The sequence below is a fragment of the Thunnus maccoyii genome, chromosome 12 (genome assembly GCF_910596095.1).
Source record: "Thunnus maccoyii chromosome 12, fThuMac1.1, whole genome shotgun sequence".
Classification (NCBI taxonomy): domain Eukaryota; kingdom Metazoa; phylum Chordata; class Actinopteri; order Scombriformes; family Scombridae; genus Thunnus; species Thunnus maccoyii.
The window spans coordinates 10,770,811-10,879,976 of NC_056544.1; the positions used below are offsets into that span (position 1 = coordinate 10,770,811).

The 109,166-nt window shown below is 39.7% G+C and overlaps 3 protein-coding genes across 6 annotated transcripts; 2 read left to right on the plus strand and 1 right to left on the minus strand.

The window, feature by feature from the left end:
- Positions 1-1,124: 1,124 nt before the first annotated feature.
- Positions 1,125-21,049, plus strand: wls (Wnt ligand secretion mediator). 2 transcript variants are annotated; one of them, XM_042429284.1, is made up of 12 exons: positions 1,125-1,551; positions 6,164-6,436; positions 10,729-10,853; positions 11,389-11,550; positions 11,838-11,974; positions 14,609-14,777; positions 16,355-16,452; positions 16,679-16,742; positions 17,730-17,873; positions 17,984-18,067; positions 18,233-18,401; positions 20,034-21,049. In XM_042429284.1, exons 1-12 carry the CDS (start codon positions 1,446-1,448, stop codon positions 20,141-20,143), a joined length of 1,641 nt encoding a protein of 546 aa, XP_042285218.1. In that variant the 5' UTR covers positions 1,125-1,445; the 3' UTR covers positions 20,144-21,049. The 2 variants fall into 2 exon arrangements, with proteins under 2 accessions (XP_042285218.1, XP_042285219.1); XM_042429285.1 differs by having other exon boundaries at positions 18,233-18,386.
- A 1,630-nt stretch (positions 21,050-22,679) lies between these two features.
- On the plus strand, positions 22,680-51,481 carry gng12a (guanine nucleotide binding protein (G protein), gamma 12a). Its single transcript, XM_042429924.1, has 3 exons — positions 22,680-23,114; positions 49,115-49,222; positions 49,357-51,481. Exons 2-3 carry the CDS (start codon positions 49,130-49,132, stop codon positions 49,480-49,482), a joined length of 219 nt encoding a protein of 72 aa, XP_042285858.1. The 5' UTR covers positions 22,680-23,114; positions 49,115-49,129; the 3' UTR covers positions 49,483-51,481.
- A 4,227-nt stretch (positions 51,482-55,708) lies between these two features.
- gadd45aa (growth arrest and DNA-damage-inducible, alpha, a) lies at positions 55,709-58,579 on the minus strand. 3 transcript variants are annotated; one of them, XM_042427466.1, is made up of 5 exons: positions 58,496-58,561; positions 57,865-58,016; positions 57,193-57,294; positions 56,780-57,005; positions 55,709-56,470 (listed from the first exon to the last, which is right to left on the minus strand). In XM_042427466.1, the coding sequence occupies exons 2-5, from the start codon at positions 57,912-57,914 to the stop codon at positions 56,357-56,359; spliced, it is 492 nt and encodes a 163-aa protein (XP_042283400.1). In that variant the 5' UTR covers positions 57,915-58,016; positions 58,496-58,561; the 3' UTR covers positions 55,709-56,356. The 3 variants fall into 3 exon arrangements, with proteins under 3 accessions (XP_042283400.1, XP_042283401.1, XP_042283398.1); XM_042427467.1 differs by lacking the exon at positions 57,865-58,016 and having other exon boundaries at positions 58,496-58,579; XM_042427464.1 differs by lacking the exon at positions 58,496-58,561 and having other exon boundaries at positions 57,865-58,227.
- Between the last annotated feature and the right edge of the window lie 50,587 nt (positions 58,580-109,166).

Sequence of the window (109,166 nt, forward strand, 5' to 3'; positions counted from 1 at the left end):
AACCTCTTATGGGGCTGCAGAGCAAACATGAAATATGGTATACATGGTAACACTCTAGAGCTGAAAGGATTAAACAATTAATTTATTGACAAAAAAAATAATTGGTAACAATTTTGATAATTGATTATTTGTTTAATTTTTTTTAAAAATACAAAATGCCAAAAACGGACTAGTACCAACTTCACAAATGTGAATATTTGTTATATGTTATATATTATTTGTTTGCCATGATAGTATACTCAACTAATCTTTGGGTTTTTGACTGATGATCAGACAAAACAAGTCATCTGAATATGTTAACATGGGCATCAGGTAGTAATGATCTGCATTTTTCACTATTTTCTGACATTTTATGCTAAACAATCAATTATTATTAAGAAAATAACTGTCAGACCTATTGGTTGCATCCCTATGAAAATAACCTTGCCCTCAGTTTTCTATGTGCCATTCGATAAAACACAACTTACCAACAAATGAGCACAATATAAGATAAAACAATTAAAGTCTTGAAACTAGATTTTGACACAGGGTCCTTCTTCAAGACCAGAACCACAAGATGGAGGATGAAGGACCTGTCACAGTTGATGCTGTACTTCAGCGCTGCAATTTTCTAACACATTTGTGATTAAACAGATTAAGTGTGTGACATAAACCTGGGCTTTTGGGACCCCTGGGGATCCAGCTTTGCTTTTAAGGAGTCCTTGGAGTAGTCATATCAACTACTCTAAGAAAATCTTTAGCTCAGCTCCATCATCTGGTGGAAAATTTCAATTGAGGTAAGAAAATAAGGTCAAGACACAAAACCACACCAAGGGGCTGGTTCAGTCAGATGTGTTGTGGTCTGCAGTGGAGCTTTAAATCCTCTTTTAAATCCGTTACCTATTATAAAACAACACTCACACAAGTGTATCATGTTGCCACAAACTCAAAACTGCAAAATGTTGTAACACTGAAAATGACACACACATCAAATGCAGTAGCCATGTCTATTTTTTGATGTGAATCAAGAATAGCTTTTGAAGGACAATGTGTTGACGGGTATTGAGCACTAAACATGAGATGGGACCTCTAAAACCTTCCTTTAAATAGCCCTGCAGGCTGCGCCCGCACAACAGGCTATTACAGGCGTTCAATGACACGGTAACCTGCATTACCAGCAGCCTCTATTGCAATGCGGCGGCGCTCCACAAACCTCTCCCCGCTCTGGTGTTGGCTGTTCGGGGGATAAAGCTGAGTGCTATTCGGTCATGTGATTCCTATTTTTTTTTCCTCCTCTTTTTCCTCCTTCGAAGTTGAAAGGCAGGAGCAGAGCGGTGGAGGGGGCCCAGCTCGACTTCATTACCGGCCGTTGATGCAGCGGATTCGTCTCTTTTCAGCCACATTATTGTTTTTTAGTCGCTCGGTGTGATTTTTTTTATTTTGAAAACTCCAACTTTTCCTTCACTATGGCGGGGGCTATTATAGAGAATATGAGCACGAAAAAGTTAGTGATAGTGGGTGTTACTCTGCTTTTGTTCCAGGCGTTTGCCTTCATGGTCGGCGGTTTAATTGGTAAGTTTTTCCCTCACTTTTATGTTTTGTTTAGCTAACGTTAGCCTGCACGTCTCTGCCTGTTGAATTTTAACCGTTAATGTCTCTAAACGGTAAAAGGGCAAAGTTTGAAGTTGGGCAGCTCGGTAAATACCTCCATACCAGCGTTAATAGACGTTTTTAAAAGAAAAGAAAAGACCGGTAAGCGATAACTTTCAGCTGCGTTTTACCTACAAGGCATTGACATAGCTGTGTATAAAGAAATGTGCTTTGAAACAGTCACTTGGACACCAAAGCTGCCGAAGTGCACCTCAGCTAAATCACTGCTTTGTATCAAGGTGTTGCCTGCCTGCCTGACTGTCTGCATGCCACAAGCGGTGGCGTTATTTTTTTAGGCTAAAAATAACACTCTTGTGGGTAAAATGTCTGCTTTTCAACGCAGGAACACTCTGAAATACATCCAACCTTTTGTGTCTTTTTTTTCTCACTTCTTTGATCCAAACTCGAATGTTCTTCCCCCCCTTTTCTCTTCTCATACCTCCTCCTCCTCCTCCTTACCCCTCCTCCCATATATGTCTGTCTGCTGTGTGGGGCCCCAGGCAGCATCTCTACCTTCCTTTCACTCCTTCCTCCCCCCCCTCCTCCTCGTCCTCCTCCCTGTGTGTATCCCCTTCTCCCCAAATCCCTATCCCCTCGCAGGCACAGTGTATTTCCTCCTCTCCCCCTCTTCCTCTAGCTTCAGCTGCAATGAGACAGACACACAACAAGACACAAGAACGCACAAGTGCACACAGCTGTCAAAGTTGCAGCTCGCCTTGAGGACCGCATCAGAGTTTGCTGTCAAATTTCTTCAAATCCACCCACACGCTCACACACATGCACAATGGCAACACACACAGTTGATAGAAGTTGAGCCCATGTGTATGATCTTTCTAATGGCTTGAATCTGGAAACCACCCACAGCCGCCCCCACCCCTTCCGAAACACCAGTCAGCCTCTCTTGTGTCCCCGCGGTCCTTCTCGCTCACTAGATGGCTGGTGATAAATTAGCTTGTTTGGTTCGTTCCTGGCTGAGATGGTTTTAATGAAGCCAGATTCCTTTGTGTTTGCTCGGTGGCCGGGGGCGGCAGGGGTAATTGAGTAGAAAGGGTTTTTTCTCCCCTTGTTTCCCAACAAACCCGGGAACACGGCATGGGGTCAGCGGGCTGAGGGGACGGCCATTATTCTGGACACACTGCGATGGAGACTGGAGGAGCCGGTGTGCTGCTGGACTCTCAGGGTCACTAGATAATTGAACTCAGAGGGGTTCCAGATAACTGGGTTTAATTCAGTCTGGTTTCCACTTTGTTGCTCTGTGTGCGTATGTGTGTTTTTTTTCTTACTTTACACAGCTGTTAACACACTTACACAATTAAAGTTTCCTTGAGGACATCCTTTGTTAAGTTTTATGACACTATGGAGTGTAACTCAAAGGGTGTTTGTGGTGTCCGCCCTTCAGCTCTCTGTCATGCCTGAACAGATATGAACAGATGTACAGATAACTGAGTCTGTACTGGCTGGTACCATTTTCTTGCAATCCTGGTTAGTATGCCTCGGAAACTAGGAAATACTGAAATATGCTATCTACAAGTATTAATCCTCTTGGGTTGCTGCTTGCTAGAAGCACGTTTGACAGTGATTACAGCTTTAAGTCTTCTCAGATGTGTCACTAATCTTTCTCATGAGCTGAATCTGGAAACTCTGCACTTTCATGTTCACCCCCATGATTCAGTACTTCCCAGAATCACCTGTGGCAGTAATTACAGCTCCTGGAGTCTTTTTGGATACATCTCTTTACAGCTTGGCACAAACAAGGCTAGAGTATTTGTCCCACTCTTTCTTGCAAATCTGATAAACGAATGGGGAGGATACTTGCAGGACTTTTATGTCCATGTTGTGAAGCCACTTCAGAGTTGTTTAGCCTGTATGCCTGGGTCCACAGTCATGTTGAAACACAAATCAACACAGAAATTACAGAATTTGGCAATCTGAGAAAGACCTTCCTCAATAATTACATTTTTACAGTAGATGTTGCGTATGATAATGGATGAGCTTGGAAATTCCTTCAAATTCCCATAATGGAGCAAAAGTATTAACCACGTCTTGGTATTTACAGTTAAGGGTGCAATAGATCACAAAACACACGGTTCAGATTGTATCACAGTGTTGAGTCACATCGGATAATTTTTCAGATCAGCAAAAAAAACAAATATGACTTTGCTTTCCATTTAATCTAAAACATGTAAAGCAAGGAACTTGCTTGGTCTTGCAATGGTCTTAAATGAAAACAGCATTCAAGATGTTCAATGTTGATTTCAATGAAATCTGAAAATGTATAAAATATTCAATACTCAATTGTTAAATTAAAATTGCAATATGAGACAGTATACCTTCCTCTAAACATGATAGTAAATGAAACAATAGCTTGTGTCCACATCATCGAAACTTGATAATTTACAAACTTGAAACACATCTTGTCCTGCAGCTTGTTGAATGAGCCACCAAATTAACATTCACTGGGGGAAAGTGCACCGCTAACATCAGTTAGCAGCTAGATAGCTAATTAGCTGCTCAGCTGATGCACAATGAAGAGCATGTAAACGTACCTGCAGATGTTACTTCGGACCCGTTAGATGCTGGTTTGGTCGTTGCTCTTCAAAATCCCTGTTAGCGACAAGCTGTCTGTCCATGACTTGTACTTACAGCAGTTTGTTTACTTTGTCTCCAATGAGACATTACATTTTGTAGTTAATCCGCAGTTCACATTGCTGAACTGTGTGTGGGGGGGGGGGGATCTGTATGGATCATGGATCAACTACTTCTGTTACACCACTACTTACAGTTCTTCCTGTTGAGTCCTACGATGCAGTGCATCACGTTTTTATAGATACAAAAATTAGACATGTGACACTACACCTGTCAGTGATGAAGCAAAATGATGATTCATAAGTGTCAAATAAGTAACTGCTCACTGTATATATCCTGACTGATACTGTATTTTTTTTTTTTTTAGACCAATACTGATATCAGTCTCAGATATAACTACAAATATTCATAATGATAAATTGGCTGATAGGAATTTCTGAAAACAATCTTTGTACGAGTCTCTTAGGTTTGATGATTAGATTAGATGAAAAGTGTTTCTAATATTTCGTCCACTCCATTAACATATATGAGGGGGGCAAAATATTAGCAACACTTTTCAATATAATGCACTCCAGTACACCACCACCCACTATGACCTCAATAATAAACATAATGTAGAATTATCATCTTTCTGACAACGTCAACAAAAACTGAAAATGTATAAGCTTTGTAAAAGTAGAATTTATGGCAGAGCTGTTGTATTGGATTGCATTAGATTGCACAGGTGTTCATAATAAAATGCTCGCTGAGTGTATACACAGATATGCAAAATCTGCAATAAACTAATATCGATTGATATGTCATCCTGGATGGTTTATTGGCCTGGATGATTTATCACTCTCGCAGTAGCTGCTGTATAGTAAAGTGTTATATATGTATTACATAGAGAGTAGTGAATGAGTGAACAAGGGGGTGACATAGCACAGCTAAAGGAAGCTTATGATGGTTCCATATTTGTTTTCTTAATTATTAGGTGCATGCAGCAATTTTCAAACTTGTTAAACTTGTTTTGCTTTTGCTCATGTATGACTTCTCTTTCAATGCACACTGCTTTACAATTCATGGAGTTTCTTTGACATGCCATCTGTCCCACTTTGCATGCACACATAAATTTACCTCTTATGTCCAGTCAACTTAATTGGCCACATGACTTTTAAATACATTTTCATGTGCTTAAAGGGGACCTCTGCAGATTTACACATTAGAGTCTGTTTCTACAGATTAAACAAACTTTTCTGGTTGTTTATTGTCTTTATGGATCAACCTTAACCCCCATGCAGTGTGTTGTATCTGATATAATGAGATAATAGTGAACTCAGGCCACAAATAATCAACCAGACCCACTAAACATGTAGATCTTCATAATATCCGAAAAGATCTAGTTAAGCTTTTGCCTTGAGGCTACACCATGGCCCTCAGACCTCTCAGGTTTCGTTCACATCAGACTTCCAGCTTTTACAACAGAAGACTGAAGTTTTTGTGTTTGCATGATAATGACAGATCTTTTCGCAAGCACTACTAAAATCCCGTGAGTAGAGACTACAAACACCACGTCTTGTCAAGCTCATGAATCTCAATGCATAAACAGTGTAATTGGTGCCTGAGAGCTTTCGGGAATTTTCTCTCCCCGTCACTTCAGAGGAGAGAGAGTCTTGCTACCAGGCATTTTCTAAACAGTGTTAAAAGTAATTGCCAAAGTGTTTGGACTGGATTTGGCTCAAGCCCAACCTGTTGACTGTTCCTAATGGTTGCTAAGATATTAATATTGTCCGTGCACAGTTTAATCCACAGCGCTCAAGTTTTATTTATTGATTTGTACTCAAACTTTTTGCGTGATTTATTAGTTTGAAGGGAAATTTGGCTTGGCAGGACCTTGAAACACTTTGCTGCAGTATTTCAACATGACACTCAGTCTTATATCTCTTCCACTATGTATTTGTCTCACCAGCTCCCAGCCCCACCACAGCGGTCCACTACTTGGCCACCAAGTGTGTGGACATAGTCAACCGCCGTCAGGAAACAAAATGGTTCATGCCTTGGGGTCCAAACCGGTGCGATAAGATCCAGAACTTCGAGGAGGCCATGGCTAAGAAGATTGAGGCCAACAACATTGTGTTTGCTGTCCACATTCCTCTACCTAACAAGGAGATGAGCCCCTGGTTCCAGTTTATGCTGGTCATCTTGCAGTTTGACATCGCATTTAAGATGTACAACCAGATAGGTGAGAAACAAGGCTTTGTTATGGGTTTCAAAAAAATGGGTGAGGACAACACGGCTCATGTTTCTCTTTCAGGACATGACTTTCTATGTAGGAGTGGGAAGAAAATCTAATCTAGTATGCCTCTAAGGGGCCATGCTGTCTTACATGGGATCTGGTGTGAGGAATCTTAAAGGACCAACTAATAATCACTTATGTTAATTGTATTTCCAGTTTGGGTGACCTACAGTGTCTTGTAAGTTTTTGTTCTGCAACATTTTTTCAGTGCCTGAGTCTTATTTTTCGATCGGTAGTGTCAATATTTTGTTTCTTTGTTATTCCTTTTAGTTTGATTATCTGTGTGCAAATATTTACAGTGGCTTGGTAAGACCAAGCTAGCCTCTGAAATACTCACATCCATCCAGTCACTTCTAATCACTCACGTCCTAAATTCAAGTGTAGAGTCATTTGTGCAGTCATAACTGTACCAGTAATACTCATTGTTATGTCTTTTTTTAATTTTACCTTTCTTGCAAGACATGCTGGTAAGCCGTTGTCTCAAGTTCTTGGTTCAGTCTATCACAGTGAACGCTTGAGGAACCTACAGGAATGTGTCTTTTTCAGTAGATTGGATTTCTGTTACACTGAAAGGCAGCAAACAATGATGGATGTCCCGCTATTTGTTCTCTATAGTGGCATAGACCGTGGGGGTTTTGTAGACGGGCTTGACAGACACTCTTGAGACAGGTATAAAGAGAGAGGAGCGGTAATCTGCACCCTGTTTCATAGCTGGTTGCCTCTCAGCAATGAAATGTCCTTTTATCCGCTCCTGAGAACCAGAAACAAATGATTTACATACTTTATAACAATATGAGATAACCTCAATGCAGTGGATTTCAGTTCTCAAAATTCCTCTCCATCCCCCCATTTTCAGGATAATTTAAAGTTATTATAATTTGTGCAAAGGTTGGCACAATTTAACGTACAATGTTTAGATTCCACTAATAATATCAATTTATACAAGGTGTGCTGACATTTTTCCTCCATATTTAGATAATCATTTTATATCACAAACACCTTCATTTTTAAATTGTTGTTTAAATCGACCCCCTTCTGAGTGGCTATACATGTGTTTGCTGTCTTGTATTTTCTTTGGGACCAAGATGGTGGTGTAACATGGTGATTAATTGGGCCATTTTGTGGTGTATCATGCCTCTTCTAATGCTTGTTTTCGTCCTTCCTACACTCCTAACGGTCTTAATGTTAAGTGACATTAAAGCTTTGGGCAAACAAGTAAAGATTAAGCTTGAAATCTCTCTTGATCCAGACTTGCTAACTGAATAAATTTAGTTTCATCTTTGGCCCCCTAGGCTTTGTCACATATCTAGTTTGCATTATTGTGAAGGGAAAAAACACTGTCAACTGGACTATAATCTATCCTGTGTCCCCACCCAGTGTCAGACAACACTGTTGTGGAGTGTATCAGAGACAGACCCACAGCATCTCAGTGTTGGAGTGCTTGAATGAGAGGAAAGGGAGCAGGAGGGAGATAACTGGTGTCTCAAAGAAGACAGGGTTTGGTATCCTGGTGGGGTGCTTGGGATCATGAAAGAAGGGATTAGAGAGGATGAAGAGAAAGTCTAACCCGGGAAAGAAATTTTGACTCTCAATCACATCATTCCCTTTATCACCTGTAATGTATAGCTATTCGAACATCACTTCAAGCTTTGTGGCGATTACAGAATCGTGTCTAAAGTAACAAACGCTTGTAAAACTTGGTAAACATCTATCTTATACCGTGTCATTAGCAGAAAAATGGTTAAGTAAAATAAAGGTCATTTAAACAATGTAGAGAACAAAAAGTTCAAATGTTTGCGGTGTAATTTTGTATGCCCCAGCCACTCTGGCCTTGCTTGTCTAAAAAGTCATGTCACAATGATGTCCTAGTCATCAGCATAATTAGCTTGCTAACATTCTTGGCCTCAGCTGTGGGTTGTTTACTGCCTGGCTGCCAGACAGACGGAGTCTGTGATTCAGCCTGGACCACAGACAAGTCTCTCTGTCAGATGCTGCAGACTCATTTAGATGTTTCTGCGCTACGGCAGGGACTCTGAGAACTGAGTACTGTAGATGCAGCATAAGGTAGAGACCAGGTGGTGTTCCAGCAGTGGGGTTCATTATTTTAAAATGCATAATTTTCTGACAAATTTCAGTCTATTCATTTATGTACAATTTCTTCCTAGAATTCAGTTTTTCTGCATCACTACCTTTCCTATATTGTAGCGAGACAGAAAGAAAAAAAATTATACCTTCGCCTGATTTACAGTAACAATGTGAGTAAAAGGCAAATTTCCTGATGTAAAGTAGGCATCAGATAACAAATGCCATCTAATTATGTGAAACTACAGCTACTACCTCATTTATACATCAGAATAGATTGGAAGTTGTCTTTGTTTTCATTTTAAAACTAGGTTCTCATTGTTTTATTTAGCAAAGCAAAATGTGATCCAGCAGTACATGGAAAGACTTGACGGCTATTATTAACATCCTTATCTAGCAAGCTGATAGTAAAGAAACAACCATATTATGGTTTGTTTCTGACGGCCAGTTTTGTTTTGGTAAAATACAGATTCGTTCGTCTTGGAAAATACTCCTTTTTTCTTATAAAAGAGCAATATACAAAACATTCAGGTAGTCATTGAGCTAAATAGCAAAGCTGCATTCTTTCTGGTAAAAATTCAACTCTCTCATAATTTTTGTTAATTGAAATAGTTTAATTAGACCTAAACAGATTTGATAGGATTCAGATAAACTGATTAGGTAATGGATTCAGATTTTTAAATAAATCAAACCTCAACCTTAGAAGCAATGGAGCCACAATTAACAAAATGGTGTCACCTCGTCTTAATCCCGACCAGAATGCTCGCCATGCCAAAGGTAGGCGGATTCTGTTCCACAGCTGTATGACAAATGAACACAAGGCTATCTCTTCCTTGACCAGCTTATCTGTGTAACAATGTTCGTCCCAGGGAAGAGCTTCGCCCTTATTAACCACCCCACCCAACTGCCCCACTCCACCCAGGCACCAAGCACCCCTTGGCCGGGGTCCAGCAATAACACAGCTGTTGAGGAGGCTTAGTTTCCGTGGCGATGGCCGCTGGACTGGAGTGGAATGTTTGCATGAAGTAAACTGACATTCGAGGGCGTCTGGCTCGACCAATGGCAGAGTAAAGGGCAATACAGAGACAGTCTGCTGCCAGTTCTCATCTGGTTCACTCTCCCCCTTCCTCTCCTTTTTTTTTTTTTTTTTTTTTTTTTTTTTTTCCTTTCTCACAGCACAGGCCACTGGGTTTCTTTCTCTTCATTCCAGCTTGTTTCATAACAGCACAAGAGGCACTCTGGAGGGCTGGAGGAGAGAACACTTGGCTTTGTAATGTGATCTAAAGATGCAGTTTTAATAGCTTGGCTTTGGATGCTTTTGTTCGATTCACTGGGCTGGACTGTTGGAGGCCAGCTCAAGGTCTTGTTGAAGTTTATGTCAAGTAGGAAGTAACCTAGATTTGGGCCACCATGGAGAGCAGACTGAATCACTGATTATGTTTACATGCAGAGAAATTATCCTATTAATCTGTTTCAGGCCCATTCCAGGTGACGGGATCACATATTAACACTTAATTGGTTTGACCTTGTATAAACATGTTTGTTTTAGGATAAACCAACCAAATAAAGCCTTCTTGAATCAACTGAATGATTCTTATGACAGATCCAGCTGCAGCCATGTACGGAAGATTAATGATTTAAAATGTACAACATCATCTTCACATTACTTTCTTTACACTGTACCACTCTGAATACATAAGCAAGCAAAAACACTAGCATGTCAACTGAAAACGAACAGTACGTTTGCAGTCGGGAATGTCTCCTTGTCAGTGCTGGCTGTGTAGTCACTTTGATGGTGGTATAGTTAAAAGGCCATGGCTGTCTGTCATCAGGACTTAATTTTATCCCTTCACAGGGTTAGTAGCAGGCAGCAGGGTTGTGCAGTGAGGAGGCATTGAAATACACACTGGAACATGAATGTATTATTCAATTTATTTTCCCATTTTTGCATTTTGGAAAACAAATTCTCTGTTCTTCATACACTATGCTAGAAATAATGACTATGATGCCAGTTCAAGTCTGAATCATTACTGCACAAATTGCACTTTCAATGATTCGGAGGGGGTGTATCCATTGCCAAATCTTCAACAAGAAACTGTCTACCAAATGGTTGTATTGATGCGAGAGTGAATTTCTGTGGTCATTCTTGTGTCCAGAGGATGGAGCGTTGGTCACCGTTGATGTGGGCCTGGCCTACAGAGACGACACAGTCAGCGAGTGGACGGAGATGGCTCGCTCTTTTGAACAGCGGAAGCTCAACTGCAGCTTCACTACTGCCAAGGTGTGGAAACAACACTGTGTGCTTCATGATAACACATCTCTACATTAACCAATAAACCAAAAACAACTTATTCTATTGAGTTGTTAAAATATTAGGTGTTAAATAGTGAGTCCGGACAGAGTTATTACACTAATATTAATGTTATTTCTTGCTAGTAGCTTTCACAACTGTTATTGTTTTTGTATAATGAATCTAAGTAATTGGTTTATGTTGTGATTTCATGGCATTATGAGATCTGAGATTTTTTTTATATCCTCCAATATTGAAAGCTAGAAATATTCGTTAGGGGATTTCAGTCCACCATGCTGCTGCAAATTGTAATGATACTTAGCTGATGTAAACTGTTGACTAATGAACCACATTTATATGGGAGTATTTCCACAGTCGAGCTTGAGGGAAATGTGACCATTTTTAATTAACGCTTGCAGACTGCTGCCCAGCCTGATTGAGGCTGAAATTACAGGGGCCTTATTGCATCTGCCTCCAGATGAATGTGCTTTAACCAGACACTGTGTGCTGCTTGTGTGTTCTCCAGACCTTTGAGAATGAGGGCCGTTACTACGACTGTGACACGCTGCCTTTCATGGAAGTTGGTAGTGTGGCCCATAAATACTATCTCCTCAACATCCGTCTGCCTGTCAATGAGCGCAAGAAAATCAACGTGGGGATTGGAGAAATCAAGGACATTCGTCTGGTTGTAAGTTGACTTTTGATTTGTTTGGCGTTACTGTTTCTTGGAACCTGAAGCTTACTTGTGCACTCTTTCATTTTGATGCACAGAACTGAGATTCCTTTCAAGAGTGCCAGTGTGACAATTTTGGCCATAGTTGGACTTAAGTGGAGAAAACCTTGGATATAATGTATTACTAGCTCGTGATATTATTTGTAAAATGATGATGGAATATAAGGTGCATTTGTGCAATAAATAACATACATGACATACTGTATGTACAAGCTGACACTTGTGTTTGTTTCTCCTCGAAGAGCATCCACCAGAATGGAGGTTTCACCAAAGTTTGGTTCGCCATGAAGACGTTCCTCACACCCAGCATTCTCATCATCATGATCTGGTACTGGAGACGCATCACCCTCATGAGCAGACCTCCTGTGCTGCTGGAGAAGTAAGACTGCTCCTTCATCGGTGTCAGTGTTGTTCTGTAACCATATAATATTATTATTATTATTATTATTATTATTATTATTATCATTATTATTTTGTTGTTGTTGTTAGGGAAAATGCCAAAATGCCTATCACCTACAATTACATCGACATTTGTTCAGTGGTTTTCATGAACACAGCCAGGACTCACAGTAATAGTTTCATTAGATGATGCTGAGGTTCTGCATCAGTGTGTCTGCTGGATGAAGGCACATATTAAGTATGGATGAAATATAGAAGTAGGTCATTCTAACTCTGCACACTGAAGGTCACAGAGATCGGAAGGTGTTGTTCATCCCGCGTACGTGGAACAATGTTATCACTCAACTTTGTGAATGCATGTTAAATAATTAGTAAGGCGGTGTAAACAAACAAATGCGTTAAGAAAACAAAACAAAACACATTCTAACAGCAAATGGGTGTTCGACTGATACGAGACAGCTGTCACCCTGCTTTTAACTGTTAGCAGAGACTCCAGCGCAGTTTAGTTCAATTCATACACTTCACTGGTAAACAAAATAATTACACTGAATTACATGTAATCATAGTTAAATAGAGTTAAATAATCTCTCTTTCTGTCCATATGTGCACTTTCTCTCTCTCTTTCTCTCTTTCGTCTTTCAGCAAGTCAATTAAATGGCGTTTAAATGTTCGTATCATTGAATTAATTTCTAAGTCATTAGTATTTCAAAGTCAACCCCAGACGTGTCTTTGACTGTCTACCAAATTATTACTTTATTTCAAAGCAAATGTTGAACTTTACACTAAAAAAAGGCATTCCTCCTCTTTCTCGGAAAAAAAAGATTCAGAACATCAGATATTGGTGTCAAATTCTTAACCAAACTTTGGAAATTCAAGTCTGCAAAGATTACAGCTGCAAATCCAGGTAGTTCTGCCTGAAGCAGATGGTTTGAATGCCATGTTGGGGAAAGTTGGAGGCATGCTCAGAGCCCAGTGTTTGTCTAACCCCCTGCCGTGCTGGGAAGACGGATCAGTACGAGGCAGTGTTCTGCGCCACAGGAAGTGCCTGTTGAAGCATGAAACACGTTACAAAATGTGCAAGCTAGCACTCGACACACATTTGGGACATACACGTCAGCTCGCTGAGACAACACACACACACACACACACACACACACACACACACACACACACACACACACACACACACACACACACAGTCAATGTCTCTCTCCTTCTCTCTATCTTTTCCGGCTCAAGGCTTTTATTCCCAAATGACCAGTAAGCTCTCAGGAAGTGCGACTCGTAACCTATTTGTGGGCAGTGGATGATTTTTTCATGCTGGTAAAAGCTTTACCAGAGTTCCCTGTCATGCTGGCCCACAGAGGTGTCAGAATGGTAAACCTCAGACTTCCTCTAACTCAAAAGGACAGAGTGTGAGTGGGGTCCTTTCAATGTGGAAAATGGATAAGGATGATATAATAGGTTATTACACGCAAACATCCATCATCTTCATTTTCTGATGCAGAAATTTTTCCTGAAATTATAATCTGAAAAATGTTCTGTGCTTGGCACATTTATGGATTTTTTCACAGCCATCATTTTTACTTGTCAAAAAGCACAGGTATAATTGATAACATTAACAATGGCTGTGTTCCATAAAGTCTCTCAGTGAGTCAGCATGCACCATACCAGCGCTTTGGAACTGCACCATGAACTAATGTTATTACTTACACCTGTCTGCTGTGGAGACCCCTACCTTATTAACTTTTTTACATACAAAGCTCTTTGTCTTTGTCTTGACACACATTCACACAGACAGAATATGGCCTCAGCTCTCCCGTCTGTGTTGGTTTTGCTCAGGGCGCATTCCCAGCATACCACCCAAATGTGGTTTCACTTTGTAAAACATCACTGTGTTGAGCTGCATTGCTTAGAGCCTGTATCACTCAGTGGTTGCAAAAAAGTTTTCTACCTAAAGCAGATGCTTCAGATCACCGTAATCTGCTTTTTTTTCTTCTGTTCTCTCTCTCTCTCTCACACACACACACACTCTCTGTGTAGCTCTGTTTTGCCCTTTTCACTATATTTACGATCATCCTTTCATCTACTGGAGGCATGCAGAGACCTGTCGCAGACACTGGGAAGATGAGCTTTTATTCTGTCTCTTTGTAGGTTGATTGCTCATTCGCCCTTATTCCTCTAAATGTCTGGATTTCAAGGTCAGGGGATGTTAGCTGTAATAATGAGGTTATCTGGAAAAGTAGTGAATTATATAGAATTGGTCAGGTCAATGGGGACACACTGTGCTTGTAGCCGAATGGCTAATCAATAATGTCCTGAGATCTAATGAGTTTGCTTCAGCAGACACAGACGTACCCTCGCTGTTTAAAGATGTAGTCCAGATTCTGGTGGGAAGCCTGTCAGGGGCTGTAGCTTCTTTATTAAATTTCTGTTGATGCTTGCTTGATGATAGATAAACACAAATATACATGCATGGTTGAAGTCAATTATGCCACAAATGCATCAAAAAAATTGTAATCCTACTACTCTTAACTGTTGTTGAGACCTTTCAATGTGAAGTAGGTAATGAGCGTGACATATTCCAGTTTTAAGAATGTTTTTGCTCCTTCAGGGTAATCTTAGCTCTGGGCATCTCCATGACCTTCATCAACATCCCAGTGGAGTGGTTCTCTGTCGGCTTCAACTGGACCTGGATGCTGCTCTTTGGGGACATCAGGCAGGGAATCTTCTATTCCATGTTGCTCTCCTTCTGGATCATCTTCTGCGGGGAGCACCTCATGGTACTGAACACAGCACCATTTAACCTAAAGTTTGGCATGCTCTATGTATTTTTTTTGTTTTCCTCACTGACCTGTAGAGTCACTTGCTAGCTGCCATCTCACCTACAGCCTTTAAGTTCTTTCACAGCAATTCTGGGTTGACTGGTTAATGAAAACAATTGCCTGCTTCTCTGAGAACAAGACTTAATGCTTGTTTAGAGGAATGCTTTAACGTCCATGCATTTTCTCCTCTTTCTTATTCCAGCCTAATGTAAGCTTATAAAAAAGTGTAGCGCACTTCCAGCTTTCAATAAGAGTGACACAATTAAAGACTTATACTACTGTCTTGAGAAAGGAGGATCCCACACACTGCTCTTGCTCATCATCTACTAATAAAAATTAAATTGTGTTTTATGGAATAAGGTTTTTCCGATCTTGACTCTGCTGTCGTTTTGTCCAGGATATGCAGTTCTTTGAAGCATTGGCTCTGAGCAGAGGAGAAGTGAAGATGTGTCAGAGCTGTGTACCAGCCATCAAAATCTTCCCTGAACATGGCCTTCAGCCCACAAATAAATTGCAGGTCATTCTCATCTGGCTGCAGAAGCATCTGTAGTTTGGCAGAAACTGGAGCAGTCACAGAGATTGTCAGACATTCCTCACTAAGGAGCAGGGACCGTTAACTTGTTGACCTGTTTGATGAGCTTCATGTCTATGTCAGAATCAGCTCTCTGGCCAGCAGTATGTTGTGCACAGCAGGCTGTTGCTATCTTATGGGGAGGAAGGCTCCCCTTTGCGCTTCAATCAAAGCAGCACTCCACATTTCTGCTACACCTCGCGCTTGTAGTGCTTTCTGAGAGGCCAGAAGATGCATGCGATGACTGTGCTTCTCTGCCTTAACTAATAATACGCTTCTTATCCAATACTAAAGCTGGTTGCTTGTTCTCTGGGTTCCCTTCATTGAGTCGTGTGTGTGTGTGTGTGTGTGTGTGTGTGTGTGCGAGCACCTCATTGTACACTCGTCTGTGCAGCACCTGACGTTTGATCTCCCAGTCTTTGGACATATAATGCACTGATTGCTGTGTACACATTGTGCATGTCCGTCTGTCAGTGCTTGATTGCAGCCATGTGAATATCTGTTATTTTGTATTGTCACCTTTTCGTACAATGGAGAGATGTCCTCTTTTTTTTCTTTTTTTGTTTTTACAAATATTACTTTTTGGCTCCATTTAATATGCCATGTAATGTCAAAAAAACACTTGGCTGCACCTGTCATGATTCAGAAGAGTCATAATGAATCATTTATTTTGTGTTTTTGTGTCACTTTGACATTCTTTTGATCAGTGTAAAACAATTAACATTACCTGTACATCTGTTGTGATGCAAAGGTTCAAACATTAAAATGTCCAAGGGTGTAAATATTGTCATAGTCACCTGAACATTTTGATGGTTTTGCCAGGGTTACCCCTGAAGAAGAACAAGGAGACACTGTTTTAAAGCTGGGGGGGGGGGGGGGGGGGGGGGGGATGCCTGTTTGTCCTGGTGAACTCATTCAATGTAACATATCACGTCTTTGAATCTATTTTGTCCTTTTCTCTCAGGACCAGACAGAGAGGAACCGTTTCTCAGTTTACTGGAAGCAGGTCGGACCCATCGTGTTTGGCTCCTTCTGCCTCTTTATCTTCGACATGTGTGAGAGGTGAGAAGTGTTTTCTTCACTATTTAAAACAGCAGACTTATTTCACAAAAGTTCTACATTTCATTGTGCAATATAGTATAATATTTCATCTTTATTTGAAATTCTGCTATGTATTTTTTCTTACTTTTATGCCTGCCATGTCCATATTTTCAGCCATATGACATGAAATGCTGTTACACTCTCAGTACAGGCAGCATGTGAATTTGTTGTTGTTTTGTGTTACCAGGGGTGTCCAGTTGACAAACCCCTTCTATAGCATCTGGGCTTCTGATGTAGGAACTGAGCTGGCTGTATCCTTTTTACACAACATATGATTACTGAAGTATTCAGCAACAGGAAAAAGCGCTGTCCATCACCTCTGTGAGCAGCTGGTCTGGCCAAATGTTGTACATTCATTAAACAGGCAAGACTCTGTGAGTGTAAATCATGTTTTGCAGTTTAGCAGCCAATAAAAATCGCCATGTTTATGTTCTTGTTGGAACAAAGTCATGTCTTTACCAATACTGCCAAATACAATACTACTACTTATTTTTGTCTTATTTTTAAAGCACTGGTGATCATGACTCAATGCTTTGCCTCCTATAATTGCAGTACATATACATTTCCTCTTGCTGGGCCTCAGCATGAGCTGAAAAACTGATCTCTAGACTAATAAGATGAGAAATAATTCAGTAATGCCATACGTGAGAGCATTGCCAAGAGTCTGGACATGATGTGTTTATGTGTGTGTACCTGTTTGTTGCTGTGCTTGCCAGGCTGAGCAATGCAAGATTCATCGTCAAAAACAAGTGCCAGAACACCTCTCTGTCTTTTTCTCCCCTTCCCCCTCTCCCTCTCTGAGCCTTTTCCGAAGGAAAAGCTTGCCACGTTTTCTTGAGTCTCTGTGGTTTGATGAATACATTTGGTACAGTGTCTATAACCAGGGTCATCAAATCTTTATAAGGCCCACTGCTGACAAGTTTCTGCTGTGCCTTCTACTGCAGTAAAGGTTTTATAAGAGACAAAGACTAACAAGGCATGTAACAGCATTTTTTAGGATTTACATTTACTGATTACAGTGTAGATATGTGCAATTTTGTAAAACTCTTATTTATTGTCTTTCCCACTCAGTAGCCCATTTTCAGTCTGCAATATATGTTACATTACATTCTGGTGGATGTACAGCTGAAGCTGCATACCAGTGCACAGTCTACTTGCTTTTTTCAGCCACCACTCTGCTGGCAGATCAGATTCTTTTTTATCTTATTTTGTTATTTCCTTGACTGGTGTTGCCTCAGATGGCATTCATAATTGTGGCAGGGATCTGTGCCTGTCTCTACTTCCTCTTCCTCTGCTTCATGGTCTTTCAAGTCTTCCGCAACATCAGCGGTAAGAGGACTTCACTGCCTGCCATGTCCAAGGCCCGACGCCTACACTACGAGGTGTGTGTGGTTTGATTCATTTGTCACTCTCGTGTTTGCATCTCCAAGTTGCTCTGCTACACTGAGTATGTTTTTATGTTACTAATTCATCCCCCTGCATCCCCTTTTAGGGTCTGATTTTCAGGTTCAAGTTCCTCATGCTGGTCACTCTGTTTTGTGCTGCCATGACTGTCATCTTCTTCATCATCAGTCAGGTGAGTCTCCATATTGTTGTAAAATGTTGTAAAATCAGGACAGTTGCCCCTCTCAGTTAGAAGCACTTAGGTGATTTATAAAAGCTCTTTTGCTACTGTCCCCAAATACACAAACAACCTACCACACAGCTCTCCAAAGTATGTGTTTATGTTTTGTCTGCCCAGGTGAATGAGGGTCATTGGCACTGGGGAGAACACACTGTACAGGTGAACAGCGCTTTCTTCACCGGCATCTACGGCATGTGGAACCTGTACGTCTTCGCCATCATGTTCCTCTACGCCCCATCTCACAAACGCTACGGAGACGAGCAATCAAGTGGTCAGTGTATCACTGGTAACTATTTATTTCTACCAACAATCCAAAGAAATAACACGGACTGTCACTCAGTTCTCTCTGACTTCCCTACCTCGTCTGTGTCACTGAGCCCTAAAGCCATTTGCTCCTACTGAAGTCATAAATCTATAAAAACAAGCCACAAATGTACTTTAATTTTTTCCTAAAACAGGTGAACTTTACGCAAACATGAATAAACAGGGTATTCGTTGGGGGCTATTTTAAGCTGTGGAGTAATATGCGCTGTACGTGGGATGAACTAAAAAATAAATACTGTGCTCATGTTCATCATAATGAAGGAACATGTCACACAGTGCAACGGTGTGGCTCACTGATGTGTTTTTAAAGTCTCTGAAGAAGTAGCTTCAATTCTTAAGTATTTCTCTAACATTAAATATTCACAACTAAATAAGCAACATCAAAGTTTAAATGTGAAAGTGAAAAAGTCAACTAATGCATCAGGACTCTGGGGGTGTGGTTTGATCAGATCTGATTGACAGTAACCAAACAAACCACCAAATGTCGTCATATTCCGATTCAAATGTTGCTCAATCCTGATGGGAAGTATGTGACATCACCTTTTTTCTAACTAATTCCGCCCACATCAAACCAGTGAGAAGAGCACGTAGCAAAATAGAAAAACCAAAATCTGTCACATGAAATAACCAAAATGGCTCTGACCTTGGCAGAAAGTATTATGTTAATGTTGGATCCTGTCACTCATAGTAGAAGCTGATTGAGAAAATAAGTTTTCAGGGGCTTGAATAGTTTTTTTTTGTTTTTTTTTTATACCTAACTCCCACTTGAATAAAATAATCTTTACCTTTTTTCTTTTTCCTTATCTTTACTTTAATAGAGATTAGGGTTGACATCTTTGAAAGTGTAATGTAACACTTACTACAGTTAGTTCACATTCTGTATTTCAAAGTGTTGCATAATTAAGCCCTAACCATGTTGTCTCATTGTATTAAAGTTATTAAAATGGTTAAATGACATTAATGTCAGTTGCTCTCACCTCATTCTGATGGAGAGCATCGGCCTGTCTTCTGCTGTAAAGCTGCCTATTCATCTAAAGTTTGTTTTTGGAGGAAGGGGGGAGGGGGGGTTTGAGAAGGACCCAGATTCCCAGGGGAAAGAAAGGTCTCTTTGGCCCGAGAGGGTGATTCTAATGGACACCAGGCTTCCTTCCAGACGGAAAGGAAGAGAACAGTGAAGAGAGGGGGTGGAGGGGAGAGCGGGGAAGTAATGAAAACCACCCATCCATCTCCTGACGTCAGTGACACAGAGAGAGGAGAAAAAAATGGGTTTGAAGGTCTGGAAGCTTTCCCTGAAGCGCATCAACCAATCTTATGGGACGGCTGCCTCTCTCCAAGTCTCTGTCTCTCTGTGTTGATTTACTTTATCAGCTCACTCAGTTTTACTTCTGTTTCGATCAAGCTGAAAGTATTTATGTCAATGAAATTCAGCTTAACCGACTTGATATGCAGTGGATTGTCTGCAGCAATACACAGGAATAAACAGGGAAATGGGGACAGCGAGATCCCAAACAACAAATTACATGCTCTTAAAATGTTTTGTATTCTCGTTATCCGTCATGGGCATACTGATGATGTGTCATGTCTGTGTGTGCAGGAGGTACCGGAGCAAACAGTGGAGAGGACATCCAGCTGACTACCACCATCACACATGTTGACGCTCCCACTGAGATCTACAAGATGACTGGCAAAACGGCCCAAGAGTAGATCTCACACTGTTACCTACTGCTCCAACGATCCCCTCCCTTGTATATGTAATCAAACAGGCTTTTCTCTCGACATCTCTTGGTGCTCAAACAGCATCAGCAATCCACCTTGCATGAACCTACCAGTCCCACAGTCGCTGCCCTCCTCCCAGCACCAAATCTTTAGCTGTGTGACTTGTTACGTGCCACCCTGTTCCCAAAGTCCCTATTGAATCCCCTAAAGACTGAATATTATCAACACTCTTATCAGTTCCTTTCATTTCATGGTGGATTTTTTTTTTACATTTCATACTTTATGTAAACTATGTTGTGTTTGTAAATGTTGCACAACTCTTTTGTCACCAAGTCAGGTACGTGAAAGCTGCTTTATAGAGATCTGAGTGCAAAGAAAAACATTTCTTGGTGGTCAAAAGTTGCATTTTGCAGCAGTCACACTCCTGTTTTTCAGTGAGGTTTAACTTGTTTGTAAAGACCTGAGCTTTTGATACAGATGGACAGGAAGGTTTTTTGGATGCAAATTTGCCACTTGGTTTGATTTTCATTTCTACCTGTAATACTCTCAGTCAAGGCCTCAGAGCCTGTCACAAACACATATTCTTCCATAGAAAGTAGATCATGTGGCACACTGTCGTTAGTCTTTCAAGTGGTGGTTCTTTTTTTATATCATTGGGGGAAATGTACAGACCACATAGCCACTTTGGGAAATTCATACTGTACGGTCATTATGTTACATTGTAGATATCTATTTTTTATAAAGTGCTTATTTTCAGCTTCACAAAATATATGCATCAAGCTCTATCAATGTTAACAAAGAGGTTTGAAGTTGATTGTAGCTCATTATACATGGTTCTTAGTTGTTTTTGTTTTGCTTTTTATTCTAATTTAAATAAAAAAAACTTGCTTAATACTTTTATGTATTGTCCTACTCCTTGCTCTAAATGTTTGGCTCATATTCTTTCTGCAAGTCGTTATTTATAGTCTTATTTGGCAATAAATTAAAGAAAAATTGCATAATAAACTGTTGTAAATGCTTGGCACAGGCTGCAGAGTTGTTTGAATTAAACTGGACTTTGTGTCTAACTACTGTGCCTCAATCTGAACATGTATTCATGTAGGCAGAGTGCGCCTCTGCAAGGCTCAGAGCAGAACAACAAACCAGTTTCACTTTCTCATGTTGGTCAAGCTAGACAGAGACAACTAGTGTGAGACAGGAAGTTATCTTTTTTTTAAATAGATTTTTAAGTATATGCTGAGATGAATATTCTGGGAATAAATTTCACTTGCTTTTGCATTTATTGTGCTTCATCAGCAATATACAAATACAGTTTTCATTCAAACATATACACTTCGGGAGACTGCAACATGTGACTGATCCCTGTTCATCTATAGATTACGATTTTACATTTGGTGTAAAATTTTAAGTATTATTGTTTGGGATAATTAAAATAATAATGTAAGCTTTATTTGTATATCACTTTTTAAAACAGAGTCAACGGAATGCTTTACAGAATCAAAAGAATAAGAAAACATGACTAAAACTAAAAAGTACAAAAAAGACAAAAAAGATAAAATATACTTCAGTTAAAAAATTACATTTGAAAAACTTATCAGGAACTTCAGCTTTGTTTCAGCTTGATAACACAATCCTCTTTAACAATTATCCTAAAGACCTTTACATAATTTTCTCAACCTGTGTGAGAGCACATAATCCTGTAATTTATCTTTTCAGAATCAGTTTATTAGCCAAATATGCTGCATACAAAGAATTTGTCTTGGTGTGTGCACCCACAAATGCAACACAGAACATAAAATATAATGAGAGTAAGGTAATAATAATAAGGATGAAATAATGAAATAAACATAGTAGTACTAAAATTAAATGAAAAATTTATTCTATTTACTATTTGTTTATTTATTATCTATTTACAGAATGGTATAATACTTTTAAAATGGGACATAAAACTTTAAATGAAACATTGACTTTACAGAGGAAATATGTGCTACAGACCAAGAAATGGTGTCAAGTGCCAGAAATTCAATATGACGTGCAATAATTAAATGATGTAACAGTGGAAGGTGAATGCAATGTACAATGTTAAGTCCAGTTTGATATAATATATGAAAATGAGCAATGCAGGGATTAAACAAGGGATGTGAGATGTAAAGTGTAACAGTTCAGCTATTATTTTGATTTTAGATTTTATGCAGTAACATGCAAATTCGTAACACTGGCAGGGTACATTTTCAGTTATAACCACTTCTACTTACTTTCAAAGACTCAAAATTCAACATTTAATTTTGACTCAATCGTGAGTTTTATTGTGAAAAGCTTCTCCGGAATTGGTATTTCAACAGTAGCAAGCTTGATGCCTTCCCGCATTCCGCGAAAGACCCGTCTTACTCTGCCTCTAATTGGCTAGTATACGTTACCTTCGTTGGCTAGATTGGTTCAGTTTAGGCACGACGAGAGAGGTGATTGGATCAGAGTAAGAGGGTCACAGCCAATCAGAGGCAGAGGAGGGCGGGTCTTCTCAGAATGCGGGTGGGAAAAAAATAACGCTAGTTGACGTTGGCGAATATCCGCTCGTGTTCGGTTGGTCCGCCTCTCCCTCCCGTCAAAATTCGGCTGTTGTCGTCGCGAAGCGTCCAAGTGGAGGAGGAAAAGAAAAGGAGAGGGGGGAGACTGGTCGTACTAGGAAGCAAAAAAAAAAGTAAACGACAATTAAATATTAACACCACCCGTCAGCGGAAAGTGAAAGCGGCGCGACTCGGCAGCTTTGAAGTCGACACTGTGGTACATGGAGAGCTGGTTTTCCACAGTCTGTGGTGTAAACACATTAGTGTAGTTGTGACATTGCGCCGTGAGCGACAGAGCAGAGGGAAAAGGTCTCCTCCCAGTCTGTTGACGGATACAGTTTGGCTCCAGTGAAAGGAGACACGGCTAAGACCTGACTGTACATTACCCCGGCCAGGTAAGACTGCCATGTGTCTATACACTTGCCTCATTAACAACAACTGTTGCTCCCAATCTGCTCTTGTATATGAGACATATTTACTGTCATTGTTGCCAGCTCTCACAGTTTTCATCCGTTTATACAACTTAATGAGGCACCACAGCTAATTCAAGGTCCACCCATGTTTCATTGCTCATATCTGTGTGAGCAACACATAAATATGAGATTTGGTGTTCAACAGGTGATAGCTGGAACTGAAGGTTTATTCAGCACAGGGCTGTCTGGGGCCTGGTGTCCTGATTATTCCCTACAGGCCCCACCTACTGTGTTTGCCACATAATGAATGATTTTGTAAAACAAATAGATTTTTTTCCAGAGCATTATAACACTTTAACTCATATGTAAACCAGCCACTTCCTTCACATTAGTCGATTATGCAATGGTAATCGCTTGCAACATTGCCAGTGTGGTCCAACATGAAGCAATTGGATTATGAAGCCGGTGTGATGGTTGAAGTGGAGGCCCCACACAGGGAAGAGGCTGAGATGTTTACATGGAGCATCAACAGCTCTGTCGATGTCCCCTGGCCATTAGGAGGACAGAATACAGACCAGCCATTGATAAGGCCAACTCATTAGTACCCCATTCACCACCATCAAGGCCTCCTCTCAACGCCCATCAACATGAGTGGGCCGCACTGCACACACTGGACGCTGAGGACCACACACTTCCTCCCTTCATGCTGACAGGGCTTTGGGTTCGGTGTAACTAAGTTTTATCATGAAGGAGTGAATGGCTTCATGACAGACACCAGCCTTAAGGAAGTGTCGTAGAAAGAGGTGAAGGGGCAGCAACATGCAGAATATGTGAAACACTTGTGTCTCTCTCGTGTACACTCATGACCTACGTATGTCAGTTTCACTGGCAATAGCAGGAAGATGTTTTATTAAAAACGGAGATGATGTCCGCCGTGAACAGTTTCCTTGTCTGATGCTGTCAGGTCTGATCATAAGGCTGTTTGGTGCAATTTCTCTGAACAAACTCTCACCCCCTGTATTAGCAAAATGTGTACATTCACTATTTTTAAAAAAAATTCCTTTCCTTTTGACTGTACAATACTTACTGAGATGTGTGTTTAATGTAGAGGTAAAAAAAAAACCCCTGACCTTTGACATGAAAGTTTTTAAACTCATGTCTCTCTTGACTCTACCAGCTTCGGTGGCATGGGCTGCATTTGGAGTTGTGAGTAGGTTAGTCCGGATTGCTGGCAGGATTTACTATGACGTGTGATGCATGTAAATTGATTAGTAACAGGAAGAGGGGACTAGGTGGTCGAGATGAGGAACAATGACTCGCTTAATGCAAGGATTAGATAAAAAAGGATAGGGTAGGGAACTCCCTGTGCAGCTTGTGATTGAGGGGAGGATCGATGTTAATCTCCTTCCTCTGTCTCCATATGAGTTTAACTTGTGGAACAATGGATGAACTGTTTGTATCATGTGGGAAGTGGCACACGCAGCTGTACCCAATGCTTTAATACCTTATCGGCTAAAAGGCTGTTCTGGAAGCAGCAGCAGCAGCAGTGTGCATCTCCTTTGACACAGAATGCTGCCTGACTCGATTGGCAGCTCCGTCGGTGAGTTTTTGACAAACAGCAGGTTTTGGTGCAGGAGGAAGATGCAGCGCTGGCTGCCGCCTGAGCTTCTCATCTGCCAGGATCTGTTTCCTCATAGTGCTGTGGGACCCCCCCCCCCGCAGGTCTTTCATTGTAGAATGTTTGTTGAAGTATGAGTCGGTGTGTGTTCATGCCTGTGCGTGCTTGCATCAGTGTCCCTAAAGTGATCGTACTACTTCCTTACTGGGCTGAGTGATTCACATATTTTCTCAACATGTGAACACACACACTTAACACACACACACACACACACATACACACACAAATGTCTCTCTCTGTTTCTGACTCTCATGATAATGTAATACATGCTCAGTGAAACAGTTATTTCTGTCATGTATAGGGCTGGGTATGATTTGAATTTTTTTTGGAGTAGAAACAATTAGTTGATTTATTGACAACTGCTTTGGTCACTGATTAATTGTCATTTTTCATGCGAAAATGTCAAACATTAGCTGTTTTCAGCTTCTCAAAAACATAAACAATTCAAACACGTCACCTTGTGCTTTGGGAAATGATGAGAATCATAATGTTTAATTAATCCATAATGAAAATAATTTTTAAGTTTTTGATTCTAGTGCTGATACAATATCTGAGTTTCAGTGCAAAAATTATACTTTGTTACTTTAAGAAATTCAAACATGCTTTTGTAGAAATCACCTTTTCATTTAACAAAAGAAGCCAAACGTTTCAAATGTTAAATGTTGTCAAAACACAAGCAGCTATTTACGGTAGTCACTTTTTTAGCTGCTAATGAAAACAGTATAAAACCGGCAACATTTTTATTCATATCAGCCGCAATCTGATCAAAGAATAAGTGAACAAGATCACAAAATAAACCAGATGTTCAACGCCAGCTTTTGGTAGTAGACAGTTTTGTTCGGGAATATGAAAATACTCTGAGATGATATGACTTTATCAACTGTCAAATGAGATTTTGTTGTTTATACAGTGGCAACTATCCCTTTAATATCTCTGTGTATTTGACCATTGTAGACAGATCAGTCAATGATCAAGACTGCTTCATGGAAATATTGGATTTTTGTTTGATTTTTGCCTCAACATAATTAAGTAACTTAATTTCTCAGGTATATAATATGCTGAGACAATTAATTCTCAAGAAATTTTACTGTATCACAATATACAGTATATTAATATTGTGATATAAAACTACACATACTGAAATATAGTTTAATTCATATTGCCCAATCCTACAGTTGTCAGTTGTGTTTTCAACACATTTTAGTTGGTACAAAAAAAAGACTGAGGTTCAGTCCCACTGTACGTCTCCACAACATGAAAAAAATGTGTTTTTAAACTTTTTCTCTCTTATCCTCTATAATAAATTTAATATAACTACACTGGCACACTAACAAGAACTCCTCAACTTCCGTTCTGCCTGTCTCATCACAAGCTACCCATGATTTTTTGGAGGTATGTAAAGATGTACTGTAGCCCTTAAATGCTTTCCCAAGTTGGTGTTTGTGGTGTGTGTGTGTGTATGCTCTGCATTGTGTGTGTTGGTAGTCACAAGGCCTAGCCTACAGTGGCTGGTTTGCTTGAATTCCACCCTACCCAGGAGCAGATGTACTGAGAGGAGTGGTGGTGACATTGCGGATATACAGTCACACCCATCTGTTGGTTTGGCAGCAGAATTACTAGCCTTCATGAAATACCAGGCATTACTGGATCTTTTTATTGGCTCAGAAGAGACCAACTCAGTGAAATATCTGCTCTAAAGCAGAGACATTTTCCAAGATATTGTTTATTTTCTATCTTTTCTCTTCTGAGTATTAATTAGAAACTAAAGTGAATGAACAGTAAGGATGGATGATAGATGAAAGTCTTTTCACTGCTTGCTTCAGGAAGTAAGGCGCTGTTAGAGCTTGCCAACTAATCAGATTGACATCAACCTCAGATGTAGCCTATACATTTGCCGCGCTGAGCAGGAAATGTTGTCATAGCAACCATGTCAGATAAGGTAAGAAAGGTAAGTTAAGAAAGACCTAATTTCTCCTCATTACCGTAAATGTGTCAAGTTTTTTTGATTCTGATTTGTTGTCACAGATTTGTCACGATTTATTTCTTTCTGCTCGTCCTCCTCCACCTTCTTCATCGTCTACCTCTAATTCCTACAAGAGACTAGTCACAGGCAAGCTAACAATGGCAAAAAACTGTTTTTACAGTGCAGAGCTTCTATAGCCATGTTTGTCAGTCTGAGAGGAGGAGACGGGTGACACACAGAGAGGTAGAACTGGCGTCTCCACCCAAACAAGGAGCACCTAAAATCCATGTGGGAGGAGAAACCAAGGAATGCTTTGTTACCACAACTTCCTCCTCACAGCTACAAAGCTCATCTTAAAGGCCCTGTGTCATTCTTAAATCAATCTACTATGCATCATCTTCTGCAAATAGATGCAGTGTGGTAAAAAGTTGAAGCCAAATCAACGAGGGCTGCTGCAACTAACAATTCTTTTTATCATTAAACTGTCAATTTCTTTTCATTTGCTCACATTGACATCTTTACTTTTTTGTTTTGTCTGACTAGCAGCTGCAAACCCCTAAATATCATTATTTACAATAATATGGAGGCTTACTGTGTATGTATGTATATAAGGAAAAATGTAGCAAATCTTTTAAAAGCTGGAACCAGTGAATGTTTTGCATTGTTGATTAGTTTTCAGTTGATCAACTTCTCAGTAAATCAACACTTTTTTTTTTCTTTTTGACCCTACAAACAGCCACAATCATCGACTCTAATTGACTGACACCAGCTGCTTTTTAATCATTGACATGCTGAGTGGAGGCTCTGCAGCCCAAATGCTGCATAGTTGCCTGATTATAAAGATTTAGTATCTTTTAATAGTGAGGTAAAACAATAAAGTCCATGTTCAGTCTTGATGGAAAATTATATTTAAGCAATAACACCTAACAGCTGTTTGGTATGTTGTGACCTGCCAGTGCTTAACAAGCGCTGGGGGCCTGTGACGGCATGTTATGAGCTAAAACGGGTTTTTATAGGAATATTTTTAAGGATGCAACAGTGTTGTCTGTAGAGTAAAGCCAGTGTGCTGTCTTTGCATGATGCTTTTTGCTGTATGCATCTTAAAATGTGCAAAAAACTATGAGGGATTTAGAGTCAACAAGTCAACTCAACAGTGCCATCTTGAGTCAGTCTTTCTTTTTGTACTTTCAGCAGGTGAATTGGTTTTTTGACTAGTATTGCTTAGTCAGAGGTCAAAGTTACTGTTAGGTCTTTTTATTTTGTGCTAGATTGATGGTAGTTTTTTTTTTCCGTGCTGTAAAAGCTTATTATATCGCTGCCATCAACCAGCCAGTTTGCAAGGCTTGAACTACTGTAATGTCAAATAACTACATTTAACCACTTATATTGCATTTTAGCACTGACTTTGCAAAACATTTTAGCAGTGAAAGAATTATACTTTTAACCAAGCCCCATTACAAACCCTTCGGGGAAACAGACAGCGACATTTCAGTCGTAAGACAAGTGTTTTTGCTCAGGTTGTTCAGTGGGCCTCAGATGGTTGTCAGTACATTGCTGTTTGCTCTGCTCTGATTGGACAGGCAGAAGGAAGCAGATAAGATAGGTGTGTTTAGAGTGTAAACTAGGTTGAAGCTCCTCGCAGACACTGATCTGAGGTTAGATTAGTGACTGTCCCTCAAACTGTCAAGGTTAGTAAATTAGCTGCAAAGTTGATTGCTCGTCAGTAATCAAGATCATGCCACCAGTAAGTTCAAGAGTGAAACTAAGCAGAGATGAGGGAAAATTTAGAAATGAATGATTAATTAGTAAAGTTGTTATATTGCAGGCTTGTGACTGTGAATGATCATGGTTCTTAATAACAACACCTGTGCTTATTTAATTCCTTTTTACAACATGTGAATGATGAGAATTTACAAATATCAAATTAAAATGAGATAGTTGCAAATATATATGACCAAACTGAAATGTGTACATATAATGTTTATGTGTCAGGTGTGTGTGACTGTCATAAACAACTTTTTATACAACAAGAAGCCACTGTTTTTAACATTAACTTGAAAACCACTGCTTTATATGGAGGTCCGACACTGACAAAAGGCACAAGCTATCAAATAAGTGAAAAATACATCAATTAATAAAACTGTTAGTCAAATAATTAGAATGTGGAAGAATGAGAAAAGAAAAGAAGTATAAAGCTTTTTATTTTTCATTTAACCTGCAATCAGTTGTCAAAAATGGAGAAATTGTTATTTTTTGCTTTGCCACTGTTGATAAAGTTTAAGTGTATTTTATTCAGGTTTTCTCAACACAAGATTGAATTGAGTGTATTGTCAACATCATGTCAGTTAAGACATATTTCCTAGTAGTGCTGGAACGCTACAATTTTGATGATCAGATTTAAGTCATTTATGAGGCAAAAATGCTAAAATTTGCATTCCATTTTTTTATCATTGTAAATTGAATGTTTGATTTTGGACTGCTGGTCAGACAAAACAATCTATTTGAATACATCACCTTGAACCTCCCGTAGATTTTAATGGGCATTTTCCACCATTGTCTGCCTTTCTTTTTAGATTCTATTATTTATTTATAAATCAAAAATAATTGACACATTAATTGATAATAAAAATAATCGTTTCAACTCGATTTCTAACTTCACTTCCAACTTTTCATATATGTATATGAATACACTTTAAATTTATATTGCAAAAAAAAAAAAAGACAGATTGAGCCTTTACCTGGACATCAGATGCCTTATTTAGAATTTGAAGGTCGAAACATGGTGTAGTCCAGCTTGACAGGGCTCTGTGTGTGTGTGTGTGTGTGTGTGTGTGTTTATGGTCATAAGGGCGGTGAACAAACAGGAGAATAATGTGTAAATGATGAGAAGAAGTGTGGAGTGAAGGTTATTTATATAGTAGGTCAGCAGTGACAACAGAATCTCTATTTTTAGGCTCAGTGTCATCTTCAAACTGCCACATGCAGGTACGTATCTCTGTTGTCCACCAGCTGTTCAACTTGACTGTTTTACTGGAGAGACGGGAGGGAGCAAATGCTGCAAACTCCTGATACTTGGGGTATTATTAGGTTCGTCCAAAGGAGTGTTAGTACAACTTTCTCTGATTTCAGACGGATTATGGAAAGGAAATAGATGTTTTTCTCCTCTGAGTAACTTGTATTGCTATCAAATCAAAACAACGTGTCGGTGCCAACTTCTCAAGAACAAAAACACCAGTATGAAAAAGTTTGAAAGTCCCAAGAGTGATCAGCAGGAGGATACATCTCTTGCTTTGTGGTCTGATGCTCTGCTTCCTTCTCAGTGGTAATGTCACAGGAGTGGATGATGTTTGGCAGTGTCTTAACACCCGACAGCCATCTGTAGGAACAAATGAATAGTGTGTCTCCCACAGAATATTAAGCCTTAAAGCACATTTTGTGGGATTTTCTTTGAGAACCATGTGTGTGTTTTTTAAATACTTTGCATAATTTGAAGTCAGCCCCTTGAGTGGTGGTAAGCGAAAGGAAGGACTGTGATACGTTTTCAGTGTAGTGAGAATTGTTTTGTCAATTATAAAGTTAGCTGGAAAGGACAGTGGATGGGTTTGAGTAGACAGAAGCACCTTATTGAATACTGATAATGACTTGGGACTCGGAGGACTAAACAGTCGTGAAATGTAACGTTGAAAACAAAGTGTTTGTGTATCAACAAATTATCCTCCACAGATCTACAGTTCCTTCTCTCTGTCACATGGTGGTGCTCTCTGGCTGCTCTCTGATGTTCCTCCCTCTAGCTGCTGGCTGCTTAGAAGATGTTCAGTGGTGCAGCTTAAAAGTGTACATGTGACGAGTTGTCTGTGTACTTTGAGGTTGCTCTTTAACATCACTAACAGTTTTAAATTCAAGTGTTAAGTTGAAAGCCAACTTTTCTGTATGCCCCCCCCCCCCCATGACAATTAAACCAATTATCTCTCTCTCTCTCTCTCTCTCTCTCTCTCTCTCTCTCTCTCTCTCTCTCTCTCTCTCTCTCTCTCTCTCTCACACACACACACACACACACATACCATCTGTCACTCTGGTATGGACAGGTGGTTCCAACATACTGTCGCTTCTATTAAAATTGCCCATTATACTTTCTGTCTGTTCTCACGAGAATGACAGAATATGTGTGATGTGTGAGTGTTTGTGTGTATGTCGCACCTGTGACGTGAGTCAGTTTTCAGTGATCTGTCCTGCAGGACAGCTCAGATAGTGTATGTAAACCTCTGTAGATCATTTTGCCATCTGGATTATTTACTGGAAGGACTATATAGTAACCAACACAAGCAGAGTGTCGTTAACACTGACACATAGGGCCGACAGGTGAGGTCATTGTCTAGATCATCTGCTGTTTATTGGTAACCTACCTCAGAGGGTTTCCTGACATGGTTACAGTATCATAGTGACGCTGATAATAATAATAATAATGATAACATGTTTATTTAAACTTAATGTATATTTAAGACTCCAGTACACAAATAAGGCAAAAACAATTACAACATCTCAGAGTATGAGCAAAGATGAGAAGAAAAAAATGAAGGTAATGATCAAAGTAAAGTCATGTAAAGAAAAAATTAAATCAAATTAGATTAATTATTATTAAACAGAATAGCAGATGACATCATTGAAACAATATTAACACTTTTACAGACCGAATCTTCTATATTTTAGATCTTAAAAATGAATAATTTTCTCAAAATAGTATAATTTCCCCCCAAATGATCTTAATTTTGCAATATCATGTATACCTTATACATATACATACATACATTTACTTCATGTATGCATTTCAGAATAATTGACACCTTATTGCCATGACATTCTTTACCCTCTAGAAAAGGTGATTATTTCAGGGTTTATAACACTTTCCAGTAAAGTTGAGGTTGCAGGAATGTTACGTGAAACCATCTTTCTGTCTGGTTGGACTGGTCAAAGTGCTTTCAAGTACTCCCACTCACAGGAAGGCGCACCTTTTTGTAAGGACACAACTCACCTCACTAATGTTATTTCCTCTGACATACACAGTATTTCATAAGACTGTAGCCCTAATATGGGCACATCCTGTTAGATAGGGAGAGAGTCCAGCCGTCGTAAAGCGGCTTCCTGTCAGACAGGTAAGATTGACTAGGATATGACTTCCTGTGTGGTGCTGTGGCAGCAGCATGTCCTCTGAAACTAACTGGAGGAAAGTTTAAGATGCAACAGAAGCGTGTAGTCCAGCTTAAAAGAGGCTCCAATCACAAATGAAGCATTCATAATAGTGGAATCAGTGCAAATTCAGCTGTGTGTGTGTGTGAGAGAGAGAGAGAGTGTGAGCGGGTAGGAGAAACAGTGTCACTTTGATGGATTCTTTCATTTCTTTAGAGGCCTTTATGAGTCTATGGGGAAATTAGCTGGCAGCTCAAACAAAGGCCAGTGTGTGTGCTTGTAGTCGGGACCCTGGAAAAGAGCTTGACACCTGTAGGAGAGGGGGACGCATCCACAAGTGTGTGTGTCACACGTGTTGCTGGTTGAGAGAAGAAATTGCACCCCTTTTTGTTGCCTTAAAGTCCTTGGGCCCCAAAGTTTTTGTCTGGTGCCACACTATGTTTTTGTGTTTAGAACAAGCAGAAACAGGTGTCAGAGAGATGCACAGTCACAGCCTGTCTCCTTTTTCACAGTCTCCTCGGTGTCGGAAATCAGGTGCCTCATTCACACTCTTGTCAAATTCATCCACGTTTAAAGAGCTCCAAGGCTTTGCCTGGCTATGATTTATAGTCATTTTACTCTGGTGTGGTGCGCGGTGGAACAAGACCTCACATTTTGTCCAGAAATTATTCTTGTACAGTGGCTCCTTGTGCAATTACCTCCTGAACCTGAACTGAGACAAATAGGCAATGTTCTCTCTCCACGGGCGTCTTATTTGAAAACTAGACAGTTATCTGATTGTGTGCAACAATTTTTTTTTCTCTCGCCGGGAGCAATCAGCGTCGTCATCTGCATTGCAGACATTTCATACTGGCTGTATTTGGACAAAGTGAGTACACCTCTGTGTTCACACAGTCCTGTCTATGTTGAAGACTTCTTACTTCTGTCTCAGATTTTCTACTTTCTACCTTGAGATGTGACCTTGTGAGAGTTTAAAAAGACACATATATTGGCCAAGCTGCTTTCTGTGTGCAGCTTTAATGTTTTTAAATCAATTACTCCTCATCATAAATTGCCCTTTTATTGTTGTTCATTTGCTGGTGTAGCCATTCCCTGAACTTTCTTAACTGCTGCATTGACACAGACGTGACTATGAATAATAAACGTAATTCTCCAATGCAGATGGAAGTGTGCGCGGTCCCTTCTGAGAAAAACGAAACTACTTACATGAATGAGACAGGTGGACCTATAGTTGACCTTCTTTTGCTCAGAATGCATCGAGCATGAAGAGAAAGGAAGTAAAGGGAGACGGAGGGAGGATGAGGATCATTTTTGAAGGGGTTCAGGGTGGGCTGCAGAGGAAGTGGCCTCAGTGTGACCCACAGTGTGAGCCTCTTCCTCCACCCGACATGTCTTTGAAACTGTGAGATGAACAGAGTCGCAGTGGTTGGAGGGAGGTGCAGCCATTCATGTGGCTCCTGATTAATAGCATCTCCTTTGTGTGTGTGTCTGTGTGTATGTGTATGTGTGTGTGTGTGTGTGTGTGGGGGGGGGGTTTGTAAGTCAATCTGGCTGTGTCTCAAAGTGTGTCTGACCCTAGTCTTGATGTATTTTTTTTTTTAACTCTCATGTCTTGCATTCTTAAATGTCTTGTAACCATATCCAGTCCCGTCATTTCTCATTTGCTTTCATTTAATCAGTTTTGGTTTTTGCTCTTAGAAATACATCAGCAGACTAGAAAGTTTTAAATGATGCAATGGGGGAATTCAGTTCATTCCCCACTTTCCCTTTTTGCACTCTTCCTCTGTATGTAACTTTGAAAATGTTTGTAAAACAAAACCAAAAGTACTTTTGACTTTCAGTGCATGACTTGGATTACTGTGACCTGCAGACACCCTGGATGTCCCGTGTGCAACATCATGAGTGACATCAGGACTGTTTTACCTTATTTTGGGTGACTTTGCTTTAATTTTAAGTCGTCATGAAATTCCTTCTCGCATTTGTCTAAACCAGATACATGTTAGTTAATGGACAGAAAATGAATCAGCAACTACCTTGATAATGGATTAATTTGACTGATTTTTACTGAATGGGACCTTGGGGTTTAGGATATTGTGATAGGCATTTATCATCATTTTCTGAGATTTTATAAATCAAACAATGATTGATAAATCAAGAAAATAATCTGCTGATCATTGGTTAATAAAAATAATCATTAGTTGTAGCCTTAGACTTGTCACACTGCAGATTGTCTGAATCCTGATGGAATCTTATCAGGAAAAGTACATATAATATAAATATAAAAGAATGAATGAATAATAGTACCTATATTATAAATCCATTGTCTTCCAATCTATACAGCTACACTCACTTGCCTTCTTGTTATAGTTGTGTATAATCTTTACACCTATTTCTTCAAGCAAACTAAAATAAACTCTTGAGATTTTTTTTTTTTTTAATCACTTTTTCCTGTAAACAGTGTGACACAGCTTTACTTTCATTTCTACTCTGATGTCTTGTTCTTTCTGGCCTTGGCCTTGTGGCCCCCGCAGCGTCGACTGAGACCTTCAACTCTGCCATAAAGTGATCATAAAATCAGTTACCTGGCCTTTGAAACAGTAGATGCTTACAGAGTTTTTGTAGGAATGTAGTCTGATAGCAGTGTTTCTCTGAGGGTGATTGCTGTGGGGTGGTGGTGGTGGTGCTAACTTTGGAGCTAACTCTCTTCACTTTTCCAGCAGTTGGAGAAACAACAGACATGACTTTTCTTTGTGTTGAGGAGCTGCAGAGTTTATTAACTGACACACTGTAGTCTGTACTGTACATTTACTGCCAGATTGACAACTTACTGCTAAGATTTTCCTCTGCTCAACTATTATTCACCGTTACTTTTCTGCTGCTTGCTCAATCACACACTCCCTATGCACACACAGGGCATTGCCCTATTCCTTAAAAGGAGCTACGCTACCAAGGGTTTGTCACGCAACCACACAGAGGTTGACACACATTTCAGAACAGCACTGCACAGAGGCTCCCAAGTGTTATTGATTTCCAAATGAATGGATATTTGGCGTTATTTTTGGCATTAAAAACATTGTTTTGGCCTTGAGGGAATTCTTGTTGGCCTGGCAACCTGCCAGGCCTGTACACTTAGAGGAAACACTGCTGATAGTACTAATCAGTTTGGAATTGGCAGTCAATCAAGTGTTCATATCTCTCAGATATTAACACTTACAGTGCTTTCCTGTTTGCAGCCGTGTCAATACTCCAATAATGTCATTTGTCAGAGTGACTGTTGCATTTGTCCAACTGTAACTCGTGAGATTAGACATCAGCGCTACCCACTTGATCCCACAGACACTTTCCACTAACTTCTTCCTGTTTGTGTGTGTGTGGGGGTGCATGGGTTCCTTCTTCTCATGTAACTTGTCTTGAGTGGTCACATGTAGTAATCTGTCTGCTACCCACATGTCTGTCATTCCTGTCCTTGTTTGTTCAGAAATGTCCCTCCTCACTTGCAGATAACGTGGATCATTGGGTCCTGAACTGCATGCAGTCAGTGCTAAAGATAAAGACACCATGAGAACATGTTTCATAGTTCATCACTCTTAAAGTTATCCCACTGAGTGTTTTGTAGTTGTGCTTCTTCATGAGAAAAGCAACAAAGCCTCACATTTGAAAGGCTGTGCAGTGCTACCAGTTACAGAGTCTTGGACTGTTCCCTGTTGTTTAAAATAGACCAATGCTTATGGGTACTTTATGACTTTCAAACTATTATGAGGCCCAGCCCCCCCAATTTAAGGTGTTTAGGATTTCAGCTCTCTGATATCCTCGTTATTGTGGTCCCTGTATATCTCAAGCCCTCCGTTCTTTCCACTTATCAAAGTGCAGAGATGACAAACAAACAGAGGAAACTGCTCAGACCCAGGAAAGAAAATGATATCCACACTGTCCCAGTCGGCCTGTTGAACTCTGACCTGCGAGAACAAAGGTCAGCAGTTTGTAGACAAATAAATTTCACCCCGAGAGAGACACACCAGAGTGAGCATAGCTTCTCAAATGTCTGCTGATTTAGTGAGGCAGTGGAAAAACATTGACTAATGTCTCGTGCAACAGGATATATGAGTACTCTGAAATGTGCATGCAGGTGCTCACATGTTCTCTTGCTTCCAACTTTTATTTTCAATGCTTTATTTGCATTTTATGATGAGCATGTTGTCTCAGTTTTTTTGGAGAACTTCCGTGTTTTCACCCTGCAGGGAACAGACTTGTTTACAAGTTGGCTGATTATAATTTAAATACTTGCTCAGCCTTTTGGAGAGCGACTCAGAAAATAAGGCCCATCACAAGAGCACAATGTGACATCTTGACATCAGCTGAAAGCACAAGGTTTACCATCATATGTTACAAAGAAAAGCAGCAAAGTCTTATATTTGAGAAACTGGAGCCAGCAGATTTTGGCATTTTTGCTTGAAATATTTAAACAAAAAATTGATTATCGAAATTTGATATCAAAAATAGTTGCCAATTAATTTTCTGTCAATCAATGAATTTAATAATAGTTTAACTCCACAGTGACGTGTTAAATGTGTTTACGGCCATTTGTTCTTAGTATGCTGTTCTTGCTGTTGTTTATAGAAATGCTTTGTGTGAACATGTCTCACAATGAAATATGGTACTCCACAGCTTTATCTCTCCTTTACCTTGGAAGTAGCATGGGACATTTCTAGTGGATGCCCCAAACAGGAGATTTTATTGAATTCAATGGGGACTTTTGCCACTATATAAAATGAGAAGGGGTTTTTTTTGTGGAAGTTTTCTGATGATATACAAAGCTCATATGCTTTCTCTCTCTCTCACTCTCTCTTTGTTTCTCTCTCTCTCTCTCTCACTTTCCACCCCTCCTGACAGAGGAAATCATGCCGCCTGCATTTTTCCACCACTAATCCCTTTGTCCTGTTTTACAAGGTTGTTGGCTGCTATTGATTTCAGAGCTGACTTTTATTGTTCTTTGTATATATAGTCTTTTGCCCTCACTTGATCATTGCAGTGCAAGCCTGCTTATTAACACTGAACATATTGAGTATACACAAACACACACGCAATATTTTTCTCACATGCACACACACTTCACCCCATTTATATCCCCCTGTGACTAATCCCGTTTCCTCTTTAGTTGAAAAACAAACTCTCCTTTATGACCTTTTACGTTGTTTTCTAATGAACTGAGTGACGTCCAAGCCATTATCAATTATTCCATCCATGCACGCTGTTGTTTAACCCTTCCTACTTCAGCTCCAGCAGGGAGGAGGGGACATATGATGGCCAGCTAGCAACATTATGGACCTTTGGCCTTCTCAGTTCCATTTTTGTCACAGTGGTAATGTACATGTAGTCAGAGCAGCTCAGGGGTGGAGGCTGGAAAGACTGAACACGTTTGTTTATTGTTCCATATAGGCAGGGCAGTGTTGGGATCCATTGTGTAGTATCTCTCTGCCTTCGTCATGAATAGTAGCTTTCAGAGGCAAGAGGGACTGAGGCGAAAGGCAAAGGACTCACAATAGCTTTAAGTTTTATGGCGTTCCTGTCGCCAGTAGCAGATTTTTGGCATGAGACCAAATGCAACATACACACAGCTGCACCGCTTGCTCACTCACACATACACACACACACACACACACTCACTCTCTTATCTCTCTCTCAGTCTCAGTCGCAAGCACACGTCTTTTTCTACAGCTCTCTGCCCCACCATTCATTCCTTCCCTGCATCCATTTCCAGCAAACTCCACTCAGTTTGCACTAAGCTTTCTTTTGTGCAGTTTTCGACAACAATGCTGTTTGTTTTCTGAGGGCAGAGCAGAGAGACGCTGCCTGGCAGCCTCTCTGCCTAGGTCGCCTGTGTCTCCTGCATGTCACCCTCTGTGCGTCTGCAGTGACGTCTGAAGGGCATTATCTGCCATAGGCCTCTGTTTGTTTTGGGCTGCTCTGGGCTTGATAATGGCCCATTACTGGGGAACCAGAGGCTCCTAGTCACCTCGGTGGAAACTGCAGAGACCTTGGTAATCTGGATGATACCCAGCTGGCATTCAGCTTGGTAATAGTTAGCTACTGCTGGAGAAGTTAGAAGCTGAAAGCGGCTCAGCAGTAGCCAGCAACAATACAGGCCTGTTGGCTATTTTTAGTGCATACTCTAGCTGCTAATGATATCACTGAGGCGCTGACTGCCCTCTGAGTCTGTTTTTGTGTTCCCAGACGCCCGGCATCCTGTGTGTAAAGCCAGGAGATGTGTCTGAATACTTGTTGAGCATCAACAAAAGTCTTGTACAGAATTGGCTCATTATGTCCGGCCCCTCCCGTGGAAAGAATGCAAGGAGTTCGGTTGGCAGTTACATCAATGGAAAAGAGAAACATGTTCTTGTCAACCTTTGCTCTCACTTTCAATCTGTCTTTGTACCTCTTGCAGTTTTTCTTTGTTCTTGTTCTCTCTGTCTGACATATGAATTAGCCCCTTGAGATGTAGAAGGGTTATAACAGGTTGTCTGATGATATGAAATATATAATTTAGCCATGTCTTTCGTATCTGCACAACACTATTAACTGGACTGTTGATATAAAAAGTTGCAGAAAATCACAGCCCAAGCCTTTCTCTGTTATTAATACTTGTGCTACTAAACCTGCATGAATACCAACTGATGATTATTCTCCATCAAGTAATTTGTTGTGATTAATCGATTAATTAGAAAAATTTAAAAATTTTAAAAATTTCACCAGTGTGGTGTCACCAAATAACTTTTATTCATTCTATAGACCAAAACACAAAGATATTCAATGTACGATATAAAAAAGAGACATGAAACAAATCCTCACATTTTGAGAAGCGGGACACATTATAAAACATTAACTGATTATCAGAAATGTCAGTAAAGGATTCGACCAATCTTTTCTGCTCTCAACCCAACAATAATTGTTGAAGCAGGGGCACCGTCTCATCGTTTAGTAGGCGCCACCCATGATAGTTTCTGTAAATAAAGCTCACAGTGTTCAGTGTTCTGATCTGATGTCCGTACGCCGGCCCATCTCTACACCTGCTGCAGGTGTCCATTAGACCTTCACTCGCCTACACTACACTTACACTACATTCCCCCTAACACTTAAACCACACTACACCCACATTTAGGATTACACAACTGATGATTTGCAATCTCAACAATAGCCTAACAGCATGGCTGACCCTGCCAGCTTGAAACGTCCTGCTCAGCAGTTCAGGAATCATATTTTACCACCCGACTCATTGCTGTCGTAGGAGAGATAGAGTAAGTCAAGGACAGGAGTTTTTTTTTTTTTAAGAATTGCAATAAATCTCTGCTGCAGCACTACTCTGCAAGTCTAAATTAGGCAACATTAGTCAAGTAGATGAGTGTGTGTTTTGTGCTGTAATTAGAGATTGCCCAGAGAGAGATTGTCTCATTTCAGCATGTGAATTCTCGCCTCTGCATAATCCAAACATAGCAGAGTGCTGCCTGCCCCCCTGTGTTATCACTGCTATCTGTCATTATGTCAGGCAGAGTCCTTGACACACATGCTACTGTACGTCCACATAATCCTGTTCTAATTATCATCATGTTTAAGGACATTAGTTAGCTCACTTTGCTTGCTATCTCATGGATGTGCTCACCTTATCTAACTGTCTTGACATGCAGCTTCTTATTTTTGTTGCAAAGTGTTTTTGAACACTTTGAGTTCACAATAAACTGGGCTGACTTCATGTAATTTCTGCATCAGAACTTGTCAGCCATCTAGTCTGTGCTTCTGCTAAAACAAAGCATCATTCATAGTTTATTTGGACGGGAATGAGCCTTGAGTAATTGCGCATGAATTTAGGATTTAGAAATCCTGCTGAAATGAGTCCAGTCTAGTCTTCTGTCTAGACACTGTGCTTCTGTGCTACAGTATGCTGGATTGTTTTCTAATCCTGCGAAACCACAGAACTTACAGGATTGTGCAGTTTGCACAAGAACTTACTGTATGGAGGTTTAAGTTTAACTGCAAGTTTTTCATGGTGATGCAGAAATAACACAGAGTTGTGTTATTTGTAGTGCCGTATGTTTAACCTGGACAACTTTCCATTAACCTTTGCACAGCCCTGTAGCTCTTCCAGGAAATTTCTGCTTACACAGGAAGAATGGATACCCCTTCAGCCAATCACAATCTGGCTTTCTCACGGACCGGCGTAGAGAGCACTGTATTTCCTAGTATTCCCTTTGTACTGAGTGTGCAGCCAGTGGCCTGGGCGGGGACCTGTCAGCTTCACTTATCTCAGCGGCCATACCTGCCGCTCTCGGGTGGTGCTGCAGCTCTGCCTCTCAACATAGTTCGCCCTAAACCACAGTATGATCTAGTTTTCTGCTTCCCTCAGCTGTCTTTTCTTAACTGTGTGTGCAGCTGATAAACCAGGCCTTCTTTTTATATAATGCCTACTTCCTACTCTTACTGCAAACTGCACATTGTTGGTGCCAACAACACTGGAGAGATGGGTCAGAGAATAAAGTGGCAATAAAGTGTCCTTTATTTAGGAAAGTGTAAACATCCAACAATGGCTCATTGGTCATAACTATTACTGAAACAGTTAAGTTGTGCTGCAGTGGAAAAAGAAAACAACTTTTCTGTTTCTTGCAGGGAGTCAGGACACCTGACAGCTGTTTTATGATGATTTATGGTCACTCAGAACTGGTTGTTACGACGTGCTGTCTGACGTTGGAAATCAAATATGTTTATAGTTCTGAACGACTTCACTCAAAGTTGAAGTGAAAAGCCGACCATCACAGAGAGAGGAGGGGAATGAGGAGACGCAATATTGTTTAAATATGGAGATGACGGCACATATTTTAATAAAAAAGACGGCAGTTACACTACATGAGCATGGGTAACCGGGGTAACCAGGGTAACTTTGCCAAGGCAGCGAGCATACATCCATAAGCACGCTACAGCTAAGTGGTGCACTGCCAAAATGTTCCGAGTTGAACTCATGCTGGAGATTATTGTTCCACACATTGGAGTGAGTGGATTATTGAACTATTTTGACTGAATGGTTCGGGACGAATACATAAACCATTACACCCTGTTTGGGTCTGTTGACACACTGAGTAGAATTTGAAGTAATTTGTGCAGTTTCTAGTGCAGATGACTTATGAAACTCCTCTACCCATCTTCAGACTTCAGTTTAAATCGTCCCTGTTTTCCCAGGTGAACAAAACTGTCATGATATTTCTAGTTTCAGCTGCATGACAGAAGCTGCCAAAGAAACCACCCACTAACAGCAACTTCGTTCTTTCTGCTGGTGGGAAAGCAGTGATGTCACTCTGGTGGTTCTCACAGTATGAACAAGAGTTTGCCCACACCATCTCCTCCCTGCCTCACCCCTTTCTCTTTCACACACACCAAAAAACTCAGCAGAGTCTCTCCCTCTGGCTCATAAACACAATCCCACTTTACTCAGCAACAGGACTGATGACTGAGGATTACTGAGTTTGATAAGCACGGTAACCGAGTGAGAACGAGTCAGTGTTTATAGTAAAGTGAAGAAGACTGCACAGTAGCTCTGATCTGATCTGAACATCAACGAACTGCAGCACGGAGTCATATTGAAGGTGTAGCAGGAGACGGTTTTTCATTCAGCTGGAAAAGTGCTGACTGGCAGCCGAGAGTATGATCAGGCTACTTTTAGCTTTGCCTGCAGACTGGGAACCTTGTGCCTGCAGAGAGAGAGTTTGCAGGGGGGAGGGGTGTACATGAGAGAGTGTGCGTGTGTGCGGATACACAAGGGAGAACAACCAATATACTGGTTTGTGGCTGGGGCCCAGGTCTTTGAACTCTCTTTTGTTCAAAGCTGCAGACATCTGTCTAGACTCCAAATATCGCCTTTCCACAACTGGCTGTTCTTCACTCGTCAGCTGGTATATAAAGTCAGACGCCGGGGCAGGCAGTCGATGTTTCAGGGCGTTTTTAACAGGATTGCCAAAAGTGTTACAAAAGAGGCAGTAAAATGTCAACTTAGAAGATAAGAAATGTTTTGTACATGGTCATTTATATCTACAGCATGTGCATGAAGACTAGCCTTGATTCAGTGTAAAACACTTAATTAGCATTGAGGTGTCTTTCTGCATCCATTTCTACTTGCATAGTTAAAGGAATAAGTCACAGCAAAATCAAAATTCAGTCATTATCTTCTCACTATTGTTTCATGATTCATGCTAATGAGGCCAGCTGTTGCATGCATGCTCTACTTTGATAATTGAATAATCATTGTAGTCATTTTTCAAGGAAAAATGACTCATTTGCTGGTTCCAGCATCTCAGATGTGAGGATTTGATGCATTTCTTTGTCATACGTGTTTGTAAACTGAATATCTTTGGATTTCGGACTTTTGATCCAACAAAACAAGACATCAGCATGAGCTCTGCAAAATTAAAACAGGCAACTTGCAATATTTTCTGACATTTCATAGACAAAATTATTACCGTATCTCCTCAAATACTGGCTGGGGCCTTTATTTACCTCCACTGCAGAGAGTACCAGGCCTTTATTGGAAGCAGGCTTATATTAGAGAGAGGCCTTTATTTATTTGTTGCTGCCGTCATTATAATTAAAATATGCGCCGTTATCCCCGTATTAAACGATATCACGTCTCTTCAGTCCCTCTCCCCTCTCTATGACGGTCGGTTAGAGGGCTGTGCATGCACTTGGAGAACTGGAGTTACATCCAGGTAACTACTATTTATACTTAGCTGGCATGCACATTGTATAACAGGCACGAGGAGTTTATCCACCCTTGTTTTTTCCCTGGCCTGTTTTGGGGCCGGCTCCCAGCCATTATCTGAGATCTGGCTTTTAATTGACTACAGTCTTTTATTTGAGGAAATACAGTAATCAAAAAAATAATAAGCAAATTAATCGATAATGAAATAATTGTTAGTTCCAGCCCAGTATTCTAATACAATGTCTATTATCATTTTTCTTTATTGATGCTAACTCACTGTGTTTTTTAATAGTCCTACAAACCTCAAAAGGATGGGTTGAAAATGACTAACTTGTCTTTTTGGGTTGAACTAAATGAAAGGCTTTGGATGTGGAAAAAGCATGATCCTTTCCTACCTCTCATCACCTCGTGTCAGTCAAGTCTAAAATGCAGCCGGCAATACTTTAAGCCCTAAAGCAGTTTATTTTAGCGGTGCTTTATTACAAAAGCTGCCCCCAGCGTGAAAAGCTTCTGATAACTCACTGAAGGGACCACACATACTGCACTGTACAGCTGACAGGACTGACTCTTCTTTTAGCTTTTAATGGATGTCGTTTGTATTCGTCAGCAGCAAAATTTAAGAGTTTTCTTGGGGTGTGAGCTGCAGTGTAGTAGCAGTCTAAGACACACACACAGTTTTTCATCTCAGAGTGTTGATGTTAATGGCACTGAGTCATAATGGATAATGAAGTGCATGTGTGCGGGTGGGTTTGTGCGTGTAAGGTATAGCACAGCAGCAGGGCTGTGCTGCTCTGTGCAGTAGGTGGTCCTGGTTGCTGTGTGTGTGTGTGTGTGTGTGTTTGTGTGTGTGTGTGTATTGTGATAGGGTGGGCTCTAATGAGGTGGTCTATTTCTGATCCTTGGAGGTAGCTTTTTTTGCAAGGCTCCTGCATGTACATGGTAATGCTTATGCCACACACTCACACACACATCAATGGCCTCCCATAGAGTTTCAGTCAGACCGGTGGTGCTGGTAGTAGCTGGCATCACATCACAGGAGCCGCACAGTTTGACTGGGGTGACTCAGTTGGGATGGGTTGCCTGCGAAAATCATTTCTGAGTGCCGGTGGGATTTAAGACCTACGTTTTCACATGCTTGGTTTGGCGCCAGAGAGTAGAAGACTATTAATTCTGTCTTTTTTCCATCTCAAATTACAGCTGTGGAGGTTTCTGTGATGCCTTGTTCATCCCACTGGGAAAATTCTCTTTTTTTCGCTGTGCTCAGTGGCCTTTTGGGGATGTTAGAGATTCAGGCTCAGCTACAGATGAGCTTTCTTTTGTTTTCTGTGTCTTGCTCAAGGGCACTTTCCTGAATCCATGCAGCTGCTAACAGCCAATAGGGTGCAGTTTGTCTGCCCTGGTTTTATTTGCATCTCTGTTCTAGGATTAAGAATCCTGTTCCCTTTTTTCCTGGCAGCAAACATTTCTGGTGAAAATTAATCGATATTTACACTGTCAGCTGAGATAGCAGAGTTCAATTCAAGTCATGGATTATTAGCTCTTAAGTTTCTGCAGGTATGGTCTTCAAGAGGAAGGAGTTCTCCAAGTATAACTTTCATGGCAGCCCTGTCGTGTCTTTTTCTCGTGTGACGGCTGTTTGCATTTCTCATGTTATGTCTTTTTTTCATTGTTGTACTTATTCTTCAATTGGATACCCATTAGCTTCCACAAAGGGGTCACTAGTCTTCCTGGGGTCCACACAAAAACAACAATAATAAAAACAAACGATAATTAAAATCACACTGTATCAGTAAACTAAAAAAGGCAAAACAAGCCAAATATAAAGATCAGAAAATAAGTGAAATGACTCTACATATGAAACAATAAACAATAGTAACCTACAATAAAAACAAAAACACAGTCAAACAAACAAAAAAACAAACAAAGGTTCCAAAGCAGCAAAAACCACAATAACATCTATATGAGATTCATCAATTTTTGATTTAGTAACTTTTTAAAAGAATCTACTTTTGGTCTGTCTGATGTTGAAGGGGAGCAGATTCCAAGCAGAAGCAGCTCTATAAACAGTTCTCATCATATGATTTGTTTGTGGACTTGGCACCACCAGATGACCAGTGCTCACTTGACATGTATTATACCCATGAAAAAAACAGTATATACTAGTTTTTCACAAAAGAAGTGTGGTGTATTATTCCAAATAACATTTTACATGAATAACAGAAGACAAGATTTTAATTTAGCCTCAACAGTTAGCCATGATAATTGTTTATGCATCTCATGAAGGGTTAATCTGGCTGCTTTGTTCTGTGCAAGATTTAGATTTTTCTCAGCAGCATTTGACCAAATAAGTGGGTGGTACTTCAGGAGTGACAAAACAAGTTACTGAACAACATTAATCATAACGGAAGATGCAACACATACAGAACATTTCTTTGAAACTGCAATGTCCTTTCCAATCGTGGAAAGAATGTGATCAATCTGATCAGACCAAGACAATAAATTATCTGATTTAACACCCAGTAATTTGGTCTTAGTGACCTGCTCAACCGGTATCCCATCTATAAAGAGATTCAGTGCATAGGCGTTAGCAGCAACATTCCTATTACTGAATACAATACATTTATTTTTGGCGATGTTTAGGACTCATTTGTTCATTCTCACCCATTTCGTAATGCTATGCAACTAGACATGTAGATTCTCTCTCAGCCCCACTGAAGTTGGTGACACACAGAACAAAGTTGAGTCATCAACATACGTAACTACATCTGCATTTTTAACAACAGTTGGTAAATCATTTCTCAAGATTGGAAATAAGAGTGGACCCAAGCAAGTCGCTTGTGGAACACCGCAAGATATTTTTTTGCTGTCAGAAACACTGCAATTGAAAAATACTTGCTGTGTTCTGCCAGAGAGGTAACGCTTCATCAAAGCAAGAGCTAAGGGTGAAAAATCATAACATTTGAGCTTTGCAATAAGAATAATGTAGTCAATGACATCAAAAGCTGCAGTAAAATCCAGTCTCAACTAGTTTCCTGTCATCCATATTATGTTAACCATTGATCAGTCATGTGTATTAATGCAGTGCTAGTAGAGTGCCATGGTCTATAAGCATGCTGTGCTTTTGTAAGTAATCCATTTCTAAATAATTTAACATTGATCAGCAGCTTCTGCATCGTGTTTGCATATTGCACAATTTATAAACTATGCAATCTGGTTTTCATTGATAGCGTCGGGAGGTCACAGTTTTTATCAGGCAAGAGTACATTACCTGCACAGAAAAGCATCTGAAGCAAGAATACAAAAGAAGTTGTTGACTAAGCTTTGTGCTAGTTGAAGGATTGCCACGGAAGATTTATTGAAATGATTGCCAGGCTACTTCCCTGGTTTGATTATTGCCAGGGACCTTTGTTGCATGTCATACCCAATTTTCTCTCTCCCCTTGTTTCCTGTCTGCCTCTTCACTTCCCACTATCCAATAAAGGCAAAAATGCCACAAAAAAAAAAATCTTGAAACGATCACCAGTTAGCTGAGAAAGAAGTCATGGAGTTAATTATTGTTATAAACGACTGACCTTGTCACTGAAGTGATTACTTAAGTGATACTTAGCCAGAAATCTACTGTATATTTTGAGTCTGAAACACAACCTTTGTAGACTTAAAGGGGATGTATCATGCACTTTTCCTGGTCTATATTTATATTCCGGGGCTTTAATGCTACTAATTTGCATGGTTTACAGTTCAAAAAACTCCTTATTTGTCTTATACTGGCCCTTTATGCAGCTCCTCAGTTCAGCCTCTGTCTGAAACAAGCCGTTTTAGCTCCTGTCTCTTTAAGGCCCCCCCCCCCAGTGAGCCCACTCTGTTTTGATTGGCCAGCTCCCGGAAGCTGCCTCTCTGCAGACCTCTGGCGGCTCCAGAGTCTCCGAAATATGCAAGCGGACAATGCAAACAACCCGTTGAACAAACTTAGCAATAAATGCTACGGAATATATGGCCATTAGTGGGCATGTGCGAACAATCTGATGTCATCATGAGGAGGAAGTAGAGGCAACTTTGAGTTTCAAGTTTTGAAACTTGACCATGTTTAACGCAGACATCTGACATCAAAACCTTATTACAATAATAGAAAATTACAAAGCTTGGATTCACAATGACTACAATCTTTTTCAGTGGTGAATTGTGTTTTAAGGGTTGAAAAAGTATCAAAATGTCCTTTTTACATGAAGCTTTTAAACTATTGTTGCAGCATAATGAAAATGAAGTCATTGCCTAATAACTTCACTGAATTTTGACAGAGAACCAACTATATGGCACTCAGCCTGCATAAGTTCGTTCTAAAGACCTCCATCAGACTAAAGATGAATGCCCTCACTCATCATGTATGGATGAAAGGATTTTTTTTTGCCCTCTTCACCTGTCGTGCCTCGCCTTTATGACTAAGCTGAGAATGTTTCCTCTGGATGATTGTTCACGTTGCATTGTACTGTTCACCCTTTCATGTCTCACTCATGTTATCAATAACATTTGAGCTCTTTGAGCAATTTCTGGCTTTGTTTCCTTTGGAATGATTCCTTATCTTTAGTTGGATTTAAAACTCTTTAATCAGTCACTCCCAAGTAAAAGTCAGAAAATGGAGATTTTCCTTCCCTTCCCTTCCCATTTCCGCCTTTTGCCTGTATTCCTCCTACAATCTTTGTTCATGAAACAAAAGAGCCATACAAGCCAGCTACAGCATCAGAAACTACTGTGGAGGGACTACATCCTGAAGGGCAAAAGGTCTAACAAAACACAGTCCAGCATGTTGTGGTTTGCTATAAAAAGAGGGCTTTAGGGCTGTTTATGGCTACAGTGAGTTCATGCATGTTGCACATTTACATGTAGCCGCCTCATTTACTTCTCCTATTATGCTGTTTATTTACAGCTACTGTGACTGAAGCTGGATTACAAAGCACTTATAACTTGCATGTACTTTTGCAAAACTGGAGCATGCAAGGAAACATGCTGACAATATGCAGATGGAAGAATATGGATATTTAATAGCTACAACATGAATCAGACAACATCAATTTTTTTTTTATTTTCTTTTTTTAAGGAAATGAACCCTTAGTTTCTTTTGTGGATTTCACAAGAAATTTCTGAGAAACCATACTTGAAGCTTCCTGTTCCCTACTGAGAAACATTTTGGTTAAAGAGAGGTGTGTCACAAGAACATCTTTGTGTGTTTTTTTTGCAGTATGTTAAATAAAACGGTGTGTTTTTGTGTGAGAAACAGACAAGTGGCCATAAAAGGAAGAGAGCGCAGGGGAGAGACACTGGAGCCAGAGCTCCCACATGGATTGTAGGATGTGTCCAGGCTTGTTCCCATCCAGTCTGTAAATGATTTGCAGGAAGTGGAATCATTATTCCAACCCAGACATTGGCCCCTTGGTCACATACACATTTCAACACTGAAATCTTTACAATGTTGTACCTTTTCGTTTCTATAAAGATATCCTGCAGTGTCAGATTGTCATAGTTTAGCACCTATCAGATTGTGCACACACAATGTGAACAATGTGGCATTATAATGTCATGTCTGGCAGCAGCAGTACTTCACTGCTTTGATGCTTGCAAGAGTGACTCTGTGCTGAACCTCTATAAACAAAAGAGGGGAAAAAACCGCTCAAAATGCACTGGAACTTTTCACCACATGTTTGCACTTCCTAAAAGCATTTAAACAAATGATTTCGCATGTTGGTGCAGAGCCAAATGAAATGAAATGTTTATGATGCCACTTCTGGGAACAACCCTGCAGAAGAAGAGGAAGTATGGAAGAGGAGTTGTTGACCCATTTTAAACCAACTGTGTTGTGCTGCTTCTGCGTGACCAGCTGTGTGATTTACAACATTCATCTGCTGCACATGCAATCCAATCATTGACAAACTGACTTAATATTAATACAACACTCTCTCTGCTGGCCCATGTTCCTTCTTTTTTATTATATTTACTTTTTTTAATCTAGTATGCAAAATGAGTTGCAAATAACTCTACAGTGTTCTTCATAGTGCTGGAAACAACTGTGGCTTTTCCTTCTTCATCACTGTGGTGCACTCCCAATTTGATAAGATCACAATTGTTTTTATTGTCTGTTCATTATATTGTTGCATGACTGTCACCAACTTGAATTGGGTGATAATTTTGAGGAGAGTTGAAGCTTCAGCCAATGAACCTCTCCACTCACATTTGCTGTCATCTCTCCTCTGTAGCTGTCCATTAAAGACACAAAAAAATGCAAAATGAGAAATAAACTGTTGCATCATTGTAAATGAGTTTTAGCCTTATTATACCTTTGCTTAACATGTAAAAACAATATTAATGCCTCACTCCTGATGCATTTTGTCTTCAGTGTTACTCAAGCTTTCCCCTGTTGTTCTTCATTGCAGTGTTGATTGCCCAGGATGTCTTCGAAAGCTCACAATTCCAATAACATCGCCCATGCCCGACGGACGGTGCAGCAGCTGAGGATAGAGGCGAGCATTGAGAGGATAAAGGTACAGTGCAACAAAAAAAACAAACCCTCAACAACACAAAAAAACCCTAATTTTTCTCCAGCTGTTAACCATTTAATTGGCGAGAGCATCCTCGCTAAACCTCCCTGTGTCTTTGTCATCCAACGGTTCTTTAGGTATCCAAGGCCTCCGCGGACCTTATGAACTACTGCAGCGAACACGCCAGGAACGATCCTCTCCTTATGGGCATCCCCGCTTCAGACAATCCCTTCAAGGACAAAAAACCCTGCAATATATTGTAGTGGATGCCACTTAGCCTTTATGTGTTTTATTTTTGCTTATTAATGTCGCTGTATTCTTTTTGTTGGGAGGAGCGAGGGGTGGACTGTGATCGTATCATTACCATGTGTTCACCTGTTCTGTTAACAATTCACCAATTCATCCACGATGTTCCACAAAAACAGCTTTTTGTAAAGAGCAAAGAAAGTGTTGTGTGTGTGGCTGCCTGTATTCACTGCAACTGTTCTCCTCTGTGCCGCTGGTCAGTTTGAGCTCTGACCACTAACAAGACTTTGGCTGCATGAGTTGCGATGGTGTCAGGTACATTATGTCGCTTAAATAATTGACTACAAATACTGTTCTCTGAATATTTTAACAGCGCTTGCACTCCTCGGTAATGGATTCGATCCTTCATCTGTATTTTATCTCTATTGGGCAGCAACTGTTATTATCTCTCTGTTTTGCCACAAGTGGATTCATACAGCCAAAGTTTCCCTTTCGCTCCTTTACAGCAGATCAGTTTTAAGATAGGTAGTAACTGCTCTTGGGACTGTAACATCTGGTGATAAAATATTCTGCAAACCACCACTTACAGGTCCACGACAATCCACATCCCATTTAATCCATCCATGATACAGTGTTGTCTTTAGCTGATTTAATGAATCGTCATGTTGAATTAAGATTCCAAGATCATCTCTGCTCAGATTTTAAGCCGACGGGACAAAATGATCCCAGCGCTGTGACACTTTTGGAAATGGAGTGAATGAAGCTAAAATGCAAAATGCTTTATCAGTCCTCCTGGGCACTATTTGCACTCTTGAAGTCAACAGTGTAACATTAAAGCAGTGCAGAAGTTATATTTTTGTTACTGTAAGTGTCAGCTGACATTTGGTGCAAGGCAACACTGTGTAAAGAAGATATTTAAAAGCCAAACCAATGATACAGCATTTCAAAACATCAAAATATGTGTCTGAATGGGACCATTTTAGCCATTCCTTCTAAAAAAAAAAAAAAAAAAAAAAAATTCTGTGGTACGCTATTCTTATGACGCTGCTATCACTGAAGCACGTCAGCCAGCTAACAGGAGCAAGTGTTACGTAACACTGTGAGCCACGCCCACTTGCTCATCACAACAAGTGTCTTAGTCAAGCGAACGCGCACATCGTTGTCTTAAAGTGTTTTTGGCATGTCGTAGGTACAGGTACAAATGGTAGTGTGCATTGATGATGAAACCAATCTCCCAAGATTGCTCTCTTTTTTTTTTTTTCACTTTAAACTCTAACATTTGTGTCGGTGGAGGTCTTCAATCTTCAGTCTAACATGTCCTGCATGTTGTGATTCGCTGGGGGAACGTATCTGCTATGGTAAATTTAACAAAAACAGAATAGATAGTATAAATTAAAATTTCTTACACTCTAAAGCCTTACTTATGTTTGCCTTGTATTATGAAGAACACTCTTACTGGGAGGACTTTCTTTAAAACAACAAAAAAAAGATGTTTCTATCAAATGTTTTTATCTGCGGGATGAAAGTGATTTGTAACAATATTGTGCCATCGTTTTTGTCTACACGTGTCTCTTGTAAAACATGTTAAATCGTGTTTGACTTGCCTGGTGCTCCGCTTTTCAGCAGTTTTGGTATTGTTGCCTTCTCCAAAGGGTACTTTCAGGTCTTCAAATCAGCAAGATCTAGTGTTATTATCCAAGTGTATTTTTTTATGATTGTCTCTTAACAGTCAATTCTTCTTACTTGCAATAAATCATTCCTGTATGCCTCTTAAGGAAAAGCTGAGATTACCACTGCCATGTCATAATTTCTGTCCATTCAGCAACTCCGTAACGGCCTTATTGTACCACTGATAGATTAATTTAACTGTCAAAATCTGCATTTTGATAAATGTCTTTATTAATATACCAACCTTTGTATGAAGACTTAACTAAGATTAATTAAGTGAAGCATTCCTACAGTACAATACTGTACTAATATCTCAATAAAGATGTGTTGTGCTGCACAGTGAGAAGATTTGAGCTTGTCTTGATACTTTTTACCCGTTCTTATGCTTGTATTGTTCAGATGGACCCTGCCAAGAGATCTACCCACACTGTATCTGGGGCCATTTCCTCTCATTAGCCCAGCAATTATATATATCTGACTCAGGAGAGGAGAGACCTCAGGCCTCTCACCATGGCTGTCAGAAACCAGAGAACACAAGAGAGCTAAATATAGAATGTACCAAACCCTGATTTCCGCTCTTGGAGAGAGGTCTATTTTGGGAAAATGTGTGCTTAGCCTGAGAGTCTGTTTTCGTTCTCTGTTGGTGGCCACTTGGGTCTGTCTGACCTTGTTTCTGGCCAGCTGGTGGATAAACAGCTTGTTCAATTATTCAGTTGCACACAATGGGAAGATCACACAGGAATAATACTTGTTGTCACCTATTGTAACAAGTGTAGAAATACTGCATTGGATATGACAGCTCTCACACATAAAGCAGGCTAATGATGAAATAACATTGACACCTATTATTTATTGTTAAGGATTGTTTAAATTATAAATAGGCATTTCTATTCTCAGTTTCTCACGTATTGTGCACTGAAAGATCAGATGTCGCTGCAGGAAAAACCAGGTGCATTAGCATTGTGTAGACTGAACGAACACCTTCGCTGAATACCAAAGATGGAACGCACGGTGAAACAAAACCATAATGCACGCTTTAAAATCTCAGCGCACACCTGCCATGCACACAAATGACACAGACTGGATATTCTCTGTAAGCATGAATGCCCCTGCAGGCCTGAAGCATGTCGCCCACCAGAGCACAGACTGTGCAGTAATCCCAGTTTGTCATTGTGCAGCTATGTGAGAATCAGAGGGGCATATGGCCAGCGGCTGGCTGGCAGGCCGGCTCACTGACCATGTGCCTCACTATGAAAATCTGGCCTGGCAGTTACAGTGTCAGTGTGTTGGAATGTGCTGATGTGGGGGAGAGGAAGGGGAGGGAGGGAGGGAGGGAGGGAGGACCGGAGGGTGAGGGTGTGGGCTGACGAAGCGGACTGCAGTGGCACCTCTGTTCCTCTGGTAGGCCCAGCTGCTTAGAGAAATACACAAAACAGATACTTGATTAAATTTAACTCCATGTAAATGCTTTTGGCGGTGACAACAACCCAAATGATTTCCAGTGGGCGGTTGTGTTCAAATAGTTACCATATTAGTACATTATTCATCCAAAACCAGCAGTGGCAAGCAAACTGAAGTACTGTAGCGAAGTACAATTTTGAGACACTTGTACTTTACTTCAGTATATCCAATTTATAGTACTTTATACTTCTACTCCAGAACATCGCAGAAAGAAATATTGTACCTCTTACTGCACTACAGTTCAAAACATACAATCAACGTATAAAATATGATACATTGTTATAGATTAAAGGCCCCTACATGCCCACACAGGAGTTTTCAAATATGCTGATTAGATGTATTCAGGTTGGAGTTGTGTAAAACTTTGCCGTGTACTAACTTGTCCCACAGCAAAACTAACAGGAGAGCTCCTGAAGTCCTGAAAAACTTTTTTTTCATTGTTCCACAAGATAATAACTTGTGAGCATTAAATAAATAAAAATACAATTATTTGTGACCTTGGAGGCCCCAAACTTACACTCTGAAAGGTGCCATTCTGTGTAATGAGTACTTCCATTTTTGATACTTTAATTACATTTACTAGAATTGTGACTTTTTGCGGGACTTTTACTTGTAACAGAGTATTTCTACATTGTGGTATTGCTACTTTTACTTAAGGACCTAAATATTCTTCCCACCTCTGCAATTCATAATTGTGCAACTATGACTTGCAAACATAAAGGGGCAATCCACCCTAAAATGAACATTACACTACATTTCTACAATGATGTACTGTTCTGTTTTAAATAGTGAATGTAATTAGTGAATATTTAGATTTTACTGTGATTTTGGGATGGCTACATTCAAATTAACCGTATTTGGGAGGAATATCTCAATCAATAGGTCCATTAATCCACACAGTTAAAGGACCAACACTAAAATGTATCACCTGATAACTTCATTTGTTCATGTCTTGACGCACATTTTTCCAGTTTAGAAAACCATTGCCACCTTATCAAACCAAAATTATCAGAATAGCACAGTCTGACTTCTATGTCAGTGCTGAATTTCCCCTTTATTTTGCAATCGTTATATCTTAAACTGATGTTTTCCTTTTCCTTTCAACCCAGAAGATTGCACAGATTTCTATATGTTCTTAATCTTTGGCACAATGAGGGACTTTAACACAGTTCCTTGTACATTATACCACAGACTTAGGTTATGCAATACATTCCCAGTTTGCACCATATACTGTATAACAATTCAAAGTGCAAATCAAATTTTACTCTACTTTTACAAACACACAGATAAAGCTGCATCTGAACTCTGACCTACAATACAGCGCAGCCACAAGGCATCAATGCAAACCTCAACCTATTTTGGACTGACTTCACTGGAAGGCAAAAGTGGCATTACAGCACTTACATCTTAAAATAACCTTTTCCCTTCGATCACAACAATGCCACATTACATCAGTCAGCGTCACACCCTGCAGTCACACGCCAGAAAACCTTTCACACACTGCCAACTGAAACCACGAGGCCGGAGACACTTTATAGGGCAGACGGACACGTGGACACAGGTGTCACTCCTAGCTGGTTAGAGGAAATTGTAATAATTTTCAGATTGTGACAGAACGTACCAGTGTTTATTTACACAACTGTAAATCCTTAATGCTTTGTCATTACACAGACTTCATCAGTCAGGTGCTGCCTGTGTGTTACATGAGGTTACACATGTTGACCTCACATAGCTTTAAGTGCATTTACTTGTCTAAGTTCACTTATCATTTTTTATTTCTATAGTGGGGGCTTCTGGGTAGTGTAGTGAATAGGGAGACAAAGTGTCACTGTAGGTAGTACATGCTTAATTTCTACCAGGCTGTGCAGTGATAATCTACCCATTCATCCATCCATCTTTTCTTCCTTATACCTGTTTATCCTGTTCAGGGTTTAGCTTTTCTAGTTCACCTATCCTGCAGGGATTGTGGGAGGAAACATGCAAACACACAAATAAATAGCGATGTTACTCAAGTAAACTATGTCAAATGACGACAGTGGTAGAGTAAAAATAAATGGTGCAATATTGTATAATCATTTTTTACCACGGATGTTATCTGCCAGATTTTTATAAAGGATTTTTGTTTTGTAATATGAAATATTGTCACATGATGCCTCTCACATGAAAAGCTGAACTGGATTGTGCAACCGAAGGACAGCCTTTGCCTTCACTCACTTCTCCTGATCGTGACTCTGCACTTTCAGAGGGGATTGCCTGCCTTCAATCATCCTAGTGACATCACCGACATTCAACACCAGAGAGAGATCACCTGTGTGTGGGTGCGTCAGCCTGCGTGTGTGTGTTTGACACAGTTGGAAAAGGAAAGGAGCGGGGGAGTGGAAGGTGCAGTTTAGACCGGCTCTTGCACAACAGATTGCATGCCACTGCGTCCTTTACAAAATTTTCCAAGTTGTTCCAGTCATGTGCTCTGCAGTGAGACACCACATACTCAGGTCCCGAGGGCAGCAGCATAAATAGCATGAAAACACCTGATGTAACCTCACTGTATGAATGTGACTTACATGATGCACACGTAACTGTTCTGTAATGAATATTCTGTGTATGGACATATCTGAAATATAGATACTGTGTCCATATTCCCCCTTTCACTGTGCAGCATGTGTGCAGCTGTCACATGCTCTTTTCTAGGAAGTCAGCTGGTGAAAACGCAAACTAAACTGCCCGACAAATTGCAGAGAATTGGTGAAAAGGGAAACAGTTTGGATGAATGAACATGGTCCTGCTGACCGAGGCAGAAGCCTGTGCAGAGAGAGCGCTGAGGATTATTGTTCTCTTCAGCTCAGGGATGGCACCGAGGCCACAGAGGCCAACATGACCCCTGTGATCCGCACGTGACTCCTCTTTACAACTGCTTGCTAAAGGTCAGAATTCAGTTCGGCTCTGCTAAATTTCCAGAAATGAGAAACGAAAACGCGTGTAGTTCTGGCTCCAAAAATACTTTTTTTTTTTTTTTATTGACAGCAATACATGTGTGTGTTTTGCATTCAGACTTTGCAAGTAGTTAAAGGTAAAAAAATTGAAACATAAATACACTTAAATATCATTAGAAATAACTTAAATTGTAACAAAAGAACAATTTTTACTTGTGGCAAAAAACCAGCTGGCATAGGAAACACTAAATACACACAATGTCTTCACTGGATGTCTAGCCCTTCCCTTTTTAAATTATGACAATAGCAACGTCAACATTAACAATTGAAATCAAATAAGTGAAATTGCAAAGGTCCAGTGTTTCAACAAGTGCTTTGTTTCTGCAGAGAGGCCGAGGCCTTGGTCCACTCAACAGCTCCATTCTCTGGTTTTCTCCCCACTTTTCTGACTCGTCACAGAGGCTTCACCCAACAAACACATGATATTATCCTTCTGTACAGTGTCCAGCTTCACATTAAAAAGCAAACATGCTTTTTTTTTTTTTTTTTAAAACAAATGTCCACCTCAAGACGGTACAAGTGCCTCGCCATCTCATCTTGGTTGCCAAAACTGACAGACGCAACTGCAAACAGTCCAGTCCAAGTGGAAATCCACCCCCACCCCTGCTTTTTTTTCTCTTTTTAATACATCCCATGTAGACGGCGGGGTCTTTTTTTTTCCTCCATATTTTTCTTTCCCCATCAGCAGTGCTTTGGAATTTGATCTCTGGGTGGTAATGTGTCCATTCCTGTGCAGATACAAGTCCTTTCACAGGTTTTCGCTGCAAAAACTTCATCGCTCGGGCAGGTTGATGATGGGTACCCACTGGTCCATACATCGGCTCTCTCTGCAGAAGCAATTCACTTTGCTCAAAGCAGGGTCCTTCCAAGATGAGGAATGTGGGCTCTGGAAATATAAATAGAAAGAGGATAAATGACTAAAATGCAGAGATACCAGTTAATTTGGTTGGTACTGCACTAATCTGAAACAGTTCCTGCTTGTGTGCAAATACAAGGTACTGAAATTCCTCAGAAGTCATATGAGGGAGGAGTCATGCACATGTTTACCAAATGCACAAGAACAAGTACTGGCAAGTTCTCCCTTGAATAAGAGTTTCACTCATGTACACATGCCTCGACATCTCGTGTAAAATCACAACAAAACAACATTCATGTAGCCATATAAACATGTGGATTTATAAGAACAGATACTTACAGTGACAAGCACACAATGTAGGTCCATAGGTTCACCCCCGCTCTGTTTTCCACCTCCTCCTCCACCCAGTATTTCTGCCAGGCGCCGGGTGTTGTTGACTCTCAGGATGTTGATGTCATTCTCACAGCAGAAGGCCTGAATGAGCGTAAAGTGGATCTGCAGGGCCACATCTTTCACATCTTCGTCATCGGTAGCCAGGATGCACAAAACCACATTATCAGGGTCTCTGAAGAGGAGAGAAAAAGACAATAGAGGCTCTTACTTTTCTAACAAAGCATGGTATAAGTCATGCTGGACATAATTAAATCTGACAAAAGTTTACACACACATATGTATATAAAAGGATGTTTTAACTCTGCAAGAGATCTCCAACAGCAGCCAGTAGCTCTGTGATATAATAACCTTGTACTTACACATTGAGGGATTTGGCTGCCTCGTAGACCCCAACTGTAATGCAGCCCTGAGGTAACGCAGAGGTGAGGACTTCTTCCAAAGCTTTCGCCACTGAATCCATTCTGCAACACAGAGTCAAACAACTGACCGTTAACGACGTTACAACGGAGCCTCATAAAGTTTTCACCGTCCTTTTTTTAAGCTAACGTTAGCTGGACTACAAGCTAACCAGCTGGCATCGTCTCACACACACACAACTGACAGACATGCACAGGTTAGTTTCGCCACGTAAAACGTCAACTGTCATAAGTTCTGCGGTTAAAATCTCTCTGACAGCTGAAGGAAAGTAAAGAAGCGTATTTAGGACTGACATGTCAAGTAGTCATATACTTTTTGTTCACCTAAAGCCAGCGTGCAGCGCTGAGTAAACGTTAGCTAACTTACCGAAAAGTGGACAGACAAAGCTGCATTGTAATATCTGCAGTTAACAGTTAGCTGTTAAGACACTGTACAGTTATTAGTTACACTACAAATTGCTTTGAAATTACTTAAATCGTGCATTAGTCTGATTATTGCATGTAATGTTGCAGCACAGACACAATAGTAACGTTGTGCTGGCGATAATGTAAAAATGCATTAGTTATAGTTGAAATATTAGAAAAAAGAGTTATCATAATAATGCATGTAGTTACCTTTCTTGAGAATAATCCCCACTTAGTTCCTCAAATGTCATGTTGTACATAAAATCCAAATCCACTTTAGAGCAAATAGTGCAGTACTGTTACGTTATCCTGGTATCTTCTCGACCTAACATGCACTTTATCTGTCGTCCACTGTGCTGCAACTGAAAGATAAATCTGGCAGCTTCACATTAAACCCGTCTGGGACAATGAGAGTCAGGAGGACATTTACATAGCGCTCATCATTGGTTCTATGCTAATTTCTCCTGTAGACTCTTGACCGGGATTGGACGGACACACAGCAACAGGCGTGTCTGTCTCCAACCGGGTTACTACCGTAACTGCAGCTGTTTGCTGGCCTCTGACGTTTGGACAAATATAAAATCAGTTCATTAGCCTGCAACACTCCTCTGCCACGTTATAATAACATGTACACAACTGTGGCTAACGCTGAATATCCCCAAACTTAAAACTCAAACACCCTCATCACCTTAGCTTATTAAGCTCACAGTGAGCTGAAAATAAACTTCAAACTACACTGAAATATATTATAGACATATGAAAATATATTTTTGCTCACTGTATTAATCTCTTCATCCCTTTAATAATATAATATAGAGAATAACTTGTTTGCAGGACTCACCCTCGCTGCTGCGCAGGACAGGACAGGGCAGGTTTCTGGGTGACTGCATGGCAACGGGACGCTGCTGGAGGAAAACTGGCCGCTGATTGGTCCGCTGCGGAGCGTGCGAAAACCTACCGAAACCCCGCGCGAGATCCAAAGGACTGGCGCGAGAAAGACTGGCGCGTGGAGCGAACCACTATAAATACCACACCTGCATCATTCATGATGGTTAGTATCACCCCTGGCTACGACGTTTTACACTACATATTCTTTACTATCTTTTATTTATTGCTATTTTACATAAATTATAAGCAATTACGTTTTTTAAATTTACTGTATTGAATGTTCTTGAATTGAATATATATATATGAATATGTCCAGAGCTGGGGTCACCTGGGGCATGGAAACACTTCCTGATTTTGTCTGGTCCATAATAAATCCAGCCTCAAAGATTAACATGAATAAGAAAAACTTATGTTAGAAAACAAAACATAAACAGTAACTATAAAGTGTATTGAGACAAAAATAGTCACAAATAAGGAGTAAAAGAGAGTTATAATAAAGAATTAGATATGAAAATTGCATGTGATGCAATTAAATTGGGGTAGCATCTTAGAGTATATATATATTTTTAAAAATAGTTATTTGCAATATGTCTGTGTCTGGACAACTAGTTTCTAAGAAGCCTATCATGGCAGACCCCTTACACAGTAATCATCTAATCAATGCTATCTGATTTTGCTATATGACTTTGCAGATTCATAAAGTTTGTAATCTGTTTCCGAAATCTTTTTTTCACTTGAAGCTATAGTTTTGTTGTAACTCAGTCAGTGACACTTCGTACAATTGTAAAGAGTAACTTCAACAACACTGCTCAGTGTTTGATTTTATTTTAATTTCCTGGTCACTGTGAATGTCAGTTTTCAGTATGCTTCAAATCTGGTAACATCTGGATGATGAGGACTTGATCAGAGCTACAACTAATGCTTATTTTCTAACACAAATTTTCCAAATCAATTAATCCGATGATTATTTTCTTGATAAGTCAATTAATTGTTTCATCTGTGATATGTCAGAAAAAAGTGAAGAATTTCCATCACAGTTTCCTAAAGCCAAAGGTGATGTTTTTAAACATCTGGTCTTATCTGCCCAAACTGTCCAAAGCTCAAAGAAAAATGACATAAACGATAAATTGATTATCAATATAGTTGCAGATTAAACAATTAATGGATTAATGGATTCATTGTTACAGGTCTAGAAAAGACAGATTTATAGAAGACCATTCAGACTCTCTAATACAAAGAAATGACATATACGGAAGTGAAAGGACGTCCTGCTATGGATGTTATGGGATGTTATGCTGCCACTTGGTGGCTGCAGTGAAAACTCGCTGAGAAAAAGCTTGGCTGCACACTCAAAAACAGTTTATTAATAATGCATTGTGCCGAGCATTGAACATGACAGATATTCCCACTTTGTGCTAAATGTTCATATTTTGAGCCCCAAGACACTCCGGGAGAACCTGACTGAGGATGTTAGCTGACTCATTGCAATCCTTCAGATCACTTTCACAGATGTGCTTTCTTCATCAGATTTGAATTACATATTAACCATATTAACTACCTTAATATGGTTTTTACTCTGTGGTTGTGTACATTTTATAGACTTTCTATCTCAACCAGATTTTTTTTTACAGATCTACGTCATGGTGGCAGATGATGAAAGAGAATAAAAGATGATTCCATCTATTCTTCCTGCAGGTGTCAGCCCTGGTACACAACATACATGCACCACATGAGTTCTTTACTCCAATTTCTGCCTACTTATTGAACCCTTTTTGTATAATTATCTAATTCTTTAGATTTTATCACATGTGAACCTGCATTCAGTCTTTGCATCCATCACCACAAGATATTAAACTTATGTTCAGCTTATTTGATTTACATTGAATCAGCACATTTGATACCTGGCTGCTGCATTTACTTGCCACGTCTTTCCTTACAGTTGCTGTCACTTCATTTGCAGCTATTCCAGCATCAAAATGGTAATTTCTGTGTTTTAAAGGTCATACAGAGTCCGGGCAGTTAAGTGGGCAGCTACAAGCTCATATGCAATAGAATTTCTTCAGTGAAACAAACGAAGGACAAAGCTAATGCTCCTTGAAAAAGAAGAGTCAGATCTAAACTAGACCAAAGAAGGAACATGCAGCATTTATTTGGAAAGTTCTGGTCAGTCAGTGCTACAGACTTGTAGAAGATAAGGACATACAAGTCAGGACAGCTGGTAAGATAAAGGTTGATTGATGATGGTTTGAGGGGAAATTTGTTCCCAAAGTATAAACACTGCACCTCGAGGAAAACAGATATATATCCTCACAAAGACATACATAAAAATATATTTAGATTAATGTGCATACACATACACATACTGTACATGAATATATAATGTAAACCAATGAGCTAACACATGGGCAAAAAAATAAATAATCATGTATGGTACAAAATAACAAGAAGACCCAACAGTGTAATGCATCACAATCAACTCCCATTGGAGTAAATACAAAACAGTGATGTGAGAAACTACTGCTTTTTATAATGTAGTGAAGCCACCTCCTTACATTTATACCCGAATGGCCCATTTTTTTCTCAAACCTTTAAATTTGTACCAGATTTACACAGATTTTTAATACTACAATGCATCAAATAAGTAGAACTTACTGCTGATGCAAAAATGACATACAGCTTAAACCACCCATGAATTATAACATTACTCAAAATGTTGAAAGTGCACTTTCTCTCTCTAATTACAAGCATGCAACACAAATATGAAATATACAAAAAATATGCCATGTGTTGTCTCACACAGCATCACCTGTGTCGTCACATCTCAGTGTTTGTATTTTCATTCGGGCATTGCCATCAAAAACCACACCATCAAAACTGGACTTTCATTCACTTTTAAAGCACACAACTCGGTTTGTGACTGTTTCAAGCCTGCAAAACTTGTTGATGCACTGATCTGGTCTGCTGGAGAGCCTGATACTTTCAGCCTCTGTCAGGAAGGAGGGAAAACAGAAATGAGGATTTATTCATCAGATTTAAATGTATATCTTACACATTATTACACTGTGTGCACTATGATGCATCCATTCAGTCTTAAAATTAATAATTCATAATTATAATTTTAAAAAAATTACATATGTATTTCACAAGTATTCATATAAACATTTTAATTTATACCAGTTTGGTCATGTGGTTACAGCAATCACAACTGGAAGTAACTATTCGTCAAAGAAAACATTCATGAAGTTATTTTATGCACCTGTGCTCTTTCTGCATCACGTGCTGCAGCTGGATGCTTCAGGCAGGCTCTCTTTATAGACTGCAATTTTAAAGGGTATCTTGATTGAGAGATGTTCATATAAAGAGGTGATTTTTGAAAAAGTAATAGTTGAGTGTGATGTAATTGAGTGATCAACTTAGAGTAAGCTGTCAGTTAATATACACTGTAATTCATATTTTAAGCCAGAGTTACGTATTGCAACCCTGTCCCCAGAGGTTACACCTCATAAATTAAGAATGATTTTATTACTAACTCTCATCTGACTGTCCACTCCAAGCAAGATAATCACTTGGGTCTGCAATTAATCAATAGATTAGTTAGTGATGCTCCTTATAATTAGCTGCCAAGATTGGCTCCTATAATGCTGCTGATTCATCTATCTGCAGGTATTTGAATTGATTATGGTTGTAATTCTAAAACTTTGCATGCTCTTAAGCTTATTTCTGTGAATAAGTATGATAGGTTTATTATATTTGCTGTGTAGTAAGCCATCCTCTTTATCATTTTGCCAAACCATCTCACAGGAAAATAATAAAATCAAATACAATAAAATCAACAACTTAAAGCTATGAATACAGTCCAAAAACTGTTGCACGGACCTTTTTGTATACAGAGAATAAAGCTGGGTAAACTGTTAAACAGACAAAATGAAGAAAGAGTCTCTGCAAGCAGGAGGATATGCATTGTTAAAAGTCGTGAAGACAGCACAAGATATTGTAGATATTAAGTACATAACAAATGAAGAGAAACTTAAGTTTTCCATACTTGTAGCAATTGTTCTTATACTTGTAACTTCCTAAAACTCGTAAACATCCTACACAAAGAGAATATGAGGCTAACATCTGGCTGCCAGCATCCTTTCACACCTAAAACACCCACAAACCCACAAACACACAGTTGTTTATAGCTGACATATTTCATTTCAATTTTGCTGATAATTTTGTTTTTTTTTCCTTCAATTTTTCTTTATCTTAGTTTATCTGTATATTCTCATCAGTCATGCTCAGCTTTGTCACTGAACAATAGAATGTTGTTTAACCAGATACAAGGCAAAGTTTGTCATTATAAATCCAATAGTCATCAACATGTTAGGCGAACGTGGTGAAATACACTAGAAATATACCAGTTCGGACAATGAAAACTCCACCTGCTTTTTCAGTCCCCAGGGTTCAAAGTGAGGTGAGGTGAGGTGAATACATCATTGATTTAGGATGGGATAGACTTCTCAATTTACTTAGAACTGAATGAATGCCAAACATTTAATGGATGGGTTATTAAAACAGCCAAGAGCCCAATTGAACATTAAAACAGGGTTTTCTTGCTGTAATCATTCCTCCTGTTCATACTTGACATCAAAGCAGCTTTCAGACCAATATTAGCTCCACATGAAAAAATGCAGCCCTCTCATTCATTTCAATGGGGACAGTGCATTGATGCAGCGTGTACTGTTTACCTCGCAGTCGTTGCAACGAAAGACAAAGTAGTTGCCACAGTGATAACTTTCCAGAGTAGTAAACTCCTGTCTGTGAGTATTACAAACTGCTTTGCAGTGTTTTGGCATCTGATAAGCCTTTGAATACAAGTGAATAAGTGAATATCTTTCAGTTACAGTCTTTTTTAGTGATAAAGTCCCTCTTTTTCGTACTAGCTCAACAGGGAAACATTGTCCGAGGGAACAAAGAGAAGGAATGTTATACTAAAAAGAAAACAACTTCGGAAGATATCCACTTGATTTAACTAATTTGGACTGCTGGAACATCATATTAGCTATAGATAAACTTTTAAGTACATTTTTGAACAAAGCGAGGACTTTGGATTTTGGCCCCCATCACTTACATTGAAAGCACATTTAAAGGGGATCTTTTAATGGCCAGTATTAACAGGAGGAATGATTTCAGTGTTCATATGGGCACCTAACTGTTGTTTTAAGACACACCTGAAAAACTGTGAACCCGTCCTTTAAGTGTTTCGGTTTGTTATTCTCTGTTAATTACTGAATCACATGCATGTTAAAATACAAGACAGTTTCTTTTCCAGTTTGAGATGAGCAGCACAAGGATTGTATTTACTCATCTGTGTTGGTCACATCCTGTTGGTTTACAAGCCCTTGACCAGATTTTGTCAAGTTACAGAAAATTAGAGACAAAGACAAATCTTAAACATTGTGAATTAAAATTATATTCAAGTCTTGTAACACAGACAAGGACAATGACAATAAAATAAAATGAAAAAAAAAAAAAAAATACAGTTGCTAAATACTAGGGATGTGCAGAGGGCCCAGTATTTGCATTTGTATCTAAATTTGTTTAGGAAGCAAAATTATTTGTATTTGTATTTGTATTCAAATAGAAGTGGAAAGAGGCTTAAAAATCCTGTTTTTGTTTTTATTACACTTTTAATTTTAGAAAATTAAAGTGTTACAATAAATGTTCATGAATAAACTACCTTACAAAGGAGGTCCCCACACCAGGTCTCGAACTGGAGTCTCCCAGATCATAGATGACTGCGCTGACTACTGAGCTAAAACTTTATGCATCAGCTCATTGCAGACAGACCTCTCTACCTATTTGTATACCCATAACACAGAGACAGCACACCATGTAACCTGTAGGGAAGAACTTTAAAGGTGATGCATGCTTTGCACTTTTCATTTTCTGCCTATTTTTTATAACCTAACTTTGTGGAAAGGAGAGGGGGAACAACAGGTTATGTAGAGTTCCTAGGGAGCACTTCATGTGTGTCAGTAGCTCAGCTTTATCTCTGGAGAACACCCCCAACTCCAAGAGTGACGTCCAAATTATGAAATGTGCGTCATGTAGCAGGTGGATGTGGCTCCCTTTGTTGAGACCTGCTGATAGACATAACAGCGGAGCAGAGGAGAGAGACTGAGATAGTGATGTAACCAATCTGCATGCTGGTATTTGACAGATGTTTTTTTTTGTCTTGCAAACAAATAATTTTAAAAATATTTGTATGAAACAAATATTCGTAAAAAACCCACTATTTGTGCTTTGCCAAATAACATATTTGCATTCGGGGCCACCCTTACTAAATAGATACATGAAAAAAAAATAAAGGCAATTCTATATGTTTCCAAAAATGTATTTATAATAATTGATTACACATATACTCTTTTTGTTTTAAAGAGATTTTAGAGAGTTCAAAAAATATGTGAAATTATGAATGAACAGTGAGAATACTGGTAATTTTATTGAAAAATCACATTTGTGAATAAATACATACCCACTATAATCATCACATTAACAATAAAATCAATTTTAAGGTCTTAACAATCAAAATATATTATAGCAAGGGAGAGAGAGAAGAGTTATTATCCGTTATTATCTGTTATTATCCCCCTCAGTAGAATTGGTTAGGAGTAATCAGAAAGCTTGTGCTTTGGTATCCAGTTTTATCACGGTGTCATTTGGTCAGGAGGTACAAACTTTTGTGTCAGTATATTTTACTCATCAGACAAGTAATTTCAACTGTTATCTGTTTTCACAAAGCAGTCCCTTCCAACCACAAGAGAGACAGTGTAACAACATGCAGAAAATCTATAATGGAAAAGTAACACACACCAAGGGTTATAGTGAGGTGCTGATCACTGGAAGTAGACTTAAGAGCAGGAAAAAAGTGCCACAGACTCTGGCTTTAAATGCATTTCTCTTTTATTCAGATGATGTTTTGGCTCTCAGGCCTTCTGCAAGATCAACAGTCATCATGATTGTTGATGTCAAAGATGCAGAGAGTCACCAGAGAAATTTAATGTCAGATGGACTTTGACAAGACAGGCTTTGATGGGAAGAGGACTGTGGCCACACAGCTGTCTAAAAGAACACTAAGCAACAGAAACAATACAAGTATATTGAGAGGTCAAGTTCTTAGTTTGTCTTTGTGAATGATGTTAACAGACAGATTCTCGGTACTGCATACCAGGTATGCAAAATATAGTTGTTGAAAGAAAACACTCCTGTCATACTCATGGAACCTAAAACCTATTCATTAGTCATTGAACACAGACAGTAAGTTACACAGGTTAACGGTAAATTTTAGACTGAAAAATGTCATGTGAGGTGTATGAAATCTTTCAAATTTAATGGTTGAAGTACAGCAAAAATTTTAACAAGGTAGTTCTATTTACATAGATCCACCTCTATTACACATATAAACACTTAAAATAAAGAACTCTTATAACTGTCCTTATTTGCATATATATTTTCCAGGTTCTCAAGCTGCAGTAGCCCCTAAGTGTGTTGCTGTGGGCAGAACCACATCCCAGCTTCTTCCGCTCTGTTCTTCAACTCCACTTCAGTGGAAAGCATCACCACCTGATAGCCCACCAACAAAGCATCTTCTCTTGGAGTTTCCCTTTTCCAGTTTCTCTTATCAGGAATCTGAAATCAATTCCAGCTTCTCCAGATCCAGATGACTCCATCTACCTCCCCAGCATGTCTGAACTGGTTGACACCACCAGTGAACAATAAGTTAACTTTGCTTGTTATAGATCTTTTTAATCAGACATAGTAGGAACAATCTATTCCTCAACATTATTTAATTTGATGCATTTCTATTCTGATGTGAGAATTCTGTGTCATGTTATTTCACTATGAATGTGAGAAATGAGAAATAATACACTTTGTAACAAGTCTATTTTGTTGTCAACAGAGCATCTGCCAAGACACCGCAGGACATGGTGAAGTACTTGGTGTACGAGGAGTGCCTGCGTGAGCTTTTTAAAGTCTGCCCCACCTGCTCAAGAGTCTCTCATTTGTTAAAGGAACATTCCTCTCTGTGACCCAGAAGTGCCTCCACCAGAGATGCTTATACACCAGAGAATGGAGAAGTCAACCACTTCTGGGCAGCTCTCCAGCAAGGAAACTGCACCTATCACTTGCTGTCTATTACACAGGTTCTTCTTTCGTCCAGACTAACAAGGTTTTGACATAATCTGAAAAAGTGTGTCGTCTCCCACAGCTTTCTGTTTTTTTTCCCCTTGGTAAAATCTAACTCTGCTCAAATTTTAATCTCTAGGGCCAGTGCATCCCACAGTGCTACAGTGGGATGTAGTACATGCTATGAACACTGTTACAGAAGTACTTTCTGATTTTACATTACTCAATGCAATGCCCATGAGAACCTTCACCAGAATGACAGAATGACTTCCCTGGTGACAGACTGACACAACCGGGCTCAAAAGTTTATCCAGGAAACCAGACATTGACCACTATCTATCTATCTATCTATCTATCTATCTATCTATCTATCTATCTATCTATCTATCTATCTATCTATCTATCTATCTATCTATCTATCCATCCATCCATCCATCCATCCATCCATCCATCCATCCATCCAGTGTATGTGTTAATTGATTGTATAGGCTGAGAAACCTACTTGAAAGTCAGCTGCAGAATGAGCTGGTCTTTATTGTTGGAAACTAGTCCTACATGAGAGTGGCTATGGCTCAGGAAGATGAGGGATAAAGGTGGTTTGAGTCAGGCAGTACTTGTTATGTGCTTTGAGTGTATGCAAAAGGACTGTTCAAACAATAGGAAGAAGAAGAGACCAGCACACCCAGATGCCTCAGTTATACGTCTGTTGAATTGAGTATGTGTTATAAGGTGTTTTAGTGCTAGAGAGATCTAGTACTTTACTGGTTATGTATTCATACTTTTAATGATCTTTGTGGAAGAAATATTTGTTTTTCTCTTAACAGCATTAAGCTCATTCTATATTATGAACAATTGTACAGTACGGTTATCTGAACAGTTTAGAGCATATTCTGTTGCTCAGCTTGTGTATACTCAATCTAGACTCAGTCACATTAATAGTGGTATTTTGACCAACAGTTCAGCAGACTAGATGGGAAAAGAAGGCTAAAAGAGGCAAAACTAAAGTTCATTTGTGATTTTGGAGCAGTCTGTGTGTGCACACCTCTGTTAATCAAAGCCACGCAAACTCTGTGTTTTAGGCTCGGTGCTGCTAATCTCAGTGCTGAAATGTGGAGAAAAATTTGACACACTGGAGGCATGACTGTCTTTAACACTAGTCATACTATAGTTTCGTTTGCTCACCAGCACTCAGAGTGTTAATATTGTTGGTGCTGTTTTAAAGTTGTTGTCTGTCATGACTATCAGTCACAGTAAGAGGCAGGTTATGTTGACTTATTTATATTCAAATCTCAATTTTAAAATACGTCTGTCTGGAATTGTGACATCTTGGCCGCCCTGGGCTTCAAACTGACTCCAATGCAAACAAGTGGGTAATGTCACACCTCGTTACAGCCCTCTTTATATAAAGTCTGTGGGTGGCACAGAATTAGTTAATTACTTCTTCCTGCTTTCTTGAAGCCAGTCTCAACACTCCAAGGTAAGTAGCCGTCATTAGAAAGACAAAAGTAGATAATAATAAATGAACATGACATGATTTTTGAATTGCACTGCTTGGAAAGGGTTGATGATACTATGTCCACCCCTCTAGATTCAAATGTAATATTCTGCTAGACCAATCTCCACTCTTACTCCGCATAGCTTGTAATTGCGTAGGCTGTTGAACATAATCAACTGAACAACAACAACTTTGAATGGTGTTTTGTCAGCCTGCCATAACCACAAAGTTACAATTACAGATGTCTTTGTGCACATATATAAGCCCTCCAGACCTCAGAGACTAAAATGAAAACTGCAAACTCTTCGGTCTAGAGACATTGAATTGCAGCATTGCATGTGCAGATTTGCTTTTATTTGAATATTCAGGGATTGATTTTAGAGAGATTTCTCAGATATTCTCAGCATCACTGTTACAAATATCCTGCTTAATTCTTTGTGTTCTTTGAGTTGCATGTAGATAAAGCAGGGATGTTGAGCATGTTTGCAACTTACAATAAACTGAGTCTCTCAGAAGTAGTATTGTTTGACTTTAAGCAAATTCTAGCCTTTGGAATAAATTCTGTGTGAGTTAAAATCAACTCAAGAGTAAAATGTTACTCTCAGCTGTAGTTGATTTAATATGAACTCTTTCATAGTGTTAACAGTCAACAGAATTAACTACTCTAAACACCATATTGTTTACTAAAATATATTAATTCTATTGAACAAATCCACAGTGTGTTCATACACACTGTGTACATAAAGTAACATAAAGTGCATTCTTCACAGTGTGAACATGTAACAGCAAACATTCACATTAAAAGTTGCTATAAGGGCAGCTCAACAGTGTGAAGGTATGTGATCAAATGCAAAAGACACTGAAAACAATATTTAAAAGAATTTGCATATTTCAGCAAACTTATAAAAAATATTGTCAATACCACATCCCTATGTGGAATATGTAAAATTGTGAATCACATCCACATGACATTTGGCCATCGAAAGATTTGAAATGTCTTAAGCTCTCATTTTCCAGAACCACTATCGTCCTTGATGTTTTCTCTTACTTGAAAAGCATGAAAATAGTCATGGAAACAAGTTTCATGTTCAGTCAGAACAAAAACAACTTTACCACAGTGAAGATTAATAGAGGTTATTTTGCTGAACACTGGCAGTTCTCTCTCATCATCAGTGCTTGTGCAAACAAGGAGGCCAACAGGATATTCAACTCTATCACATTTTTTTTTTTTTTGTGAGATTAACGGTGGCTTATGAGTCAACGTGAAGACATGCCGATACATCATCTGTATTTTCCAGTGTTTCATTTAAACATATTTTGACTGGAACAGACTCAACTTCTTTAAAAGCCAAGCATTCCCAGTAATAAGCTACAGCAAACCGGTGTTTCTTTGCAAGTGATACTGTCAAATTCTTCACACAATCTTTGAAAAATTAATGTTTAGCTTCAAATCTCATAGTCCAGATATGAATGAGAGGTCCTGTCTTTCAAATGCACCTCGGATAGTGGACCATGAAACCATGAAATGATGTTTTGGAATCAAGTTGTTTGATGAGTACAGATCTTTGAAGAATTGGTGATGCTCAATAAAAATAAAGTTCTTTAAATACACAGTCATCCTCTCAGTGATAGAATATGAAAACACAATAGTTATAATGTTCAGCAACAGTGTTTGTAATGCAGTTAACCCTATTCCATGTCCTCCACAGTCAAGGTTAACATTTGTTGGCTGGATTGTTTTTCTTTTCCAAATACCCTTAATTGAAAGCTATTTAACTACTTGGGTCGTCCTCTGAGAAAACCGACTGAGCTGAAGATTTAACAATTAAGCAAAATCCACAGAAATAATTTGCACTATATGACTCCAAGAATGCTACACATACCCAAGTTCTTGCCAGTAATTTGTGCAAGAGCGCCACGCACAGGTACTTCAGCAAATGGAACAGAAATCCACTGAGACGGAAAGTGGTGACGAATCCACTGTTTTACAGCAGAACAGTCGGTTATAGTGGTGTACTGGCCATCGGGCATACTGGGACAAATCCCGGTGGGACAGTGGACCATCAGAAGATGTTTTTACCGGCCCTCTCTGTGTGCCTGTCATTCAGGGTGCACATGAGAACGTGCTTCATGCCTGTCAGGCAATCAAAGCACCCTTCTCACTGCCAGAGGGGGGAAGACAAAAGTACTGCACTCCAACTTTAATATATTACTGATTGTGAATTTTTCCCATTACAGCCAAAATAAATGTGCTTTAAACATAAATAAATATTTTGCTTCTGAAACTGGCTGAGTAATGGCATAACCTACATCCAAACTGTTTTATTCATTTTAATATATTGCTGAAAAGAATTCAGCAAATTTTGGCAGTTAAAGGAAGATACAGGTAGGCTTGTTTCAGCACATTACAAATCATGTATGCTTAACATGTATTACTGACCATATAATATATTTGGTGTTGACAGATGGATTCAGACGATGATGATTTACTTGTGAGATTTTTATTAGCAGAGCTCTAGGATGCGATCTGTCACTGGAGACTTTAATTATAAAAAAATAATTGCATGAGAGTGTGAAAGAAAGCTAGGGAGGATGTGTAAAAAAGGGTGAGATAAGGGCTTAGAGACAATTTTTTTTCTTGCTGCAAAGACTTTGGATAAGACGTCCCTGTTTTTCAACACCTACTTAATGTAAAGCAGAAGTCTTGCATGTACTAAGAGCAGCTAAAATGAATAATTTCTCATTACATTTCGGCACAGTAGACCAGTCCCCATGGAGCCAGCAGGTAATCCAGAGAAGAATCTGATGAAAGACGACAACGACCCAAATCATCCTCCAACAAAATGCGATAAGAGAGGCCATTGGGCCAACAAGAGGGAGTTCATTTTAGCTGTGGTTGGAGAAATCATCGGTCTGGGAAATGTTTGGAGATTTCCGTATCTCTGCTTCAAAAATGGAGGGGGTAAGAGAGTGATTAAATGTCTCACCTGTATAAAAGAAAACAGAGAGCAAGAGGAGAAAACACTGTAGGAACCATAATTTGGCACATCCTGTTGTAATCATTAATAAGACTGAATCCTCCAGTTTATGCTGTTTCTAACTCTAACAGTTGTGCTTTTCAAACACTGCCAGTTCAAACAATACCAGTTCGCAGGTCGGTTACATCGTTATCTCAGTCTCTCTCCTCTGCTCCACTGTTACATCTATCAGGGGTAAGTCCCAAGGGACTCTACATAACCTATTGTTCCCCTTCTCCTTTCCACAAAGCTAGGTTGTAAAAATAAATGAAAAGTGCAAAGCAAGAATCACCTTTGAAGTTCTTCTACATATTACATGGTGTGCTGTCTCTGTGTTATGAGTGTATAAATAGGTAGAGGTCTGCCTGCAATGAGGTGAGAAATAGTGTTTTAGCTCAGTAGTCAGTGCAGCTGTCTACAATCTGGGAGATTACGGTTCGAGACCCGGTGTGAGGACCTCCTTCATAAGGTAGTTTATTCATGAGCACTTATCGTAACACTTTATTTTTCTAAAATCTACAAAAACAGGATTTTAAGCCTCTTTCCACTTTCATTCAAATACAAATACATATACAAATAATTTTGCTGCCTCAACAAATACAGATACAAATACAAATACTGGGCTCTCTGCATATCCTTAACAGGTACACAGTAAAGTTATACTCTAATTCAGTACCACAGTATTTTACAAGCTTAACAATTGAGAATTAAAGGCTAAGTCTGGTAATATTCTGTAGTTTTCTTATTGTCAACGAATCCCAAAAATGAATCGATCCTTCTAATGATTGTTAGTATTGACTATAAAGTCAAAGTCTGATTAAGGCCTCTGTGCCTCTTGATAAAGAAGTCCTTTACAATCACTGAGCTCTTCTCTCAAATATGCAGACTGAGGCCAGCAACCCTGTAGACTAGAGAATACTCATCTGCTATTTGGTCAATTCAAAAGTTTATAATAGGATGTCAGAGTTGGAAAGATTTATAGTGGTTCAGAAGGGAGAAGCTCCAATACAACACCTGTTGCATGCCTTCACTGTTCGCCACTACTTAAAGCATCTCCTGCAGGTCTCAAAGATCTGTTTCAAGTGACCTAAAGTCTGACTACTCCATGAACTACAATTAATTTTTTTGGCAACTCCTCTTTCTGTTTGCAGGAGCAACAGTTCATATTTTAATAACAGAAGAAAAGAAATCAAAGCAAAAGAAAATTGGTTAAGCAAGGAGGAGTTCTTGAATATGTTTCTAGAAGATGATGGCAAAGCCATACTTAATAAAGTTAGAAATTAAAGATTCAGACTAACCTGTTATTTGTAATTTTCCACTATAAGGGGACCGCGTTGATTACCCACAGAGTCATTCAGCAAATGGGAACATTTCTGGGAATGCAACATCTTCAGTTGAAGAATTCTGGCAGTGCGTATTCACATATGCGCTACATGATATTGTAATTGAAGCACTTAATTTACAGACTTGTTCCTAAACAAATATTGTGTTTGGGAGGAGAGTCCTGGGTTTGTCTGGAGGAATTGAGGAGAAGGGTGGTGTCCGCTGGCATCTAGCTGGATGTCTCCTGTTGAGCTGGATTGTTTGTTACTTCTGTGTCTGGAAAGGGGTGAAGTCTTCAGGAAAGGTGAACTACTGAACAATCATCTCTGACGATACTGAGGGACTGAATCAACCCCTTGTTCCCTGACATCCTCAACAATATCTTTACAAAGTAGTAATGCATGATATTATAATGTTATTTTTATTTTGTCCACCACTTGTATCTATATGCTCCTCTCTCAGGTCGTCTACTTCACGGCCACATTTCCCTATGTGATGATGATAGTTTTGCTGATCTGAGGTCTGACATTGCCAGGAGCTATAGACGATATTTGATTTTACCTTTCTCCTGATCCGACGCGTCTGGCTGATCCTCAGGTAAGGCAACAATGTGGACGATGAGTGAATCAGTCCACATTATTAGTCCACATCCTCTAAGTCTCTAGTGACAATAGTGTAAATTATACTATACAAAATATAAGAAAATTAAAGTAGACTATACAGTTCGTGCCCATATGTATAAATATATGAAGATGTGCACTATTTTTTATTCTTCTTTACTACTTCCAGTTCCATTATTATGGCTTCAGTGGTAATGAAGTTATATTTCTGTTTCCACAGGGCATATTGGTCTTCTCTCTGGTCAAGTTCACCCCCTGAGATACAACAACACCTACCAGTACCCCTGGTGGGACTATGCCCGTGGAGTGTTTCTAGCTTTCTCTTCAGTCCTCATGGTTCCTCTATGGTTTCTCTACAGTCTATGGCTATGACTCCAGGAACACTGAAACAGGTGCTCTGAATATTGTATCCTACATCTTACACATGGCAGGGTATTTGACTTTTTTCAGTGTACTGTGCCATTATGGTGTATTAACGGTGGCTCTTTCCTTTTCTCCTCACAGAGACGGAAAGTGGTGACGAATCCAGCAGATGGCCTGCTCAGAGCACCACTGAAGAAGAATCTCATCTCTAAAAGATGTTACTCAAACACAAAGAATGAACTGTGCGCTTTGAACATGACTTAAAAATGTACCTTTTCTAACAGCTTTTCAAAATAGTGTCTATAAATGTGTACAGGGAGTACATATAGCTAATATAAGGTAAAAAAAAAAACAAACAAAACAAAACAAAACTAAAAAAAAAACATAGACCCTCAAATCTGTGAACAAAATAACAACTGCAACACATTCTGCACATGGGAGGAGCAGTTAACAACACCACCCTTCAAATCTGCTTTTATACTTTCAGTATGAGTTATTCTATTTTATTGTTCACATTAAGTTCACATTTGCCCCCAAAACTCTGATGTTATTAGCAATACATTTAAAAACCAAATAACATTTAGCTGAATATTGTAGCTGTTTATTTAACATTATTGTATGTGGTCAAATATATGTATGTGCAGTATTTGTGTTGATATATATGTCGGATAGAGAAGATCACATCAAAATCTCTCTTATTTTCCTTTTAGCAGATAAATACACCACATTCATAAATAATGATCAAACACATAAGTACATCAAATTCAATCAATTCAAACAACAATTCATCACCCTGAAGTAATAATTACTCAGAACACAACAGAGGAGAAAAAAACATACAGTCACTATTTATTTCTCCTCAAATAAATTTGCCACTCCAATCAAGTCAAGCCAGTAATTACAATGAATAAAGTAAATTAATGTTCACTGTTGGATTTTACAGCAGTTTGAACTGCAAATCTGAGGTGTTGATATAATTGAGACAATTTAAAAGTGAAAGGCAGGTACAGTCAAGGAATACTTTTAACAGATAGTGAAAAAGTGAAAAACTCTCAACGTTTGATTTTGCACACATCCAATATTTTATTATATTGAATTCAGAGCATCGTCTGCAGATTTAACTGAGCTTGGCACAGTTCTCTAATTTGTCCACTAGAGGGGGATAGATGTTAGATATTGGATGACTAAGACAAACTGTCCTGTCCAGTTAGTTGGACATGACTTATTATCTAGTTTAGTGTGTTTGTTATATGGTCTTATGGGTTTACATGAGTGGGTTTTTTGGCTTGAGTTTGCATGCTAACCATGGTGTGTTCTCTCACTGTAGATGTTAACTTTTTGGCAAATTCATAGACATTTACAAATGTTAGAGGATCAAAACAAATGCCATGTCACTGTAAAAGGTGGGAAGATACAGTATATAACAGTGAGAACATGCTCCTTGTTGAGAGAAAAAATGTCTTACTTTGCTTTTAAGTTAATTTAATTCTTCTAATAGGATCTTCTTTACAAATGTGCACCTGTAGCACAGAGAGACACACATCATCTCCAGCAGATGCAGATGTTATATCAGATATAGACTACTGCCCAAAGTCATCTGCCCTCATTGTTCCAGAGGGACAAAGTGGTCTAAATACTGTGGCAAGTTCCAATGAGTATTTCTATTTTTTAAATATATTTTTAAGGATATATTTATGAGGATGATGCCACAGCATCATTACCAGCGTCCAGGACAATCCTGCTTCAGCCTGTGTTTCCTGTACAGCTTCAAATATGTGCACATGCTGCATTTGGCACATAAGATCTATATGTCATACTGTAATTCTATTTGACAATAAGATATAACAGGTCATACATAATAATAATAGTAATGGTTTTCTGTACAGGTTACTGTATTTAAAAAAAAAAGAAAAAAATAAACATCAAAGATTGCTGCACATTGTTGTCTTCCTGCCTGCTAATCTTTATCTGCTTACTGACCTTGATGTCAAATATCTCTTAGCACCTACAGTACTAACGGGACTCCCCAGGACCTACTGAGTTGGAATGTCGCCGTGACATTGAAGATGGAAAATCTAAATCAAATTTTGTCAAGATCCACCTGATAAACATAAAATTGAACACAACAAGGGGGTAAAGAATTGCGAACAAATGTGTATCTGGAAATCCAGCCTACAATTCATCAGGGTATATTTTCCAATAATGTACTTTTCTTTGCAAATTTAACATGGACCCACAGCTGGGAGAAAAATGGGACAAGGTGTGCAAGCTGAAAGCCTTAAGACTGTGTGACAACCGTGATAAATGCAGCAGGCACTGACACCGCTATGGAAAAAGACAAAAGATACCTTTGTCTTGTCACAATAATCCTAATCTGTTTGAAGATGGGGCAACATTAGCGAGAACGAGAGAGAGACAGACAGAGAGAGAGGAGGGGAAAAAACACAGGAATGGAAGCAGATTCCTGGTCAGCAATGATAAATGTTGCTACATCAGAAACGGGGCTCAGTATGATGTTTCTCTCTAATGGCCTGATTGCTCAATTAATTCTGTGGCCCGTTCTTTGCCGGCCCCCTTTAATGTGGAAACAGCTATATTTTCTCCCAGATTAGTATAGATACAGGCTGACAGTCTACACTGCTCAAGGTATTTGGGAGGTATAATTCATTCATAATGCCACAATGCGCCCCATCTATCATCTCAGGTTTTTCATCCACTAACTTGCCGCTTGCTCCCTCCTCTTATTCCAAGCTCCTCTGGGGGGGTTGGGGGGTGGTGGTGGTGGTGAAGGGGGCTAAACTGAACTCTGCCTCCTGTGTGTGTGTGTGTGTGTGTGTGTGTGTGTGTACGTGGGTTTGTATATATGTGCATGCATATATGCGCGTGAGCAATGTGTGAGGTTGAGGTGTGAGAAGTGTTAAGATATGAAGTGTATGTGTGTCTGTGTGTGTGTTCAGGGGGCGTGCGGGGCGGTGGGGCATGCAAGGTTGTGAGGTCGGCAGCTTCTCTTCTACTGATGAATTAGCTGGCATATGCAAGCGATGAATTACCAGGCAACGGGAGTCAATTATCCAAAGAAAAAAAACATGGACCCTGCGCCTGTGGCCCCGGGGTCCCTTTTCCAATTCAGAGAGTGATTTCCCCAAAATGTAGGGGAAGAGAAGAGAAGCAGCCTTGGAGAAACGAGAGTGGGATGATGATGAGTTGGAGGGGAAAAAAAGACAGAATGAATGAAACTACTGTATATGTGTGTGTGTGTGTGTGTGTGTGTGTGTGTCCTATCCCTCCTTCCTCACCTTTTCCTCCATCGTTCTCTGTCTCCCGATCAAATCCAGAAGGCAAAGCGCAGTGTGAAAATGCAAAAGGCAGGCTATTATCAGGCCTTCAGAGTGCACAAATGCCACTTATGATGGATGAGTGTGGGATTTAGAAAGGCCTCCTGTCAAACACCAACCATTTCCCCTCCTTAACTGGCCCTCTCGCTTTTGCCTCGCTTGTCTCTTGTATCAAAAACCATATTAGAGTTGAAATAGGCCTAAGTGGGAGACATTTGTAATATATCGAAGTGGGTGTACACACATACTCCCCTGCTGTTTTGCCGTTTAATTTTCCAGCCTCTTTTTGGAGGGGAGAGGGGAAGATGGAGTGTTGCCAGTTTATGGGAACAAGAGGTGTTGTGGTCACATCAAAAGCTGTCCGCTGGTCCGGAGTGACACAAGAGTAATGAGATCATTAGCAGGAATCACAGTGGTTTGAATGTTTGTAAATGGGTTTAACATACAGCAGCACTGACAGAAAGATGTTTCTTTAGTGTGTCAGAGAAGAAGAGAGGGAAGTCGACTTCATGCATTACTGTGAAAAGAGACATCAATAGATTTCACAGAACTGCTACATTTTTCATGCAGAACGAGACAATAACTCTTGGAATCTGTTACTATTACATCCACTGACGGAAATCCAAATCACTGGATGAACCTTTCGAAGAGTTGCTTTTTTTTATAGACCAATTTAATCACAATGGTTGGACTTGCATTGTAACCAAACTGCTTTAAGACCATAAGAGAAAAGAGGATAATATAAGCTCATAGTGGGCACGCACAGCCAGAAGTCATTAACAGTTTTAAATCAGAAACTTTATGGCTGCCAAATGAAATCAAAATACCATTAAGAAAAGATTCTTAAGTTATAAGAATGAATGCAGATACAGTAGAGTGAATTAAAGCTCGGAGAGAGTGCCAAGTGAGATGGAAAAGAGGGATATAACAATAAAACAAAAGGCAGTTATGTCCCAAGGTTTAGCTGGCACCAAGAATGGCCTCTGAGAGTATTATGTATTATAACACTTGAAATGAACCATTGACACACAGTGGAGAAATTAAGTCTCAGCACTGTCACTTTATTAGCAATTCAAATTGGCAAATTCAGCTACTGTAGAAAGAAATAGTCAGAAGTTTGGATTTCAACCTTTTGTGTCTGATGTACCCCAACAGTCCTATCAGATGACCTTCATGACCACCCCTCATTTTCCAAATGTGTTCATTTGAATAGATTTAAACTGGATGTTATTTAACCTTATAAACAAAAGTGGATATTGTTACAATATTTTTTTCATAGACGAAATCAATGTTTAAGATTCATTTATTTTTTCTTCTTTTCAGTAGATTTGATGAAGTTTGTATTTGAGCTACTACCTTTAGTGGCTGATCATTTAACTTCCCATACAGGTAACACTTGAAGTCCCCCTATTTAGCATTTAGAAGCAGTTAATAAATGGTTTACAGCAAACTGAGATGCACTGAGATGATTAAACAAAGAACATCCCTTCATGCTGAAGTTCTCATCTTTAACACTGGCAGACAGCCGTACAGCTGGCATGAATCAAACTGATCAAGGACTGATCAACCTGCTGATGTTTCAAGAGAAACTCAGCATGACTGGCAGGTCACAGTCTGAAGCACAAAAACTCAAAAAGCTGTGGTCATAAGAGAGGAAGAGAAAGATCCATTGAACAGGTGGTGATATTCAAATTGCAGTTAGAGCTACACGGCTGTGGCAACCACTGAGGACACCAAGGTCATGTCTGAAGTATTGTTTCAGAAAATTTGGTGAGTTTTTAAAGCTGGTTCTGATATTCTTTGGAATCAAGGTCTTATAATGTGGTGTTAATTTAAAAATAAATCAAAGTAAAATGAAAAACTTTAGCATTTTTCCACCAGTATTAACTACCAAAATTCCTGTCAATGTGGAGAATTATTTAAAACTGAATTTAGATTATCATGTAGATGGTATATAAGGAAATACAATGGAACAGTTGTATGAATAAATACAACTTGAAACAACTTTAAATATTCAGTTTTCTTTTGAATTGGTGTGTTCAGGGTTGCACTGGGGGGAATTTTGGTGAAATCAGGGTATGAATTTGGTTCAATTTGTAATATATAGTATCTGCATCTCATGTATTATATTTAGACAATAATTGTCTCTTTCTCCATACACAGTGATTCCAGCACAGCTTTCCAGACTACCTAGTGGTGCGTCTCTGCTACTCTCTACTGTCACACTTTTCCTCTGGGACTATCAGCCCCTTCACTTCCTCTATTACCCCCTCACACACCCTTACATCCTCCTACACACACATACTCTCACACACACATCACCTCCCTCCAGCCCTGCGGCGACATGCGCTCCACAATGGAGAACAGAGTGGTTTGGGAAATGATGGCCATTTATAACTGCCTGACGCCATATCCCACCACCTCACACACACACACACACATACACACACACACACACTGAGAGTTTGGTGCTGGGGTGGCAACGGAGAGATGGAAGACAAAGGGAGAGTGCACCCTTCTTCTGGCTAATGTCACAAACACATTAACACTTAACTGCACAGATGAGCACTGCGCAAAAGTGTCGCATCACATCCAAACAGTCAGCCTCTTAGATCAGTGCATGATGTGTGTGTGTGTGGGTGTCTGTATGGGAGAGGATGCAGGAGGGTGTGTGTGTGCACAAAATGAGGGAGTGATTTCAATTGATGACTAAAAATGAATATCACTGTTCATCTGCCATCAGTTCACAGTGCTCAGCAGTTATAGATGAAATACCCGAATTAGAGTTTGAAGAGCTTTTTAGTCTGTTTACCTGTTTCAACACGTCCCTCTTCCTGCTACACACATATATTTGTCTTTCTATACTTGTGAGGACCCTCACTGACAAAATGCATTCCCTATCCCCTAACTTAACTATCACAACTACATGCTTGCCTCAACCCTAAACCTAATTCTAACCATAGTCGTAAAACCAAGTCTCAACCTTCAAAAAACTTAACAGCAAAATGTCCTCACATGGTTTAATACTGAAATGAGTCCTCATAAGGGTACAAATACAAGCACACACACACACACACACACACACACACACACAATGTCTTGACATAGCATTTATGTACCTGATCAATATACAGTATGATAGATCATGTGATTTGAAAAGCTTCATGGTTTGTTGAGATTCTGAGAATGAACGAGGAGTCTGTTGTCATTTGGGTGACTTTGATCAACACTGAATTTAGCTTTTTGTTACCACCTAAAACTGCTAATCCTCCAACACAATAGTGTGTTTCTTTATCCTCAGTACAAAACCAGCAAAAACTGTTTTTATATTAATTTTTGTACACAACTCTACGTCCAATTGTTTTGCAGAATTAAGAAGTGGAATATATTGAAAAGTTGAAGCACATTTGACAACTTTTCCAAATTATTTTTTATGTCAAAAAACAATACAATCATTAATTTCACCTCCAGGTCCATTTAATAGCTGTTCCTGAGCTTTTGATCATATCATGTGATCTTTGTCAGCATATGGTCATGGTGTTTGGGAATGTTACATTTTTTTCTGATCACTGAACCTACAAATTATATATATTTAGTTTCAAATACAAAATGTGCAAAAACATGTATACATATCAGTCATTACTGTACATTTGAGCACGTATTTATGTATATAAAGTATCTCACTTTTTTACCCATTCAATATTTATTTCAGCACTCTTTGCACTCTACACACCTTTGCACTATTTGTATCATATTTATAGTTTACAGTTTTATAGTTAACAATGAACTTTATCTCATATCAATTAGGCCTGTACTATAGCTAAACCTGCATGACTTTACAGATGATTATAAGTTTTGTTTCTACATGGTATAAAACATGACAATACGCTTAATTACTGGTAATAAGTGGCTCTTAGTGGGTTAAAATGCTTTTGGTGAATTTCTTGTTTCCACTTATGAACAGGATGAGGACGTAAGACAGAGATGAGAGCTGTTGACAGAGATCCAGTGCTTTTTATGTTGATTAGCCTGGACGACTTTTCAAAAAGCTAGCCACATCATGGACATTGGTTGCGTGCATACATGTATTCCTGTAAATGCATTAGTGGATCCTGTAGTGTGTATCTGTGTGTGAGGCCTATAGGCCTGTCACTGTGCTGGATGGGCTGTCACTTTCTTAATTGCCTGAGCGTGACCCCACCCCGCTCTGCTCACCTGGCTAATTACTGTGTCTTTCCAGTCAAGAGATTGAAATGAATTTGACTCCATTCAAGCTTCATTGGCATGAAAAGTGAGGTTACTGACATTGTCATGATACAGTACAGCGTGGCAGGTTTGTCCTTCTAGTGATATTTTACATCACTGTCTATGATAAAAGACACGTCCTGTTAAAGTGATAAACTGATCTGGAGTGATAAATAAAAAATCTAAGACATATCAGAAAGCTTTTAAACAATTAAATAAAGAGTTTTGTAGTTAAAATATGCAAAAATACTGGTATAGTACTTTAAACTTTGTGCCTTTAAGGAATGATCACAGAAAATGTGTAACTCTCTCTGAATATCTCCCAAAATTTCCAAAAGTCACCCAAATCTTTTGTTGGCTTAGGTGCTGCAGCTCCTCGAAACAGGAGTTCTACTGAGGGCAGAGAAATGAGAAAATAAAACCAAAGGATGTGAGAAACAGAGCAGTTTGAACTGAATCAGATTGAAGACATGATAATGAAATGCTAATGTGATGCTAATGAGGAGGGGGGGGGGGGGGGGTGTCAGGTAGGAGGTAAAGTTTGGTTAGAGAGCGAGCTGGCGAGACAGCAGGCAAATGGGCAATGCTTGGGTGAGCAGTGAGTGGGCTACCCATGATGCCTCGATGAGAGAGGGAACATTAAGCGATAGAAAGACGGAGAGATGAGAGGAGAGACTTGGGGTGGAAAGGCCCTGAGGGCTAATGAATGCTGATTAATTCTCAAATTACATTTCACAACTTTATTGTTTCTTTTTTCTCTGGTGTATGTTCTTCATCAAAACCATATTTCTGTCTATTAAATCAGTTGTATTCTTTGCTCATTAATTTGTACTTGCATGTCTTTAAAGCCCCATTAAACTCAGGTTTAAAGCCATCTGAAGCAGTAGTCACTCACACCACAACAACAACTGTTCAGCAAAATAATTCCTCAGCTTCCACTCAACTGTCCTCGCTCTGTTTCCAATCAAGAAGCTTGTGCTCCTCTGTTGGACGGATGAATGTTTAGATGTTTTTATGACATCTGTGTTTCAGGTCTTTCCATCCTGTAAGAAAGATCTCTTCTTTCTTTGAGGTTTTTCCCTTTTTTTAGCGAAATCAGTGGCATGGCTTGAGATATGGCAATGTCGGTCGGTCCTTCACTTTGGTTTAGACTAAAATACCTGACAAACTATCAGATGGATCACTATGGATTTGTGCCCAGACATTCATTGTCCTTACAGGGTCTAAGGATCGAGAGTGTCTTTTCTCGTGCAGATTGTAAAACCCTTCAACCCAATCGCCAGAGGAAAACACTGGCATTGAATGTCTCTGCAAACCACAGAAACGTTGAATATATACGGTTCAACACGTGTAATACTTATCATATCAACATTTCCACAAATGTAGCATATTAACATTTCTACCCGTTGAATAATGATGTTTTATGGTGTGACAACACTGTGGCTAAGGTCTGGTTAGGTTTAGGCACAAAGACCACTTGGTTAGGGTTAGGGAAAGATCATGGTTTGGGTTAATATAAAAATAAAAAATAAAATAAAAATGGCCAATGTCTCACTAAAAACACTTTCTCGCTAGAAAAAGGGCCGCAAATGTCCTGACGTCTTGCTAAAAACACTCGCTTTTGTCGGTTGAGACGGGAAGCAGGCACTGGTTTTGAGGTGGTCTCGAACTGTGCTCTCTGCTGACTTCCAACTTGCTGCCAGTAAGTAAGTTGCTGGACCTAGCAGCCAGATTCTAGGAAGTTACTGGTCCTGGCCAAAAAACTGTCCAACACAAACCACACCTAAAATGACAAATTATCATTTTTACACTTTGGTTTTTGTTGTGTGTTCATTTTCTTCTCATGAGCTCTCAACTTTTTCCTCATCCAAGCCTGGGATTGAGGCTGTTGTATGTTGTACAGATTGTAAATCCATTTGAGACAAACTTGTGATCTGGGGCTCAAAATGAATGAATGAAAATTTTTTTAAATGTTTGTGAATAGCAGTGAAATGTCCCATTCCACATTGGACTACATGACACATAATAATACCACATATAAATAGAAGATTTGAGGCAGTTGACATTCATGTTACAGAGAAAGACAAACCACTGCTGCAGACCAGATACTGTAAAAGTTCCTGAACCAAAGATAACAAAGTGTAACATGCTTTACACAAAAGCAGAATAGTGACACATTATCAAAGCTATCTATACAACACTTTATTTATGTGTGCGTGCACAAGTGGACACAGAAAAATGTCCATTTCACAAGGTTGTTTCATTATTTCAAAATCTCCCACCAAAAAGTAATCAAAAACTTTTCGTTCTACCGAATAGCATCTTTCTAAATCATGATATAAATAACAATATAAAACAACACTTAAACTCACTTAAATATCAAAGCTTATCATGTTCATCAATGCCATCAATAAATAAACTTAGTTATTCCATTCTTTCTCCTTCTCTATACTTCAGTCAATCTTTCAGAGAGACTCGGCCTGGACTCGGTTAATGGTGCCACTCCGTCTTTTCTGACACAACAGCAATCACAGCTGCTTCATCTGCTCCTGTCAGTGTCTCAAAGTTAAAGACCCTCTGAAGAGACAAAGAGCAAATATCTTTTTGTATGCCTGTCAGGTTTTCCGAAGCTCTTACAGGCCCAGCACACACACATGCACACACATGCACACATATGCATCCATCAGAGGGTGCGGTAACAGGAAAAAATGTGATCATCTGCATCCCCCTGATGTGGAGGTGAGAGAGAGCATTTCAATGGCAGACGAGCACGCGGAGGGGAAAATGGCAATATTTAAAATAGGAGACACAACTCCATTTCTTTTTGAACCAAATATTAATGATCTTTCATTTGGATCTCATCACAGATGCGGCCGGGGGAAAATTGCATTCTGTGTGGCAGAAGTCTGGGAAGACATGAGACAGGATAATAGCCAATAGGTGTTTGGAGAGAGGGAGTCAGAATGAATGAGAGAGAAAGACACAGAGAAACAGAATTGACAAATTCCCATGATGGGTATGCCATGAGAGGAGGGGAGGGGGTTGAAGAACAGAAGTAGGAGCAGGAAAAAAAGGGGCCGAAAGATTGGAAATTGAAATTTATGACATTGAAAATGACTATGACGGAGACAGAGCCAGGTCCCTCTTTGCTCTCCCCTCTTTGGTAGCAGTCAACCTTGCAATGAGGGCAGATCAAACAAAAATAGGCTGTTAGGGGGGCAGGGAGTGGGGTGTGGGAGGGTGAAGAACGGGTGCTGAGCACTGTGGATGGGATGAGAGCGGGGGAATGAAGGAGGGAAAGCAGCGGCGAAGGTGGAGGGACGAGAGGAGAGGAGGGAGGGATAGAGGGATGGGAGGGTGGTGTAGACAGAAGTGAAGGAGGACATTAAAGGAGGAAATGATGATGTTGTCAGTGAGCGATGTAAATCGCGGTGGCTACATAGTCAACAGATACAGTCGGCTGGCTGTGCGGGCCAGGGCCTGTCTCAGCTGCAGTGGCACTGACAAATGGAATATTTTCAGAGGACTTAATCAGAGGAAAATGGGCTTTCGTCTGCTCGCCTACCCGCTCTGCCGCTCGCACAGAAAAAATGATTGCCTGTCGCTCTTCCTCTCCATGTCTCTTTCTCTCTCACAGTCATTGAACGTGGCCACTGAACCCTGCAGAGGTTACAAAAAGGGAATTTATCAGTTGTGTTTTACAAAAGGATGTAGGGACATTGAGACACACGCAATCACACTCTCTCCATAATGGACTTTGATTTGAGAATGCTGATAGGTGCTTAAATGCAAACTGAAAGAGCACATTTAAAAAGGCAGATTAAAAATGCCAAATACTTGTATAGACTCAAACCAACTTTTTTGCCTTGTGTGTTGGTGGTTTAAGTGCCGCAGGTGACTGGATAAACACTAATAAATCTTTCCACACACCTCAGTAATCAGTCATTCATCAGACGTCCAGAGGAACAGGGAGAACTTTATGTGCTTTGTGAGAAAGTACAAAGTGTGCCACACTGAGACTGTCCTGATATATCTGAAATCATCCACTCAATAAAACCTATTACTTGTCATAAAGGCCTCATTTCCTACAGTTGTGTTTGATGTAGTACCTTAGCAGCCCCGTCCAGAGGCCCACAGGAGCAGCAGATAGGCCTCCATGGAACAGACAACAGTGACATGATCTATTTCTCTTGTGATGAATGTACCAATCTGCTGCCCTGTTGCCCTGTCCGCCTAATTTGTTATGATGTGACACCATCTAGACTCTTTTCTATGATGATGAACTTGCTGCTAGTGTGTACCAGCAGGTAAGTGGGATGAAAGTGTCAGGGTGCTCTATGATGCCAGTGAATCACTTTAATTTTATTACGTTGTCACTGGCGGATAATCAAGTTAAATAAAATTAAAGTGATAGTCTGCAACTTTTTTGTACATATGTTTTCTGTTTTCTTTCATTAATTGAAACCATACAATTGTGATTTTGATCTTCCCCAATTTTTGAAAGTTTTACAGTTGCTGTTCCACTTTTCAAATACTTTTCTAATTTTAGCACTGCATAAACATTAAAGGAAGGGGGAAATAGGGAAGTTGATCATATCAATCTACTTGATCACACTTGATCAAATTTGATCAAATTTGTCAGTGCTGCTATAACCACACTGCATAAACAGAAATCACTTTTATTGCTATATGCACTAAGCAGAGTCTGCTGAATAATAAACTTTCACCAGCTCACTCTAATTCATGGCCAATGATCAGAAAGGGACTGGGAGCAGATGATGCTGTTTGTGGTGCTGAAGGAACTTGAACAGCATTTTCTCTGTTGTGTTGTCTAGTAGCCCGAGAATAGACAACAGTACAGCAATAAGACTGATGATCAGGAGATGAGAGGATTATTCAAAGAATCTTTTATCATAGTGACAAGAAGGGAAAGGTCATAATTTGTTATGGTTATTGTATTGTATTTTTAAAAGTGTTGGCAATTATGCTACAGTACCACTCAATGTTTGGACACACCTTCCCATTCCATTGAATGAGAAAGTGTGTCCAAACTTTTGACCGGTTAATCAAAAAAATGGAGGGGAAATTGGAAATTTGGAAGGGGTCCCTAAAGCAAACTCTTCATGAAGATCTCAAAAAAGGTGCCATGACGGAATATTGCTTAAACATAACCTTGAACTTAAACTTCAGAAGACTTATGGAAAATTAAAACTGAAAAAATGATTTTTAAAAACTCTGGCTTGAGTGGCACAGAAGGAGGCAAACTACAAACAGTGAAGTGGTGCTGGGAATTGATGATGATGAGGAGCATCGCGCATATAGCAGTTTTTTGTTTTTTACTGGCAGGTTTCTATATTGTTTGCAGCCCAGTCTACAGTGGTCATTATTTTTGTTAATGTCAACATTTATTTAGCTCATATCAACACTGTAATGCCAACATATCACTAAAATAGAGAAAAACTAAAAGGCTTGTGTATATAAGTAACAAGAATCTGATCTTGAGGAAAGAGTTTTTTTTTTGTTTTTATCTGATGAATTTTGGGTGCATTTACTTTAACTCCAATACAGGAATCCATTCAAATTTGGTATTGTTTTTAAGGGCCAGAGGAAGAGAAATAAACATATTCTAAAATCAATCTGATGAAGGTTTGGGTGATGATGAGTATGCCATGAGAGCTGAGCAGTAAAATACCCCATGCTCAGTCAAATCCCTTCATCCAGCTGAGGTCAAATTTCATGGCAACAGGTGCCCATGTGCACTGTGGTGAAGTCAGGGCAGCAGGCCGTGACAAAGCACAGATCAGCTGGCATTGCAACAGTGGAATTTGTCACCTTCTGCAGCAGCAGATCAATGATAATTACCCGGCTGACATGAGTACAGTTATAACTTTACAGGATCAGGAACAGGGGGAGAGGGAGATGAAGAAGGAAGGGATGACGGGCTCTGGGCCACACTTAGCTCTGAGCTGATCGATACTGTGTGAGATATGGCTGTGACCAGCCCCGAGGCCCAGCCTTATAGCAGCTCAACAAGCCATTACTGCCTTCCTTCACAGGGCAGCCGGCTGCCTGGCAGTCTACGGCAAGGGCTTGTGTGTGCTTATGTGTGTGTTTTCAACAGTGCCAAAAGGAAATCCATTTGGTTTGGCAGCTCACACATCAGTATCAACCTAGTAAACCTTAGTCATACCCCATAAAAGAGTGTTTAAAGTGATGATCCTTCAGATTTGAGTCTATTTATTTGTCGACACATATCCACTGGAGACACAACAGGTGTCAGATGTTATTAATACAGAGAGTTAGTATAATCTGATGTAATGAAAATATTAAGGATATAATCGGCCACTTGGGGGCAGTGAAGCAAGGTTTAAATACAACAATGATATGTTTTCACCTTATGAAGTCCAGCTGACATAGATCAACATTAAAATTCATTTGGACTTGTATTTCTCACCACCTGATGAATGGAATTCTAATATTTACTCTTCCTGTAGCTCTTTTTTGGTCTCCACCAGGTCCAGAGAGAAATATCTGGCTCTTAAGCTGCTAAATGCTCCACTATGTTTGGTGTTTAGCGGGTAACATACAGTAGGTTTTTAAAGCATTTTTGATGAAAACAACTTGTTGCTGCTCCTGGAAACGCTGCTGATGAGAGCGTTGAGACTGAACCAAAACAGGAAAATTGTGAGCCAGAAAATTAAAAAACATGAACTGAACCACATTAAAAAGTTCAGTAGAGATAAGAGAAATTACAATACTCAAGCAATAATTTTCTGTGGGTTTGTCACTATGAGCAACAATCTTTACATTAAACATAGAATTAAACTGTTACTCATTTGAAAATATGATGGTTTGTGCAGCTTTAAGGTTTAAAACTTTAAAAACTTACTTTCTCAACAAAGAAACATGCAAAAAGAAATTTAAAATACACCTGAGATTACAACTGAGATTGTGTTTGAATAACTGTTGGTGCTCCATCTTCACAGAGCTGCACAGACAATCATTCACAACATACTGTTACTCATACACAAACTGATATAACACTAGCTCATTATTTCTGCTGTTTGGTGGTTTGCCCAGCTCTGTGATGTCTACTACAGTGCTGGTCACATTCAACCCCATTTAAACTGGTGTCAAGTTAAGACACAGATTTGAAACAGAGAAAGAAAGACGAGAGAAAGAAAAAAGAGACAGACAGGGAACAGTTGAGTGTGTGGTCAGTGAAAGCCCAGGGCAAATCATCTTCATCTCCAAACTTATCCTCCGAGATCTGATCTCTCTCTCTCTCTCTCTCTCTCTCTCTCTCTCTCTCTCACACACACACACACACACATACACTCACACACACACACACACACACACACACACACACACACACACACACACACACACACACACACACACACGGTTCACAGGTTGGCAGATGATGAGGTCTCTCTTGTAGTGTCTCATGTCCCGGATTTGTATTGTTCCGCCTGAATGTGAATCTGGGGGTTTTTGGAGTCTGTCGATAGCTGCTGCTGGAAGCCTTCACTCTGTGGAGGTGAAGAGATGTGCTGATGACCCAGTTAAGCTTTCTGAAAATGTTCAGAGGAATCACAAAGTGACGTCAAGTACCTGTATAACACATATTGTCCTGCAGAATTGTTAGATACACTGAGATTGTGACTGTCTTAGCTCATAAAGTTAGCTGGGTCTTGTATCTTCTTTTAAACAATTTATGAATGTGGTAAAAGAGACAAAGAATTAGGCCTCGTCCTCCAAAGACCGCACATATCTGAAAATGCTGAGGATGATGCAGATTGGGAGCCGCCATGGATCAGGAAGAGAGACTGAACAACATGGAGGACAGATTGGGAGACAACAAAGGTCACATGTTACTGATTGTAGATCTGAGTGGCAAAACAATGCTCCAGTACACAATACATTCAATTGTAGATGTGTGAGCAGTAAAATACTGTGATATTGAATTAATTTGATTGGATCAAGTTTAGAAGGGATTAGAAACTATCCCATAACCAACATGTAACAGTTCTCAATCATTGCAATAACCGATACGTCTGTTCTGTGGAAGATTTGTTCCATGTACTTCACCGTACATACATCATAGAGCTAAAATGATTAGTTGTGTCATAAAAAATCAAAATATCTGGTTCCAATTTTGACAATGATTAATCATTTTAGTCACTTGAGTAGCTAATATTTGCTGCAAATTGATTAATTTCATGTTCTTTATTTCATAGAATTTCAAATTGAATACTTTGGATATTGTTTGGTTGTTGGGCAGAAAAAGCATAATTTGTGACATTTTTTCCACAAGCACGAAAAAAGTTTTATTACGATGATATTTAGAAGCACAAATGAGTGTCCAAACAGTTTATGTTTACTTTAATAATTGTAACAAAGCACAGATGTTTTGGGAATAATTATGGTTTCATTTTGGCATTTGTGAGCAACATCAGTAGAAGTTGAAATGTTTGACGTTATCTGAATCATTTTTGGGTCGTCTAAGGACAATATTCCCCTAAAAAGAACAAACCTCCCTTTTAATCATTGCTGACTTTCCATCCTAACTTCACCCTCACTTTAACTACTGATGATTTTCAATAGGCTGATTTGGCCCAACCTCTCTCTCTCTCTCTCTCTCTCTGTCTCTCTCACACACACACACACACACACACACCCCTCCATCCACTAATCTATACCAGATAAATGAGGCCGGGCTAACAGAGTGAGGCAGAGAGAGAAAAGATTGACTCTGTGAGAGAGGCCTAATTAGCAGAGACTCATTAGGAGTCTTTAAGAGGCTGTGATTAGGGATGTTTGTTCACACAGCATGCTGCTGCTGCAGGGCTTAATGACTGGGACTGATCGCTAGCTAGTTTAGCCTACAGCGTGACTGGGGTTTGAGGAGGGTTGAAGCATGACAGAAGTGTGCGGCTGTGTGGCTGTGTTCCAGCAAGTCATTTGTCTGCAGTTAACTGATATTAAACACAGGAAAAAGAGCATCTTTAGGCTTTTTTTTTGACATATCATACACCTGTGATAGCGTGCTAAAATGATGAATCCCAAAAGTGCTAGAGTTTAGGTATGATTAAAGGTTTAGGCATTGAATGTTTAGTTTAAATAAATTTTGGTATATTTGGGGGAATACATTTATGCTCTCTTGTTTCAGCATTAAGAACAGGAGCTGATTAGCTTAGCTTAGCATAAAGACTAGAAGCAGGTGAAAATAGTTAGCCAGTTAGTACATAACCCATCCTGAAACCACAAATTTTTGTTTTTACATTTCTGTTTGTGTATGGATTAACAAAAAAGATATATTGTACTTTAGAGGTGTTGATAGGAGTACTTTTTTTTTATCTCTGTAGAGAGCAAGGCTAGATGTTTTCCCCTTATTCCAGTCCTTATGCTAACCTTATCATCTCCCAGCTTTAATTGACCTTCTCATCTGACTCTTGACAAAAAGGCAAAAAAGTGTTCTCCTGTCAAACTGTTTCTTTAAAAGCTGAGGTCAAGTCAGAGTTTGTTTTAGTTAAGGTTGGGGGAAGAATCTTCTCTTCCGAGAACAAATCCTTAACTGATGTTTGTATGAAGTCTGCATCCAGCAGAGCACAGTTTGCATCTTGTTTCAGTGTTAGCTAAAAGCTAATCAGGGTGCCGCAGCAGTGACGCATGATACGCCTCTATGTTTCCCGTCCAGTTGAGAAACTTAGCAGCCTGTAAGGTTCAAATTCATTTCAATAATCAGTGCATCCCTCCCTCCCCCCAACTAATCTAAAAGTTTACCACTGAGCCAGAGCTGTTGGCTTTATAAACCCCAAACCCCTTCACTTAAATCTGATAGGAGTCCCAGCGCTATTGTGATACGATTTCCCCCCTCGGAAGTCCGTCCATGATCCCGCATTTCCCTGAGTCCTTCTCGTTCCACTTCCTGAACTGGGGTGGATTGTCTGGAATAAACTCCAATCCTCCTTAAAAGAAGAGAGGGAAGGGGGGATGGGGGGGAGTAAAAGCCGAGAGGATCAAGGATGCGAGGGCCAAAGTAGAGGATATGACAGAGCAGAAAGTAGAGTTAGCAACTCCGTCTCCTGTCCTTGAATTCCTCCAGCTGCGGTTTCTGTTTATCTTCCCCATCATCCACTCACTTGTGTCTATATTCTTTTCATCCATCCATCATTACACACGTCTCCCTGCACTTCTGCCCCTGGCCACTGGGCAGTGCTGCAGCAGTGTGCCTCTGTGGTGTTTGCAGTGGCGCATTTGGTTGCGGCAAGCAATGGGACTGATCCATTTGTTTGTTTTGTGAATCCAGGATTTGCAGCGATAGATTAGACAACAAAAGCATATGGAAAAGATAAAGAACACTTAGGTAATGGATTTTGGCGGCCTCTCTAGCACAGCAGAGAACTCATCCTCTTTCCATCTCTCATCTCTCCTCCTTTCTCTCTGCTCTAAATATGTTTGTTGTTCTTTTTTTTCTCCCAGTAGACACTTTGTGAGAAGAGAAAAGACTCCAGCTGTTTATGGAGGGTGGAGGGGTCAGCTTGGGGAAGAGTTGTGCAACAACCAGAGCTTGGTCTTTGGTTTAATGAGCTTTCCTACCAAAAGTAATGTGGTATGGATGTTGTATGTAGTGGTATACAGTGCCAGTCAAAAGTTTGGACACACCCACACACAAAATCTGCAGACATAGTAATAATTGTAAAATGAAACACATGGTTTCACCCCAACACAACTTTCAAACAACTCAAATTCCCCAAACCATCATGTTACCACAACTGTTGAGAACAACATGAATGTAATTGTGAGCAACAAACCTCTATATTTTATACTGGTATGTCTGTGATTGTCTTCCATCTATTGTCTTCTGCTTTCAGCTCTTTTTTTGATATTTTGCCTGGCACACACACATATACACAACATTATAGCCACATGATCAAAACTGAAATGTGCCTTTTGTTTACTTATGTTCTGCTCCCGTCCTATACAGACAAACAGGAACTGAAAATCCTTGCTAGACAAAAAGACCATCTGACAGAGCGAGTATGGATTAGAGGTCACAGGGTGATTAGTGCGTAACACAAGTGAGTGTGTGTGTGCTCATGCTTTTATTATGAATAACACTATACTGTATATTGCTTCTTCTAAGCCTGTGGGGGCTGGACTTTTAGAGCTTTTTGAATGAGTGACACTTGGATAATACACATATCTTAACTTCTGAGGTATTTAGTGAACAGGCATATTTGTAAGATGTAGTGATGGATATTCCAGCTTGAAGTGACCAGTTCTGGGTCAAATCATGGATGAAGCTTTGCTCAGGCTGATATTCACCAGTTGAGGTTATAGAGACAACCCTAAATCCTCCTGCTATCAACAGCTGATTCCACTGAATCCACACTTTTATCCAACCTCTTGTACGAAAGAACAAAGAAGGAAGAAAGAAGAATGTGAAAGCCACCTTCAGCCTTTCCCTCAATGCAAAAAAGTTTTAGTTTATGAGTACTAATTCCCATTAAGAAGAACAAAAACAACTGATTTCATGTGTGGAGGACTCTCATGTAAACCAGTTATACAATAGTTTTAATGATGAAGTCTGCACCTCCATGCAGTTTATATCATTAACGAAGAATCATTTGAAAATAATCACAAAAACACCTTGTTTCATTACATTAATGGGAGAACATTAGCTCTACAAGTGATTGAGTTTACAGTTTAAACAATACTTGGAAAATGATCATCACTAATAGATCCAAAAGACACCATTATGATTTTTATGAGGGGATCGCGAGCATGAAACCTACACACACACATAAAGGCAACAGCACATATGGATGTACTGTATATGCGCACACACACATACATATACATACATACATACACACACACACACACTAACACAACACGAGTCTTTTAAATAACAAGTAGCAAACAGCTTCAGTAACCCAACTACTCTGAATTATCACCTCCTTGCTTGTGGCTGTTTATGAATACAAATTGAATTTCCACTGCAACCTTGTCGCAGTCATGCCTCATTTGATTTATTCCTTAATGAATATTTCCCCTTTCAACTCAGGAGATGGGAAAACATTTCCACACTAAATGAGACCCGGCTTTTATTGTAGCCCGTTCTTTCCTACATCTAGAAGTACATTACACTTACGCTTGTGTTGCCGCTTTAGATTGAACAAGCCTGCTCCATTTTATGCGGGCAACAAAGGAAACTCAAAGGGTAAAATAAAGTGGGTTTACCTGCTGTTTGTAACAGTGTGTTGTGCATTTTTTTCCTCTCTAATAGCTGGACTCTGAAGTTTTTTTTTTAAGTAGTTTTTCCACTAAAAGACACCAGCATTTCTCTGTCTTACACTGAATTAAGAAAATGTCATATAAGTTAGAGACAGATAAGGAGATCTACATATTGGATTCAGAGACTAAACCCTCCATATCGACTGACCAGTGTGACAAAGTTGCTAGTAGCCACATCGCTCAACCACCACTGTTAGACAGATTCCACATGAACGCCATTTACTTGTTAATGTTGTGTAGATAATGTGCAATTGACTGTAGACCTGCTAAATAATGCAGCGGCTTGTTTGGGGCCATAAGGAGAATTTAAATAGTATTGATAGGCTAAGCTGCCAAAGTGTAGAATGTATGCAGTCAGAAAGCTCCACTCTGTATTGATCAAAGAATGGGCTTAAAGCAGAATGGCTCAGACTTCTTGAACAAAGAGGAAGAAACAAGGAAACAGAAGAATGTGCAGCGGAGGGAGGACTGGAAGATGACTGCACAAGAGACAGAGGAAGAGGCTGAGAGGAGGAGTAAGAGGGAGAGAGACAGAGCGAGAGTTAGACAAGGAGACGTCGCAGCCGTCTATCCATCCAGCGCATTGCCGGGGGCAACGGGAGGAGTAAAGTTGTTAATGAGTGTGTGGACAGCGGTGTCAGGCAGAGCGCAGGTCCATCAGGGAAATGAGACGCTGGGGTTCTATTATGGCCCCAGGTGCATTATGGGAGGACAAAAAGGAAACTTTGGTGGAAATAGATTGTAGACAACAAAAAGAAAGAAGGAGAATCCACATGTTGTATTAATTTTATTATAAGTGTTGGCTTTTATTTTTGAAATTGTGAAAAAAAAAAAAACATTTCATTTAGCCCCTTTCTACATATACTTCCTGCAGACATGACGGGCAAGAATTTATTATTTTTCTGTGTTTCTACTTTGTATTTTCCTCATTCTGGATGCAGAACTGGCTCTTCCTGAGCTTCATGAACAGATTCTTTAAAGAGATTACTTTGAATACTTATATAGTGGTGGAAAAACATAAAAGTAGGAGTAAAACTAAAGTAAAAGTTTATAAATATTGCCAGCAAAATGTACTTAAAGTATTAAAAGTAAAAGTACTCATTATGCTGCAGAATAACTCTTATCAGAGTTTTTGAAGTTATCATGTAATGATGATCATTATTATCATAAAAATATCAATTTTTGGATTATTATTATTGATGCATTTACATATAAGCTGCATTTTAATATTGTATCTGGCTGAGAGAGAGCTCATTTTAATGACTTTATATACTGTGCTGTAGTTTAATCTGTGACAATATATCTAATTTTATATACTGCTCATATATTTTGTATGTAAAATTGCAATCTGCAAAGTAACTATTAATGATAGCTTCAGATAAAATGTAATGGTGTAAGAAATACAATATTCATTTAAATGCAGCGGAGCAGAAGGATGAAGCAGCAGCATCAATTGTAAAATACTCAAGTAAATAGAAGTTGCTCAAATTTTTACTTATTATATTGAACCTCTGTTTATTTACCACAACATATTTGATCATATTTCAGTGAGAAGATTCTTTGTTTTCTGATCTGCTCCCAATTGCCAAAACAATACAATTTCCCCATCCTTTCACATTACAACACTTACGATGGTTCACAGGTTTTGATCCTTTACTTCCATAAAAGGTTTATACAGAGAAACATCTCCAGGAAACGTTGAAAGCGTGCTAAATATGTTTGTTCAGATTTAAAGGTCAAATTAGTATTACTGTTAAAAAGAGAAACTCAGAGATGAGAAAGTAATGAATAAGAGAAAACAGCTGCCATCTGTTAGGGTGTCTTTCATTTTATCCAGTTAAACCATCACATTAAACTGACAACCTTGGTTTGCTGTACAGGCTGAAGCTACACACAATCATATTTTGGCTTACTGCAAACTGGCCACAGTACAGATAAGCAGCTGCCTTTAAGTACGAACAGTGTTCCACATTCAAGGACGTTTCCCAAGAAGATTTTGACAATATATGTCTGCTTTTGAGTTTTATTCTTCCTTTACAAAACAATTAAAGCATTTTGCCACATGTGGGAGATTTCTTCAGGTCTGCAGATGTGGTTCCTGATGGCTATAGGCTGTCCTGTACACTGTATAGTCAGGCATAGAGGATAGGTACAAATTATAGTTATACTGTATGTGTAATATATATATACGTTTTTGATGCAGAGCATTTCTTCTTCTGGCTACTACATATATATCTGAATGAATGAACCTCTGTTTTTATGATGTGAATTACAGTCTGTCGATTTAAGTCTACCACTGTTTAGCAGTTTTCACAGAGGGCTGTCATTGCAGGTTTGTGCTCAAATGTAAAACTCATGAAAGTCAAACTGATGAAGGAAAGCTCATTTCACTTTATTTTATTAAACTTAAGTTATAGTTAACCATTACAGGTACATATTGATGCTTTTGCATGTTTTACAGAAAATATATATCTTATGTTATTGGACATCTTAACCAGGAACAAATACTATTAAAACTTGAATGTGGGGAAATACCACATTATCTCAATTAATTTGTAAATGTGTATGACATATGATTGTCCGAATATTGTTCAAATAATGGAGGCTAAACCTAAATATTTAATGTCTATTGTAATATTATGAACCTGCTTGAAGAGAGCAAGATTTCTAAACTCAAGTTAGATGCTACGAGTTAGATGCAGATCTCCTTCAAAGAGGGCACCAAAGGAGGATATCCTGTCAGATCTTTATTACATTAAGTGTGCTGATACTGATACATGATTTGAATGTGTTTTTTTCTCTAACTATCTGATATGTATTCCACTAAAACCTCAGGATGTTATCTGACTGTCAACTTTGTGCTTGATCTGAGGAAAATATTTGTACTGCCGAAGAGATTACAAGAACAACAAAGTGACATCTCATGTCTAAGGCAGATATTTTTCTTACCCAACAAACATCTCTTAGACGCTGATGTTCTGGATTCTGTCAGGAATTAACAGTTAAAGCTGTATACATGACAAGTCCGCAACAAAAAACAACCAACTTACTAAAGATACATGTCATGCATCCTTCAGCTATTATGAAGAAACCTCGGATTTAATCTGTTATGATCAGTATCAATGAAGAAGAAGAAAAACATGTTTCTCTGACCATTAGTGTCGATGGTCTGTTAGTGTATGTACGGCTTCAGCAGTGGCCTCAGGCTGTGTGCTTAGTGAGGATTGTAATGGGACAGCTTTAAAGGGGGATTAATGCAGTATGGCCGAATGAGAAAAACACTCCTGTAAAGATCTGTAGAAACAAACATATACATGTACAGTAATTAAAAGGGCACATATGGTATATTATAAAAATATATAGCTTTGACAAGACTGTTAACTCTCGTGGTGAGATACATTTCAACAATTATCATGACTTTCACCTGGAAAATGCTATTTCACACGGTAAAGCCTGACTGTTATCTAAATGTTAGTCTTTAAAGTGTTTCTTCTCCTTTCATCTTCAAGTATGTCAAAGGATCATAAGTTCAAATTTAATTTCCAATATTCTAATATATTCCAATATCTATTCTAATAGCTCAGCCTATTTTAGCCACCTCCCCTCTTAGCCTCTGATGTTCCCTCTTTGCATGATAAACAGCTTTTCAGCCCTCCGAATATGTATGTGGCCCATATTTATTCATATGTGCGGTATGTGAGAGCAGACAAGTCTGCTTTGGGTGTGGGAGAGGGAAATATATAAATAAGAAAGTAAATAAACAGTCAAAATAAATAGCCAGGGTAATAAGGTTAACTATTTAGGTTTTTCTGATATTGATATTTGCAGGCAGAGCTACAGGAGAGGGCGAAATTAATGACAGCAGACATAATGCCATTGGGATACTTAGGAGTGTGTCCAATACTTTAAGTAATAGCGTTAATGGCGAATTTGAAGGAATTTAATTTTCAACATCAAACAGCGGCGCCTTTAGAAAGCCACCACCCTCTCGCCTCTCCACGTGTTGGGGCTCTGAGAAGCTTCTGAACTTGCTTCCTCTCAGAAGGAGGAAGAGGAGGAAATCATCTCCGGGGTGGCAGGCATGCAGGGAGGCAGGCGGCTAAAAACTTCCAAGCAGAACAGCCTCTCGACTCGCAGGGTGACGCTTGTTAGGCTCAGGCCCAGAGGAGGGAGCATGGCCAGTAAGTAAGGTTATTGGGAAATAATTAGCCTAGCCCAGGAATCAGCGGGGATAGCAAAGTCCTCTGGGGTAGAAACGCCAGTGCCCCTGGCCTCGTTTCCACAGCTAATTAACTTTGAAGAGAGCCTATTAATAAGGCTGTCTTCATGGAGAAAGCCTGAAACTATATATGCAGGAGGAACTTTTTTGGCGTGGAGGAGGCTAGAATTCAATTTATAGATGAAACACAAAGAAACACACAAGACATAACAGTGGAAATAATTGAAAATGAGATGGTCTTCTTTGTTGGGAAGTTCTCTCTTTAGACAAGTCACACTCAGTATTCAGAAACCTTATCAACCTCCCCCTGAGCGTCAGATTGTCCCGTCAGTTTCAACAGAAATTTTGCCCCAGATCGGTCGGTCTCCACTTCCATCTACCCAGTGGACGTCATCCCCAAGCGGCCACATGTCCCCTTACCTGTCATCCCAGAAACAGCTGGTGTTGCCACTGCTCAGGTCTAGGTCTGCTAAAAAAGAAAGATTTTTTTTTTTTGCCTCAGGCTGTGGGAGAGCGACGCAGGCCTCAGCGCCTAATCACCCCCTCCCACGACAGCACTCATCAAGACAGCAGCTCCAACAAATCAATCTCCCTCTGACAGTTCATTTAGACTGAATTAATTTGGAATTAGGGGCCATTACTGCAATTGGCAGGCGTGGATATTCCCCTAACGCGGGCTGTTATCCTGCTTTGGGGATAAAGAAAAGGAGCCAGCTTTTCTTTTTTTTTTGTCCTGTAGGATCGACTGGATAAGGTGTTTTTCTGTGCTGATCGCAGGGCTGAGGGAGGGAGGCATTGGATTTTCTGTTTAACTAAATCATCATTGTTCTCAATCAGCAGTCAGACTCTGCTGATTGTTTTTTTTTCTGTTTTTCTCTTAATAGCAAATGGATGTGAAATAGGTGTTTAATGAAGGTCGTTGCTCTATTGACTGTCAAATTGTTGCCAGGGGCCAATTAAAAGTCTGATAGTCCGCTGTGAGAGCAAAGAAAACAATGAATCTGGAGAAAAACAAGACACAAGACAGAATCGAAGGCTTGATAAAGTACTTTCTGATAAGGGTTAGACTGGGATAAAGGAAAAGCGACAATAAAGATTTCATTATTTCATGAGTGTCTTTTGTAGCTTTTGTTTGAGGTGATTCCTCAGCAGCCAACAACCCAAAAGTAAGCAAACTTGACTTTTTCCTGAGCAGCAATCTGAAATAATTCAAAAGCCCCATCGTCATTCAGAAAAAATAAACGTATTTCTACAAAGTGAGGTCAACCAGAACTTCTTGACAAATGCTGCAACAAAACAGAATTTTTCCAATGTTAAACCGTCTTGTTTTTCTCCAAGTTTCTTCTCACAGTTACTGAGTCCAGTGACGTTTGGTGCAGCACTATGGTTGATCTGCAGCTGATCTGGGCCTCTCCTGCTGGGAGGCCGCAGCTTGAAGTTTACCCAGGGTTCACGACCCTGTGACCCAGAGGTTTGACCTAGACGACTCAGCTCCATGGAGACAGCGCTTTGAAAAGATAAACATGCTAACATCACACATACTACTGCACAGAAAGACACACAGGCACGTACGCATGAGGGAAGAACAAGTTTAAAGAGAAGATTCATCCTAAAACACAACATGCCGTTGCTTTCTGAGCTGTTTTTTTTGTTTTTGTTTGGTGTGTTGTGTTGCCCTTTTTTCATGGATAAGATGTCAGATTTTGTTTAATTGTTAAATTTTGAAACAAGTCAATATGTCAGGTTTGACTGTCAATCTCTCAGAATAAACATCTTTCTAAAGTTGCTATATTGCACCGATGCTCCATGATCATATGAAATTCTTCTCAGAGCTGCCTCAATAGAACATAATGCACTGCTGTCACAATGTCAGGTTGTGTTTTGAGTAAAGGATGTGACACTTAGGACTGAAACATGCTTCTCCGCTTTGCATGTGGAAAATGTTTGAGTGGCTGTTTTATTTTATACAAACATTTACACCCTTCACTGTCTACTTTAGGCTAGCAGAGATGTTTCACTAACTTAGGAGGAAACATATAAGTAAAGTGAGCACCAGAAAAAGGTGTAACTGAGATAGAACAACATGCGGTCGAACCTGATTTTGTATATTAAAAGAATGGTTTTGGTTTCCGTATCCAGATTTCAGCCACATAGAATAAAAATGGGCCTGATACCTTTGCGGTAAGCAGTTACAGATAAAAACATGTGATAGCATGAAAAGCACAGTTGTAATTAATAACATTAATTATGGCTTCATGCTGACTCACCAGCATGACTTACTGTAGCTCTTAAAGGCCCACGCACACTGGTGTTTTCAGTTTCTCTGGCTGATCAGACTTCTGCTCAGGTTGAAGATATGTGGAGTTAAGCTGGGACGGCATGTACTGATAAGTATGATAAAGTTGTAACAGGTGCAACAGATCCATCGTTAATGTTATTCATTATGCCTCTCCTGCTGTGACAAGTCTAAATATCTGCTAAACACCTAAACTGAATGCAGCAGTTATCAGTGTTATTAGTTATGTGCATTATGTGTCTAAAAATTTTTTTTTAAAAAGTGTCCACAGCATGTATACTAACTGATAAACATCCATTGCAATGTTTCACATTGTAAATGCAACCACACACGTTTGAATACTTGAAATAAAACATTAATGATCATACAGGAGTTTTATTTCAGCCAATTCTATTTTCATTAAATTAATTTTGGCATTCAGTGTTGTAAACATGGCAGACGAGGTGAGAGAGGTGTACGCCGGGCGACGAGGAGGAGCTCCTCTGTCCAACCATGAGATCAGAGTAAATATTAACACTGACACACAGCTGTGGAAATACCTCAGTGGCTTACAGGGGCTGCGAGGAGCAGGGCAGGAGGATGAGTGGGAGGAGAAGAAAGACGAGTGGACGCAGACATTTAGGTGAGCCAAAAGGTAAACGCCAGGGCAATGCACACACATAACCCGGAATACACACACGCAGACACACACACACACACGCAGTGATACCTTCTTGGCCCTCTCCCGTTAACTCTCCAAACCCCAAACACCTCCATCCCTCTGATGACACGTTCTCTCAACACCTACATAGAGCTCCCCGAGCAAAATACAGCCAAATCCTCAGCTGACACAAACCAAAAAAAAAAATTATTGTTACTGTCTATTTCTTTACATGATGCTCACGCTTGAGTACAACTTAAAGCATAAATAAATCCTACTTTTAAAAGTACTAAATGTATGTCGATGTTATGTAATGTAGGTAAATTAGGGACAGTATTAGGAGGAACCTACTGTATGCATCTTTAGGTCCATCACTTACAGCCCTTTGGTCTTTGTTATTTCTTTCTACTTTAAAAGCTGAGGGGAGGAAGTTGTGATCTGAGGCGACGATAAAAGCACTCGAGGAGGTTGCGGGTTTGAGGATGATCACATTACGAATACATGCTAAAGCTGAGAGCAGACAGTGCGGCCCTCTATTTATTATGTTTTCAGGCCCAGGCAGAATGTTCCATCAACCTGAGAAATATGACAGTGATTTCACTGACACACTCTCAGGTTTCAGCACAGGTATAGGCAAGGATTTGTGTGTATGTGTGTGTGTGTGTGTGTGTAGTGGTGGACATGCATGAGAAAAGTGATTACGTATATATAGGCTATATAATGAGAGAGGAATGGAAGCGAGAGAAAGATGGAAAGAGAGTAAAGAGAGGAGAGACAGGAGGGTGAGTCAGGGAAGAAGAAAGAGAAGAAGAAGAGGGAAGTTCATGTTACGTATTTGCAGTAAGGGTGTAACATTTCAGCACCGGACTGATAATAGAGTCAACACACTCTGCACAGGTTTAGGGGCAGAAGGATGTATATGAGGAATGTAAGAGTGTCAAATAAAAACTTTTCTTCACCACAGACTAATACACACTCACTCACAACACACTTGCCCAAACAGACAAAGTAAGTCAAACACACATTTTTGTTGGATTCACTGTCCATAACAATGTTTCACTAATTAATTATTCACTAACTGGGAACATTTCAACTATGTAAGAACTATTTTGTTGGTAGGAGCCAGACGTGTAAAGCTGAGTCTATTCTGCTGAATAAACTGTGGAACAGGCTGTAAATCTGCTTTACTCTGATAATTAGAGTGGAATTACACAGTAATTAAGTGCAGCATGTGTTATGTTTATCAGCAACTATTAAACTGCAAAGACCTAGAGAGAGTGGGCTCTCTAGTGTAACAGAGATCACACAGTATGAAAGTGAAAGGCAGTGTGCGGGAGGTGAAAGACAATAATCAACAGATTAATTTAATTCAATTAAAACAAAAATAAAGAAGGCGTAAAAGAAATGTATAAAACCCTTTAGTAGCGCTTTTTTATGGGATTTTAATGGCATCATCTTGCCAAACGAGACAAACAAGATTTGAAGATTATGAGCAACAGAGATTCAGACTAATCGCTGGATTTGTTGTGGGAAATGCCTGAAAATCCTGGGATTTTCCACCGTGGTTTAGATGTTTAATCCACTGTGAGATACACAGCGTTTTCGCTTTTTGGTCATATGACCTTGAACCACCAACAGTTCTTGTTGGCATGTGGTTTTACCATTAATGAAAGACTCAAAAATTATCTTTTGTTTTTATAACCACAGCCTGAGAGCTCAGTTGGTAAAGGTACAGAACAAACTTTGCCAGGATCCAAGATTTATAGCCCTGTAAAAACAAATTTATAAACATTATTTGACAAAGGAAATCTTGAGTCAAGGACCACTTACCATTTATTCGCTTTTTATGGTGCTTTCTATCACATCTTATGATCTTCCTAAGTCAATGGAGTTTGCTTTTTTTTGGTGAAATTACCATTTCCAAGGTCAAGAATTTACTTTTATGCGCAACGGATACGGAAAAGAATCATTTTCAGTGTGAAATATATCACTGGAATGTGCATTGTGAATAAAAGTATCATAAAATAGTGTATAAAAAATATAAGCCAGTTTTTCTTTGAAAACACTGAACATCATGTCCACATACAAATCAAATATTGTACAGGTTGCACTGGGAGAGGGACCTTTTTCTGAGCTTCTTTTCCTTTTCTACTTGTAAACATAATTCAGAATACACACCATCCCAATGCACTTAAGGTTCCTTCAAGTCTTTCACTGTTTCAGCTGAACTTTTGGTCTCATGGTGCAGACAAACTCCCAGTGTGCCCCGCTAACTGCTGCTGAATGGTGGCCCTTGGGAGCGAGAGAGAGGGGTGTCACAGGAGAACAGAAGAAGGGACACGGAGGAGGGAAAGGGGAGGCACAACAAGATGGGAGATGAAAGAGATAGATGGGAGAAAAGCAGCAGAGAAAAGAGAGGAGAGGAGGCTTGAAGGGGGAGGCAAGGGGAGCGTCAGACGGGGGAATAAGGGAAGGTCGTGGTTCTCAGCGGAGGGAGCGTGTTCTCTGAGGTAGCAGTGTGGAACCACCCAGGGCCTTGTAATAGTTAAATCATATCAATTAACCATGGGACATCAGGGGATTAGGGGTTAATCTCTCCCTTGAGAGAGAGAAATAGTAAATTAGAAAGGAAAGAAAGGGGAGAAAAAGAAGAGATCATAAATGGCCGTGTTGAAAGGGAGATAGCTGACATGATGAATTACAGAGCATGAAAAAGCATGTTTCAGATAAATAAAGAAATTGCCTGAAGGATGACTTCTTGTTCACTTATGTTATTAACAATGACGTGCTAAATTACTATACAGAAAATGAACAGTGTAGCGCAACATTTGCATTTCCCTACCAGCATTGAAGGGACCAGAAGTGGCATTTAGGGATTAAAAACAACACAAAACAGGAGATAATCCCACAGCTCGGCCACACCCGCCTGGGAACTGACTTACGCCATTTTCAATTTGGATGGAAGGATGAGGGCTTGGAAGAAGAAAAGGGGGTAGGAATAATTTACCCCCTCCCTCCAAAGCCTCATTGCCCCCATAAAATTGTCCCCTCAGATTTAAAAACATTCACATTTGATTGAAAATGAATTCATATATAATCAGAAAAGGTATATGAGGTTTGGGGGGTCTATATTTGGGAGGGATAGGAGGACTGAGCTTTGGGGGTTTGAGAAAGAGAGAGGAGCCCCTCTTTCTTTGGTGTATATGCAAAAATGGCTGAAGTGGGTAATGGAGCCGTGAGGTAAGAGGATTAAGATCAGCATTGGGTCAGGACTGATAGTGAGGAATGGGGTGATGGTGGGACAAAAGGATGAGTAACAGAGAAAGGAAGACGGGCAGAAAGAGAGGAGGGACGGAGAAAAAAGGGAGATGAAGAGAAAATTAGATAGAGATGGGTGATTTGGGGTGAAAAGATATGAAATGGAGACTGGGGGGGAAACTGTCCTTCTCATCCTCTCGCTTTCAGGGCCCAAAGACTTTGCTTCAGACTCATAAGTGATCATGTGGGATCTGTGCGTCCCCCTGATAGGAAATGGCAGGATAATGCTTAACCTGATACTTGGATTGGCTCCAGAGACAACTTGGGAGCTAACAGCATATCTGCTGCCAAGGGAAGAGCTTGAAGGCTGCAAGAAGGTATGAGCAGGCTGGGACTTCAAATGCTGATCGCTCAGGAAGTTAGAAATCTGCAGGATTGAGCGTTTAAAGGTAATAGAGAAGGATGATGGGCTTTAGAGGCTAGTGTGAAGTCTGTGTGTAGAGTGAAACCTCCAGTGAAATGCTCCAACAAATGACTTGATATTAAGAAACATAATTTGTATTCCTCTGGACCCCAACTGTCTTTTAAGAAAATAGTTTGACATTTTGGGAAATATGCATATTCACTTTCTTGCCAAGAGTTAGATGAGCAGATTGATACCACTCTCACATCTGTTTGTTAAATATGAAGCTGCAATCAGGGGATGGTTAGCTTAACTTAGCACAAAGACTAAAAGCAAGGGGAAACAGCTAGCTTGGTTCTGTTGATAGGTAACAAAATCTATCCTCAAGCACCTCTAAAGCTCACTAATGAATACATTATATCTCTTTTAATCTCTACAAAAAAAGTGTTGCAAGTAAACTCCTGAAAGTCACTGCTCCTGGCCAAGAAACTGTCTCTCACATAATCCACCACAAAACCACAACTGGTCGTCTTTACAATCTTTTTGTACAGATTAAACAAATGATATATAACATGTTAATTATTAAGCTTTGGAGGGGCTGGTATGTGGATTTTGTGACCTTTGGACAGAGCCAGGATTGGTTTTATCCCTGTTTCCACTCTTTATGCTAAGCTAAGCTAACATTTCCTGGCTCTAGCTTCATATTCAACCACACAAGAGTGGTATCAATCGTCTCGTCTAACTCTTGGCATGAGAGCGACTGAGCATATTTCCCAAAATGTCTGACTGCTTCTTCAACAGCAGCATCCAAATGTGTGCTAAAAGACAAAAAACTGTATCAAAACTTGTGAGTCTGGAAAAGGTTAAAGGTGTCTGAAGTTTACAAACTTCTTCCTCATAAGTAGCCTTTGTGAACCAAGTTGTAGCCTGAAAATCAGTTTGTAGAGGCTGACAGACCCTTATCTAAATGTTCCCCTGACCGATATGTATTTCCTTTAGCCAATTAGCTCCCATCACAGGATCAGATTCAACTCTTATTTGCCAGCCAAAGAGGCTCAGCTGTACGACCCCAACCTCATGGAGCCACATTGCCTTGGCACCCCTCCCCACCTCACTCAGCCCACCCCAAGTCTTAATTCAGACACTTTGAAGTATCTTGGTCTGTGGTGAGGAGCCACTCAATCAATTACGAATGAAATAATCTCCTTATGATATTTCGAGGTTTCTTCAAGTAGAGGAGTGGGGGGGGCAGTGCAAGAAGAGATTATGGAAGCCAAATCAGTCTCTCAGTTGCGTCTAAAGTGACAGGGGGAGAATCAGCTGCGAGGATGGTGGGAAATTAAATAAGAAAAAAAAGATTATGTTTAAGTGTGTCACCTCCGAACACTGCTGTGAAATCTCTAACCTGATCCACGAGGAGGTGGTGGTGGAGTGGAGAAGCGGGGATGGATTATTGCAAGCCGCGTTGAAAAAGGACAAACGGTTGCTTAAAAAGCTTTTTGCTTTCCACTAAGAGAGAGCACACACACATATATCAAACACACGTCTACGTGATGTATCGACTTTATGTGTGACTTACAAAAACAAGTAAAGACAAAAGGAGGCAACGTGTCATCTTGGCTAGAAATCTGAATTCATCGGTGAAACATGCTCCACATATATTTCTGCTTTGAAACGTGTATAATCTCACAGACAAACATACAACGAGAATGAAGCTCAAACGCTGAGGTCACACAGGATGATATTTACGCAGTCTGTAAAGCAGCGTCATTTGAAAAGTACAAAATTCAAAATCTTGACATTTTTTTAGGTGTTTTAGATAAAGTTATGTAATACAACTAACTCCCAGTTCTAACAAACTTGAACCTGGCAAAACCAAGCGAGTTGAGCTTGAAGAGGTAAAAATTCCAAATGAACTGGAAGAAAAAAGGTGGTGGAAGATTTGACAAGCTGTCTACTCTGTTTTTGTTTTGCCTCTCAGTGGTGTTGAGGATTTAGACTGGATTACCAACTGGGCAAAGTGACCAACCGCCAGGGGGTCTAGTTTACAGGCTTTTATCATTTCAGCAGAAAATTGAGCTTACAATGTGCAGATTTCTAATTGCATTGCTATTTAAACACACAGCTAACTTTGGACCAGGTAATATTCCAGTATAGGAATACTGCACACAATGCACAACGAGGGGGAGGAATGGGAGGAGGAGTTTAGGGGCTCAGCAGATTAACTCTGGTTAGCAGGTCCAAGCACAGTGGATATGAGGTGCTGTTTTTCGTGAAACTGCACAGAGGCAGGTGGTGCGTCATGTCTCATGATGAGTATCAGCACACTTTTAGATAGTAAAGGTGATAATATGCTTGTCGGACGGTTGAACAGCATCTGGAATCCCCCCCACCACCACCCCTAACACACACACACACCTTTTGCAATGATTGGCAGGTGTATAGGGGTGAGAAAGTAAGCAGAGTTTGAATTTCTCTCTTTTCTTTTTTCATTCTTTACACAATTACTTTACCACCACTTTTGAGGAGGGACTGAGTGAAGGTGTGAGCTGTTATGCCCATTTGAACAATTCATCGCATCTTGCCCCTCTCTATGATGGCTGGCTTTTACCCCGCCTTGCAGTGTGGCCGTTCACAACAGATGGCCTTCAGACATGATCGAACAATATTCATTTGGAGTATACTGACATCTTAAGAGAAGTTCAGTTACTTAGTCTGATCCCATCACATTGTGCAGTAGTTGAACAGTTATACATAAGCATCAAGGTAATCAAACTTCCCTAAATGTCCATTTTTCCTCAGCCAATCTTCTCTATGCCATTAAATAACTAGAGACACGAGGCAAAGAGGAAAATAAAGACAGACTAAGAGGGATCAGAGGATGCATGAAAACTTTTCAAATATATGTTTTAAGTCCTTTAAATCAGTTTTAACTGTCCTGTGCATACAGTAGTTTAAAGTCACACTGAACATTCCCACTATTGTACTGTCAACTGCAAGGCTTTTGGGAAGTTCCTATCAAACTTATACATTAGTTTTTATATGAGAAACTGTATTGCATGATAAAAGGAATGCTCTGGTTTTGTTATTATTGTAATATGTGACTATTTCTCTCATATCTTCCATCTTTAGGACATTTTTTTGCTGCTCTTTCATGTCAAGTGTTTAGTAAAATGTCAATAAATACTCAATGCATCTGTAACACAACAAGACAACAAACAACACCTTTCCCCCAATCCTCCTGCCTCCCTCTTCTCCCCCCCGTCTCCCCTCTCTCACCCTCATCAGTGTTGCTCACCCATCTTGCCTCAAGCCCTTTTGATTTTCTCCATGGCTGACTGTTGTTTCTGCTGCTGCAAGCTCAGCCATCAGCACGCATTGATTGCTCCCCTTCATCCTCAGCGTCCCCTCCGTTATACCTGACTATGGCGACTAATTCCCCCATCCTCACCCTTCTTCATCCCAGATTGAGAGGGTCAGAAGAAAAATCAATAACAGTGCCAAGTGGGGCGGGGTCAGGGGTCAACGAGGCGCTTGACAAGTGTGTCAGGGGAAGGAAGGAGTGGGAAAGAAGTGCTTGTCTGTGTGTGTGTGTGTGTGTGTGTGAGTGAATGAGTGTGTGTTGCATAAGAAGTGGTCAAGAGAAACAGAGTGACCAAAGGCCTCGTGGGTGCAAGTGTCAGGCTTGTCAAGGATCAAATTTATGACCATTGATCGCAGCTGTGCGTGCATGTGTGTGCATGTGTGTGTGTGTGTGTTGGTGGTGATGAATGTGTGTGTTTGTATGGATCATGGTGGAATCTGACAGGGGTGAGGAGTCATCATATAAAGCCCATTATGACCAAACAAGCCAATGAAACAAATGAATCCCTTGAGATGTCATAGTAAAGGCCCTGCCATTCATGTCTCCATCCATCCATCCATACATCCGTTTGTCTGACTATCCGTCGATTTTTCGACTTTAATAACAGAAATGACCTATTTGAAGTGTGCTTGTTTTAACTTTCCACACTTAAAGAAACAGTTTGACATCTTGGGAATTATGCTTATATGCTTTCTTGCTGAGAGTTAGATGAGAAGATCTGTACCACTCTCATGTCCGACCAGCCAAACTTTATACTAAGCTAAGCTAACCGTCTCCTGCATGGCTTTAGCTTTGTCTTTTTTGCACAGACATGAAAATGGTATCAATCTTCTTATCTAACACTAAAAAAAAGTGCACAAGCAGAGCTCAAATTTGCAAGTTAACATAAATTAAAATAAAAAAAAAATCACCCCACAATGTTCAAATGTCAAGAACTACAGCCAAACTGCTTTAGCAGAAGCTGATCAATGATGGTGTCAATTAGCGCTTAGCTTAGCAATCTCCTGCTGCTGCTCAATTTAGCTGTTTGTTCCTCACTGTTTAAATTCCACATCAGTAATCGTTCACTGTAATCTTCCCAGCAACACATAATCACAGGCTTTTAACACTCAGGAATTAGCTCACACTCCTCCCATGGGAGAGTGTGTTAGTATGTGTGACTTAATGACAACCTTTTAATGACTGACATCCACTTCATGATACAAGTTATATTCCCTCTTGAACACTATATAAAATTAAAACACGGAAAATAGAGGCAGAGGTGACACAAGGTGGGACTCAGCTTGGGTTTTCTCCTCTGAAATACAACTTTTGTCTCATTCTTTTTTTTATACAGACAAAGGCATTATGTTGTGCAGTATATGAGCTCCAGAGGTGTCCGCAGACACACACCTACTGCACATCCATGCCACACACACGCAGTGGGAATGGGAGATGAAAACTCGCAGAAATCCATTTGCAATTTAAATGGAAATGTAATGAGCCCATGTGGCAGTGAATTAGCTTGCTGATCAATTGATCATGTCAAGGACAAATAGGTAAACAAACATATCCATTAGCCTCCTGCT

Coding starts and splice junctions, on each gene's coding strand:
- wls (XM_042429284.1), top strand. CDS start 1,446: ATGGCGGGGGCTATTATAGAGAATATGAGCACGAAAAAGTTAGTGATA. Junction 6,437..10,728: donor TAAGATGTACAACCAGATAG/GTGAGAAACAAG, acceptor TCTTGTGTCCAG/AGGATGGAGCGTTGGTCACC. Junction 10,854..11,388: donor GCAGCTTCACTACTGCCAAG/GTGTGGAAACAA, acceptor TGTGTTCTCCAG/ACCTTTGAGAATGAGGGCCG.
- gng12a (XM_042429924.1), top strand. CDS start 49,130: ATGTCTTCGAAAGCTCACAATTCCAATAACATCGCCCATGCCCGACGG. Junction 49,223..49,356: donor CGAGCATTGAGAGGATAAAG/GTACAGTGCAAC, acceptor ACGGTTCTTTAG/GTATCCAAGGCCTCCGCGGA.
- gadd45aa (XM_042427466.1), bottom strand. CDS start 57,914: ATGTACAACATGACATTTGAGGAACTAAGTGGGGATTATTCTCAAGAA. Junction 57,295..57,864: donor GGGGATTATTCTCAAGAAAG/GTAACTACATGC, acceptor TCTGTGTTGCAG/AATGGATTCAGTGGCGAAAG. Junction 57,006..57,192: donor GCAGCCAAATCCCTCAATGT/GTAAGTACAAGG, acceptor TCTCCTCTTCAG/AGACCCTGATAATGTGGTTT.